Raw genomic sequence first — 121896 nt, forward strand, 5'->3', positions numbered from 1 at the left:
CAAACACCTATCGCAGTGCCCAGCACAGGGGAGTGCGATACGTTTTAGTTTCCATTTTTGTTATTTCCAGTGAGATTAGCAAAACTACTTACCTATTTTCACAATTTGTAGTCATCAAAAGTAGGGACAGGAAAGATCCAGAGGAGAATTCCGTAACATTTATACAGCAAATATTTATCAAGTTTCACCTAGTACAGGTACCGGCTGAGATTTAGATATATTGTAGTGAATAAAACAGACTTGGTCTTTAATCTCAGGATGCTTACAGTCTAGTGTGGAGAACATTGGATAGATAGGTGGGATGGATGGATGGATGGATGGATGGATGGATGGATGGATGGATAGATGGATGGATAGATAGATAAAACAAGTAACTGGTTTGATGAAGGAACCCCACCGAAATGCATATATAGATGACATTTTTCCAGAAACTATTCTTCTATTAATTTGTTCCATCAAATCCCCCCGTCTCTCTAATCAGCTCCTTTACTGGGATTTCAGTATGATTTTTTGCTTTTTCGTCACTTTTAACTATTAAAACAAGCTGGTCAACACGTCAGTCTCAGAGTCCATTAAAACGGCCCTCTCTGCCCCCTCTCCCCCCCCCCCCAAGCTGCCCTGCTGAACACACAGCTGTGGATGCTGGAGGGGCGGGGAGGCAGTTTCTGCTGCATCACACACACTCACCCCTGCATGACGAGGTGAATGAAGAGGACGAGCATGAAAAATGACGTCTCCTTACATGACTCTGCTCATGTTGACTGTGCCGAGTTCGTTCTAACAGCCGATCCGTTATATAAGCAAGAACATGGTGAGGAAGAGACACCTGCTGTGTTTTTATGGATTACGATTGTCTGAAATTAGCTCATTTTCCATAGACGTGGTAAGGATGGGTCCCCAACAAGATCTACTGACAGCTGAATCCCGAGCAGCTCCCGTATGTATAAAGTGGTCCCTGGGAGAGATGATGTGTCTTTCAGCTGTCCCTGCCTGGTGGCACCACGCAAAGAAGCTCCACCTACTTTTTGATCTACCTACTTTTCCAACGCTGAGGCAATCACCAGCAAACCTGCGATTTCTATCTCACCTGCCTCCCTTACCTCTTCCTGCCGAGCTGAACTGTCCCCCCACCTCTCATCGAGCCCTCTTCTCAGGTCCAGTAGCAAAGGGGCAAATCAGTAAGTGCAGCAGTTCAGGGAGTATCCAAAAGGGAAATAAAATGGTTCTCCCAGCACACACAACTTTTGGAACTTCATCTAACTTGGCTTGAAGAAAGGGAACCAGTTGAGGGACCCTCTCACTGGCCCTACGGGACAGCGTCTTTTCATACACATGGCAATCTCCCTGAAGGTCACCTGTCCCGTGTCCTTTTCCAGACTCTTATTTTTCTCTTATTTCTAAAGGCTGGAACACGTGGCCTTCTTGGTTGCCAAGATAAGGGAAGCCAGACTAGAGAATCCACTCAGGGCTTTGTATAGCCTCGGCCTCCTCTCAGCCCGTTTCACTTATTCTCTTCAAATGAGGAGGGGGCTGGGAGAATAGTGTCTACCTCTGAAAGGAACAGAAGGTGAGATTTTCACGTTAAAGGCCCTGGGTCAGTCTTTCTGATTTAGGTTAACACTGACTGATATCCCTAAACGCTAACAACTGATTTCTGACCTTTTAGAATATATTTCCAGACCTCTTCCTGGGATTCCAGAAATAGATACTTACATACTTTACTTTCCCCAAGTTCAATCCTCTTCAGAGGGACAGATGGCTGACTTTTCTCTGTGGGTAATTTCCCCTGATATATACAGGTTCACAACATCCTAACGGCTAAGCCTCATCCATCCACTGTTAGGGAAGATGCCCAGGTGTCCACCAGCATTGGGACTCAGCATGCTGGGCAGGCCCTAAGATACAAAAAAGTCCAGAATGTGAGATGCAGAGAAATGGGTGGGACAAAGACAGTGTGGAGGTAGGGTACTTTCTCCATGTTCGCGGTTAATGAGGCACATCCAGTAACTGCCTCTGGAAAAGGTGAGCTTGACATACGCAAAGGGCTCTTAGTGTCAAAGAGGTAGGTCTCCGAAGGTCTCCTAAGACAATGACCCAGGTTTTTTAAAAGCTCTGGTCCATAACCTTTTATTTTCTTTAACCCATGGCTTTTCCACACTACGTGGTTCTGGAAAACCACGGATTTGAAGTGCATGCACACTCTCATTGCTTCCCAAGCACCTCACAGCTTTGAAATGGGCATAAGCCTTCTGACAACGCCCTAGACTCCGGTCCGGCCATCTACATATCGCACCTAGACTTCTCAGCTGCCTCCCCACTGTTCTCTTCAGCAACAAGGTGCCAGACAAAAACCTGCAATTCTGGGCCACAGTCCCCACTACGGGGCCACATTTGAAATGCGTCCCATTTCCCCATGTGCTGCTTCCCCCTCCCACCCTCACACCACTGATTTTTCCATGGATCCCAACCCTCCGCCAGCCGATTCTACACAATCTCGTTCGTTCCTAGCAGCACCCGCAGCCCTGGGCGAGAGCCACACCCTCCGCTACCACCATCCTGCAGGAATATCCTAACAATTCTGCCCTGACGGGTCTTCCGGGTGGGTCCCAGCACAGATGTAACCCCTACAGAGGTGCGGGTTTCCTCTTCCTTACGGTTTAAATGCTTTTATAGGTTTTCTATTGCTGCTCCCTTCAATGTCACTGAAACTCTACATCCCCTGAAAATGTGCCCCCCGCTCATTAAGGAGATGACCTCACTGAGGAAGCTGCAACTTTTTACCCCAGATCCTGATGGGTTGCTTTCATCTCAAATGTCAATGGAGCCCCAAGGAGCCCACTCTGTAGATGCTTTCGTGGCTGTCTGTCCACATTTGGGGGAAATGCTTGAAAGGAGAAACTTGGAGGAGAGCAATGACAGTGGTGACGGTTGGAGAGGGAAGGAGAAAAAAGAGTGTACAGCTGTGATCAATGACAACCGAAACAGGTAGGATTGCAGCTTGTAGAATGGTGAGGACATAGAAAAGGGAGATGCCCTGTCAGTGAGGGCTGCAGAATAGCTCCCAAGTGAAGTGGAAGAAAACCCATGGCCTGGGATGCGAACAGGAAGTACACTCTGGGACAAGAATAGGAAGTACACTCTGAGATGCGAACAGGAAGTACACTCTAGGACGCGAACAGGGAAGTACACTCTGGAACGGGAACAGGAAGTACACTCTGGGATGAGAACAGGAAGTACACTCTGGGATGCGAACAGGAAGTACACTCTGGGATGCGAACAGGAAGTACACTATGGGACGAGAACAGGAAGTACACTCGGAGTTGCGAACAGGAAGTACACTCTGGGATGCGAACAGGAAGTACACTCTGGGACGAGAACAGGAAGTACACTCTGAGATGCGAACAGGAAGTACACTCTGGGACACGAACAGGGAAGTACACTCTGGAACGGGAACAGGAAGTACACTCTGGGATGAGAACAGGAAGTACACTCCGGGATGAGAACAGGAAGTACACTCTGAGACGCGAACAGGAAGTACACTCTGGGACAAGAACAGGAAGTACACTCTGGGATGAGAACAGGAAGTACACTATGGGACGAGAACAGGAAGTACACTCGGAGTTGCGAACAGGAAGTACACTCGGAATTGCGAACAGGAAGTACACTCTGGGACGAGAACAGGAAGTACACTCTGGGATGAGAACAGGAAGTACACTCTGGGACGCGAACAGGAAGTACACTCGGAGTTGCGAACAGGAAGTACACTCTGGGACCAAAGGAGGCAGAAGCCCAGCCAGCAAACCAGTGGGCCAGCTCGCAGAGAGGGCCTGGCCGGCGCAGCGCCTCAGGTCCCCAGGACGCTGGTTTTCTACCAGGATGACGACTGGCCCCGTCTTCCTCCCTGCTGCTCCCACCCAGCTGTCACCCCACTCCCCTGTCTGCTCTTCTCCTTTCTCTCTCTAGCTGACTCTTCTGTCCGAATCATCTGGCTGCCTGTTACTTCTATCCATCCTGCATCCCATCATCTCAAAAGACAGGTCTGGGCTGCCCACCCCCCACCGCCATCTCCCCATTTGCTGCCTGCGGGTTCAGTCAGCTGTGCCTGTGCAGAGGGTCCCGGAGCATCACCAAGGCAACATCCCTGCAGAGCCCCAGTCAAGACCATTCCATTCCCAGTGACTAAGGGCACGACCACTCTCTCTGTAAGGCAGGCCCTCGGAGGGCCAGCTCTAACACCTGCAAATGCCTTGTTTTCAGGTGGTTCTGTGACACTTCCTTCTGCAACCTTTCTCCAGGCAGCTCCTCCTGATGACGAGGCTGCTTGGGGGGAGGGTCAGACGACACGACACGTTTGCTTCACCTTTCTAGGTCAGAATGGGATCGAAAATGTTTAGTATTCAAACAGAACTATTTTAGATGACAAGGAATTACTATTTTAGAATAAATGTTTTTAAAAGTAACCCAAAGGACCAACTCCTGTTATCCCAAATACTTGGCTCAAATGTTGAAAATTACTACAAGCTGATTCTGGCTCAGAGGGAGAAAACATTCTAACTGGAGCGGCTTCCAATAAAGCAGGTTGCCGGCCACTGGTGTTAATCAAGAAGAGGCAGGACACCCATCTGCCTATGATGCCAGCCAAAATAATCCCATATAATGATTACAGTCTGTTTTCAACCCTTTGCACTAATACAAATTTGATTTCTCACCACTTCAGATGGGAAGTGTTGTTGTCACAGACTCTCAAATCCTTCCAGCTCTGAGTCCACACACCCCAGCACATCTGCTCTTACTCCCCAATTTAATCTCAGCCTAAGATGAACTTTACCTGTCAACTTTGATTAAAAATACCACCTTTGGGGGGCACGTGGGTGGCTCAGTCGGTTAAGCATCAGACTTCGGCTCAGGTCATAATCTCATGGTTTGTGGGTTGGAGCCCCATGACGGGCTCTGTGCTGACAGCTCAGGGCCTGGAGCCTGCTTCGGGGTTCTATGGCCCCCACCTCTCTCTGCGCCTTCCCTGCTTATGTTGTCTCTCTCTCAAAAACAAATAAACATTAAAAGAATTTTTATTTAAAAAAAAAAAAATTTTTTTTTAACGTTTATTTATTTTTGGGACAGAGAGAGACAGAGCATGAACGGGGGAGGGGCAGAGAGAGAGGGAGACACAGAATCGGAAACAGGCTCCAGGCTCTGAGCCATCAGCCCAGAGCCTGACGCGGGGCTCGAACTCACGGACCGCGAGATCGTGACCCGAGCCGAAGTCGGACGCTTAACCGACTGCGCCACCCAGGCACCCCAAGAATTTTTAAATAAAACACTGAAAACAAATGCCACCTTTGGGACTTTAGGTTGAACATAGTGAATATCTTAAACACACACATTTAGCTCTGCTTCCGTCCCAAGCTTACACTCGAAAGGCTACAAAGAATTTAAAAAGGAATAAACAAACAAAAAAACAACTCAAAAGGAATAAGCCCACAAAGAGAACAAAAGAGATCATAGCCAACACTTTCGAGAAAATTTCAGAAGCTGGACAAATGGTAATTGACTTCAATTTCTGCTTTCCTACTCCAGTAACAGCCTGCAAAGGGGGAGATGAGAGGAGGGGATAGAATTCAACCCCTGGCAAGAACGCTCCTTCTTCCCAAATCTTGGCAACTGGAAGCAACGGGTTTCCTGATAGCACTGAACAGTTAAAATTCTAGGTGTATATAGAAGGGGGGGGGGGGTGGCCCAGAGAGGGAGAACAGTCCAGACCCCTTGTGTGAATGTAGCTATTGTTACTGTTAAGACTATTTTCTTGCTATTTACTTTCTGTGCCCCCTTGTTGTTCCTCTTCTCCCGCCCTCTTTTGGGTTAATCAAGTATTTTGAGTATTCCATGTTATCTTCACTAATGGCTCTCCAGTTATACCTCTTAGCTTATGGTTTTTGTGGTTGCTCTAGAGAATTATATATGCATCCTTAATTCATCAGAGCCTGTGTTAATGTTACACCACCTCACGTATAATGTAAGAGCCTTCCAAGAGTGTAATTCCATGCCCACCCCCTTAGACCTTTGCGCTGTTCTTGAAAATATTTTTCTACCTGCTACACTGTTATTCCTTAATCTTTGTACATTGTTTCTTTCAACCAAGTTCCCTGATACCTTCTTCCTTTGGGAGGGGTTAAGGACAACAGCCTAGACCATTACTGGAAGGTAACTTTTATTCTACTTTTGGAAGAGTAGTCAACACCCTCTTTTAAAAGCAGAAAGAGAATGTGCACTAGGCGTCAGATTTGCATAAATGAGGCAACATATTACTAGTTCATTCCTCTTTCATTAGAACCTCGTTCAGAAAGTTGAAATGACTTTTCCATTGGAACCTTGTTCAGAAAGTTGAAGAAGCCACATCTGTGAATCAGAACAGAACATTTTGTACAGCAAAGTAAGAGAGAAATTTCAAACTAAAAAGTGATTTCATCATAAGGTTCAGATTTGGAAAATAACTTTGACACCTACTTACTATCTTTGAGTAGTTTCAAAATTTAGTCTCAAAAATTCTCTATTTTCAAAGACAAAGAATGAGAACAGAGAACCTTTTAAGTAACCATCAAATAAATCAAAAACATCAAAACTTGGCTCTGAGCTTTCCAAGATCTGAGAGGTTACAAAATTATTTAAATTTTAATAATATGAAAATTAACCTCAATTACTCTGATGTCCCTTAATAGGAAGGGAAGTTTTTTTTTTTTAATTGGATATATTCTATTAAATCTGATATTTGTGACTGGCTGGTGTAATGTGTGGGAACAAGCTTCACCTGCCAACATATTTCCCACACGTCTTTTAAAATATGAGGGTCAACGAGATCCCCAAAAGGAGTTTTCCAAACAAGCAAGCTATTATTGCACTCCCCCCCCCTTTTTTTTTTAATTTTTAAACATTTATTTATTTTTGAGAGACAGAGAGAGACAGAGACGAGCAGGGGAGGGGCAGAGAGAGAGAGAGAGAGAGGGAGACACAGAATTTGAGGCAGGCTCCAGGCCCTGAGTTGTCAGCACAGAGCCCGACATGGGGCTTGAACCCATGAACTGGGAGATCATGACCTGAGCCAAAGTCAGACGCTCGACCGATGCAGCCACCCAGGCACCCCAATTTCATTCTCCCTTTAATGTGAATATCTGTGTGCCTCTCAAGATCTGAAAATCAGAAGGTTTTTCTGGTTGTTTCTTGGTTTGTTTTTGATAAAATACTGTGCATATCTACTCAGGTTAATTTTATTACAAATGATTAATGGATGATATTTTAGAAACTGGTTTATTTAGTTGAGTTTCCCATCAAATATCATAGAACCTATTGTGCCCTCAACATGAAATCCAGTAATAGCTGGGGGCGCCTGGGTGACTCAGTCAGTTAAGTGTCCGACTTCAGCTCAGGTAATGATCTCCCAGTTCGTGAGTTCAAGCCCCGCGTCAGGCTCTGTGCTGACAGCTCGGAGCCTGGAGCCAGCTTTAGATTCTGTGTCTCCTCTGCCCCTCCCCCACTCACACTCTGTCTCTCTCTCTCAAAAATAAACATTAAAAAAAGTTTTTAAAAAATCCAATACCTGAATTCTACACCAATTTTTTTCTAAAATATTCAACTCTTAGTGAAATTATTTCTCACAAATTGAGAACAGACTAATAGCCAATGAGACACGGAAGTATTTTAAAAGATTAATACGTAAAAATAAGTACAAAGAAAATGATGAAATGATTCAATCCTGTAACTGACATTGTGTAAATAGTGTTTATTTAGATGCAGTAACAAATTTTGTAGTCACTGTGCTCTTTGTCTAGGCTATTTTTAAAGATGTTTAAAAATTCTTAACAAAACTTGCTCCACTAAATGTATGCCTGATTAGACTTATAAGCATTAACTACTAAGATTTATTTGTCAGACATATAAGTCTACTCTGTCAGGTGCTGGCAGTGTAGTTGAACAGACAAGTGGTATTAAATTTTTAGGCAGATTTAATCATCGGATATTAATCAAAATCATTAAGCAAAAAGAAAGTGATTGTTTTTACAGTTCTTAGAAATAACTTCTATGAGCTGGATGTAAAAATTTGAAGGAGAAAAAGATGCTTAGAGATCATCTTAACATATGGGATAATAATTCAAACACAAGGACATGTGAGTAATGCCTCCCATGTCCACAAGCATTTCTTGGGAATTAAAGCACTAACAACTTCCATCTGAATGACTGTCACTGAATCTACTTTAGAACCACAGACCTATGCAAAATGAAGCTAAAATCCGAATGTATGACATCAATCAATGTATTCTTTAAAAAAATTTTTTTTACATTTATTCATTTTTAAGAGACAGAGAAAGACAGAGCACAAGCAGGGGAGGGGCAGAGAGACACAGAATCTGAAGCAGGCTCCAGGCTCCGAGCTGTCAGCACAGAGCCTGACGTGGGGCTTGAACTCACAAACCCTGAGATCACGACCTGAGCCGAAGTCAGATCACGACCCGAGCCGAAGTCAGGCGCTTAACCGACTGAGCCACCCAGGCGGCCCACGATCAATGTATTCTTAAGAAATTAAGAAAACTGCAACGTCTCATTACCGGAATTTCAGGAAACTGAATGTCTTAAAAAACCTAATAGCTTTATAGACCACTGGTACATTATTAACACAAAAACTGATCCTTTGCTAATGCAGAATCTGTAATTACCACCAGAGAGAAGTTCTGTCTCTGGTTTTTCCATACTTGGGGAAGTAAAAATATCTAGGTCTAAGCAATTTAAAAAACTTTCAGTCAAGGGGTGCCTGGGTGGCTCATTTGGTTAAGCATCTGACTCTTGATTTTGGCTCAGGTCATGATCTCGAGGCTCGTAGGATCAAGCCCTGCATTGGGCTCCACTGGGCTCCGGGCTGACAGCCTCTCTCTCCTCCTCTCTCTGCCCCTCCCCCACATGCATGCATTCATTCTCTCTCTCTCTCTCTCTCTCTCTCTGTCTCTCTCTCAAGAGAGATGAATAAACTTAAAAAAAAAAACTTACAAAAAAAACTTTCAGTCAAGAAAAAATTGGTTGGATTCAGATTACCTATTTTCTTGGAAATATGAGGTCAAGTCACATGAACTCACTAACCAGGAAAGACATCCATTATCTTAACTAACTTTTTCGATAGGACCTCTATGCTGAAAATAAAATAATATTCAATCTTCACACAGGAGATGGGTCCTATGAGTATCTTTCCTCAAGAGGAAAAAGCTATCAAAATAGTTTATTAGCCTTCCTACATTTACCAAACACCTTGGCATTCAGAGAACCGCTGCGAATACACAATTGAAATGAATGAAAAATGAGATGCAGAGAGAGATTTAAAGACAAAAGTCTCAGGTTTCGAGGAGGGAGGGCTGCTGAAGGCCTGCAGTTCCAGGGTAAAGAGAGAGGGGAACAGAAATAAATATCTACTGGCAACATTTAAGCCAAAAAGTATTAAAACAAAACAGACTTGTACTAAAACCCAAGAATGAAGGTACAGGCAATCAATGAAATATTCTAAAACTAAAAGCTAAAAGCTAAAATTCTTCACTGAGCTCCACAGGCAAATCTTTTGGACCACAGCATTATGTTAAAAAATGTGTTTAAAATTTTAAAGTTCTTTAAATATTAGCAGAGGACTGCTGCAATGTGTATGTGTGCATGGATGGACGGAGAGATGTATGGATGGGTGGGTGGAGGGACGGATGGATGATTAGGTAGGAAGGTGGATGGGTAGATGGATGGACAGACAGAAATACACAGAAGTTCAAAACATTTACTTACCACTCACTACTCTGCAACAACAATTCTCTCAATTTGGCTGGGACAACAGGTGATTTTTGTTAAAGTCCAAGTAAGGAACAAGAGGAAAACATTTTTGAAGCGAGAGTCCTTTAATAACTATACTCATTTCCAGAGAACAATAAATACAGAAATTACAAGCAGTACGGGTAACGGTAATCTTTTCCTTAGCTACAGAAAACACCTACTTTTATACAACTTCATGGGCAAACGTGTGTAACGAAAATCAGCATTGGGAAAAGCTACACAACAGAAGAAAATCGCAAGTAAAACGAAAAATTATTTGTTCCTGCCCCTAACTACTGAGATTCATACCCCAGGTAGAACGGGAAGGCAGGAGGTTCTGAGGCAGGAGGGCATGCTCAGCTCCGGGCAGCAGCGGTCTGAGGTTGCTCGGATTGGAGCTGTTTCCCAAGATATTCCCTAAAACAGCAGGAATAAAAGGACAAGGTCAATTAGAATTTAAATGACAGAATCTCTTTCAAAATCGAAGCATAATATACAATGTCATCTATACTTCCTTTAATAACTACAAATGAGTAAAAGAGCTCCCGAAAACTAATCCTTTCCAGATTTGAAAAGTGCCCGTACTGTATGAATTTTAAGCGCTCTGTTTACCATGCACAAGTCGTCACGCACGCCCGGTGGCTGTGCACACACTTACAAGGCGGTGCCTCCTTCCCCGTCTGGGTACGAGGCCTGTTTCCGAGCTCGGCCACATTCGCGATCGGCAAAGCTCAAAACCCACTCGAGTATGACTCCATGTAAGTGTACCGATAACACGAACAACAGGTGTCCTCGTATTACTGAATACAAGTATCGACACCCAGGGGTGAAAATAACGTCAAGATTCACAACTCGTAGCACAGCTACTGTCTCTGCACCAACACAGTCTAGAACCTTCACGGCGATGGTCACGCTGGGTCCTCAGAGTCGCCACGGGAACAGAGAAGGAGCACTCTCACTTTACAGGGGGCACTGCGGCTCAGAGCAGTGGTTGCTGAACTATTTAGATCACATTCGCCTTCAGGAAATAAGCTGACGCCACACCCGCAGCAGGTGTATATTTAGCTCTTCGTTACATACAGGCGTCACTGGTAATTCCAGGACAGAAACCATTTCTTTCCCACTTTCCTGTGAACGACGTGCCCAAACTGTTGTTTTTGAACAGAAGACATTTTGTAGAGAACATTTAAAAGAGTCTCTGCCATGAAAAGGAAACAGCATGAGTTTTGGATAGAGGCCTGGGCCTCCGTCCCGGCTGCACCCCCTCAGGGACGTGCAGGTTCCAGAGGCTGTGGGATGAGGGCACCTGCCGGGGACGAGCCGCGGGCACACCCAGGCCTAGTGTCATCTCCTCAACCCATCGGCTGGCACCCAACCTCTCCCCGTCCAAGCACCTCCGGGAAACGACCTACGGGGGCCACCAGCGTCTCCCAGCAAATGTGAGCCTGCCTTTCTCCACAGAGCTAGAGAGAGGGGAGAGAGGCGGGGTTTGCACAGTCACGGCCGCAGGCCACAGGCCGCTGTCACGGCCTTAGCCCAAAGCTAGCGGAGCTGTGAAGCAGGACTGAGAACAAGCAGCAGCATTCAGGGCATGGACCAGAGCGAGTTCTGCGGACCGGTGCAGGTGAGGTGTCAGGGACCCCCAGAAGTCTCACCAAGGTGAAGGAGGATTGAAAATACTGCGGGGCAGACTGGAACTTCCTACAGTGTCAAGACGGTTTATGTGCTTTTCTTATCCTTCCGTGAAAGTTCTCATCACTGACTTATCAATTCTGCGTGTCATATTAAGGCATATAACATATTCCTGTGTCCACCAGGAGCTACCCTGACATAACGTGGACAATGGGGATCTTATGCTCAACCAACCATCAAGTCGGTAGTTCTAAGTCATGCAAGGGAAAAAAGGGAAACCACCTATACATTTCACTAGACAGGAAACAAAGCAGGAGTTTATGGTCACTATCAACGGTGCCATTCTGGGGAGGCCTGTAACTAGGAACCACGTATGACTGCATAAGTGGGCTGGGTTGGGTTGTGTTGTGTTGTGGGGGGAGGGAGAGATGAGGGGTACGATACAATATTTATTACAAGATGTCCAGATCTTATGTATTTTCCTGCATGTACCTAAGGAATTAAGCCTAAAATGAGGCATGCTTCATTGGGCCTTCAAATATTCCAATTCTAAAAGTGAGACTGTTTAGCGCAAAGGGTCAGCAGACTATGCCACACGCCCCTTTGGGGGACTGATGATTTTGAGCTGTAGACACTTGAAAACAGCAAGTGCAGGGAGAGGCTTTCTCTGACCTCCCCTTATCTCCTTAAACACAGGTCCTCCAGAAGGAACTCAATTCTTCAGTCCCCTCCCCTGGAGTTTCAGCAACCAGGGAGGACGGACTCTGGACTCTTATCACAAGAGAACAGAAGTCCGTATCACACCCAGACAGACCCTGTCACAATCTATGATACTTTGCACTAATTCTTCCAACGGCCCATCCCTCAATCACTTACTCTCCCTAAGAGGCCTAACCGCCCCCCCACACACTCCTTTTTCCCTATTAAGATGGAATTTAATCCTAAGTTTTAAAGCTACATCTTTAAGTTGCCCATTTTTCCTGGGTGTCCCCCATGTGTACATGAGATATATATGTTAATCGACTGTTTTTCTCGTGTTAATCTGTTATTAATTATAGGGTCTCAGCTAAGAACTCAGAAAGGTAGAAGGGAAATTATTTTTCCTCCCCTCTGAGAGTGATTTCTTAGAAAACATTTTAAAAGTATACCTAAAGACACCATGCCAATTATAGTAAGCTGTGGTTCTTTCAGTAAAGACCAATGTGAAGGACCACGTTCTAAATGTAAGTTTCCAAGAGAAATGACACGAGGTCACATAGCAAAGCCTTCCGGAGTTCAGTGCTCTGAACTGCCAAGTGGCCGAAAGGGTCTGGCTGGATCTGGCCACACACGGAGGCTCCCGTCCGCTCCACCCCTTTCAGAGACATGAAGGGTGCTCCATTCCCATATCAGATTTAAATGATATTCAGGGGACAAGAGTGAACACTTGGAGGTGAAAAAGATAACTGATTTCTTCATAAAAAAGACATCACTGCATTAAGGGTCAGAGTCAGATAGTAAACCGGCAAAGATGCGTTTTTTTCTGGCAGAGAATTTAGAATCGCGTCTGGGGCGCCTGGGCGACCCTGTAAGTCGAGCATCGGAGGCTTGACTCCAGCTCCCGGTTCGTGGGACGGAGCCCCGTGCGGAGCCTGCTCATCCTCTCTCTCTCTACCCCTCCCCTGTTCGCAGCCTTGTGCTCTCTGGCTTTCTCCCAAACTAAATCAACTTAAAAACCACATACAAATAAATAAAAGCATGTCCAACCATGGCTCCACCCCAACGGTCTTCTGCTGCCTTGTTTCTCCTGGTCGAAGGCCTCTATTATGGATGGTATGCTCCACGGTACTCTCATGTTTGTCACATCCAAAGTGGCCCCGAGGCCGTCCACCTCAGTGCCTGGAATGCAGAGGACTCAGGGCCTCCTTTGTGTCTGCTCACTAGGATTTATGCAATTTAAGACTTAGATGCAGGACAAGAACACAGAAAGGGTTCAACTGAGAGCGTGCACATCAAAAACCCGGATGGAACTCTGAAAGCCTGAATTATAGGTCACAAAATGCCAAAAGTCTAGCCGGAGAAGAGCCCAGATGGGACCCATGGAAAGAAGAATTAAATCTCCCCCTCGGTCTTTCTTGAAATTGCGATGTTTGCAGTGTGGCACGTGAGTTGTGAAAATGCCAGAGAGAGCCGAACTGAGGCTCAACTGAAAAAGATACTAACTGCAGAAAAAGGACCTAACGTGCACAAAGCTTTGGAGAACATCTGTGGCTTGTAAAACGATACAGTCTATTTCCCTATGGCTAATGGTAACACGTAGCCAATTGAAATCTTCCCAAGGTTCACCCAAGCCTGCCTCTGAACTCCGTGTGGCCCCAGCCATAGCCCAGTCCAGGCACCAAGCGCCTGGGGCTGGAAACACAGAGCAGGTGGCTACACTCCACGTGTTGTTACCAGCCAACAGGGAAACCTGCTTGCCCGTGTGCCCACGCTATTCTCCTAGTTCACTGCATCCCTGCGAGGTGAGTTACCTCCATTGACGGGGGAGGGAAAGGAGCCTCAGAAAACTTCCAGTAACGTGCCTAGGGACAAAGTGCGCAAACGGCCTGGCCAGGGCTCAGATCCCTTTCTCTTCATGCTGTGAAGCTGACTGACGCCCAACCCAGTAAGAGCCCCAAAAAGTACAAAAAGCAGCCACTGTTCCTAATTTTACAGATTAGAAAGTACTAAGAGGATATACATAATTTCTTCAGATTAAGGTGCCATTACCAGTCAGGCAAAAGGAAAAACAATTACAGATTTTACTTCAAGGGCTTGCAGTGTATCTATAACAAAAGATTCAAGAAGAATTATTGTAAATGAATTAATCTAAGTATTGAGTCATTCTGTACATGAAGATCGATACAAGAATAAAAATTCCACTTATAATTCGCTCAGAAAGTGCCCAGTATGTACCAGAAATCCACAAGAGTTTGACGTTAAATCTTTGCTTTTACTACCTAGGAAGCAAAGTGTGATATTTTCTCCTCTTTAACTTCATCCACAAAAGAGATCATGTTGCATGCTGACACTTGCTTAAGAAAGACCTGTTTCATTCTCTTGTCAATGACCATAAAAGGTCTGCACTTCGGCATCCGTCGTAACACTGAAAAACTGTTTTCCGGTTCCTGAGAAGGAACCTGCCTGAAACAGGCAGTCTGGAGAGGGCATTTGTGTCTGGGCTCCCAGCTATGGGCAGCCGGGCACCAGGGGGCATCCCCTGGCATACGTGAACCCTTAGAAGAGAACGGCCTTCACCGTATTAAAATGGAGTGTCAGACCTTCACTATATTTAAGGCTGTTTAAGCAAACATTTTTATTCTTTCTCTAAAACTGTAGTTACAAAGAAGAAAAAAAAAACATAGTTGAAGACACTGTGATATTCAACATGCTTTGCCTATATAATTTAAACACATGGAAGGGGCGCCTGGGTGGCACAGTCGGTTGAGCGTCCGACTTCAGCCAGGTCACGATCTCGCGGTCCGTGAGTTCAAGCCCCGCGTCGGGCTCTGGGCTGACGGCTCAGAGCCTAGAGCCTGCTTCCGATTCTGTGTCTCCCTCTCTCTCTGACCCTCCCCCGTTCATGCTCTGTCTCTCTCTGTCTCAAAAATAAATAAACGTTAAAAAAAATTAAAAAAAAAAAAAACACATGGCAACTTCATCTATATAATTTAGTGCCAGGAAAAACGTGAATTTTCTCCTGACAAACATCTTAATCTACGAAAACTACAATCTCCCTTATTTCCCTTTTTCCCTTGGCTGCCAAAAAGCTTAGTAGAAAATCCACTGTTACTATCATTTGTGTATTACTTTCTTTAGTCTCCTTTGGTGTATAAATTTTCATAATTAAAATGATAAAGGACCTAGAATTCTATATGTCACATCTTTCTGTGAGTTTTTTAGAATAATTATTAAACCTACAACTGAGTCATAATTGTATTTCTCTTAACTTTGGCCTATCCTGTCGGAAAACTCGTGGGTATAACATAAATCATAAATGAAATATCCTTCTCTGAATGTATGAAAACAGTTTTTTTTTTTGAAAATACGAACTTTATATTGGCTTGCAACACAGATTTCTATTCGGTAAAGAGAAAAAATAAAATCTAAATATTCTGTACCAGCCTGTTGTAATTATTTTTTTAATGCCAGCTCACTACAGTTACAAGTTATTCATTCTTCCAGCTTTTATCATGACCGCACACAAAGCAAATTCCGTTTTTATGAATTGGTTTTCCTGTGTAACTACCGAACTAGGTAAAACTCACCGTGCCCTCTGCCATCTGCATCTAATTTACAGTTAGAAACCCAGAAACAGGGTCAAATTCCAAACTTAAGAACATACAAACTGTTCCCACAATACTTTAAAAATCTCAACCTGGGAGCAGTGATCTCCACAACACGTACCATTTCCCAGTGCCTGCTGTTTAGTACTAAGCACGGCCCTCACTGCTTGACATATATCTTATTTCTTCTCCACGATAAGATTCATAAAAGCTACAGACGAGCCCCTGTTTATAGAAAAGGAACTGGAGTTTAGCGATGAAAATGACATACTGTAATGTTAGGCTAACCAGTTATTGGCAGGAGGTGTTTGTACACAAGTCCGTCTGATTTACAAACTCAGAGTCTTCATCGCTACATAATACCGCCTCACGGTACACTATCCGACCTCCCACTAGCTGAGGACGTGTTACTGTGTAGACGTGAGAATAAAAAGCTTAAGGACATCACAATGCGAGTCCTCGGCTTATTTCTCAAATGCATTTTCATGACCACTCGCCACTTCGTTTTCTAATGGCATCTAAATTCAAATCTCAATAGAGTCGCAGTATCTCTAAAGAGGTCAGTGATTCTAAGAGTAGAATCGATTTATGTGAGTGCTGGCCCTAAGAAACAAAAATGTGCATTTTAAAAGCAACTGCCTTACAGTCTATTATAAAAGCAATTTAGGCAGAATTTGCAGTAACGAAGTTATTTTTCACACAGGAGTTCCAACAATCAAATCATTTAAACCAGCTTTTATAAAATCGAAATAATCCAGAGTTTCTTTATCTCTAGCTTATTTTCAAGAATAGTCCCTCTATACCTATTACCAGCAGCTTTATCATTAGATCAGCCGTGTCTTACACACTTTCTCATTTTTCTAACAAATGGTCATGATACGCAACGCATCGAGCTCTCAAAACACCAGGAGTGGCAGCAGACACACCTTTCATTTTTTTTTTTAACGTTTACTTATTTTTGAGAGCGAGCAAGCATGCGCAGGTGAGCAGGGGAGAGGCAGAGAGAGAGAGAAGGGGACAAGGGACCCGGAGAGGGCTTCGTGCTGAGAGTACAGAGAGCCCGATGCGGGCTCGAACTCAGAAACCGTGAGATGGTGACCTGAAAATCATGACCTCGTATCTTTTTTTTAAGGTTTTTTTTTCTAGGGGCACCTGGGTGGCTCAGTTGGTTGAGTGTCCGACTTCAGCTCAGGTCATGATCTCACGGTTTGTGAGTTCGAGCCCCGCGTCGGGCTCCGTGCTGACAGCTCGGAGCCTGGAGCCTGCTTCGGATTCTGTGTCTCCCTCCCTCTCTGCCCCTTGCCTGCTCACACTCTGTCTCCCTCTCTCTCAAAAATAAACATAAAAAAATTAAAAAATTTTACATATAAAGATGCTATAACTCTCCCTGTGCAGGTCTTTGTAAGGACATGAGTTTTCAGCCCCTTTGGGTAAATACCAAGAGGTACAATTGCTGGATCATATGGTAAGAATATATTTAGTCTTATAAGAAACCATCAAACGGTCTTCCAAAGTGGCTGCGCTGTTCTGCATCCCCACCAACACCACATGGGGGTTCCTGTCACTGCACACCCTGGCCAGCATTTGGTGTTGTCAATGTTCCAGATTTTGACTAATCTGATAGGTGTGTAGTGGCATCTCATTTTTGTTTTAATTTGCATTTCCCTGATGACATAGGATGTGTAGCATCTTTTCATATATTTATTTACCATCAGTGTATTTCCTTTGGTGATGTGTCTATTAAGATCTTTGGCTCATTTATTTCTCAGGTTGTTTTCTTATTGTTGAGTTTTAACAGTTCTTTGTACATTTCAGGTAATAGATGTGTCTTTTGCAAATATCTTCTCCCAGTCTGTGTCTCATCTTCTAATTCTCTTGACGTTTTTCACAGAGCGTAAATTTTTAACTTACGTCCAAGTTCTCAGTTATTTCTTTCATTGCATCTGAAAAGGCATCACCGTGCCCAAGGTCATCTAGGTTTCCTCCTATATTATCTGCAAGGAATTTTATAGTTTTGCGTTTTACATTCAGGTCTATGATTCATGTTGAGTTAATTTTTGTGAAGGGTGTAAGGTCTACGCCGGATTCATTTCTGCATGTGGATGTCTAGTTGGCCCGGTACCATATGCTGAAGAGACTATCTTTGCTCCACTGTATTGCCTTTGCTCCTTTGTCAAAGATCAGTTGACTGTATTTGTAGGGGTCTATGTCTGGATTCTCTACTCCGTTCCATTGCCCTATTTGTCTATTCTTTCACCAATACCACACTGTCTTGAATACTGTAGCTTTGTAGTTACGTCCTAAAGTCAAGTAACGTCGATCCTCTTGTCCTTCTCTTTCACTACTGTGTTGGTTATTCTAGGTCTTTTGATCTGCATATAAACTTTGGTATACGTTTGTTGATAGCCACAAGATAACTTGTTGGGATTTTAATTTGGGTTGCATTGACTCTACAGATCAAGTTGATTCTATTGATCAATCTATAGATCAAACCTTTCGTAGAAGTCCCACAGTCCTTGGTTATTCTGGGTTTTTCAGTCTTTGTTCTCTTTGCTTTTAGGTATTGGAGGTTTCTATTGATATTTCTTTGAGCTCAGAGATTCTCTCCTCAGCCACATCCAGTCTATCAATAAACCCATCAAAGGCATTCTTCATTTCTATCATAGTGTTTCTCAACTCCAGCATTTCTTTGTGGTTCTTTCTTAGGATTCCCATCTCTCTGCTTACATTATTCACCTGTTCTGGCATGCTATTGTATCCATTACGGTCCTTAGCATAGTAATCACAGCTGTTTAAAACTCCCAGTCTGATCATCTCAACATCACTGCCAGGCTGATCCTGATACGTACTTTGTCTCTTCGAACTGTGCCTTTTGCCTTTTGGTATGCCTTGTCATATTTTCTTCAAAGTGGACATGATGTACAAGGTGAAAAGAGCTCCTGTAAATAAGCCTTTGGTAATGCGGTGGTAAGGTGCGGGAAGGGGAAGCATTCGATCATCCTGTCATTAGATCTCGGTCTTTTAGTGAGCTATGGCCTCTGGACTGTGAACTTCACAAGCGTTTCTCAAGGTTTCTTCTACCCCCTCGGGTGGGACAGGATGGCCAGAGTGAGCTACACAGAGCTGGTTACCTCCCTTCCCCAGGCCAGCTAGACACTGATAATATCCCAGCAGGTAAGGCCTATCGAGTCGGCCAGTTTCCCTCGAGGGTAGGCCTTATTAAGTACAAAGTGCTCTGGCATATTTTGAGATGGTTCCCTTTCCTCTGCCCTTGCCAAAAGCCTGAGGGGACTTTTCTCAGATATTTACTGTGGGATCCTGGTCTAGCTTTTGAAGATAAACCTCACTGTATGGTAAGGACTCACTATGACTGGGTCTCCCTGGGGTTTTTAACTCTCAGACTTGTCCACATTGAGCCTCCTGAAATTCAGCAGAGTCCAGGTTTTCCCACCCAGGTGCTGGCTCTCTCACTGGTTTCTGCTTACGGTCTGCCCCAGTATGCCTAAACTCCCTGTGCGTGCCTCTCTGTCTCTCCAATCTTGGGAGCTGCCGTTAGCCCTATGTCCTTCCCTCTCCTATGGATCCAAAAAGAGTTGTTGATTTTTCAGTCTGTTGAGCTCTTGTTGTCAGGATGCAGTGGGACCTTCCAAGCTCCTTCATGCAGAAACCACAAACCAGAAGTCATCCTAAATGACCACGTCACATACAAATCTAGTTATGCACCACGCAGTGTGGGAGAAAGGTCTGTGTTGTTACAAGGACTTTTAAGAAGAAAATTTATTTTATATTAGTTATGAATAGTATATAAGCCACGTCCATATTTAAGGCTTATTACAGACTCCTTTGTCTTGAATTGTATTTGGGATATTAAGACTTTTAAGTGCATGAGAGTAGACAGAATGTCAATTTACCTTCTTCAAGTACTAGGTCAGTGCCTGGCATATTCTAAGATGTCGGTAATTGCTGGATGAAAAGTAGCTGGAGAACGCTACACTACAGGAAAGTTAGACCCCGAAAGAGAACGCCTTTTTCTCCTAACAAGAAATGTTCTGAAACACCAGATGAGACAAAGAGGCCGGCAGTCAAACCTACCAAATACTTCAGAATCTAAACCAGTTCGTTACTAGCAGAATGCTCAACATTTAAAATTATTTTAAATTTCAAATTAGAGTCGCCTTATAACACAAGAAGGCTCAACTAAATCCACGGTAAAGAAACAGTATTTTAGAAGGCAAATTCAACATTTTAATGATATGTAGTGGCAAGTGTATTAAATTAGCTTTATAATTAAGCTTAAAAGATCTCCTAAGCCTACAGAATTATTCTTTAGAGAACCATTTCTCCGTAACATATGCAGAGACTAAAATAAACCAAAACATGTGGGCCAGTTGTTCCTCCAATGTGAATTTATAATCACCGGAAATGGATCTTAGAGCTATGTAGAGCATCAAGTAGATGACGGAAATTTGGAATATAGCATGCAAGGACATAAGAGGTTTTTGGTTTGCTTGTCTCGTTCTGTTTTGTAACTAAGACCATCAACCATAAACCTTGGGGGGGGGTCACTGGCCTCCTCCCTCTTATATTCCCCTCACATCCAACTTATCTCCAGGTTTGACAGATTCTCTTCTCTCCAACCCCTGACCCTGCCTCTCTACATGGACATCCTCATAACCTACCGCCTGGCTTGAATCTGCAGTCTCCTCACTGGTGTTTTTCCCTCCAGGCTCCAAATCCACCAGCCCCCATTGTCTCTAAAATGGTCTTCCTAAAATGACACTGTGATTATTTTTACTAATCTCTGTAGTTTTCCACAGTCTTCAGGAAGGAGTTCAAACCTAGCACAGCAAAGACGGTTGTTATGACCCGGCCACTATGATGTCTCCAACCGTATTTTCAGCTTTGTAACCAGACCCCAGCTGTCCGGAACCAGTGGTAATTCCCCCAATGGGTCGGGATCTCTCTGACCTCAATATATGTGCATACATAACTCTCTCACTGGAATCTTTCCACCCTCTCCCTATTCTCCCCCTCCCCTTCACTGGTCCCCTAATCTGCCAAGAGCTCCTATATCCCTTCCCAGGCCTGGACTGGGCCCACTCTCCATATGGCCATATAGCCCTTCCCCACAGTGTTACAGTGAAGCATGTGCTTGTCACACTCTGCTACAGGAGTGGCATTAAATTACTTCCTGTTCGATGAACAGTCTAGCTTTCCTCCCAAAAAGTAACCAGTAAAGTTAGCTTTGTTCAAATTTGGAAGTCCAATATACATCTTTTTAGTACATGATGAATGGAGTTGCCAATTATCATCATCAACCTTCACTGCCAAAAATTAGTTTTGAAATTAAGATACATTTCATTAAAAAAATTTTTTTTTCAACGTTTATTTATTTTTGGGACAGAGAGAGACAGAGCATGAACGGGGGAGGGTCAGAGAGAGAGGGAGACACAGAATCGGAAACAGGCTCCAGGCTCTGAGCCATCAGCCCAGAGCCCGACGCAGGGCTCGAACTCACGGGCTGCGAGATCGTGACCTGGCTGAAGTCGGACGCTTAACCGACTGCGCCACCCAGGCGCCCCAAGATACATTTCATTTAAATAAAATCTATAATTGGCTATTTGTTCAGCTAATAAATCAGTAACAGTAGTGTAACTATTTTACTGGTTTTAGTTCATAAACATTTCAAACATCAAAACATCAAAAGCACTGGCAATTCCTGTGCCATAAAAATTACCAAATATCAGCTTTCAAGGGATTACAAATAATTTTCCTAAAACTCTTAAAAGGAAGAAGGGATTTTAAGAGAACATGAACCCCACACATAATCACAGCCTCCTCAATTACCTATGCCAGTGGAGGTAGGTCATATGGGTCCCAAAACAACAGTCAAAATCAATGCAAATATTGATAATTTTATACGTAAGATTATAGCAGATTTAACTTCTGGAAGAGAAACTTCTACTCAGTCTCCAGTATCCTTTTTCTCTCCTTCCTCCTCAATAATAGAACCGCTGAACTTTATAGTCGGACATGTGATTTTAGTCAAGCCTTCACTTTCCAGTTCCTCTGTAGCCGCATAACTGAGTACTGGCCAACAGGGAGTTGTTGCTGTTGGAGGAGTGGTTGTTGTATGGAGAAGTGCTAGGGGACACATTCCAGGAGGCTTTCAGTTGCTTGGTCCATCCACCACCACCCACAGTCATGAGGACGAGGGCTACACCCTAGGAATGGCAGCATCCCGAGCTGGAAGAAGACTGGATCCCTTCGTACTCAGAGTTCAGGACTGTCTACCCCCATCCTTTCACGAGACACTGTTCAGAACAAACATCTGTTGTGTCTCAACCATTGTTATTTTGGGTCTGTTACATCATTAGCAGAACCTATCCTTCCATTATGTCTCCTCTTGAAAAAAACCCTCAGTATCTATACTAGATATGAGATATACACTGGCTTTAACACAAGGGTATGTGACTAGCTCAATTAGCCCAGCATGTAAAATATGCTAACAGTTAACCTACAAACTTAAATAAATCCAGACAGAGGGCAGAACTCAAATTTTTTCCAAATACTGAAATTCTGAAACCTTCCTCAATGTCTTGCTTCAATATGTGGCAGTCTCTGTCACCATCTCAACCTGACAGCTCAGCATTTAAGTACTGCCTTTTCTAATTCTCACCCATGCAGAGAGGAGCAGAAAGGCTGACTGAGATGTCAAGCCAGAACTAACAAAATTAGGTTTAACAACCAACAAGACAGAAAACCTTGAGCACCTCGGAAAACAGCAAGTTGCGACCGTGTAACACTATCATCTATTCCAACCGAGAAACTAGCACATTATTCAAGACTAGTTAAGCAAAGAGACAGGAGAGCAGAAAACAAAAACAGCTGGGAAGCATGATACTGTGAACAATCTGGTCTGAAGAGCATTAACCACTGATAAGAAATCATTTAGCGGAGAAAACACAAGGTGAAATTTTTCATTAGCAAAATGCAGAGTAAATCAAAATTCTGTTTTAAACATTTCGGCCCACAACTTATACTCAAAACTATGCCAAAAATCATTCAAGAAAAAAAAAAAGAGTACTCTGATAGCTGTCTATTTTCTAGTGTTATGCTGCAAACACAAACACTTTGGATAGTAAATACTCTGTTTCCACAGGCAAACCCATACATTTGCTTTTATATTTAATAATCCATCTATATGCCTATAATTTATCATATTTGCTAAATATGATCATTTATTTCACATGATAATAAGGTAAAATAATTTCTCCTAGTAATTTTCTCCAAGTTGGGTGTGCCATGTTTTTGTCCTAAAGCTTCAAATGAACAATTTATTTCAGGAAACTGGTCTCTATTTGTCACAATATAAAAAGTCTATTCTTACAGCCCCCATTTTTTAAAGTATATATTTAATATTATAAATCCAAGGTACTTAATTTTTTTTAATTTCTACAGAGACAACAGATCAGTAAGGTTATAGTAAACCGTGACTACCAAATTGTGAATAGATATTATTCTACCATGCTACCCAGAGGAACTTCAGAATATTATTTGGAGAACAAAGGCCCAAACAACGAACATATTCTGCTATCATCCAACAAATAACTGCTGTCTACTTGAAATCCTAAAGCTCCAAAACCAATAATAAGAGAAGTATGAGAAACATTACTTCAAAGCGACTGTAAGTGAAAAAAAGATATTTTAAAAATGTATGCTGATAAATGATAAAATACAAAACATATATAGTTACTTGGGGGAATTAAAAACAGGTCTTGAAATGGACAGGTTAAAAATAATTACTTGTAAAAATACTTTTTTAATTTTTTTAATGTTTATTATTTATTTTTGAGAGAGAGAAAGAGCGAGAGAGTGAGAGCGAGAGCAGGAGAGGACTGGAAAGAGGGAAACAGGAGAATCCCAAGTAGGCTCTGCACAGCGAGCACAGAGCCCAACACGGGGCTCGAACTCAGGAACCGTGAGATCATGACATGTGCTGAAATCAAGAGTCGGACGCTCAACTGACTGAGCCACTCAGGCACCCCAACTATTTGTAAAAAACTTTTAATGGATATTTAATATAGGTTTTTAAACTACCCTATTTAATATAAGTTATATAATTCATTTTCTTGACTTTGCCATTAAATGGGCACAATAAACAAAATGGTTAACCACAAGAGGAAATCACCCACGTGACTTAAGAAGCCAAGATACCCCAAAAGAAGCAAACAGTGTTAATTTAGTCTTTAAAATTTGAAGGCTGTGATGAGAGCTATATTTACCTTATTAAAATATTTATAACCCTCGGAGCACCTGGGTGGCTCAGTTGGTTAAGCAACCGACTTCAGCTCAGGTCATGATCTCACAGTCCGTGAGTTCAAGCCCCGCGTCCGGCTCTGTGCTGACAGCTCGGAGCCTGGAACCTGCTTCGGATTCTGTGTCTCCCTCTCTCTCTGCCCCTCCCCCACTCATGCTCTGTCTCTGTCTCAAAAATAAATAAAACATTAAAATTTCTTTGAATTAAAAAAAAGGAATTGGGGAGAGTGGGTGATGGGTATTGAGGAGGGCACCTTTTGGGATGAGCACTGGGTGTTGTATGGAAACCAATTTGACAATAAATTTCATATATTGAAAAAAAATTAAAATTAAAAAAAATTTAAAAATGTAATTAAAGGATATTTACATCTAAATCTGTCTTTGTTAAGATGACAGGCTTATCATCATTTTTTTTTTAGTCAATTCCTCAAAATTTCAGTCGTAAGAAAACCTATCAATTCATTTCTGTTATCCGTGAGATTCCCGCCCCCCCTCCCATCAAGATGCAACATCTGGATAACATACTTAAAAGGAAACCAATAAAATAATTGAAAAAAGTAATTAAATCTCTTAGATGAGTAAATAGAAAGTTTGCTTAATCTTTCTTCTTTTTTTTTCTTTTTTTAATTAAAAGAGGGGCAGAGAGAGAGAGAGAGAGAGAGAGAGAGAGAGAGAGAGAGAATCCAAAGCAGGCTCCAGGCTCTGAGCTGTCAGCACGGAACCCACCATGGGGCTCGAACCTATGAACCATGATCATGACCTGAGCCAAAGTCAGACGCTTAACCGACTGAGCCACCCAGGCACCCCTATTATTTAATCAGTTTTTAGCATAATGCATTCTATTGAGCTTTATTGATTATTTCACATACACACACAGCCCATGAAATGAAATATTCATGTGACCACAAAAGTAACTGTCCCCCCCACGGAAAGGAGAAAAAGCACTTAAAAGCAAAGCAAGTTAGTTCATTTTTCTCTGCCTTCCCTTCCAAGACTTTTCTTTTTGTTCATGTTTAACTGACCCTTCAAAACCCCAACCAGCTGTTTGTCTGTTTTAATCCTAATCAAATAAAACCGCAACATGAATTTGATCCACAGATACTTACACTAGTCACATGCATTTATGCGTGAAATCTGCATTTGATTTTATACTTAATTATAAAGTACACAGACTCCATTATCCATCAGTGTTTTTATATTCTTTACTGTCTAAATGCTTACTACTGACCTTCCCAAATGTTTATTTAGGCTGGTACTTTGCAACAATTTCAGATTTATGTCCTGCTAGCATCTCCAAATCAATTGTAATTAAGTGGTACATAGTGTCCAGACAAATTGGTACAGCCTCAAAATAGCTCTCTCTAACTAGCAAAGTAGAAGCTACGTTACCTGGCAGACTGGGAGCTATTCCATCTGATGGTGAGACAATTGGCTATAAAGAATTCCTCTTTTCTTGGAACTGGTTTTGATATACTTTTTAATTGAGTTATATTTCTTTCCAAAAAATACACAAAACATATGATACCAAAGACATTTTCAAAGGTTCTTCCACCAAAAATGTAAGAATAATATGGAAAATTCCAGGCACCCAATGAGTGACCACAATTTCTAAATTAAACCTGGAAAATGTTAAACCTGGAAGTGTTGTATGTTTATTAAAAATCACATGGGGGGCGCCTGGGTGGCGCAGTCGGTTAAGCGTCCGACTTCAGCCAGGTCACGATCTCGCAGTCCATGAGTTCGAGCCCCGCGTCAGGCTCTGGGCTGATGGCTCAGAGCCTGGAGCCTGTTTCCGATTCTGTGTCTCCCTCTCTCTCTCTCTGCCCCTCCCCTGTTCATGCTCTGTCTCTCTCTGTCCCAAAAATAAATACACGTTGAAAAAAAAATTAAAAAAAAAAATCACATGGAATCTTTTAGTAACATGACAATTAATGCTAAAAGGCTAATGCACATAAGGGTTTTTTCCTTCAGTTCACTTCATAAGTAGCTATTTTAATCACCGGATTTATGGCTATATACTTACTGAATAACTAAAATATCCTAAGCAGACATAAACATCAGAGAACAAAGTAGTATCAGTCATACACTTGGCTTGGTGAGTCCTCTGTAACATTGTTTACCTATACATAAAGTATCTTGGGAGAACACCACTTAAAATTTATGACTCTGCTTTAAAAAAAAATTTGAAAAATAACCTAGGAATAATAGAAAATTCTACACAAGATCCTCTACCTACAAAATTCAGTGTTTCTTTCCTGAAGTCCTGAGCTGTCCATATGCACATACTGTGGCTTCTGAATTAGAGGCTGATTACATTTAAGATCATTCTGTAGGAGAAAAATGACGATATTTTATGATGTTAAGTTATAAAGTAGAACCCGAGGGTATATATAAAAGTTCTGTAGAGTACATTGTCACTGTTTATATATATTTTGGCAAGTTTATTAACATACAAGTCCAGCGCTGCTCAAAGAACAGGAGCACACCACGAATACACAGCGGGTACGGGAAGGTCAGAGAGCTGCCCGCCATTTGGAAGCAGGGCTGTAAGTGCGACTGACCCGCTCCAGACCCCCTAAACTGAGGAGACGCCAGGGTGCGCCAAGCGTCCCCTCCCTCCCTGGCAGCTCCACTCCAGCCCCCCACCATTCTGTTCCCCATCCGCATCGAGGAGGATTTTCCATACCCACTCCATACCCATTCCATACCCATTCCATACCCTTTCCATACCCATTTCCACACTACATTTTCCACGTAAATGCAGGTGTCATGTAGAAGGGGAGAAACCCTAGCCATTCCAAGACCTGCAAAATTCATGATGTAACTGTGAAATCAACCACACGATTGTGAAAAAGAATGGAGTATTTTCACACGATACACAACTCTATACTCCCTCGTTACGTAAGCTCAAATCCACCTCTACATTATCAAAAACTTAACATGTAACTCCCTAAAACAGAATCTAAATCAAGATCCACTGACAGCCCAGTTCTATCATTTCACGAGTATCTGATTTATACTTAAATGTAATTTTAAACTTATGTTTAAAACAAAAAAAATAGTAAAATATTAACTTTACTATACCCAAAATTATGACTTAGACTCATAAACAGAAGCTTTACGGAGTAATGCAGTATTTAAGAAATCTAAAAATCATTTCGGGTAGACGAGTACAAGAAAATCCAGAGTGTGCTGGGAATCTCAAAGTGTGGCCCAGGAACAAAACGACAAGCCCAGAGAAGCATGCGAAAGTGGCATGAGAGGCTGCTGCTGTTACCACTGAAGCAGACTTTCCTCCCACTTTTAAATCTATGATTATATTTTAAATATTTTCAGCTAGTTTATTTCACTATATAGTACCAACATAATCATTTACAGAAACTCATTTTAAGTAAAACCAACAAAATGCTAAGAGGAAACAAAGGCAATTGTTTTCATGTTTGTCTTTGATGTGAGAATAAGCAATTCCAAGAAAATTTTGTAACATTCAATCAGCAGACATCTTTAGCACACGAGTACCATATTGGGGGGGGGGGGGGAGCGTCTACTTTAGGCAAGTTGAAAGGCAGTCTCTGCCAGCACGACTTAGTAAGACGAACTGGATACACCTGCATAAAGATACGGATTCAAAATCCTTTTCACATTTGAAGGTACCCTCTGCAGAAGACTGACTTTCCAAATTGCATTCTACTCGATCTCACGTTAATCTGATATTCTAAATAAACTGCTATTTACTTGAGCCATTTTCATTCTCTAGCACAAAGAGACATGGAGATACACATGTCACAACACAATTTCTCTTCATATGGAAATTTCTTTAAAGAGGAAGTGTAAGAAAATACTGACATTAAGCTTCTCCGTTCAAGGAGATTTACCATAATTAAAACAAAGTCACAAGAGCTTAGCACATCATTAGGGGGGAAAAGGATATTTGCTCATCAGCTAGTCAGAGAGCTAAGAAACCAGTGTCTAACTATAAAGATGTTTACTTTTTCTTTTGTAATCATGCGTTGAAAAATGGAACAAGAAACTAAATCAAGTTCCTAAACTCAAGGAAATATTCCAATTGAAATGAATCACCTTCAATGCATGAACACTGAAACAACAAAAATTCTGAACCAAAAAATTTCCTCCACTGGCAAAGAAAAAAGGTCATTTTATCTCACACCCCTCTTTTCTCCCACATCAGAAATACACATTAAAAAAAAAAAAAAAAAAGCTAAACCCAACAATAAATACTTCATCAGGAAGAACTATTACAACGAAATTCTTTTAGGGGCGCCTGGTGGCTTTACTCAGTTAAGCGTCCAACTTCGGCTCAGGTCATGATCTCACGGTTCGCGGGTTCGAGCCTCGTGTCGGGCTCTGTGCTGACAGCTCGGAGCCTGGAGCCTGCTTCGGATTCCGTGTCTCCCTCTCTCTCTACCCCTCCCCCGCTCACGCTCTGTCTCTCTCTCTCAAAAATGAAGAAACATTAAAAAAAATTTTTAATGAATTTTTTTATTAACAAAACAGGAATTATACCTCAGCAACCCTAAAATCAACAAAAAGGGAAAATGAAAGTGTGTTTCACACAAGACAAATGTAAGTGTGCTGGCTGCAACAGCCTCGAACTCTACTAAATGCCAACATTCTTCAATTTCGAGAAAGAGGTACCAAGAGATACAAAACTACTAAGTAATTCATTTGTGTTGAAAACGGGGCTCATGGTAAAGTGAAACAAGGAGAGAAAATCAGTCTAATATTCTGTTTTTTACTGACAGACTTGAAAAGTTTTTTCCTCCTGCTAAATATTAGATAAAAACCATTTCTTTTTTTTTTTTTTTTTTTTTTTTTTTAAATTTTTTTTTTCAACGTTTATTTATTTTTGGGACAGAGAGAGACAGCATGAACGGGGGAGGGGCAGAGAGAGAGGGAGACACAGAATCGGAAACAGGCTCCAGGCTCTGAGCCATCAGCCCAGAGCCTGACGCGGGGCTCGAACTCACGGACCGCGAGATCGTGACCTGGTTGAAGTCGGACGCTTAACCGACTGCGCCACCCAGGTGCCCCTAGATAAAAACCATTTCTGAGTGCCCTCTGCTTTGATCCCTTTCTTCTTGAGCCGAGAATATAAAAACAAGTAAAAATGCTTCCAGTCCATCAAGTGCCGCCAGCACGGGCTCTGACATCTATATCCAAGGTCATCTACTACTTGTCATCTCAACTTTCAGTGTTCCGATCCAAGCCACCGGCCATCTCTACTCTCAACCGCAGTGAGAACCACTAAAACGGTTCTTTGCTTTCAACACTTACCCTTCCACACTCCATTCACTAGAGAGTAGCCTCAGAGATCTTTTTAAAACACAAATCAAATACTGTCATCAATGGCTTTCCACTCGTCTTATGAAAGAGTCAAATGGTGGCCTACAGGCCCCTACATGACCGGTTCCCTGGCAATCTCGCCTTGCCCATCTTTTTCCCATGCCGGCCCTCATACCACTCCCAATTACAGTCTCTCCAGCTTGGTGCTGTTAACGCGGCAGGCAGGACGCTTCTTTGCTGCGGGGGCCTGTCCGTGCATTACAGGATGTTTAGCGGCACGGCTGGCCTCTAGCAACTTGTACAAGTAGCATCAGCACCCCTGCTTTGTCTCCAGACAACCAAGGACGTCTCCGGGCACTGCTCTTAAAGAAGCCGAGGGCTGGTTCCCCTCTCATTCCCTCTACCTGAAGTGCTTACCCCTAATAACTCGGCGTGCACGGCTGGTTCCTTATCACGACGGTGTCAGCCTAGCTGTCCTGGCCTACTCCCAGAGGCCTTCTCTATCCATCCTATGTAAAGTTGCACCTACCTCCATCATATCCATAGCCCGGCATTTAACGTAACAGGGTACAAAGTAAGTGCTCAAAAGAATCGTTGAAAGAATGCGTACATGTGTCTCGGTATTTATGAGAAAAGTGCTTCAGTGGTGAGATCATAATACGTAAAATAAGATGCCACAGCAGCGCTCCCGGACGGTCCCCTATACTGTGTTTCCCTGCATCTCTCAAATGCACAACTACCAATGTACCTTTCATTCTTTCCTTTGAACGTACTCGTAGCGTTACCGTCAGTAACAGGGAACGTGTATTTGTTCACAGCGCCTTAACGAAAGTCCACCGCCAGAGCATCCTTCCAAACGGTGGAGAACAGAGAGGTATGTGAACTGTTCAGTAGAGCATTGAAGGCACTAAACACCCAACCCGCAGCTAAAATTAGCCATGGCAAAGGGAATTCTGGTAGGTTCCATCACGGACACCAATGGCGCACCGTTCTATCTTAACAGTCACTCTTCGGTCTATCTTAAGTGGGTACAAAAAGGTCAACAATTTTTATTTGAAAAGTAAAAACTAATGAGAGAAAAACATGACTGTGGTCATTTCAAAAGCAAAAGGCTATAATGAATGAAATGTGAGAGCTGAATCTTAGTGTTTTCACATGAACGTAAAACTGTTCAGGTTAACCATATTCTAAAGAGTTAAGCCATGTGAAATTGTAAAGCCTCTGATCAGTAATCCAACCGGATTCCCCTCAACTCCAAAAAAGACTGATTCGCTCAAGCCGCGAATGTCCTTTTAGTTACTTCTGGAAGTGTTTTTGGTATTAGTACTTTGAATACTCATTTTTTGAGAACATCAACGCAGTTGCTCTCTTAAAAATGACGTCGTTGCCCTCGACGGCCGAAACATATTTCTAGGTATTTGATCAAAAGTGCTGATTTAAAAAGCCATCATTCATCAGAGCGTTCGCGTAAGAACTTTTGCAAGGTGCGAGCGAGATGCTGCGGCTCGGTGGGGGAGGGGGAAGAAAAAGCCAGCACGTACCAGTTGTGCACCATGAGTTTCTGCACGGCCAGAAGAGCGTTGTAGCGAACCTGCTGGTCCTCATGGTGCATGTGGTTCATTACCAGCTGCTTCCCGCCAAGCTGCTCGATAACCCTGCGGGACAGAAGGCACTTTGTGAAGATGCGGCAATTAGGTCCCAGCTCCCGCTGCCAGCCAGCAGAAGGCCCGTGCAGCAAAGTGACAAGGGACTTTAAAGAGGAAAGTTACAATATGGTAAGTACACCAACACGCGTCTTTAAAACTTTTTTTTTTTCCTGAATCACAGATTCAACGTATTCCAAGATATTCTCTCTTAAATTCCCACTGGTGAATCCGGCTGTCAGTCTCGTTTCCTAATCCAGGCACATCTCCTCTACCTGGGTATCTCACAGCCTGCTGCAGTCTTCTGGCTCCTGTTCTCGATCACCGTTTTCTAAGCTGCCGAGTGTTACAACTTCTTCATTGCCGGTATTCGTGGCTTGCTTAAAACCGGTATACTAAACACCATCTAGTGTCTGTACCCGTGTCAGGTCAGTACCAAGTCCACCGGCTGCCGTGCTGGGAGACAGCTCAGATGCAGACAGCAGGGAACACGGGGTTAAAAAGCACCTGGTGGAAGCCATGTTAATTTCCTGAGAAAGACTCATCTTTAAGACAGCCGCCCTCTCTTACGATGATGCGATATGCCACATGATGTCCTGGCCGGTGAAACAGAGGAGGAAGTTCCGACTGTCAAGGGCACCCAGACGACTGCCAGCCGACACTGCTTTCTGTCGCTGTGTCCCCTACCACCATGAAACCCCCGGTCACCACAGATGCAAAAATGAAGTGAAGACGCGATTCGCTTCGCGAACAGAAAGAGGTTGTGTGTGCTGTTGCGAGGGTGTGGCTGCGGGGACAGCTGTGGGGGCTCCTACGTCCACCCGGCAACGTGGAGCCCGCAGCCTCACCGTCGGTGGAGAGCAGCACCTCCACACACAGTCGGCGATAAGGCACTAGGAACCCGGTCTGGCAGAGGAAGACGGTCCCGAGGATGGGCAGATGGGGCAAGCGTGAGAGAGCGGCTTTTATCTGTATACCTTTTGACACTTCCTTTTTAAAACATCTCTTTTGAAAAACGTAGTGACATCGAGGGGGAAAGAACAGTATAATCCTCTGCTTTAACACATCACTTTATCTAGCATCAGCTCTGCTCTTTCTCCGATATGTTCCACTGAGTCATTTAATCTAGTCAATCCCTTCCTGGCAAATGAAGGGAACCCGGACACTTCCTTCACGGTATGGTATTAAGCCCAAAGGCCGTAAAGCCCAGGTCCCCGCAATACGGTAAGCCCATGCCTGCTGCTACGATGATGATGATGACAGTGATCACGGTGAGGGTGATGAGGACGCAGGGGCTGCTCCCCTTCAACCTATTCTCCTCACTGTGGTCAAAGTGACCTTGCCAAAAATCTGAATTGTCACTTGCCCTGATTAAAAACAAAACAATGGCTGACTGGGTTCTTCACAGTCTGGGCTGGACTTCCTGTCCAAGTGCCTCACAGAGCCCGGTCGCCTACCTGTGCTCTCTGCACAGACTCCCTTGACCTTCTTCCAGGTCCTTCAGCCACAGGGCCTTTGCACATGCTGCTTTCTCTCCCAGAAGTTTTCCCACTTCATATGACACATAACTTCTATTCATCTTTCAGATCTTGCCTCAACTGTTCCTTCCTCGAAGAAGCCTTGTCTTTCTCCACTTTAACCCCCCAAATATGCCCTTTTCGTGGCGCTTTGTATCTTCCTTTCATTGTATTCATGAGCTGCAATTGTGTACCTGAATGACTTTTTAAAATATTACATGTGTCTCCCTCATTGTACAAGAAGATCCATGAAAGGCAAATCTCTGCGTGGTTTTGCTTACCCTCTGTTCCAAAGGGCTCAGGACAGAAGGCCCTCGTCAAACATCTATTAGCCATATTATTACATTTTTTTTAAATTTTTTTTTCAACGTTTTTTATTTATTTTTGGGACAGAGAGAGACAGAGCATGAACGGGGGAGGGGCAGAGAGAGAGGGAGACACAGAATCGGAAACAGGCTCCAGGCTCCGAGCCATCAGCCCAGAGCCTGACGCGGGGCTCGAACTCACGGACCGCGAGATCGTGACCTGGCTGAAGTCGGACGCTTAACCAACTGCGCCACCCAGGCACCCCTATTACATTTTATTAATACGCACTACATTAATAACAATGTCTATTATCACCCAGTTTATTTTTCTCCAAATGACATCACTAAAGGACCGGTAAGCCTTCAAAAAATAGAGGCCTTTACTGCAGCCAAAGTGCCTGAAGATAACCCTCCCTCAACTGCTCTAGCACACTATTACTAGAATCCCAAATAATTACAATAGCAAACATTTACACAGCACTCACTACCTGCCGGCTTGTCATCTCTGCACCTCCCATGATGAACTCTTCCAAGAGCTGTGAGCAGTCTAGGCTGGCCATCGGGATAAACCATAGAGAACGGAGATTTAAAAGAGAAATACGCAAGTCAAGAGTAACACTGAAGAAGAAAGAAGAGAGTCACAAGGCCCAACGTGCCTTCCTCTCACATATGCGCAAGCGCGCTGCAAAATACGGACCTGCCTACTCTGATGACTTAACCGGGCACGAGTTTACCCGACGTCTTTGTAACCAGGCTAATTTTTTGGAACTGCTGAAACTGATACGTATACATGTATAAGATGACAATAATAATATGAGCTCCTCTGCCTCAGTACCTACTGAGATGCCAAATCAACAGATAAGAGACACTAACGGGAAACCGTGAGAGAACGTCACATACAGAATTTATAAAGAACTGTAGTGATTTTTAATCCCCTTAGGGATTAAACTCTATTTCCAACATTAAAGGATCCAAGGAGGGGAAGGACGATTTCTGAGTGTTCTGTAGAACGTGGCGGGCCCCGAGGTAGGTCCCTGCCCTGCAGAAAAGAAAAAGGTGCTGACGGCTTCCAACCCCACGCCAAGCAAACCACACTCAGAGGCAGGGAGGACAGTGGCCTGGTGCCTGACAGCGGCATGAGCCCGAGAGGTCACAGTAACCCACAGCCGCAAAGAAGAGGGGGCTGTGTCAGGATCGGCCGACGTTCCCAGAGCCCGGGGTGTCAAGAAGTTTGAGCGGCACCACGAGCCGGAGGAAGCTCACGGCGGCTCGGCCCAACCACAGGGGCTGCGGTGGGTGGCCCAGAAAAGGGGCCTCTAACGAACCCAAAAAAGTGCTCCCAAGAGAAATTACCAGCTTCAGACATCCAGCAGGGGGAAGAACATAAAGCAGCCATCAGTAACAGCAAGCAAGAAAACCCCCGCTTCTCCCCGTCGCCTCCACCTTCTCCGCTCACTGGCCTCAGGAAGACTGAGGCAACGGCAGGTAAGCTCAGGGAAACAGAGCCAGGAAGAGGAGGGACTGTGGGCCTGTACCTGCTGAGGGCGTCGCAAAGAGAGACGTCCCTCCTGTGAGTACGCAGCGAGAAGGACTGCTGAGTGTCTTCAACGAGACGCTTTCCGTGATTTAAAACGATCACAGGGCTGTCATCTCGGCATGAGGGGGAAAGGACTGCAACCCACCTAGGCTTTCATCCAAAGGCATGGAAAGATTATCATCACAGAGTAAGTTTCAAAAGGGCTTGGGGGGACAGATCCAAAGCCATTCTTACTTCACTGCAAACTGCCTACGCGGCTGCACGATCTGTGTGGGTACGGATGAGCCACTTTGGGGGGGCTGGCAGGGCCGGCTTCTGTGTCCTGCTGTTTAACCCAACAGCCCCGTCTGCCCCTGCCCTTGCCTACCCCTCTCAGAGGGACTTCCGTGCTTCGAGAGTTTGGAAGCAGGACTCTGAGACACTCATCCGCTCCCTCTTTTCTCTTCCATGCTGTCCACTGCCCCCTGGGGTTAATGGGTTCCGTACCAGGAAGGCACAGCACATTCTCCAAAAGTGACCTTATCGGTGAAGATTCTAGTTTGGCCTCTATCTGTTATCTCCGTTGTCAAGTATCTCAAATAGCTTGGAATTCAGCCAAGTAGGAAAGGAATTCTTCACCGGGCCCCCGCTGGATACCTCCAACACAGAAAATACAGCCGACTCTCATTATTTATGGTAGTTGTGTTCTCTTAAAGTCACCATGAACCCTGATTTAGTGAATACTGAGACTCCTAGGGGAAATACAGGATTACGTTCCTGCAAGCCTCTGGTCACGACATTGTTATCAACCTGTCGATACAAAGCCTTGTTTTACGTGTTGCTGTTTGAAGACAACTGATTTAACCTACGTTGTTGACTCATTAACATTGAACTCACGGCCAACAGCGCTAGAACTCCTGCCCGAATGAAGCTTATCTAACGTATGTACTTCCTCCATAAGGCACATCACAGCCTTCTTGTACTTAGCAACACTGAACAGCACGTCAGCACGATGCTCGGGGGCCATTTCACACAGTGAAATCACCAACAAAAAGCACGAACATGCAAAATACATGACACTAAACGAATCCCAAGAAGGACACCGGCTTACAGCACAAGAGCTAAGACAAGAAGGCAGAGCATCGCCTTGTTTGCCTAGCTGTGCGTCCAGCAACTCAAACGTTCCTTCCTCTGCTCTGCACACGTCCACAGATGATCTCGAAAGCATGCGTATTTGGGGATTATCAATAAATTTTAACCAATAGGCAGATTCACAAATATAGAATGCATAAAAAACGAGGATCAACTGGTGAGTAAATATAATCTCAGAAAGCTGCCATATTGTATGTGAAATATGATGGATTTAAAAAACAGAGATCATATAGCATTTATAACAACAACAGTAACATTGTTATAGGTGTCAGCTTGCTAACGCTTCATAGTCTTTACCTCATGTAATCCTCACAGCAAATGTGCCGCCTACCCCTCTATAAAGTGGTTTTTTGACATTTTAAACCCTTGCGCCCCTTTATACTATCTTCTCATATTACCAGTAGCAAGTAAATTTTGAAGACCTTGGCTTTTAATAATGTACATTATTACATTTATTATATTATTTCATAGTATTCATATTATATTATTAAGCATATATGTTATTAAGTATTCATATTATATTATTGTATCATTTTCAAACCATAAACGTTACTGCCCTCCACTCCGGAAATTCCAACAGGTCTCACAGAGTGGACAGACAACCTCCACTCCACTGAAACTCACTGCTATAAAAGAGACAGACATTTCCCGTCTTCTAAATTTAATTGAAACACCAATTCATTTCAGATTATACAGGATGTCCAAAATCACTGATGCGTGAAAAAAATGGTGAGAAAAGAGAAATTCCAGTTAATATATTAACACAAGACATCATTAAAAAGACAGGATATTTAAATGATTTGATTTAGAACTAGATCCGAGCACTTTGTTTATAAGCTATTGTCTAATAGGGAAAAACTTGCTAACTGTATTTCCAAACAAGTTGAGTTGGTAGCATGTTAGGCTTTAAAGACCTAGAATATTATAATACATGGTTAATAAGCTCAGTACTGGTTAAGAACTTTTAAGGAATGTACGAGCCGGTGAAACACAGAAACGCAATTTTAGAGTACGCTTTAAAAATCCTAAAAAGCACAGAACCATTTTTGTTTGTCGTAAAGGTCTTTGTCCTCTCAATGTAATTCTGTGATATTTAACATAGTCACATAAAAGACCCTGGTAAGGATTCTACTGTTTAGCATTCAATTCGTGGCTATGAAATCATACCCACTGTAACACATTATAACATATTATGATTCCACAACATATTCTAAAAATGGTTAAGCTGCATGTATGATTTCATTTACACGCAAGTAGGTACTCTCATGTCCATGTAACAATACACCCTCTAGAGTCTACAAGTTTAACGGCACAGAAATCACTATTCTGTTCACTATTTTGTATTATTCTAGTTTGTTCCCCTTAACATTTTTAAAAACAAAAATAATACAGGAAAATATTTATCAGACTTCTGAATGGGCAAGTTCTAAGCATAAAAGTAGTGAGAGAAACCACAAAGGTTTTCACTGGAATGTAAAACATTAATGCCTAGTGAATTAATGAATTTCAATATATGGTAACTGAAACATACATGATAAAAATCTTATGAATAGAATAATACTGTAGACAGCAAACTTTTAAAATGTCTGCTGTAAATGTGGCAACTAAATTCCCTATAAATCACATAAGCAATCAAAATACAAATTGAAAAGCACCAGGTACCAGTTTCCCCTGTGAGAGTTTAAAGAGAAATGAAAACATTCATTGCTGCTGAGAGGGTGGTAAAGACACTATTCTCACATGCGGCTGCTTGGAGCCTGAATTGCCCTACATTTAATAATGTTTTTAAGATCTCAGAAGTACTTATATACTTTCTCTTATGGAATGTATTTAAGGGACCAGAAAAAAAGGAAATAATCAGAAATGTTTGCAAAGACGTTCGCTGTGTTTTTATAATAATGAGGAGCTGGAAACATATCAAACAGCCACTAGTAAGATTTGAGCAAATTGGAATACTTTTATCTGTAGGTAGCATTATTTATATTTTTAAAAATTTGTCGATGGGAAATACGAAAAAAATGAATAAAAATAGGTCACAAGAGATATTATAATCAACATTTTGGGAGAAAAATGTATGCATAGAGGGAAAAAAAAACAAAAATAAATAAACCATTATTTTTACCTCAGGGCTGCAGTACTGTTTTTTCTTTATTATTCTCTTCTGTCTTTTTCAAGTTTCCTATAGGAAGAATGTTACTTTTCGTGATAATTCTCATTTAGAAGAGAAAAATTAATTGGGTTTTACTGATAAAAAGTTAATGCCACCCTCAGAACAAGTGACTTATTTTTGTTCGTATGTGCCATGTTAGGCTTTGTATGAAGAAAAATAGAGATACTTACCTCATACAAAAGTGTGCATTTTAAAAGAATAAGGAATGCTTTTGGTAGCTCTTTCTCTCAAATTTATTATGCCCTACTGCGTGGTGAACAATATGCCTCGTCGGACAGAGTTTCTCTTTTTCCGAGTTCACAGTCCGGTGGGGCGGGGGGACACAACCAGGTTATCTCTATGCACACACTGGAAGATGCTACAGAATGAGTACACGTACGGGACACTGGTCTGTGCACAGAAAATCGGACACGTTTTGTGTGCTGTTTTAATGGCAGTGTACTGGCTCGCCAGATTAAAAAAAGAACTCCTCCCTCAGTCAGTATTTCTACCTGCAGACACAGAAGCTTGACTACCTAGTTAAAACCGTGAAAGAATTCCCTGAGAGGCAGCTACGGCTCGGAAGGCTGGGGAGCCAAGCGTGAAGGCTCGTCCACACTGAATCGCAATCAGGCTACCAAAGTAGCAGCCCGGCAAGTGTGCTACCCGGGCGAGGCGCAGGAGCCTACGTTCACACCGCGGGCACCCAGACACCGGGCGCTGCTGCCTCCCTCCTCGTGGGGCCTGGCCACGGCGGCTGCCTGGAGGCGATGCCTGCTTATCCCCACTGCCCTCCAGCCCTCACTCCTGCTGGAAGTCCGGGGCAGGGGGATCGGGTCGGCTGAGCTAGGCCGGAGGCATGTGGCCGGAAGCAAAGGAGTTTAGGAGAGCACACTGCTGGCACCTTTATCCTCTACAGTGAAGGGGGGCACGTGCCTTGGAACGGCGGGAACTTCCTTGGATATAGGAAGACTGTTCATTTATTTATTTTTTATTTATTTTTTTAACGTTTATTCATTTCTGAGAGAGAGAGAGAGAGAGAGAGAGAGAGAGAGAGACAGAGCATGAGCGGGGGAGGGGCAGAGAGAGAGGGAGACACAGAATCGGAAGCAGGCTCCAGGCTCCGAGCCACCAGCCCAGAGCCCGACGCGGGGCTCAAACTCACGGACTGCGAGATCGTAACCTGAGTTGAAGTCGGACGCCCAACCGACTGAGCCACCCAGGAGCCCCTAGGAAGACCGTTCAGATGCCGCACTCCTTAAAGGAAAGGAAAGAGACGTGTTCGCTGCGGCATGCCAGGCAGGGGGGGAGGGTGGGGGGTGCGCTGGCACAAGCCCCAGGAGGGCGTGCCGTGCGACGTTCTGCTGGTCGGAGCAATCGCACTAGCCCCCACTCGTGCCACCGAGTTCTGCAGGCAAAGGGCACGCTCTCCCGGGAGCAACTCTCGGGCTCTAGTCATCGAAGTGCGATTTCTGGGCGTCTGTCAGGGCCACCGGTGGTCTGGTGCCCTCTGAGGACAAAGCCCTGGAACAGTTTTATTTGCACCCCATCATACACATTTGAAAAATAAGGTTAAGAAGCTGTGTTTGTTTCTGTGGACCCTTTACAAGAACTGAACTGGCAGGCACAGTTGACCGGGCAAATTCATTTGGGCCCTTACTTTTCATGCTATTTCCATTTATCGACAACAATTATTAACTTTGCAGCTGGGGAGGGGAATTACTGTTATGTTGTGCTCTCCGCCCAAATTTACAAAGACAAGCTGTTGAATCAAAAGGGTTTCTTTAGAGGACAAAAAGGAGTCGTGAAAATAACAACAAATACGTAAAACAACAGCGAACAGGACCCCGTTTTGAATATCGTCTGTAAATGTGCTTGGAAAGACAAATCTGAGTGTGATGAAAGAAAATGGCGGGCAGGAAATAGGGTATTTAGTACCGAAATACTTATCACCGGACCAGCAGTACATTCACCTGTCGCCTCCAAAACATTTCCGATATGAAGCCTTGTCACCTGATTGACTTTACTGTGTGAGATGCAGAAAGGGACAAAGTCCAAAATGAGACAACGTTCTGACATTCCTGCCGTGTGATGAAGGGTACAAATCGTTCCTGAGAAACCCGCCAAAGGAAAAAAGTCCACCACAAAGAACATCCTGTTCTTAGAGAAAGCCGCATTTCCTTTCTTTGTAATGTTTAAAATCACATGATGTCAAAAACATATAGTGGAGAAGAGTACAGCTGAGCCTTGAAACACGGGGCCGGGGGAGGTTTGCACACCAACGCCCCACACAGTTAAAAATCAACATACCACTTTTGATTCCCCATAACGTAACTGCTCAGTAGCCTATGGCTGACTGGAAGTCTTACTAATAACAGTCAACGAGCACGTATTTTGTACGTTATATCACATGCTGTATTCTTACAACAAAGTTAAAGAAAAGGAAACGTTAAAAAAATCGTAAGATAAAATACACTTAAGTGGACCCACACAACTCAAACCAGTGTTGTTCAAGAGTCAGTTGAAACTGCTATCATGCAGGACAGCAGATGCTTTTAACAACTGGACAAAATTACCCATTTCACTACTTTACCAAACACCTAAACAGTACTTATTACTATGTGCTAAGTGCTGTTCTAAGTGCACTACATATGTACTCATTTGGTCTTCACATTTACAGATAAGGAAACGGAGGCACACGGTTGCACAGTTACCACGTGGCAGAGCTGGGACTTGAGCCTAAGCAGACAAGTTTAGTCTGTGCACTTAACCACTGTGTAATTCTGTGCTGATGTCTGTGGTGCCCACTAGCTTAGCACGGGTACCGTGCATGTACGGAGGACATACTCCAAAGATATCTCTGGAGGGCATAATCGGGACACGAAGTTCATGGGCTCACCACTGACAGAGGACTAGTTATGTGCAGCAGGGAGAGTTACTGCTCCATGGAGAAAGAGATTTGACTACTGCCTTGGAACAACAACGTGCCTACTGATCTTGTTAGTGTCAAAAAGAACAAGTGTGAATTTGATCAAGTTACAACCACTGAGTGAAGAAAAACACGGGCGCTTAAGACTGCCTTTCTAAACGGAAGCACGTCTTTTGTATTTTGGAAAGAACTTATTCAATTTCCTTGCTGGCATGATTTTTCCTTACGTAGTAGGGAATGATCACCATTGGTTTCCTCAGTATGTGACGCATAAGACAGTATTTTTAGCGACGACACCAGTAAAGATCCTTTTCCGTTATTCTAAGTAACTTAGCAATGCAGTCGTCATCTTGAATAGGTTAAAAACACGAATAAAAATATCAACGTCAAATCTGAGATACCAATGTAACTTTTCAGGGTGACTGCATTGTGGTAAAAATGGATACATCCCTGAAAGTTTGAATTTTTTCCAAATCTTAATGTTTTTATTTTATTCATGGAGGAAAACAATGAGAACTACAGTTAAAAACCACATCCACAAGCTACAACTGAGTTTAAAGAAATACTTTTATATGGCCAAATGCAGCCACAAAGTTGTTTTGTCTCTGTCTCACACATAGCAACATTCCATTTCCCTGCTTTTACACGGGATGGGCCGGTCAACTCGGTACACGAACTATTAAAGCAGACTTCAGTGAGAAGTCTGAATCCACATACGATCTGAATATCCAGAACTATCTTCAACAGACTTTAAACTGTTGAAGCCATTCCTGCCAACTTACTGCACTGAGTTAACAGTTTTTCAAATTTAGTAGCAATAAAAAATAAGAAAGTGCATAGAGAAAGTGTGTATGATTCAAGCATTGTTATCGATACCTCAGTAAAAAGATCACACACAAAATAATGTCTATAACTGGCACCAAAGAGTTATCAGTAATTTAAACGTGAATTAGATTTTTTGAGTGATGATTAATTTTTAAAATATTTATTTCAAATTATGGGTCTGCTAACCCACTGACTATTTATTAAGTTTGAGAAACACTCCCATGTAGGAAGATGTGGGAATGACTTCACAGAGAGAGAATGCTATATTTTTTCAAGCAGATTCAAAGAGAATGAGAGTCTTCAGGAGCTATGTGATAAGAAGAAAATACTTCGAAAATATATCTCAAAGAAGAGGGAGCAGAAAACCGTACAGAAATGAAGTTACTCTGAGATATACTGGTGAGGGGCTTCAAAAAAGAATATATATACTAGTCCATGGGTCCATGTAAGCCACTGGAAGGATAGAGAAAACCAGTAGCATGCCAGAGTTTCAGGCAAAAAAAAAGACTCTTAGGTAGCGTTTCAGCACTGAGGAGGGATCCAGTGGATACCACCAGCGATAACGCAGCCTGAAGAAGGTAAAGCCTGGAGTGCGAGACAATCCCTCACCAGGAAGACAGCAGGAAAGGGAGAAAAGCAGGGATATGGCAGCGATGGATTATGTGAAGGCCCAACAGGCTTGGGAGCAGCAGTAGATGTTGTGTAAAAGCAGTGTATCCATAAGACACATTTGAAACACTAGCTGGTGGTAACAACTTGCTACTGTAAGAAGGTTAAGTTCTTAAGCTTTTCACCACCTTTATGATTTTAGAATGAGGATATATCTAGATTTGCCTTTTAGCTTCCCTTTCCAAGAGTACTATAAATAAGCCCAGTTACATATCTAGGAAGGATCCATCTATTATCTGTTTTTCATATAAAACATATCTTAGATGGGCTAGGGACCTTGGCTATTAGCTATATATGTGTGTGTATATGTATATGTACATATATGTGTATATGTGCATATATGTATATATATGTATGTGTGTATATATATATGAGTAAAATTTGTCTTTATCTTATCTAAAGATCCTCAATTTTTTCATAATAGGCTATTTTTAAGTGGTATTAATGTTAGATAGTTCTTAATATCACAGTGTTAAGAACTACAAAAGGTCTTGGCTTTCATCCCACTTGCAAGCAAGTAAAGCTGCCACAGTTTCATAAACGCGGGTAGAAGACATGAGACTCCTGGGTCAGAGACTGATAGTTTGTTACTCAAGGTAACAGCAGCAGTAAGAATGTTAGCACTTTGTGCTGGTTCCCCAAGCCACAATTTCCGTAGGAAAACCTGAAGAGAGCTAAATGAGCCCTGCACACACAGTGTAAAGAAGAGGAACCTTGAACTTGGGGAACCCACAACTCTCATAATGGACAGTAAGCATCCTTTGTTCCTAGGAAGACATCTATTTGAAAAGGGCATTCAGTGCCTCAATATGCAAGAAGGGCAGAAAGGTGAGATAAATAGAGATAAATATCTCCCCGCAAATACCCTCATTTCTACATCATCTTGTTTTCTGGCAAGTTTACCTGAATACGTCACTCCACTGGTCACTGTGAATAATCCGGCTGATGCAAGCAGAGATCAAATAGCACCAGAAAAAAGCCAACCTTGCAGTCCTGATCTTATCCATGTCCCCCAAGGTCCTAGGCCTAACCAGCTGAAAAAATACCATAAAGCACCAAGGTCTACTTAAAATTCAATGGCTTTCCCCTTAAGTTTCTGTATTGACCTTTATACTTGGCATTAAACCAGGTACAAGTGGATACATTAAAAATGTGCAGATTCTTCTTTGGCTCACGAAGGAAGTCTAGAGCAATTCTGTCACCTAACTTGGCCAATGAGTTGAAGGTAACTTGAGTGTCTTCCAGTGTTAAGGCATACGGTATCACTGATCACTTCTTTTTGGGAAACTCCACTGAATCAGCAAAGGTAGCTCCTTTTAATAGAAATCTCCACATTCATATAAGGACCACAGGATCAACTGGTAGCGTTTCCTTAAATAAAAGGCTCCTTATGACTACCCCTAATGTGTAAGTTTTGGGAAGGGAAGCAAGTTAATGCCTGGCCTTCATACAGGAAGTATAACACCAGGGGTTGATACTCATGGCCTCTGCAAAGAAAGTGTTTACAATTGTTGGGCCACCCAAAGAGATCTTCATCGGCGGTGGTGGTGAGGCGGGGACCAGGTGAAGGCAGAAGTTGATGGTGCCCTCGGGTGGCTTCCCAGATGGATGATAAACCTTAGGGGTCTCAGTTCAAGTCAAATGGCTGAATCTACTCCTGGTTTTAGGAAAGACTGACCTACTTATCTCTGGTAGCAGATGGGTGACATTTATCTGCCCCTTGGAATGGCTGAGGGAGGCTGAGGGATAGACATAAAGAGCTACTGACAGGTATTTTGCTTGGGAGGTGCAAAACCTCTTATTATCCCTTTCGTTTCCAATAGGTTTCTCAATAAGGCTAAAGGGAATGGCCATCAAATTGTGACAGCGCTCCCTGGAGGTAGATGACAGACGCAGCAGTCAATTAAACATAAAGTGTGCAACGGTTCATAGATCTTCAGGAGGAAAGCTCTAGGGAAAATTCACTGAAAAATAAAGATTAACATTCTCCCTCCCCTGTGTCTCTGGGGAATGAGGTATTTTTCTGTTTGCAGGTGCTAAGGTTGTTACCCTTCCACTGCTACCAAATCCATGTGTCCCAGCCCAGCAGCTGTAACTTCACCACTTTCCAGTCAGTGACTAAATGCACGCAAAGCTTTGGTCTAGAAGGGTCAAGTGACAAGAAGGACAAGAGCACTGCTGTAAAACTTGCAGAGATGGGCTATAGGAATGACGTCTGCAAGATGGCTGAATAAAAGACATCCTTCAAATGCATCTCCCCTCTTCAACAGCAATAATTTGGCATCCGACCATGGAAAAAGCACCGTCATGGGAACTTCGGGATGCTATCTGGTGCACTCTCCAACTCAGGAAAGACATTCTGAGAAGGCAGGCTCACACCCAGGCAGCTCACTCATTGACTGTGGTCCTAGCCACAGGCCCAGAAACAGCTCTGTGCCCTGAAAATTCTGCTACGGTCCCAATGGCTTTGGTTCTGCCACCAACAAAATACGCCAAGGGACCCTGGAGGAGTCACACCTACCCGTCCATCAGCTAACAGGCACGCAAACCTCAGTCCCACCTGTGTGGATCTGAAATAGCTCTTTAACAGGCTTCAGCCCCTCTCTGCTGAGGTCTGGGACCCGCTGGAGGTAAGCCCAACAAATTCTGTCGAATTCTGAAAGGGCACGGTAACTGGTCTCCAGCCCATCCTGGCCAGTCCCCAAACATTTGTGCTGGCACAGAGCCCCAGCAGGAGACTGAGGCTGTACCCCTAAAGATTCTGAAGGGTCCTATAGATGGCTTTATCCCTATCACAGAAGTAGTCTACCGGCAGGCCAGCCAGTCTCAGGGACCCAGCAGGAGACGTCTGACAATGCTCCCAGAGATCCTGAAAAGGCCTAGACTCAGCTCCAGCCCTTCCCAGCCAGTCCGTGAGCAGTAACCCACCTGCACCCCCGAGATCCTGAAAGGGTCCTAAACTAGGTTCGATTCCCTCCAAGCTGCAGTCACAAGCAGTCCTGCTGACATAGGGACCCGGTGGGGGGACACTCACATCTGTGCCTCAGGAGACCCTGAAACGGTCCTAAACTCGGCCCCAGTTCCTCCAGCCAAAGTCAGGGAGTAGTCCAACCCACCCGAGGGACCTGGTGGCACGAATGCCCAGCCGTGCCTCTGACGCCAAGTACGCAGACTTCAGTCGCAGCCAGGAAACCGGAAATAGCCCTGGAGCTTGGTTCTAGCCCCTCTCAGCCACGGCCCCGGGCCTACCCTGCCCACCCAGGGACCCACCAGTGACCAGGGACTGGTCCCCTCCTGGGACCTGGCAGGAGGTGCACCCATCCACACACCTGGTGAGAGGACAGCTGACTACGGACGCAGCCACGGAGCCTGAAGTGGACCTTGTCCCAGCACTACCCTACCGAACAAGGGACTGGAGACAGCCCCAGACACCTGAAGACCAACCAACCTGCCAACCGTGGACCCCGCTGCAGACCCATCGCCGCGCATAACCCGCTCTGACCCAGCACGAATGTGATTCCAGAGGTAATCCCATCCGTTAACCCAGACGACAGAGAGGAGGCCATTAACTGCTGAAAATGGTCTTTAAAGACTGGAAGAGGTATTAGCTCCTTCAAATGCACAGACATCAATGCAAGGCTACACAGACCACAAAGAATTAGGTAAGTCTAACACTACCAAAGGCAACGAACAGTGTCTAATCCCATAGAAAGATACATCTAAAATTTGCCTGACAAAGGATCAAAATAATCATCTTACAGAAGCTTAATGAAATGAAAGAGAACACAGACAACGGAGCAAAACTAGAAAAATAACACACGAACGAAAGGACAATAAAGAAACAGAACTTACAAATGGAACCAAGCAGCGACCCTGGAGCCGAAGAATACAATCACACAACTAAAAAATGCATCGGAGAGCTTTACCACACAGACTTCGGCATCCGCCACACCTATGCCGTCGGCCTCTGAAGTCCGCCTGAAATCAAGTCCTACGCAAGACCAGTCACAAGGGTTTGCTGGGTCAGAAGGAAAACATTCTGCGGTTCAAACGCCGAGTACTCCAGGAGCTACACTAAATAATGTCCCACTTTCCCTAGGGTAAGTACCAATATCCTGAGGCGTTTCCACACACACGCCTAATTCTTCTCTCATTTACCCTCCAGAAGAGGTTGGGGTTCTCTCTCTCCCCCTCGCTCTCTGCCCCTCCCCCACTCTGTCTCTCTCAAAAAGGAATAAACTTAAAAAAATTATTTTAGAAAAAAGATTTAAATATTTATGCACTACAAGGAAAAAGAGGAAGCTGGGAAGTAATTGCGGAATGTTAAGGTATGCAATCGCATCTGTGGCTCTTGTCAATTTCCACTCGCATTCTAAGACGTTCTGGGCCCACAGGACACTGTTTTGTGATAAATAAGATAAGCACTGTTCTATGTCTCATTATAGATGGCTTTGATGAATGTAAAATGCTAACAATAACAGTAATGAAAGTAGCTAACACTTACCGAGTACTGACCATGTAGCTACTGGCACTACTCATCTCTGTACTGGGTTAACTCATTCAGTCCTCACATCAGCCTCATGAGAAAGAAATATAACTACCACCCCAATTTTATAGATTAGGAAACCAATTCGCAAGCAAAAGAGCAATAATTCAAACCAAGGCCTACGCATTTCCGCTTTTCCACATAACATCAAACAGCCCTCGTATACTGTTTAAAGTTTTCTCCCTTGATATAATGTTGGTACCTTAATTTCTCACATTCCCCCCAAAAGCCTGTCTTTTCTTTGTTAATGTGTCTAAGTGATCTTAAATTATGTAGCCAGCATCATCTCCTCTGTAAAGCCTTATCTCTCTCCTCCCACATGAATTCCTCTCTTTTCAATACTCTGGAAAACATATTTTTTTTTTTAATTTTTTTTTTTCAACGTTTATTTATTTTTGGGACAGAGAGAGACAGAGCATGAACGGGGGAGGGGCAGAGAGAGAGGGAGACACAGAATCGGAAACAGGCTCCAGGCTCTGAGCCATCAGCCCACAGCCCGACGCGGGGCTCAAACTCACGGACCGCGAGATCGTGACCTGGCTGAAGTCGGACGCTTAACCGACTGCGCCACCCAGGCGCCCCTGGAAAACATACTTCTATAACATCTATTACAACTTTTCTTTACGGCCGTTATATTTTCTTCAACACTGTGAATCTGACAAGTTCAATAATAATGTCTCATCAGCTCTGCAGCTACTGGTAGTAGTCGAAAAATAACCAGCAGACACAAAATGGCTATTGAGTTAAACTTATACACACCGGGGTGCCTGGGTGGCTCAGTCGGTTAAGCGTCCGACTTCGACTCAGGTCATGATCTCACAGTCAGTGAGTTTGAGCCCCGTGTGGGGCTCTGTGCTGACAGCTCGGAGCCTGGAGCCTGCTTTGGATTCTGTGTCTCCCTCTCTTTCTACCCCTCCCCTGCTCACACTCTGTGTCTCTCAGTCTCTCAATAATAAATAAACGTAAAAAAAAAATGTTAATTATAAAAACCAAAGAAAATCCTGAACATAAAACTTCTAATGTGACCTCTGCTGGCCACTACACAGTAGTATTACAGTCGTACGGATACTTTTATACTACCCGTTTTTAACAAGGTTTATCATGATGCCCCATAGTATGGCCATCTTGATTTCCCTTACTCCATTAGCACTCTGCTAAACTAATCTACCTTAAGGTAAGCACATTAGTTAGGATTTTAAGCTGAATGTTGCAGGAAACACTAGTTAATGGCTTTTCCCTTACCGTTTGCCTCGTGGATAATGCCGCACATATTCTCCAACATCATGAGCAGCGACAGCTAAGACTTGTGGGTCATCGGACACCTCCAGAAGTTTTGTCAAAATTCTGAAATACATGTAATCCAAAGAGAGATTGACTTCTAGCTGTTCCATACAGCACAACAGAGCACAGGTATAATGCAAGTATCTCCCGAAAACAGGCATTTATAAATATAGTCGTATTTTCTACAGATCTTACTATTATGCACAATGCACTACACATAATAAATCACACGTAAGTTTGCGGTTTCAGCTTTTATACATATGTAACAGGTTACTTTCAGATTCACGATGTATACCTCACCCAATTCCTAAAATACCAGGAACTCCCTCCCCTGCTCTCTCAAGACAGACAACTACACTGAGTTAATGGTGAGTTAATACACGACAACCACTGAATCCTTGACAACTATATTTTGAAAGTTAAACATCTGTAAGCCTTTCGTCGGTATGAAGAAGTTACTCGAAGCTGCGATCAAGACGGAACGTGCGCCCTGAGCACACACATCCCCTCTCTCCCTCTCTCTCCAAGTCTCACGAAGGACCTGAACCTGAACTTCACAGGTAAGACTAAATGCAAAATAGCAAGCGAACGTCTCTGGGGAAGACGGCAGCCCAGATTCACACCCCCGGCTCCCTTGCCGTCCTCCTACTTTCTCCACAGCAACCACACGGGCAGAGCGTCACCACTGCCGGAGCCCGACAGTGCTTGTGACAACGGGAGCCAACCAGACACACAGAAGGCTCCCCTCTGCCGGGAGCTGGAGCAGATTTCTGCCTCCTCGAGGACCCGCAGGGAGAGGACTCATCGCCCCCAGGGGGCGCATGTGTCCTCCGCAGTGAAGGGAGGGGGGTGCACCCCCCCCCCCCCGAATCCAATCCACTGGGAGAGACCTCCTTCATCTACTTCGGAGCGAACGTGAGGGGAGACCATTCAAGGAACAGGTGACTCGTGTTACTGACATTGCTCAAGGACACAGAAATAGGAAGAAAACTTCTCAACTCATTCCACAAACAGAGCATAACTGGGACAACCAATAGGAATGAGTACTTTTCTTTAAAGTTTTATTTATTTATTTTGAGAGAGAGAGAGAGAGAGAGAGAGAGCGCGCGCCACCGAACTGTGAGATCAAAACCTGAGCCTAAATCAAAGTCAGACGCACAAACGGCTGAGCCGTACATGAAGCACTCTTAAAATTCAACAATAATAAAAACAACTCAATTTAAAAATGGTTAAAAGACCTGAACAGACATCTCACCAAAGAAAACAGCTGGCGAATAAGCAAACGAAAAGATGACCAACATCACGCACCACTGGAAAACAAGGAGATAACACTATCCACCTTCGTTGCGAAAATGGCAAAACCCTGAACACCGGCACCACCAGATGCCGGCAAGGACGTACAGCAACAGGTATGCTGATTCACCGCTCACGGGGATGCCGAAAAGTCCAGCCACCCTGAAAGGCAGTTTGGCACTTTCTTACAAAACCAAACCTGAGTCTTAGCATGCCATCCATACTCCCTTCAGATTCACCCCAGTGAGTTGAAAGCTTATGTCCACATAAGATCCTGCACGTGGACCTTTAGAGCAACTTTATCTACAGTGATTGCCAAAACCGTGAAGCAACCAAGACGTCCTTCGATGCAGAAACCATGGTACAGCCGTACAATGGGACAGTCAGCAATAAAAAGCAAAGAAAAAATAAAAAGCAATGAGCTACCGAGCCACAAAAAAAGATGAAGGAACTCTCAATGTGCATGGCTAAGGGAAAGAAGCCGGTCTGAAAAGCTTATATACTATCTAATTCCAACTCTAGGACATTGTGGAAAAGGAGAAACTACAGGATAGAAATAAGACCAGTGGTTGCCAGAGGTTCAGGGAGAGGGAGGAAGAGCAGAGCGAGTAGGTGGAACGTGGGAAATTTTTAGGGCAGTGAAACTATTCTAGGTGACACGGTAATAGGGGACATGTGGTATCAGTCAAAACCTACAGAGCATATAACACAGAGTGAACCTGACAACAGAAAAAGTGAGCCCTAATGTAACTTACAGACTTCAGTTAAAAATAATGTATAAGGGGCGCCTGGGTGGCGCAGTCGGTTGAGCGTCCGACTTCAGCCAGGTCACGATCTCCCAGTCCGGGAGTTCGAGCCCCGCGTCAGGCTCTGGGCTAATGGCTCAGAGCCTGGAGCCTGTTTCCAATTCTGTGTCTCCCTCTCTCTCTGCCCCTCCCCCGTTCATGCTCTGTCTCTCTCTGTCCGAAAAATAAATAAAAACGTTGAAAAAAAAAATTAAAAAAAAAATAATAATAATGTATAAATATTGGCTCATCAGTTGTAACAAATGTACCACACTAATGCAAGATGTTAATAATAGGGGAAGAGACAATATATGAAAACTCTCTGTACATTCCCCTCAATCTTTCTGTAAACCTAACATTATTCTAAAAATTTAAATCTATTCATTTTAAAAGTTACAGTACAGTGTGTGTGTGTGTGTGTGTGTGTGTGTGTGTGTGTGTGTGTGTGTAGGGGAGAGAGAGGAATTCTTGCATTGTTTCTAACAGCAAAATCTGGCAATAGTATTAAATATCCATCAATGGGAGACTGACTAAACACGATACAGAAAAAAAGAAGAAGGCAAAAGACTCACATTTCTGAATTTCAAAACACACTGCAAAGTAAAAGTAATCAAGACAGTAGGATACTGGTATCAGAACAGTCATGTAGATCAACAGAACAAAACCGAACGCCCCAAAATAAACCCATGTGTCCACAGGTCAACTGAATTTCAATAAGGGATACCATGACAATGCAATGGAGAAAAATAGTCTTTTCAACAAATGTTACTGGGATAACTGGATAGCTACATGCAAAAGAATGAAGTTGGACCCTTACCTCACATCATGTACAATAAAATTCGAAAGGATCAAAGACTTAGATGTGGGGTGCCTGGGTGGCTCAGTCAGTTAAGCATCCGACCTCGGCTCAGATCATGATCTCACGGTTCGTGAGTTCGAGCCCTGCGTCGGGCTCTGTGCTGATAGCTCGGAGCCTGGAGCCTGCTCCGGATTCTGGGTCTCCCTCTCTCTCTGCCCCTCCCCCATTCACATTCTGTCTCTCTCTCTTTCAAAAATAAACATAAAAAAAAATGTTTTTTAAGACTTAAATGTACATGCTAAAATTATAAAAATATTACAGAATACAGAGGAGTAAATCTTCAAAACCTTGGTTTTGGCAATGGATTCTTCAGTAGGACACCAAGAGCATGAGAAACAAAAAAAATAAATAAACTGGACTTCATCAAAATTTTTAAATGTGCTTCCAAGGACTCTATCAAGAAAGTGATAAGATAACCCAAAAAATGGGGCACCTGGGTGCCTTAGTATGTTGAGCATCTGACTCTTGATTTCAGCTCAGGTCATGATGCAAGGGTCGTGGGTTCGAGCCCCATGTTGGGCTCTGTGCTGACAGCTCAGGGCCTGGAGCCTGCTTCAGATTTTGTGTCTCCCTCTCTCTCTGCCCCTCCCCCAACTTGTGCTCTGTCTCTCTCTCTCTCTCTCAAAAATAAACATTTAAAAAATTTTTATTAAAAATGGTGTTGGTTCGGGGCGCCTGGGTGGCGCAGTCGGTTGAGCGTCCGACTTCAGCCAGGTCACGATCTCGTGGTCCATGAGTTCGAGCCCCGCGTCAGGCTCTGGGCTGATGGCTCAGAGCCTGGAGCCTGTTTCCGACTCTGTGTCTCCCTCTCTCTCTGCCCCTCCCCCGTTCATGCTCTGTCTCTCTCTGTCCCAAAAATAAAAAAAAAATAATAATAAATAAATAAATGGTGTTGGTTCAATTAGACATCTACATAATGAAAATAACTGTATCTTGACCCCTACTTTGTACCTTACCCAAAACCAATTCTACATGGAATAGAGATCTAGTTGTGAAAGGTTCAAACAGTAAATCTTCCAGCAGATGACCTGGAAATACATCTTCATGACCCCATATGGGGAAAAACGTCTTAACCAGGACACTAAAAAAAATACTAGCCATAAAGGAAAAAATTAATCAATGGAGCCACACTAAAACCAAAGAGTGAAATGGTATGTGAAAGAGTAGAAGAAAAAAGTTGAGATGAACAGATATAAGACCTCTTGTTCAGAATACATACAGATCTCCTATTAAAAAAAATTTTGTAAATGCCTGAACAACCAATTCTGGAAAAATAGATATCCAAATGACTGATAAGCAGATGAAAAGGTATTCAACCACATAAGGAAGGAAGAAAATACAAATTAAAATCATGAAATAACTAAAATTTTTTACTATTTTTTGCAATTTATTATCACTAGTGACAAAAGTACATTGGCAAGGAGGTGGAACAACAGGTATTAAGAGTGTGAAGTGAAATTTAAAACTTACTTTAAGAGCTCATAATTCTTCTCATTTAATCTCACAGCATTTTCTCTCCAAAATTTCTCAGATTTGTGCACAGGACTCCACTCCAGTCTTCCAGATTTAAGCTCTGAGCTATATTCATCAAATGAGCTACAAAAAAATTTTAAGGATCTCAAAGTTAAGAAAAATCTAAGAGTTGCTCCAAAATTAAGCAAAACATTTTTACCATGTTAATCATACCTCAAGAGAAGAAAAACAAAAATTTTTCACCGATGATTTAACTGCAAAGACTGACCATCCTTTGTACATTAACAAACTACCACTGAACGAAGTTTAAACAGCTTAAATAATCTTTAATAAACCATGTGAAATTTATTCAAAGTCCTAAGGTCCAATACTCCTGCCAAATTGGAGTGCTCAAAATGAGGTTTACTGAAAGGAGCATTTGCTTTCAAAATCTTTGTCCTAATAAATAAAGTATAATCAGTATAATGTCTGATAATCTAGCAGAGTTTCCACCACGCCACTTAAAATACTGTATTTGCCAGACCACTAGATGCGTTAATGTGAATCTATATAAAAGTACGTTACTTAAATAGCATATTCCAATACTATAAATGTCATAAACCACTATACTGTATTATGCAATGAAAAATACACATACGGGTATAATATTGCACAACGTGATTACAAACACTGTAAAGGTAATTCACTAAGTTAACATTATAAATTAAAAACAAAAACCTCTGCATAAAACAAACTGCAGTGCAATGCAATTAAAAAAATCATTCACTATGTAAGAAGTAACTTAATTATTCAAAGCTTCATTCTATAAAAAGTGTTTAGTGTTGTCAGCCAATGGTTGGCTGGGCATCCTTCTAAGTGAAAAGTGAAAACTTAAAAGGACACGGCTGGACATCCTTCCAAGTGAAAAGTTGAAAAAGATTTAGCCATTTAAATACTGACTGGTAATTCAATATAACCAGAATTTTACTGGTTAAGTTGAATAGGGTGTTCTATTAAATAAAGTACTAATTTACTTTAATGTAAGGCCAATCGGTGTAAGAAGTAAACTAATGCTGTTTAACATGAATAGCCTAAACCTTTAACAGCAAAAACAGAGACAAAGCTCTTTTACCTATACCCATCACCTGACTGGCTTTAATGTGAAGAGCAGGATTTTTCAAATTACCAAACTCAACATGAAGAATCAATACATAATAATAATTGGCTAACATGGATTAAATAATTTAGAAAGCTAAGTATCACTAATCTTGTTCATTTTTTAATTTTTTTTTTCAACGTTTATTTATTTTTGGGACAGAGAGAGACAGAGCATGAACGGGGGTGGGGCAGAGAGAGAGGGAGACACAGAATCGGAAACAGGCTCCAGGCTCTGAGCCATCAGCCCAGAGCCTGACGCGGGGCTCGAACTCACGGACCGCGAGATCGTGACCTGGCTGAAGTCGGATGCTTAACCGACTGCGCCACCCAGGCGCCCCTAATCTTGTTCATTTTTAAGAGATCTCAAATCATTATTACAGAAGAACTGATAACAGATTTATAAAAATGAACTTAATAAAATTTGTAAAAACTTCAAGTCTACTGCTGGCCAGGCTAGTTTATTACAATCCAGTTACTCACATTTGAAATTACAGAAAGACAAAACTCATTTGCCTCCCTCTACAACACCCATGATAGACCACTGGTCTCGGTGACACATCCCATCTCTACAGCAGCACTTGGGCCTTGGGATTAAGAGCTGCACTGAATTATCTGGTAAATACACTTCTGGAACACATACTACACCGAAGGCATTTGCTGTATAGTTGAAACCTCACAACAAATCCTACCAGGTTAGAATTTTTATTGCTATTTTACCAAAAGGAAAACTGAGGCTTTACAAAGTCAAGAAGCTTGTCAAGGCCAAGTGTGGACAAAGTGGCCAGACAATTCAAAGTGGGTTCAGCCTGGCTCCCAAACCTAAACCACCTACACAGAAAGGTCTACTTCTACACAGTAATTCCCTTTTAAAAATGTATCGGTAGTTTAAAAACAAAGGATATATATGTTAATGGGAAAGATCAATACATTATTAAACAAAAATGAACAGTTCCAGAAGAATATGCAGAACCCCATTTGTATATGCGTTTGTGTGTGTGCATGCACACACGTGTCAGGGGAGCAGGGCTAGGAAGGTTTTTCTGGAAGCAAACACAAAAGTGGGGGTGGGGATGACTAGGTGGAAGAGGTATGGAGTCTCTTCTAGAACTATGTAAGGATTCTTTTTTCTCTTACTGCATTGTACATCATTTGTGTAATTTTTAATATCAAAAATAAAGAACACAATAGGAACTTCAAAAAAGCAGGGAAAAAAATACTCTTTCCGTTTATGGCCAAACATCCTTCAAAAATTAACGAGTACTGTTTAAAAAGATTCTAAACCAGGGGGAGATTCTTAAGGGGTTCCAGAGTGACACCAACATCCTGTGGGATTAAGTCAGATTTCAGACAAGAGAAGGGTGGGAACCTCCCCAAAAGAGAAGACGTAACACAAAGCTCTAACCAACTGTTACCATGGTGATGAGCCAGTTGCCCCCCACCCCCCATATTCCCAATTCTTAACAGAAGACATAATGTTTCAGTGAAATCTTTTGGGTTTATAGTTAGTAACAAATTTAGACTTTCTGAAAATACTAGGAAAGTCCAACGAGGCCCAATATATCCAGCCTGTGAGAATTTTTTAAAATAACATACCTAAGGTCTTGGACACTCTCACCAAGTTTTTCCAAAAGAAATTTTATATCTTCACTGATATCTTCATCATCGTACTTCTGCTGTTCCAAGTTCTCCAACTGTTTCAGAACTTTGCACTGGATCATAGCCAGGGCATATTCTTGGCGAGTTTCTCTTTCAGTCGATTTCTCCAAAAAGTTCTGAGTTAGACAAACACGTGAGAAAACCGTATAATTTCTTTATGTGATATTCTTAGACCCCTGCACTACCTCCTGCGCCCTCTCTCCTCCTCTATTCTCAGGTTAAGCGAAGACTATATCACAAATCCTTATCTCTTTCCTGAGCACCTGTCCCATATCAAAAGCGTGTTTCTTATTCCTCGCTTGCTTACTTACTGGCTTAACCACACATTTAAAATCATTGAACCAGACGGGCCTCGAAACACTGGACGTGTTTACAATTAAGTCCATCAGATCCTTTCTCACAGCCCTGCTTCTGAGCATACCCAGTGAACTTCTCATCTGTTGGCCACCTAGTACTTGGAATGCTAAGGAAGAATGTTTCTTCAAGTATCTCTAGAGTTTCTCAGTCAGTCACCCTTTCCCCTCTCATCAACCTGCAAATGCACAAAGGACGTTGCCTGAACAATTATCAAAAAAGTTTTGTGACATTCTGGCAAATTCCCTAGTTTTCTTCTGTAATTTTTCTACTTAGAAGAATACTTACGAAAAGAGCAAAGGAATCCTAAATATACTGGACCCTTAATACGGATTTGAACTGTGCAGGTTCACTCTTCTGCAGATTTTTTTTTTTTTTTGATAATTATAGTACAGTACTGGAAATGCATTTTTACTCCTTGGGATTTTCTTAAAAATTTTTTTTCTAGCTTACTTTATTGTAAGAATACAGCATAAGATACATGACATACAAAATATGTGTTAATCGTCTGTTTATCAGTAAGGCTTCTAGTCAACAGTATGCTATTCATAATTAAGTTTTGGGGGAGTCCAAAGATATACATGGATTTCCGACAGCACAGGGGGTCAGCTCCCCTAACCCCTACACTGTTCACCTCTATTTATAAAAATAAACTGTTCGTTGAATGAACCAGTATTTCTAAGCAAAGACTATGCTCAGGCTTAGGGACAAAAACAGACAAGCTCTCAAGAAAGCTACCTTCACCAAGATGGTAAAGGCGGCCTGTCAAATGCCTCCCCTCCACACACACACACCCACCCGCCCCCACACACAAATCCTGTAATGACAATTCCAAGTCAACTGTACCAAAATATGAAATTTTTAAATTTATTTTTGCAAGCAAATTATATTCCTAGTAATTATGCTAAACAAACACATTAAGAGAGTTAGCTCAGCATATGTAAATTAGAGATCGATCCCTATCAAAATTCCAATGGAATTCCAAAATTCCATTTTTCACAGAAGTAGAAAAAAACAATCCTGAACTTTGTATGGAACCATAAAAGACCCTGAGTAGCCAAAGGAATCCTGAGAAAGAAGAACAAAGCTGGAAGAAGAACAAACACATTTCCTGGCTTAACTACACTACAAAGCTTTATTAATCAAAACAGTATGGCACTGGCATAAAACAGACACACAGATCAATGGAACAAAATAGACAGCCCAGATATAAAACCCCACATATACAATCAACTAATATTTGACAAAGGAGCCAAGAATACTCAATGGAGGGGCTGTCTGGGTGGCTCAGTCAGTTAAGTGTCCAACTCTTGATTTCAGCCCAGGTCATAATCTCACAGGTCATGAGATCAAGCCCCACATGGGGATCCTCACTGACAGTGCTGGAGCCTGCTTAGAATTCTCTCTCCCCCTCTCTCTCTGCCCCTCCCCTGCTCATGCACATGTGTGCTCTCTCTTTCCCTTGCTTGCTCTCTCTCTCTCTACCTCTTTCTCTCTCTCTCAAAAATATATACATACATGGGGCACCTGGGTGGCTCAGTCGGTTAAGCGTCCGACTTCAGCCAGGTCACGATCTCGCGGTCCGGGAGTTCGAGCCCCGCGTCGGGCTCTGGGCTGATGGCTCAGAGCCTGGAGCCTGTTTCGGATTCTGTGTCTCCCTCTCTCTCTGCCCCTCCCCCGTTCATGCTCTGTCTCTCTCTGTCTCAAAAATAAATAAACGTTAAAAAAATTAAAAATATATATATATACATACATAAAACAGCACTCAATACAGAAAGGATAGTCTTTTCAATATATGACGTTAGGAAAACTGTATAATCACATTCAGAAAAATGAAACTGGAGCCCTATCTTACACCACTCACAAAAATTAGCTCAAAATGGATTAAAGACTTACACATACTGAAGCTGTCGACCTCCTAAAAAAAAAAAAAAAAAAAAAAATAGGGAAAAAGTTCCCTGACCTTGATCTTGGCAATGATCTTTTGTATATGATGCCAAAGTACAGGGAAGAAAAGCAAAAGCTAGCAAGTGGGGTGACATCAAACTGAAAAGCTTCTGCACAGCAAAAATAACTAAAATAAAATAAGATAAATAAAATAAATTAAATTAAATTAAAAAATGAAAGGTATCCTGTTGGATGAAAGAAAATATTTGCAAAGCATGTTATCTGATAAGGGGTTAACATCTAAAATATATGAAGAGCTCATACAACTCCATAACAACCACAACAAAATGATTTAAAAATGGGCAGAGGATCTGAATTGACATTTTTCCAAAGACATACAAACGACTAACAGGTACATAAAAATATCACGACTCATCAGAGAAATACAAATCAAAACCACAATGGAGTATCACCTCAAAAAACAAAAGATAACAAGTGGTTTCAAGGTTATGGAGAAAAGTGCACACTTGTTCACTACTGATGAGAACATAAATGGGTGCAGTCAGTATGGAAAACACTATGAAGGTTCCTCAAAAAATTAAAAATAGAACTGCCATATGATTCAGCCATTCCACTTCTAGGTATTTATCCAGAGGAAATGAAAACAGAGTATCAATGAGATTATCTGCACTCCCATATTTATTGCAGCATTATTCACAACAGCCAAGACACGGGAATAATCTAAGTGTCCAACAAAGGATGAATGGATAAAGAAAATGGGGCATAGGGGTGCCTGGGCGGCTCAGTCAGTTAAGCGACCAACTCCGGCTCAGGTCATGATCTCATGCCTCAGGAGTTCGAGCCCTGCGTCGGGTTCTGTGTTGACAGCTCAGAGCCTGGAGCCTGCTTTGGATTCTGTGTCTCCCTCTCTCTCTGCCCCTCCCCCATTTGCGCTCGCTCTCTCTCCTTCTCTCAAAAATAAATACACATTAAAAATATTTTTTAAAAAAAGGAAGAAAATGGGAGTATATATACACAATGGAATATTATTCAGCCATTTAAAAAAAGGAAATCTTGCCATTTATGACAACACAGATAGACTTTCAGGGCATTATGCTAAGTGAAATGGTAGAGAAAAACAAATGCTGTATGAACGCACTTATATGTGGAACCTTTAAAAAACTGAAATTAAAAAAAAACACACTCATAAATATAGAGAACACACTGGTGGTTGCCAGATGCAGTGGATGAGGGGTGGGCAAAATGGGTGAAGGGGACCAAAAGGTACAAGTTTCCAGTTGTAAAATAAGGGAGTCCTAGGGATACAATGTACAGCATGATGACTACAGTTAATAGCACTCTATGTATATCTGAAAGGTGCTAAGAAAGTAGATCTTACAAGGTGTAATCACAAGACAAAATTTGTAGCTATTTGTGGTGATGGATGTTAATTAGACATACTGGGGTGATTATTTCACAATATATACAAATGACAAAGTGTTATGCTGTATACCTGAAACTAACAAAACGTCGTATGTCAATTATATCTCAATTTTTTTTTTAATTTTTTTTTTCAACATTTATTTATTTTTGGGACAGAAAGAGACAGAGCATGAACGGGGGAGGGGCAGAGAGAGAGGGAGACACAGAATCCGAAACAGGCTCCAGGCTCTGAGCCATCAGCCCGGAGCCTGACGCGGGGCTGGAACCCACGGACCGCGAGATCGTGACCTGGCTGAAGTCGGACGCTCAACTGACTGCGCCACCCAGGCGCCCCTCGATTTTTTTTAATAAAGGTAAACAACCAATTTTCAGATACTGAAATTAATTGGTCACCACCAGACCTGTGGTAGAAGGCATGCGAAAGCATGGGTGGGCAAACTTTCTAAAATGGGCCAAATAATGAATACTTTAGGCTTTGGGGGTTCCATCATAGCTATTCAATTCTGCCATTACAATGCAAAAGCTGGCATACAAAATACAGAAAAAAAAAAAAAAAAGCACAGAAGTGTTCCAATAAAGCTTTATTTACAAAAACTGATGGTGGGCCAGAACTGGCCCATGAGCTACTACAGACTGATGAGCCCTGAGCTAAAGGGAATTCTGCAGGTGACAGAAGTGAGACTGCCAAATGGAAAGTGAACCTTCAGGACACAAGGAAAAACAACAGATATGGTAAATAGTTGAATGAATACAAAAGACTATTTTTCCCCCTTCACTTCTGTAATACAAATAAGACTGTTTAAAGGAAAAGTTAAAGACTGTGATACAGGTTTTTTTTTTTTTTTTTACCTATGTAAATATATTTATATGTCAACTATAGAATAAAAAAGAGAGAATAGACCTGTATGATTTCAAGTTCTTACATTTTACATAAAAGAGTACAATGTTAACTTTAATGGGAAAAGTTAAGGATGCATATACTGTGCTACCAAAACAAGCTCTAAGAAATAAACACTACAGGGGCACCTGGGTGGCTCGGTCAGTTAAGGGTCCGACTTCAGCTCAGGTCATGATCTCACAGTTTGTGGGTTCGAGCCCCGTGTCAGGCTCTGTGCTGACAGCTCGGAGCCCGGAACCTGCTTCAGATTCTGTGTCTCCCTCTCTCTCTGTCCCTCCCCTGCTTGCGCACGCTCTCTCTCTGTCTCTCTCTCTCAAAAATAAAAATATTTTAAAATTTTTTAATAAAAAAATTTAATTAAAAAAAGGAAACACTACAAAGAACATTTAAAGGTCAACAGAAAAATTAAAATGAAATTCTAAAAGGGATTCAGTTACCTCAAGAGAAGGCAAGAATGAAAGAAAGAAGAACAAAAAACAGATTAAGACCAACAGAAATAGTACAATGGTAGGCCTAAATTCAACTGTACCAATAATTATTTTAAATGCCAGTGAACTGAATGCTCCAGTTAAGAGGCAGAGGATTTGGGGATTAAAATTCAAGACTCAAGTATATGTGGTCTAAAAGAGACAAACTTTAAATATAAGACGTAGACAGGCTGAAATCAAAAGATGGAAAACCATAAGCATAAGAAAGCTGGCACGTCAAAAAGAAAGAAAAGAAACTGAAAGAAAAGGCCAGAAAGCTGGCCTGTCTCTATTAATTCCAAATCAAGTAGTTATCAAGAGAAAAAGCATCACCAGTAATAAAGGACATTTCACAACGACTCAAGGAAATTTTCCTGTTACATCAGGAAAATGTAACATACACAGATGTATTAATAACAGAGCTTCAAAATACATAAAGCAAAAATTGGCAAAACTGAAGGGAAAAACAGACAAATCCATAAATAATAGCTGGCGATTTTAACAACTCCCACTCTTGGCAATTGATAGAACCACTAAACAAAACATCAGCGCAGAGAGGAGCTGAAAAACGCTCTTAACCACCCTGCTTTAATTTACATTTTACAGAACACTATACATCTGCAAAATATACATTCTTTTAAAGCACACATGGCACATTCACCGTGACAGACCATAAGTCTTGTTTAAAACAAGTCTCAAATTTCAAAGAATTGAAACTTATTAGAATATGTTCCCTGACCATAATGAAATTCAGTTAAAGACCTTAAGCTGTGGGGAGACCTAAGTTCTGATAACCTCTTCCTTTATGATACTCTTCCCTTCTTCCTTTGCTTTTTAAAGACTTTATCGATTATTTTACAAAGTTTTCTGTTGCTTTTTCTAGTTATTTTTCTTACTATCTCTTCTAACTTCAGAAACACATCAAAACATGGGACTTAAGCATCCAACTTCGTTCGGCTCAGGTCACGATCTCGCCGTTCGTGAGTTCAAGCCTCGCATCGTGTTCTTTGCCCTGAGCTGCGAGCCCACTTCGGATCCTCTGTCTCCCTCTCTCTCTGCCCCTCCCTCACACATGCGTGCTCGCTCACTCTCTTTCAAAAATAAAAATAAATCTTAAAAATAATTTTTAAAAAAGAAACATATCAAAACACTTTTGCTCATATGATCCTTTGTTATTTCAATGTATATTTGCTGAGTAAAGAATTAAACTTCCTAATGAAGGTATTATCATAACTCACGATTTCAACAATAACTTCAACACAATCAATATAATAACTAACAGCAGCACTACTGTGTTCTTCTAATACCACCTTTCCTCTCAGTTCTCCAAGATAACAGAACTTTGGAACTTAGGTCATACTTGATTCTCCCCTTTTCTTCAATCCTGAGTCAAATCAATGAGCCTGATCATTTTCCCTTCAAAACATGGTTTAATTTCATTTCCATTTCGTTAATAAAGAATGAAAACGAACGAATGGATCATGAAATAAGAAACTGAATTTGTGGGGCACCTCAGTGGCTCAGTCGGTTGAGCATCCAACTCTTAATTTCAGCTTGGGTCGTGGTCTCAAGGTTCAAGAGCAGACAGTGCAGAGCCTGCTTGAGATTCTCTCTCTCTCTCTCTCTCTCTCTCTCTCTCTCTCTCCCCCACCCCCTCTCTGCCCCTCCCTGGCTCTTGTTCTCTCTCTCTCTCAAAATAAATTAACACTAAAAAAAAAAACAAAAACAAAAACTGAATTTGCCCAAACAAACCTAGACAATCTGGCAGGAACTTATTCTTTAAAGGCCCCAAAACTCAGGGCGCCTGGGTGGCTCAGTCAGTCAAGCAGCCGACTCTTGACTTCAGCTCAGGTCATGATCTCACAGTTATGAGACTGAGCCCCGTGTCAGGGATTCTCTCTCTCCCTCTCCCTCAAGCATACACACATGCGTGTTCTCTCTCTCTCTCTCTCTCTCTCTCTCTCTCTCTCTCCCTCTCTCTCTCTCTCTCAAAATAAATAAACATTTTTTTTAAAAAGCCCTAAAATTCAATGGCATCTTCACCTCCACAAAATCAAAAGCGCAAATGTAATTTCTGCCATTGTCCAAGCAACGGTGCAGAAATCTCGACTTCACTAAGAATGCAGTGGAATCACGTGACAACTCAGATCTTTCCTTTGCCACAACCGCTAGCCTTGTGAAATTATATGTTAAAGCAGGGTTTCTCAAACCATCTCAAACTGGGGAAGGCCAGTTACGTTTGCTTTTGACCTTCCAGCCATGGAAGTGCAAATACTTTTATAAAACACAAAAATGAATCTCCAGAAAAATGAATTTAAAAAGACATGCACAACGTAATCTCAAATTCTGTATTATTAAATTCGACAGGTATGCAACTATTCCGTCAAGGTACTGTAAGCTTCTGCCTGCTTACTCTTCCTTTCTATACGCAGCTAACCAACGGTTCACACGCACACCATATTTGAAGTATCACTGTATAAAGACTCAGCCCAAGATAAAAAAATGACTCAATCTTACTATACCTCACCAGACCTGGTATCTATTGAGTAATGCATAAGTTCCTGAGACAGGGAATGAGGTACAGACTTGGGAGTAAGATTTCTTCTTTTTTTTTTTTTTTTTTTTTTTTTTTAACGTTCTATTTACTTTTGAGACAGGGAGAGACAGAGCATGAACAGGGGAGGGTCAGAGAGAGGGAGACACAGAATCCGAAACAGGCTCCAGGCTCTGAGCTGTCAGCACAGAGCCCGATGCGGGGCTTGAACTCACGGACCGTGAGATCATGACCTGAGCTGAAGTCGGATGCTTAACCGACTGAGCCACCCAGGCGCCCCAAGGGAATAAGATTTCTTGATAGCAATACCTCCACGCCAAAGCTGTGGGCGAAACAGCACCCCACACACTCAAACTAGGGTGGACCTCCCCGAAAGGGTTCCAACTATGAACCGCCTGCACAGGAAGATAAGTAAAAATATAAATTCTCTTATTATCTGACACACTACGTAGACCCTTGACTAAGCAGAGCCAAAAAGAGAAATAAAACTCACAATGTATGTAGAACTCTAGACCACAAATATGATCTTCAGTGTCTTTTCAGTTACTAGCTCAAAACATACTGATTTATTTTAGGAACTAAAGATTGACAAATCAACTTAACCAATAGAATAACATTTGCAGAGACCTGAAGTCCAGCACCTACCATGAATAAGTGAGACTGACATTTTCAAAAATAAAATCCACCGAGCCAAATGGGAAACAAAATAATTAGCAGCTGCTAGACTTTTTCAGCTCACAGCAGCTCGGCAAGCTTCCTAAAAGCCTTCAGCACAAAAATTTCCTGCCTGGGTTTCAAGATGTGGGAAAAAATACATGACTAGATCATCCTTGACCTCATCGGTGAATTTTTTTAAAGGTTTTATGAATTTGAGAATGATAAAGAAAAAAGGACACATCATTTTTTCACCTGCTGATGGTCTAAGTCAAATGGGTTTACTATGTCCTTTCTAACGACTTAATTTTAACTCAGTTGTGTACATTAAAGTTCTGGATATCTAAAGACATTCCTCTGATTTCCAGCCCTCTGTATATTCTCCTAATGACTGTACCGTCCCAAATTTAGCACAGCAGGGTCTAAAAATCTAATAGTCCTGCCAAGAGACTGGGTCTAGTTTACATAATCTGAAATTAAAATTAGACAGAGCCCCGAAATCACCCTTGTAATTAGTTCCATGTGCTATGAGTACAAAATTAAAACTGTAAATATAATTTAAATAAAATTTTCAAATTGTGTTACATATCAAAATATTCATGCCGCTTTTTTTTAAATGTTTGTTTATTTTTGAGAGAGAGAGAGAGAGAGAAAGAGAGACAGAGCATGAGCAGAGGAGGGGCAGAGAGAGAGGGAGACACAGAATCCAAAGTAGGCTCCAGGCTCCGGGCTGTCAGCACAAAGCCCGACGTAGGGCTCAAATTCACAAACTGTGAGATCACGACCTGAGCCGAAGTCGGACACTTACCCGACTGAGCCACCCAGGTGCCCCCATGCCGCTTCTTCTAAATCAAACAGGTCAGCACTGGATCTTTGCCCATGTTCAACACTAACTTAGCAAGAATGCAATTTATAGAGGTAGATGATTTAAACAGGCAAACTGCTATCACTCTATGTTTTCCTCGGCAGAAAAGGCAGGGAAATAAATACCAAACTTTATGCTTACTACTGCCGGGCCCCTGTTATCTCAGTGAATCCTTACCTAATCTTGAAGTGAGGTAAGTATTACTCTTTCACAGATGGAGAAATCCGCTCTAAGAGTTCAAGCCACTCTCCCAACAGCCTAGTGCCAAATTCATGCCTACGTCCATCCACCCCAGAGCATACACTCTTCCTAATACACCATACTGAAAGGAAAATCAGAAAAAGGGCTACACTATTGTACTTCTCAAATTTCCATAAAAAGCAGATAAGCTAGAGAAGTCCCAAAGTAGGTTTAAAACACACACACACACACACACACACACAAACAAAACAAAACAAAACTGAGAACCTCAGTCTGGCTCTCTAATTCTCTGGGACTTTTTGAGCTTTTTATGTTGTAAACATTCTTCATGGTGACTTCGTGAAGTCACTCCATAAAGATGAGCGTTTAAATACAAAACGAAATCATGAGAAAACGCATCTTATGTTACTCATCCTTCTATACACTCGGTAACTAACAACACACTGCCTATTACATAATCGCCTTTAGTGAACATTTGATAGGTGAATAATTCATGGAAGAGACAGGAGAGTGGGTGGGAGAAGGAGAGGGACAAGGAGACAGAGGGAGGATCTCAAAGGTAGGATGCAACTAACGTCAACTAACACCTCTCTTCTAAGACATAACAATATTAACGGTTGCTGCTTCCAATGACCCTTTTATCTCACACAATAATGGTCTAAAATGAAAATCAATATAGAAATCTACTCTGTGGAACAGAGCAGCTAAAATAAGACCCTGACCTCTACAGCAGCTCTCTCTCCCACACCTGTATTTTACCTTAAAGAGACAAGCACCCTTATCACCAAATGATCAGAAGAAATAATTTAGGATAAATGTTTACGATCATCAACATTTGGAACAGTAAATATTTTAACTTAAGAAAATATACAAAAAAGGATAGGTAGACATAAACTGAAAAATACTATTCACTTCCATGTTAATTACTTAGCCAGCTGTTGACCCATTCACAGAAAAGAAAGTCACACAAAGAAAAATAATAATGATAATAATCCAAGACATCTTTCTGACAATGTAATTGCAAAGACATTGAGTCAGGGTACTAACTTCCCTAACAATTTCGCAACACCAAATATATCTTACTTTCTAAAAAGACGTTTTTCATGACAAGTTTAGGAACAGCTTCCAATTTAGAAAAAAGCCCATGCACTAACAGAAAATTGGGACTCTCTCCCTGTAGTCTTGCTTCCCACAGTGTTTTGTTAAGCGGATTATTTAAATGAAATCCTAATATAATCAGTAATCTTAACACACTCATGAAGACGAAATGTAGGACACTCTAGGGTGAGTTCATTGTCAATGCAGAATTAGCTGCAAGCAGATATTCTCTTGTAGAATTTTACTGTTATACTTTTAAACATGGGAACCAAGCAAAGCAGCCAAAACCTTTAAAAGGAATTTCTCAGTCCACAAAGAAACCCATAAAAAGATCACTAAATTCAATACCACCAATCTACTCCTATAGAAGGCTCTTCTACTTCTACGTCAGCGTTTTGTTCGGTCCCTCATATAGTCACAATACTTACTGAGGGCCTGCTCTTTAGCCCACATTTAGTTTTTCAAAGGGCATTATCATAGGAGCATAAAGCCCGAGGAGAGACCGGAGACGGATGGTATCACTCTCACCAGACACGCGAACAAAGCGGAAGCATGGAGACGCGAAGCGAACTTCCCAAAGGCAGAGAGGCCGGCCCGACGGCCCAGCAAACTCGGCCTCCACTGTGCATGTCGTGCACACACACCATCACCAACCTGAGTGCACGCACTCTCTGCAGAAATTGGTGCCAAGCGCGATCTGCCCAAACCGTGAAGAGAGGAGAACCCGGGCCCCTCCAACCATTCGGGTTTTCGGTGCCCACTGCAGTGCATCCAGGGTTGCTCCCCGGTGTGGGAAGGGAACAAAGATCGTAAGTTACGGGTATTAACAAGAGGCTTCCATATCTGAGAGTGAAACTATGTTTAATTTACACTTTTTTCTTCATATTTTTCCATAGCATCTTTTTTAACCATAACACCGTATTATTTTTATAACAAGAAGAAGATCAAATTTTTTTCCATTTGCTTATTACATGGCAGGTGCTTAATTTGGAATAGGGAAGTTTAATAAAACAAAGATTCCTGTAACTACAGCAGAACTAGAAGAAGGAAAAACGAGGGAGAAGATCAAAACAAAGACAAATCAAATAGGAGGAGCTTCAAGCTTTCCAAAAAATAAATATATTGAGTTGAAAGGATGTGACTCATATTCGACCCAAATGAACAGAATTGAAAAGAGCAGCCAGCCCTGCCTCACGTCCATCCAAGGAGGCACAGCGCACAACAAAGTAGCACAAGCAGATCTCAAGGAGCCTCGCTCAGAGGCCCTGGGCTTTGGTGACGCCCCCAGAGCGCCCCCAGAGTATGAACACACGTTAGGGTGAGTCAGTGACAGGGGCCGAAGGGTCTGTGCTGGCCCCACCAGGCCAGGGCCTAGAAGGGTACTACAGAGCAGCAGAGCAAACGCTCCGTTTTACAGAGCAGGTCTGTCCTTTCGGAGAGCCGGTGGCCACAAACCAGGATCGTATCTTCGAGAGCCAGACTGTGAGAGCCTGCGTGGCTCAGGCGGTCAAGCCACCGACTCTTGATTTTGGCTCAGGTCATGATCTCACTCGCACTTGTGAGATCGAGCCCAGCGTGGGGCTCCACACTGGGCATGAAGCCTGCTTAAGATGCTTCCTTTCCCTCTCCCTCTGCCCCTCCCCAGCTTAAGCACACTCTCTCTCACACAGGAAAAGAAAAAAGAAAAAAGAAAAAAGAAAAAAGAAAAAAGAAAAAAGAAAAAAAAAAAAAGAGCCAGACTTACGTACTCCATTTATTCCTTTAACATTCGCTTCAGGGTGGGAGCAGGGGGCAATAATCAACCTACAAGAACAAATTACTGACAATTCCAGAAGTCAGTTTCTTTATTTGTTAACATTTATCAACCTCTTTCCAACTTTGTACTAAAACACTCCTAGGCATCCTTCCAAAATCTCTTCAAGCCTTCTCCTCTCTGAAGCTTCTCCTAAAACCTCCTGTTCTCACCCTCCACCTCCAACAGAAGACTGTTGGAAGATCCTAATTCTAGAATTTTTCATCTTTACTAAAGAAATAAGAATATGGATGATGAAACACTTAAGCAGCAGAAAAGGTACATTCAATTCAGCTACTAAAACACCTCAAAGTAGAGTCTCATTAATACAACCTGCTCTGACTGAAGAACTGATGATTACCGTACCTGGACGCGACCACTCACATAAACAGTTTGCTAGAAAACCTAATGGCACAGCCAATGTGAGGCACCACATTCCCCTGTTTCTTAAGAGTAAATTCTCAAGGGCCACAGAACAGTTCCTACATTAAAAAGAATGTATTCTGGGGGCGCCTGGGTGGCTCAGTCGGTTAAGCGTCCGACTTCGGCTCAGGTCACGATCTCACAGTTCGTGGGTTCGAGCCCCGCGTCGGGCTCTGTGCTGACAGCTCGGAGCCTGGAACCTGCTTCGGATTCTGTGTCTCCCCCACCCTCTGCCCCTCCCCTGCTCGTGCTCTGTCAAAAATAAATAAATGGTAAAAAAAAAAAAATTTTTTTTAAAGAATGTATTTTTAAATAGGGAATCAGAATTCCTCTCTCATGTGACCTACAGTTCTCCTTTTCGTGGTTTCCCTTTCCTTTAATGCTAAAGATTCCTGAGAAAATGCGCCAAGAAAAGAGAAAAAGGAGATGACAGAGTGGTTAGTGACTCTGGAGCAGACGGCACTCACTGGAATTCCAATCGTAATGCTTACTAACTGAGGCTTGCTTACTGGCGAAGCCTTGGTTTCCTCACGTGTAATAAAATAATTGGATAATAATGAAGATTAAGTAAGTCAACGCATGCAAATCACCCAATAACTTGTAACATTTATTATCCTCAGCATCGAAGACAGGTTAGCACGACGGTTAAGAGCATGAGTCCTACTGCCTGAGACTGAAGTCCCGCTCTGCCGCTTCCTAGCTTTTCCGGCAAATTCCTTAACCACTTGTGGCCTAACGCCCACTGCATGGAGTTCTTGGGAGGTTAAATGAGCAACACACTTAAAGCAATTAGAACAGCACCTGATACAAAATAAGCTCTCGATAAACATTAGTTATGATTATTATTAACTACAAACACCTAGAAAAGGGTTACTACACATCAGGTTTAAAAATTTTAAAGGTGGGGGCGCCTGGGTGGCGCAGTCGGTTAAACATTCGACTTCAGCCAGGTCACGATCTCGCGGTCCGTGAGTTTGAGCCCCGCGTCAGGCTCTGGGCTGATGGCTCAGAGCCTGGAGCCTGTTTCTGATTCTGTGTCTCCCTCTCTCTCTCTGCCCCTCCCCCATTCATGCTCTGTCTCTCTCTGTCCGAAAAATAGAGGTTGAAAAAAAAAAAAAAATTAAAAAAAAAAAAATTTTAAAGGTGACCAATGCTATCAGTAAGCAATTTATAGGAGGAATATCAATAACTAATAAAAAGTATTAAACAATGCTCAGCTTCATTGTTAACAAAATACAAACTTTAAATGATTTCACTTTTCACCTCATCTTTGGTAACAATGCCAGTGGAAGAATGGAAAAATAGGCACCCTCAAGATATAGTTGATGGAACTGTAAACTTGCAAATCTATGAAAGGTGATTTGATGTTACCTATCAAGACTGTGAACGTTTATTGTTAGATTCAGTAATTCCACCTATAGAGCTATATATCCAACAGAGGGACCTCTGGGTGACTCATGACTCCGTTGGTTCAACGTCTGACTCTTGATTTCAGCTCCGGTCATGATCTCACCTGACCTGGGTTTGTGGGTTCAAGCCCTGCTACAGACTCTGTACCGGCAGTGCGGAGTCTGCTTGGGATTCTCTCTCTCTGCCCCTCGCTGTCTCTCAAAAATAAACGTTTAAAAAAAAAAAATGAACTATATCCAACAGAAGTGGACAGACATGTAAAAGAAACTGGAAGCACCTCAAATGCCCGTCGATAGAACACTGGTTAAAGAAACCACTTTACATCAACACAGTAGAATACAGACATTAAAAGTTACTGGAGAACCATGTGTATGAAAATGAACACATATTCATCACATATTGTCAAGAATAAAGTCACGGGACAATATTTATAATACGATGCCATTTTATTTTTAAATATAAAACAAAATTACACACCTAATTATGTATTTCTCTGTGTGCTTAGAAAAATCTGAAAGATGTTAGTAACTATGTTTGGCAAATGTAATGTGTGTGCTATTTTTAAATGTATGTAATACATCTGTACTACTTTTTTATTTTTGGTTTGTTGTTGTTTATTTAAGGAAAACATAAGAGCAAATACTAGTTAAAAGCAGATCGCGAAGCTAATTTGGATTTGCATGTCCACCAGCAATGTGCCTTCTCTGGCTCAGTATCCCCATTTGTAAAATGAGAAGACCAACATACTAACAATAAAAACTATAATCGCCATGGTCTAGGGCAGTAGTAAGCACTAAATGAGCTAACAAATGGAAAGTCTTAGAATGATGCATGGCACAGAGTAAGCAGTCTCTGAACAGCCCATTATTATTACTCTCCAGTGGCATCCTTAAAAGACGCTAAGGTTGGCCAAGCCATCCCTCAGAAGCCCAACAAATCCTAAGGTGACCAACAAAATTATCAACACACAACTACGACAGCAAATGCACTGGGTCTGGGCAGGCAATTAACAATACTTTATTTCAGCGTTAAGTTGCCTGGCAGCCAGAAGACCTAGCTTTCAGAGTCTGGCTCAGCTCCCCATCTCGTTCTCAACTCCCTCATCTGTTCAAGCGAGTTTTACATATATATATAATTATATCCAGAATCTGAACTACAACTCTATACTAAAATAAGGGCCCTTTAAGAGAAAAAAACTTCCTCAACGGTCTCTTGGAACACACTGCAACCAAAGAGGATTTCGTCCACATGAACATCATACAATGACATTTCCCACGAGCTTTTTATAACTCATATATTTTATCCATTTAAATGGCTTCTCCCCAACCCCATCCTATTATATGGCTTTGCCTCAATCCCACAATATATACACATTAGTGAGGTTTGTCTCTATGTTCACCAACACCCATAGTTTGATAACTACACGGAGAACAATCAGTTTTTTCCCACCTGCTAAAAGCCCTCAAATATATACTCCACAGAGAAAATGCCTCACACGTACACACACACACACACACACACACACACACACACCATTAAAAAAAAAAACCTACAAAACACTTACACGGAATGCTGCGAGAATGATTCTTGTCACCTTCTCTTTGACAGATTCTTGAAGGATATCAGACAGGACAGGAATGATATTATAGCGCCGCAGGTGTTCACACATTTGGGGACTGAATGCCAGGAGCCATATTGAAAAAATCATTTGATACTGGAGTTGAAAGCCACACTTGTTACTCAAAACTCCCATTATGCTGAAAAGGAACACATATTAAGAAAACATTTACTACAACAGTGCAACAAGAGAGAAGAAATAATTGCCTATTCTCTTTTTGCACTAATGGAACAAGTCCTTCTGAATTACGTCCTCGTTTTCTTTTCTGCCAGAAATAACAAGCAAGTTAGGCGCCTACTTATAGACGGCCACTTCCAGCACGGCCTCACTTAAGTCTTCCCTAAGGTCACGAGATTTCCGGAGCACCTGAGTGGTTCAGTCAGTTGAGGGTCCAACTCTTGATTTCGGCTCAGGTAACAACCCCCGGGTTGCAGGATCATGCCCCACATCAGGCTCGTGCTGGGATTGGATCCTGCTTGGGATTTTCTCTCTCTCTCTCTCTCTCTCTCTCTGTTCCTCTCCCCTGCTTGCACACACTCACTCTCCCTAAAATTTAAAAAAAAAAAAAATTTTTTTTCTTAAGATTTCAGCATTCAGCAGCACTTGCTGCTGGAAAGCAGTAAGAAATGAAACGTAAATTTGCAATAATACAGCAGAGGAAATGGTAAGACTGACGGACAGACATTAAAGAAGTTAAAATCAAAAGGACTTGGTAACACAAATAGCTGTACATCTTGGTGAAGTCATAAGGTATACCAAGATTTTGAGTCTGGATAACCAAGAGGTTCATTTTTAGCTTTAAAAATATTTAGGAGACTCATACAGAGAAAACAAGATGATTTTGGAAAAAAAAAAAACTGTCATGAGCCTGAATAGGACATAGCCAACTGGGGGTAAAACTTCAGACGCTTCTTTTTTTTTTTTCTTAAGTTTATTTATTTTGAGAGCGAGGTGTGAATAGGGGAGGGGTGAAGAGAAAGGGAGAGAACGAGAATCCCAAGCAGGCTCCACACTGTCCCCACAGAGCCCGATGAGGGGCTCAAATTCACAAACCGTGAGATCATGACCTGAGCCGAAATCAAGAGTCTGATAAGCTTAACCAACTGAGCCATCCAGGTGCCCCAAACCTCAGAAGCTTCTCATTCAACCTCCCATTTTACTGATAAGGAAATTGGGAAAGCTATATGGAAATGAAAGAGATTAATTACATCAAGGAAAACAACTAAGGAAATTTCCACAGGAAATGCCTACATTTAAACAAGAAAGAAGAGAAACTACCAGATTAGATCATTAAAAAATGACCAGAGGGGTTAAGGGGAACTCCTTAAGGGGTTAAGAGGAAAACCTACCGAACGTACAGCACAAAGACTGAACCATAATGTAAACAGGGACCTTAGTTAATAAGAGTATATTAGTATCGGCTCGTCAACTGAAGGAAACGTACCATACTAATGTAAGACGTTCTTAACAGTGAAGACTATGGGGCAGGTAGATAAGAAAACTCTGCACTTTCAATTTTTCTGTAAACATAAAAATGCTCCAAAAAGTCGATTAAAAGAAATAAATAAATATTTAAAATCTGACTTCACAATCTACAACCGCTAGCTTAGTGGAAGGCTTGTATTTGTGCCATTTTCCCATCTTTATGATTCCTTCCTATACAGTTACAAATTCGCTGAACTGCCCTTCATTTTCTCATGCGTGATTTCTCCCTCACATCTTTTCTATTTTGAGTTGTTATTTAAGACTTGCTTTTAATACTGATGTCAGTAGGATACATCACGTAAAATATCTTACATAAAATAAAGTCATTTTATCCCATCAGTACACCCGGTACCCAGCTTCCTTTTGCCCTCTGATTATTCCACTGATGGAGGGAAGCTTTCCACACTTTGCTCCGTGACGCTGTGGCTGGAACCGGAAGCCACAGTTCTGCTTTGCCAGCTGGGTCTGCCAGCAAGAGCCGCTAGGGGCTGACCGCCAGGACAGAGGAAGAAGCGGCTTTGTCCTGTTGGCTCCCTGCTCCCGGGGGGGTAACACTCCAGCTACATTTCTTCACCGGGGCAGCGGCAGCCGTTTTTTTTCCGTGGTACCGGCTGAATTCCTTTTGCAACAGCGCTGGCCACACAGCCTCACTGCACACCCTCAGCGATACCAACACCAGCCATTTAGGTCCCTGACCTATGAGGCCCTTCCTCTGAGCTCAGGGACAGAAGCCCTGGTTTAAACTTCAGTTTACACAGACTCCTTGAAGCGTATGAATTTTAGTAATTCCAATCTCTTATCTGTTCCCCAACTTTAGGGGTTGTGTCTGTACCTTCCACTCTCTCTGACACTTGAGAGTTCTTTTATTTGTTTTCAGAAACCTAGTTAACAAGTTCATAATTAACAAGTTCTTGATATTAAATTATCTCTAAAAAAAAAAAAAAAAAATGTAAGTGACCAGAGGGCTTAAAAACAGCTCGCATTGTCGCTGAAATAAAGACAGAAAGCTTTCAAAGGAAGGAGCAATCAACAATGATGAACGCTGCAGAGAAATTTCAGAGTTCAACATGTGTCTACACCGTATATGATTGTGTTGAAAAAATAAGTAAGTCTTCTACATCCAAATAGTAACCACCAAAAGAACTCCAAAGAAGCAAAATAAAGTTCCTATTTACCAGAGTAAGGAAGGGTTTCCCTTAGGGGCAGGGAACCCTAACTCCAAAGACAATGGAGGTCCAAGGGCATGCTAAGGGGACTCCAAGGACACAAAGGCCCAAGATAAACTTGAATACAGTAATTTCACAAACATCTGTTGAAAATCTACGTGGCAGGTACAGTGCAAGGCGTGGGAGACACAATGGGGGGCAAAGACAGACCCTACCCATGCTTTCAAGAAGCTCAGAGTCCAGTGGGGAGGCAGGATTCCCAGAGTGGATTCAAGGGAAGGATTCTCCCTTGAGCAGAGACCTGAAGAATGGATAAGTACAAATCCCCATCTCTCAACTACCCCTCTCAAACCGAGGAGCTTAGGATGCTATAGGATGCTATAGGATCCTAAATGCTACCTTGGTTTGCTATTTAATATTTTCCAACTAGATTATAATTTTTTTTTTAAGGAAAGAGACCACACACGTTTCTTTGTATTCCCTATAATATACAGTGCACCATTACGCAAAGAGTCCAAAAAATACAAATTACTGTCAAATCCAAAATAGAAGGCCAAGGTCCATGAGGCCAAAATTATTAGTTAGTATCCTGTGTTTTTAATTAAGGCTTAAAAAACAAATCAAGCCAGTGCAGGGCTAGGGAGACCAAACAGCGGATTTACCGGCTGACTTGTGCACTTTTAGCTGGCTGACGCTCTTTACACCCACGAGCACCTCACACCTTATCACACAGCATCACCTAATAATGTTCTGATGTTTAAAAAAAAAAAAATCTTAGGGGTGCCTGGGTGGCTCAGTCAGCTGAGCGTCTGACTTCAGCTCATGATCTCGCAGTTTGTGGGTTTGAGCCCCGCGTTGGGCTCTGTGATGACAGCTCGGAGGCTGGAACCTGCTTCAGATTCTGTGTCTCCCTCTCTCTCTGCCCCTCCCCCGCTCATACTCTGTCTCTCAAAAATAAATGTTAAAAAAATTTTTTTTAGTTAAAAAAAATTTTTTTTAATCCTAAAAAAGTAAAAAAAATAAAAATTACCTTCCTTTATGTCATACTTTCTTATATACTACTTTACACTTATAAAATACTTCAACTCCAGTTGAATCTGTGGAGGCAATTGTCCTAGAAAAGCCCTCTTTTAGCTCCAGTATTTAATGAATCAATAGTAACGTTCAGACTTTCTAGTGAAGTCAATATGCAAGATAATGCAAAGTATATTTTTGGTCTTACATAGGAATATAAATAGCCAGAAATAGTGTTGTATCATTCACATAATAGGCTTTTTAACAAAAAAATAAAAAAAATTATATAGATAAAAATGTTCTGGAGTTCTGTTTTGTTTCAAGTTTTTATTTAAATTCAGTCAGTTAACATATAGAGTAATATTGGTTTCAGAAGTAAAATGTAATGATTCATCAATTATAGGTAACACACAGCGCCCAGCACAAGTGCCCTCCTGAACACCCACCACCCATCTAGCCCAACCCCCACCCACCTCCCCTCCAGCAACCCTCAGTTTGTCCCCTATAATTAAGAGTCTCTTATGGTCCGTTCTTCCAGAAAGGCTATACTTGAGGTTTTCTCCTCACATGACTCCTAATTGTGATTTGAGGAATTCCAAAAACAAGAAAAGAAACAAAGAAACCTTTCAATTCTAAACAAAAGAAATGGACAAGTAGAAAGTACATGGTTTGTTTCTTTAAAGGTAAAAAGATTAAGTGACTTTTTTAGATTGCTATACTATCAGCAAGTTAACATGTTATACCTTGATTAACGCCCTCTCTCAACCTAAAGGTCTTTATTATTTTTGATTACTTTAAATCTAATTAGCAGTCATTAGTAAGTCAAAATGGATATGCTGAACACAATGTGTCCCTGTGCTTGTTGCTAACTGAAACAGTTAATAATACTGCTTACTGTCCTCCGAAATACTGCAGTAATTAGAATAGCCACATTTGGTTAACTTCGGTATTTGGGTTTATTTTCTGAGCAATTCTAACTATGTGTAGAAATTGCTGTTTCACGACTTTTATTCTGTTTTCCAGATCTTCCAGGGAACAAAAAAAAATCTATTTTGTATGTAACAGAATGAAATTCAATTTATTCTTCAAACACTATACAGGTCTATTGGATCCATTCATAAACCTAAGATGCGCTTATGGGATCTCAGTGCTTTTATGTTGCCCATAATTTGAACAATTACAGTATTTTATTATCCTAAATATTATTGCATCATTATACATTCATTATTCCCAACTATGCTTAAAAATAAAGACTAAAATATAAGAAAATCGGAGAATGATGCAATCACCTAGGAAGATGATATAATAATAACGAAACAATTATCCTTTCTACTGCATTGCCCCGAATATTGCATCCTTCTTCCAACTCTATATGTCATCCTTGCACAGGGGACAAGCTGATCTCTGTGTCGCTCCTATGTTAGTATGTGTGCTGCTGAGGCGAGCACTGCATCGTTCGTAACGAAGGTAAAAAGGCTGGAAACACCGCCTCCGTCTCCGTAGTCTACCTTTAGGTTTCTGCGCAATAAGAAAAGCAACATCGTAGTCCTGAAACTGCTATTCTTAGGAAGGTCCGCTTCCACAGTCAGCCTTCGGCTGGCTTCCAGGAACTTTAGTGGTAAACAACTTCCTACAAGATACAAAACTCTCCCTAAATGACAGAGATGGCTCACTGCACCTAAACAATATATTCTGGAGTCTGGAATTTTGCTGCGTGGTAGGCAGAGGGTGTCTGATAAACCTCCAATAAAAGCCATAGGTGCTTAGGGTGCCTGGGTGGCTCAGTCTGGTAAGTGTCCAACTTCGGCTCAGCTCATGATCTCGCGGTTTGTGGGCTGGAGCCCCGCGTCTATGTGCTGACAGCTCCGAGCCTGGTGCCTGCTTCGGATTCTGTGTCTCCCTCTCTCTCTGAGGCCCCCCACCCCCAGCTCATGCTCTGTTGTGTGTGCGCGCGCTCTCTCTCTCTCTCTCTCTCTCTCATAAACATTAAAAAAAAATTTGAAAACCACAGGTGTTTATTCTCTACAGGGATTCCTGGGCAGAAACGTCACACAAATGTTGCTACATTTTCACCACTGGGGAAAAAGTAGGCCGTGCAACCCCCCACTACTGCGGGGAGAGAACATACGGAAGCCTAACATGGATTCCTCCAGACGCGGCCTGATCCACTGTGTCTCTAAAAATAAATCCCAGCCGTGAGAATGACTACATGCTGGGTCTCTTGAGTCCTTCCGCTGAGTCTCCTGACACTGTGTGAACACTGCAAATTCAAAGAATTCAGAACTTTTTATTCTCCATCCATAATGGCAATTACCTGAGGAAGGTGTCTCGTAATTATTAGATGAACCAGAAGTTGAAAGCGGAGACAGACGGCATTCTATTAACAATGATGATAAAATTGGTCACATACCTGAAACCTCACACTGTGAGTTTTCAGCTGACTGTACCATAAATGCATTTTCTCAAACTCAAGAGGCAATAAGTGAAAATATGTTTCTAAGGACAAAGAAAGGAAATAGGGTATTCTCACCTATTTAGCTGTTCAACGTGAAAGCCTCCAACGATATTTTGCAACAAGGGCCTGCACCATTCCATTTTGCTAAAAGGATATGTGATGGTTTTCTTTCATCTTTCATGATGTTGGTGCACCAAAACTCACTTACTACAAAAAGACTTACCATGAAAAAATTCTTACAGAATTTCTAATGGTTGTTTTTCACTACTGCTTTACTCATAAGTCTACCAATTATCCATAAAATGACCAAATATATATATTTTTGAAAATTGTCCACATGGCAAATTGTGATGACTGTTTTTCCTGACATACTGAAGGCTAAATAAGTATAAAAAGATTGAAATTTTACATGTTAATATAAGATTACTAATTTGTTACGGCACCAGGTGGCTCAGGCAGTTAAGTGTCCCCCTCTTGATTTCCACTCAGGTCATGATCCTACAGTTCGTGAGACTGAGTCCCGCATCGAGCTCCATGCTGAGAATGGAGCCTGCTTGGGATTTTCTCTCTCTCTCTCTCTCTCTCTCTCTCTCTCTGCCCCTCCAGCACTGTGCTCGGTCTCTCTCAAAATAAATAAACATTTTTTAAAAAAGGATTATTAATTTACTGAGTCGATGATAATTGAGTAGTTGATAATTCTAGGCAATTCATAAGGAAAGCCATTTGAGAAAGTCACCCAGCTAAGGAAGCGTCATGCAAACACCGGCTGGGAAGACCCCTCTGGCAGGTGCATGCCTACAGTGGAAATGGAGGCACCAGCCTAGTCGTGTGACAGCCCAGCAGCAGGAGATCAATCGGGTCCTCTTTCTCACCAGCGAACCTCTGCAGACAAACTAGCTTCCTGAAGCGTTTTCCAACAGATAAACATCTTCATCAACCCAAAAGAGCGTCTAATTGAAGAGCATGAGATCTCGGGGCGCCTGGGTGGTTCAGTCAGTTAAGCGTCCAACTTCAGCTCAGGTCATGATCTCACAGCTCATGAGTTCAAGCCCCACCTCGGGATCTGTGCGGACAGCTCAGAGCTTAGAACCTGCTTCAGATTCTGTGTCTCCCTCTCTCTCTGCCCCTCCCCTGCTCACACTCTGTCTCTCTCTCTCTCTCTCTCTCTCTCAAGAATAAATAAACGTTAAAGAAAAAAAAAAAAAAGCATGAGATCTCCCATAATGAATAAATAAATTGACTTTCTGGTAGTAAAAGAGAGCATTGTTTGTTTTGGTGTTGGGGGGAATTCTCATATAAGTACATTTGCTAACCTGAGAGGGCAGCCCCTCAAGGTTTCTGAGCCTGCAAATTAGGACCCCACAGAGAATGGGCTAATTACACAGCATTACAAAGAATGGGTCACATTCATTTTTCTGGATAAGACCTTTTCTTGCTGATTTTTGCCTGCATTTACCACAAGATATTTTATAATTGTTTTTTTTTTTTCCTATTCTGAGTACCTAGAATTTGTTCTGTCAAGCATCAGGCTTTTAAGAGTCCTTAACCTCTTACAAATAGCACAGACCAAGTGAGGGGGAGGGGAAACATTTCATTTAGGAGTTACGGACTTCCATGAAGGTTAGCATAATCCACTGCTAAACAGCCTTAAAAAAAAAAAAAAAAAAAAAAAAAAAAACTCCCTTTAGATGATTCAGTGCATTAATTTCTTTGCAAATGTCAAGGAGGGAAGCTTTTAAATGTTACTCGACGTTAAAAGCAAAAGGGCACTCACCAGCTCACCCCATCCGCTTCTACCCAGGCAAAGCGGTACTCATTGACCCGAAGCATCAGCTGCAGACACCCGGCGACACACTGCACGTACTGAGAACTCTACACAAGCAGAAGGACAAGGTTTCAGGTTGACAAGCACTTAAAGGCGTGGATCGTGCATACACGGAAAGTCTGGATTTTTTTTTTTAGCTAGAGGTTCTTATCATCAGAACATCCAAATGTCCCTAATATATCTTCAAAAACCAACCTTCGTTTTTGCTTTTCTCTCTACCTCCTAGAGATGAGGCTGTTTTTCTCTGCCAGGTTAAACCTACATAGCTCAAGAGTACTCAGCACACAGGGAAATCAAGGAGAAAAGTAACCCTTTCCTTGTTATGGTTTGGTAAGTGTTATCTCACAATGTCTCACTCAGCCCTGAACGGGGGCACCGTAGAGACGATACTGCTCTTCATAACTGTAGAAATGTCGAATAAGGTTAAAAAGATAAAACTCTACGCTTGGAGATGGGCCTGTACTTAAACGGACATAAGTCACTGAACCTTCCCAATACTCAATACCTTTGTCCTTAATGAGGATGACACCCCACACATCCCGAAGGAGTGTTGTTAGGACTAAGTAATGCCTTTAGCACAGAGCCAGGCATTGCACAGAAATGCAATAAATGGGGACTTCAAAAAAACAACCACCATACAGCACATAAGAAGTCGAAACATTTGAAAAAGGTGCTCTATCATTTTTAACAGCTATCAGTTCCACAGCACTGTTCTAGAAAAACTGAGGTTAAATCTGGAACTTGAAATAGACAGGAATAATACCCCCAGGAACAATGCAGGCACTTCCGTTTTAGTAAAGCTAATAGCAACACCCGGCCTGGGTTCTTGTCCAAATATTTACCACGAACCTCCCGCCCCCCATCTAGAAGAACAGAGAGAGCAGAGGAAGCTGCACTCTAGCCTTAAAGAACATGCTAATAAAAGAAAAGAAAATGGAGAGAATCACGGATGTTATAGAAATTCACAAAACCTAATATACACGCTGCTACTAGGCTCTGTTTTCAAACAAAGTTCGTTAAAACCTAACACTTCAAAGAAATTCCAGGCATTCGATCACAAAAACACAACGATATAAGTACATTTGGTGGAAGTATCAAAGGATATCAAGAAAACGTTATCTTAGATTTTAAAAGTAGTGAACAGTTTCCCAAAAGCACGATATATCTATTAATACAATTTGCCTGAAAACTCAAAACATTAACAGAAATGACCAAAAAAAAAAAAAAAAAAAAAAAGTGAATTTTCAGTTCTAAAATAATCTTCCATAATGGGAAAACACGTTATTTTTCCAATTTAGTCAGCAGGTAGTAATCCTTTTTGAAAGATGAATTCCATTTTTCTTGTTTAGAGGGATAGCCTAAGCAAGGTTTCCGCATATAATGAATAAAAATGCAACCTAGGGCACTCTCTCCTCTTCCATTTATCATCAACTTCCTCTCAACAAAAAATTTCTTTTTTTTTTAATGTTTTTTTTGGTTTTTGGTTTTTTTTTTTTTTTTGAGAGAGAGAGAGAGAGAGAAAGAGAGAGAGAGACAGAGCATGAGTAGGGGAGGGTCAGAGAGAGGGAGACACAGAATCTGAAGCAGGCTCCGGGCTCTGAGCTGTCAGCACAGAGCCCGATGCGGGGCTTGAACTCACGGACCATGACATCATGACCTGGGCCAAAGCTGGACGCTTAATCAGCTGAGCCACCCAGGCGTCCCTCAACACAAAAATTTCTTGGTTCACTGTAAGCCTATTTTCCTGTCCATTTTACTATGCTACATTGAAATACATGATACATTTCAAATATGGATTCTTCATTGTCATACAGCTTCCGATTCATATTATAAATGCACATATTAAAGATCCTGGCTCTAAAACTGTACTCACGCCTATTAAACATAATGAGGGAGTCCAAATGCCAGTCCCGAAATCACTTTCAAAGTATACAGTAAAGGCAACATGGGCAGATGATTGAATTATTGCCTTCAATTAAACAAATTATATCACTTCCTTATCTGTCACTTGCACTGCCCTATTACTCTCATGTATAAAAATTACTCAACCATTTTTTTTCTAAATAAGGCTTCGATCAAGCCAACAAATCACCGTCTCTAGTCCCAGACAAAGGTAATTCAATACTGCTAAAGAAAATCATACAATCCTGCAAAGCCATCATGCAATTCTAGACTGTTCTCTCTGCCACTCACACATTCACCGCTATCCTGTCCCACTCTCTTCCCTCACTCTCAGCACTATGAGAAAATATATGGACCATTACTTAGAGATTCCCCAGCTGCCAACATCTCACCCCAAAAACTGAACTATACTTACAGCCATTCTTGCCCCTCTCTCGCCTAGGAGACGGGAAAACTTCCTGTCCATGACCCTCAGCCCCAGCCAACATGTACATCCCATTCCTCCCACGTGATGTGTCGTCCATCAGACCCCTCTCCTACACCTTCGGTCTCTCGGATTGGTTTCCTCTCCTCAGCCTCTAAATATACTCAATCCTTTCCCACCTTAAAGTCCCTAAACTTTGTACCAACCTCTGCATCTCTCTATCTCCCAATACAGAAACGTTTCTTAAAAGAATCGTCACCAAATTTTTACTTTTGTATCTTATCACCCACTAATAACGACAAGTGACCTTAAGAGTTTCTACAGTTACTTTCACCTGAGAACCAGACCTCTACCTCCGACTACTGACTGCACAGCTCTCTCCCCATTCTCTTCTCCGTCTGCATTGGCTCACCTGCTGCCAAGTCTTAGACCAACTGTTAACTCCTCCGCCATGAACGGAAGGCGGTAATACACAGCGTGAGCGTTAGGAACAAAGGCTCTCGCGCCAGCCCATCACACTCAGCCACTTACAAGCCACGTGACCTTGAATGAGCTTCCTACCTATAAAATGGTGATAATAGGACAAATCCCATGGAATGTGGGTATAATTTCATTAGTTCCTGTACGAAAGAGTTTTCGGTGGTATCTGTCATTCAATATTCAATACATATCTGCTTCTGCATCTACTACTGTATTCTCATTTCTCCAGATGGAATTAATTGCTTCCTTGTGCCACACATAAAACTCTATTCTTGCCCTTTGTGTGAGTATGGGGGGGGGGGGTGCGCGCACACATGCACGCCATTTGGCTTTAAGAGGAAAAAAGCAGAACGTGAAGTTTAAAAAATTTTTATTTCTTCAATGTTTATTTATTTTTGAGAGACAGAGAGACAGAACGCAAGCTGGGGAGGGGCAGAGAGAGGGAGACACAGCATCCGAAGCAGGCTCCAGGCTCTGAGCTGTCAGCACAGAGCCTGACGTGGGGTCGAACCCATGAACTATGAGATCATGACCTGAGCCGAAGTCGGACGCTTAACCGACCGAGCCACCCAGGCACCCAAGAACCTGAAGTTTTAACATATATTTTGTCCAAGTGAAGTGATTTTAGTTTTCTGCCTACCAAGATACTGTTTCTTTAAAAAAGGACAAAATATAGAAGCCCCCAAATTCCATACTGTCATTTCCCTTAAGCTGATTTCTGTGATAATTATAGAAATGTACTACTGTCCTCCATACGGTTCAATGTGAACACAATCTTGATCTTCCTGCTGTATATATTTTTCTTTCTGCTAGCATTTCCGATTCTATCAGGACATTAAAAAGTATTCTCAGGGCACCTGAGTGGCTCAGTAATTAAACATCTGACTCCTGATTCCAGCTCAGATCATGATCGATCTCATGGTTCGTGGGATCAAGTCCCACATCAGGCTCCATGTTAACAGTGCAGAACCTGATTGGGATTCATTCTCTCCTCCCGCTCCTCTCTCTCTGCTCCTCCCTGCCTCTCAAAATAAATAAGTAAACTTAAAAATAAATAAATAAAAAGTATTCTTGAAAAAGCTGCAGTTGCTAATTAGAAAACCCTGAAATGTCAAAAGATTTCAAACAAAGACAAACTGAACAAGAAGCGAAAGGCAGAGAAACAGTCTATCTCGCAGGATGTTATCACAAACCACCATCACAGACGCTGATGAAGCAGTGTTTGAGGTAATCAAAGATTGCTCCTTCCACACAGAAATGCTACAAGAGAGAATCAAACGAGGAAGAGATCTCCGTGCCGTCCCTTGGAGCAGTACCAGAGCCTCGCTTTTCCAGCTGACCTTTCCTGACCCCATGCTTGGAACACCCAAGGGTAACAGGCACCATCACTATGTAAGCTGCTTCCGGGTACTAGGTACAGTTATAAACTAGACAAATAGTACAGAATCTCATTAACATTTGTTTATTAATATGACTTGTATCGACCTGAATTTTACATGAAATTCTTTGCACATATTTACGATTAAAAATTCAATCAATACAGAATAAGCATGAAAGAAAACATCCCTCTTCTCACCCCTCAGTACCATTCCTACGATGTAATCACTGTTAGTAGATATTCTGTGTAATACTGTAGAAAGTTTCTATGCATTATACGTTCTTTTTTGAAAAAAAAAATAAGATTATACTATAACTTTCACTTATAAGTTTCTTTTTCCATTTAATCTTATACATAGAGATCTACTGCATTTTTAACCATTTACATAAAGATTTTAACCCCCCTGTGCTCTCTCAACGTTGAAGAAGTATTCCCTAATTCAACAGCGTCTATTTGGTTGCTTATATTATCTGATAAGCAGAAGGGATTCCACTTTATTTTCACATGTATTTGTCCTTAGAATCCAACCAAAGACGAAGAAGCCCATTTGCCCTTGCAGTTGTAGAAAAACTGCTTGACAGCTACAACCTCAGATTGCCTGCACGGTCAGAAACTAGTAAGGGACATAAGGCCTCCATCTTTCTAAGTTCTCAACTATTCCCCAGAAAGACTCTACAGGTCTACACTCAATATTCATTCAACAGGTATTTACTGAGTGCCTTCTATGTGCAAGACACTGTTCTTGCACTGGACACATGACCATGAACAAACAGACCACAATCCCTTCCATCAGGGAGTTTACAGTCCAATGCAGAAAGAGGAAAAGTACACACACACACACACACAGTAAATTACAGAGCGCACTGGAATCTGACAAGTCCAATGCAACAAAAATACTGTTAAGAAAAGGAAACAGGGGGCGCCTGGGTGGCGCAGTCGGTTAAGCGTCCGACTTCAGCCAGGTCACGATCTCGCGGTCCCTGAGTTCGAGCCCCGCGTCGGGCTCTGGGCTGATGGCTCAGAGCCTGGAGCCTGTTTCCGATTCTGTCTCCCTCTCTCTCTGCCCCTCCCCCGTTCATGCTCTGTCTCTCTCTGTCCCAAAAATAAAATAAAAACGTTGAAAAAAAAATTAAAAAAAAAAAAAAAGAAAAGGAAACAGGAAATGCAGAGAGGGAGACATGGAAACTCTCATACTTTGTTGATGGATCTGTACATTGACTTAACACTGACTGGCGACATCTACTAAACTTACATATACCTTACAACCCAGCAATTCCATTGTGTTACACAGGATCTCTGGAGGCACCCGATGCTGAGGAGACAAGTGACAGAAGCCCAGGAAAGTAAACAAGCAAGGCGCGCAGCCATCGAGGGAGCAGTGCTGACGCTCTGGTAAGCACTGCTTACCAGGCCCAGTGCCACGCTGGCCTCCTTCCCATGGCTGCTCTGTGCCATGTGACTCCCCCTCTTAATATGCTTCCATGGCTTCTTTCCCCTGCCAAGGAGAAGTTCTAAAGCCCTCTGTGATCCCTAAGGCCCTGAATGTCCTGGACCTGCCTCATCTCCCCACCTGCTCTCCCTCCCCTGCGATGTTCTCCACACGCTTCCCTCCACTGGAGGAGCAGGCTTATCCCCTGCTTCCTCAGGAAGCCTGAGCAAACTGGCCCCAGATGAGACCACCCCCCCCCGCCCCCTCGTGGACCCATGCTCCTTTCCTACAAGCCTTGCCACAAGGGTACTAAAATAATCAAAGAGCCTAATTAACTTGTCTAATGCTGTCCTCCCTGAGGAAAATGAAGGCCTGTGAAGCCAGGAGTCCTGCCCATCCTGTTCAGTGCTACTCTTTCAGAACCATGCACTGTACCTGTTGGCACTCAATACATGGTTCTTTGTTTTAAGTTTATTTATTTTGAGAGAGAGAGAGAGAGCAAGCAAGCAGAAGAGAGAGGGAGAGAGAGAATCCCAAGCAGGCTCCACACTGTCAGCACAGAGCCTAACACGGGGCTCGAGCTCACAAACCATGAGATCATGACCTGAGCCGAAATCAAGAGTCAGATGCTTAACCGACTGAGCCACCCAGGTACCTCAATACCTATTTCTTGATTGAACGAACAAACGAGAAATACAAACATACATCCTATCTTACACAAATTCCAAATGAATGGGGCTCTAACAGAGATGGTTCAGTAACTGAAAGTTTGGCCAAAATATTATGCTGATAACAACACTGCAGAAATACATACAACATAGCACTATTATTCTATTTCCTTTTGGAGCCAAAACTGAATCTGTTTGGTAGTATGGATCTTATGAAATTGTCTAGTATTTTCTTTTATCTCAATTTAAGAACTAATATGAATTGCTAGTCAATTCTGGCTGCACCTCATATCATCCTATTTTACTAGAAAATATTTATGATAAAAGCACTCACTTAGGCAGATAATAGTTGCCATTTAAATTGCTACGACAGGGGCGCCTGGGAGGCTTAGTCAGTTAAGCCAGGTAATTTTGGCTCAGGTCATGGTGTCACAGTTCATGGGATCGAGCCCCGTGTCGGGTTTTGCTAGCCCTCCCCTGTACTGTCTCTCTTTCTTTCTCAAAATAAATAAGTAAACTTAAAAAAAAAAACTGTCAAAAAAGAAATTAAGAATTTTTAATAAAAACAATTTATTAACCCATGTATTTTTCAAAGCTCCTTCAAACAAAAAATTAAAATTAAAAATAAAAGGGAAATACTATGATACCAATTTTTCAAGATGAGGCTTAAAAAGGTGATATAATTTGTTGAAATTAAAATAGTGAGTTAATCTGGGATTGGCACTAGGAGTCCACTCTCCTATGCTTAAGCTAGAGTTCTCTGTGCTACACCAGACATCCCGGGCTGAGAATTGGCCACAACAAGCCCTCTCACTGCAGCAAACCTCACTGGTATAGAGAAATAGGTTTACTTCTCAACACATTTAAGAGAATATCACTTGGGTAAATTTTCCAATGTCGCTGAAATGCAAACTCTCCCACATCGTGGTGGAATAATCACAGCAAAGGGAAAACAGCAACGGATAAAATTCACCTTCCTGGCAAATATGGTCTCAGGGATCCATACTCTGCAGATTTACAAGCTAATTTGAAAACTGAGGAGTTACAAAGTAAATTGGCAACAAAAGATAAACATAAAAACTACGGTGAGATTGTACCAAGTAAACTAATGTTATAAAATGTTTATAGATACATTTTCAATATTAATCTTCATAATGCTGGGATTTAATTTTATTTTTTTTTACGTTTATTTATTTTTGAGAGACAGAGAGAGACAGAGCACAAGTGGGAGAGGGGCAGAGAGAAGGAGACACAGAATCCGAAGCAGGCTCCAGGATCTGAGCTGTCGGTACAGAGCCTGACGCGGGGCTCAAACCTACAAACCGCGGTATCATGACCTGAGCCAAAGTCGGACACTCAACCGACTGAGCCACCCAGGTGCCCCCCTATAATGCTGGGATTTAAGTACAGACTAAATGAGAAAGAGCAAAGATAATATTCACTTAAATCCTGGAATCATGGGCACTTGAAATAACACGTCTGTATTGCAATAAAAGGCATCTACCCCACAGACAGTGAAATGTACACCAGAGCAGACCTGGTGAAGCACTAAGTTGAACTTTTCAAACACAAAATTGACTGAAATAAATTCCAGAAGCCAGTTTTACATGAAATGGAGGACTGCCCATTTCAACAGTCCGAAAAGTATTTAATGCTTCATAACAATTACATGAATCCTTCCTCATAGAACTAAAAACGAGTATGTGCACCTATGTGTGTGATTTTTAACTCTATCACAGACGTTCGCTTTAAGAAATAACACAACACAATGCCAAATGTCAGTAAGGAAATGGAACGACTGGAATTCTCATTCTCTGTTGACAGATACGTAAATTGATTTAGAACACGGATTGGTGGTATCTACTAAATTTATATATACTTTACAACCCAGCAATTCCATCCTAGAATTAAGTGTTCCAGACATAAGTGATTACAGTGATTACATCTACCAAAAGACATGTACAAGAATGTTCACAGCAAGATTACTCACAACAGCCCCAAACTAGAAATAACCCAAATATCCATTAACAAGAGAATAGAAAATATTCATTTAATAGATTCCTACACAGCAATAAAAAGAGTGAATCACTGCTAGGGGCACCTAGGTGGCTCAGTCTGTTAAGCATCCAACTCTTGATTTCAGCTCAGGTAACGATCTCAGGGTCGTGGGATCGAGCCCTACATCAGGCTCAGTATGGAGCACAGAGCTTGCTTGGGATTCTCTCTCTCTCTCCCACTTTCTCTGCCCCTCCTCTGCTCATTCTCTCTCTTCCTTTCTCCCTCTCCCTCTTCCTCTCAAAATAAATAAACTTAAAAAAAAAAAAAAGAATGAATCACTGCTAAACGCAATATGAATGAATTTCATTGGCACAATATTGGCAAGTGAATTCAGATACGTAAGAGTTCATACTCCAATACAACAGAGTTCAAGATTAGGCAAAATTAGGGGCGCCTGGGTGGCGCAGTCGGTTAAGCGTCCGACTTCAGCCAGGTCATGATCTGGCGGTCCGGGAGTTCGAGCCCCGCGTCGGGCTCTGGGCTGATGGCTCAGAGCCTGGAGCCTGTTTCCGATTCTGCGTCTCCCTCTCTCTCTGCCCCTCCCCCGTTCATGCTCTGTCTCTCTCTGTCCCAAAAATAAAAAATAAAAACGTTGAAAAAAAAAAAAAAAAGATTAGGCAAAATTAATCTATGGTACTAGGTTCCATGATAACCACAACCTTGGTAAGAGTTGAGCCAAAGGGAAGTGCTGAGTACGAGGACATGTGACATTTCAATTCTTTTAGCTGAACATTTAAAATCTGTGTATTTTACTTTGTGTAAGTTAAGACATAATTTAAAAAAAAAAGAAAGAAAGAAAAGAAAAAAGACAAAGGAAGGAAAGGAAAAGGGGAGAGGCTTTGCCTATCAAGAATTTTGCCAAATTACCTTTGGCAAATCACTTAAACTCTTCAAAACTGTTTTATCATCAATAAAGGGAAATATCAGCCCTAACAAATTAAAAGGAAAACATCTGCTACTCAAATCTGAACTCACATCAGTTCTGCAAGGCGCAAAACAATGGTAAGGTATATTTTTATTACCTCATATGCAGGAACTAAAATACAGAAGGGCAAAAATCCTCTTGAAGTTGGCTTACGCAAAACGATCTTCTAGTCAATACTCATAAAATACCTAGATTAAATTAATGCCCAAATTGAGATAATTTAGTCTCAGACTTAAGTTTTACCAAAAAAACACAATTCACTATTAATTTACAAATTTCTCAACCTCCTTCAAGCATTGCTTTCAACCTAATTTGCTTAGTCATCCAACGAGATTCCTTACTATGCAGAAAAATCATTATGAACTTGAGAAAATACTACTTTATAAATTATTGCTTTGTATACAACTTCCAAGAACACATCTAACGTACAGGATTAGATTACTTATTGTTGTAATCATTGCTATGCTTTGACAATGATTTGTACAAGGAAGTCTTGTACTGAAATACCTTACCACTCAATTTTCTTTGGTACTGCCAGAATATACCTCTGGATAATCCTTCCAAAAATATGATCAGAGAAACAAAACGCACAGATTCTTATCTTCCCTCCTTAACGTTCGTTCTGTGCACACATTTTAAGGGTCCCCAGTGTGTAATAAGATGTATTAATTTGGTGGCAGGAACATAAAAGGCAATTGAACAATGAAAATCCTCCAAGATCCGCCTCAGGTCAAACTTACACAGACATCCTTTGTGAATTACTTTGGGTCCTCACAGACCTCACGACTCACCAGCTAGAGCAGACCGCAGTTAAATAAGAGGCCCGAACTGTATGGATTCGTGACACGGGAATTCCTGACTCATTTCAGCTACTCGGGGATACTCCTGATGTGCTCAACAACGACGCGGTGAAGAACTAAACCGAGTACTCTACCTCTTGCGGAAGACTGAAAAGTGTCACACGGGCACAGCATTAAATTACAAGAGTAAAACGAATTTCATATTAATGAGGATATTAGAACCGCCACCGAAGACAATTTAAGAAATCTTGCCAAAAGCCGAAAAAAAAAACCCTAAATTTCGTTTCTCTCATTCTCAAATACTATAAGTATGTGTTAAAACGTGCATGAATCTTGAAAACATTACACTAAGTGAAAGAAGCCAGTCACAGACAACCGCGGGCTGTACGCTCTAATTTTATGAAACGGCCAGAAGAGGAAGAGAGAGGCAGAAAGTAGACTGGTGTTTGCTAGAGGGTGGGAGCAAGGAACAGGAATGAAGAATGACTATTAACGTGTACACGGTTTCTTTCTGAGGGGTTGAAATGTTATAAAATTAGATTGTGGTAATGGCTGCACAACTCTGTAAATATACTAAAACCTTCTGAACTGCGCAGATGGGTGGATTTTATGGTATGTGATATATACTTCGATAAAAAAGTTAACAAACTAAATAAAATTGAAAATTTACTTTCTTACTCGCGCCTGCCGCATTTCCGAGTGCTCGAGAGCCACACGGTGGCTCCCACGATGGCCAGTTCCATCATCATGGAGAGTTCGGGTGGACAGAATGGATCCAGAACGTTAAAAGGCAAGATGAAATAAGGAATAAGGAGAACACATCAACTTCCTGCAGTTACTTACTCCCATCAGTGAAACAATGTTCATCTAGCAATAACTAATGCTAAACTGGATCTACAACAAAATGGCCAGAGATCAGGACCAAATGAGAAGTCACCCTGCTCCCTCACACACGGGTGCAAGTGAAGGCAGACAGAGGGAAAAGAAAACGAGCAAACAAACACGAAATTCCCAGATTCCTTCTAAGTCTTGCCGTTCGTGACAGATCACAGTATGTGCCTTTTTATCAGGACATCAGCACCAACCAACTTCCATGGCTTGTGTGGCTCCCTCAGAAGGACAGAAGACTGAGTACTCACTTTCAAGAGCCAGTAAAGAACCAAACAGTTTAAGGTGAGTGTGTAAGATCTGATGTTGGTTAACATTTTCATATTTGGGCAAAAACAACATAATGCATTCTAAGGCAAGCCCACTTATGTGATGCCATTTAAACAAAAATGTTTGTAATAACCCACTTATAACTCAAGATGAGGCTTCCGTGGCCATTTTAAGAGAGAAGACTATTAGATCATTCGTAGTTCACATTTTGAAGTGTAAAACTTGTGTTTTATACTGCCATCAAGTGGCAATATCATGTAATGCAATTTCCCAAACCTTTTCTATGCTCAGAAAACCTAAAGGGATTTTAAGATATACTACCCATATTTTTACAAGTCTGGGCAGGCTCTGCAACGTGGAGAATGTCCCCAGACCCAATTCCCCTTCCACTGCCTCAAAAGGAGTTCCCTTGGCAAGCAATTCCTTTCTTCGGGGTTTTTGTCACTCATTAGCCGAATGACTTTGGGCAAGACGGTGCTGCCATTCCGTGCAGCCTCACTGTTCACATCTATACAGTGTGGCTTACGGTAAGACCTACATCCGAGAGGGAGCGTGAATATCAAAGAGATGTAAATGCCCAATGAGCAAAGCAGTACTGAACCACACAGTAAGAGCTCAATAAACATTAGTTACCAACCCAGATTCCCCTATTAAAATGCAAGTAGCAGACGAAAGGTTAACACCTTATGCTCAACTTAGTAAAGTCTGCCTTCCAAGCTGATAGCCATCTGAAAAAGTAGGAACTTTCAGGAAGAGACAGCAAGTGTGCTCAAGTTTGAAGGGTATGAAAGGGAAAAAGGTCAAAATCAAAGGCCTTCTTCTCCTCACTCACAATTACCCGATGCTAATTCTGTTAGGGAGGGATGGAGAGGAGTCTACCAGGTAAACCACTTTGACTAATACGCTGCCAACTGAATTAATTAGTTCTTTTCCCCCAATACACTGGACAGAAAAGAACAAAATGAGAATGCCATGTCACCGGAGCTTGCAACTCATTGTGTAAGCTTTAATAAGTTACAAACACATTAACAAGCAAGTAAGTTTGTAAGATACATGATTCTGAAAACACCTTTAAAAAAACTTACCAGTAAGTCTAACACATGAATTAAATAACTTTTCAAAAGTTCAAACTGGTAGAAATTCAAGTCATAAAGACTCTCAATTTAAACATGCGCTTATGGCGGAATATCTGGACTTCTAACCTAGCACCTGCTTAGCCCACTCTGACCACAAGATTGCTCACCTTGTTCTGATTCCATTTCAGAAGGCTAACAGCTATTTTCTGGCCTAAGATGCTACTTGTCAAATCCTTCAACCCATGCCCCAAGAGAAGCCCTGCTCTCGGCTTTGAAAATGGGTTCCGCAACCATCTGCAGTCTCAGGGCACACAAACACATCCCATGCAGATTATGGGCGTATTGGTAATCAGTAGGAACATTAGATGGCTTCCACAGAGCTTCATTTAGGTACTATAGGCAGGTTGTAGACACTGCCCTCTAAAGACTTTTTCTAATTCCCCAGATATATTTCCAACAAATGAAGACAGACGCGCCTCACCTACATTTCTAAGTTTCTTTGTCCCTTTGTCTCAACCGGCTCTACTCAGGCCGGCCCTTACTTGTCCAAACTCATTGCCTGTTCTTGAGCTATTCTGAGTGCAACAAAGATAAGCTGTTCCCAAGTGGGGAAGATAATTCTAATCAAGAAGGAAACTTGGGGAGACGGGATTCATTTCAACCTCTAGCCTTTTGGCTCTACAAAAATGTGGGGAGAGTTTGGCCAAAAAAAACAAGGGGGCGGGTGGGGTTCTGGCCACCATGTAGCCCCTACATAAAGCCTTGAGAAACACAGTGCAAGTAACGAGTTTCAAAGCCATCACTGAACTGTTTTCCACTGCTTGACATACTGTTCACGTATCCGTTAGACAGATATTGGAGAGGTTATCAGACAACTGAAGCTCGACGTCAGCAACTTTACAATTATTCACTCCAGTTGTGGATCTGAATTCAGACTCTTGCTTTCATTCTCGGGTCCGAGATGAAGTGACCCGAAAAGAAGAGCAACAAGGAAGAACAAGTCTCCAGTCTCCCAAGAGACCATAAATATTTATAAATGGTGTGCGTGTGCCTATGTACACACACACATACGATTCTTACAATGCTACTACCCTAACCGGAGGCGATATCAAATCCACAGATGTACATTTGCGGAGCTAGAAAACATCGTTAAAATTTTAAATGACTCAAAATAACTTATGTTCATGGTGTTAGGAGGCCAGTGAATTAAGAAGGAATATACTTACATCACTTGAAGAGACTGTTCCTGTTTCAACAGCGACACCGCTACCACGCAGTTTCTATTACGAAATAAATAACTTATTACTTAGTTTTGTTTTTAATTTTTATCTGAATTTATCAGCTTATAAAAGGGAGCTAAGCAAATTTCATAATTCTTTTTCTTAACCCTACTTAATGGAACATCATCAGCTAATAAAAAGCATGGGGGCGACATGAAATACTCTAAATATTACACTCTCCCAGATAACTTAATAATTAAAAAAGGAACAATAATAAACTGAATACTAAGCTCCAGCTAAATTTCATTAAGTGAAGCTGGTGCAAATTTCCAAGTCTCAGGATTTACTTATTGAACTGATTTTCAGGTAAGATGATTGTCTTAAGCTGAACTACCTACACTCTTTTCTGTGGCAATGCTTTCAAAACAGGTGCCTAATTAATGGGAAGATACTACACAGAACTTAAAATTAGATTATCCATAGCAATGCTAGTAAGTTTATAATGACAATCAGAAATTCACACGTTACATAATGTCTAAATGACTTACAGAAATGACTAAAGGAAAGGTAGAAGGTCAAAGGCTAAATGTGCAAGAGAAAAGTGGTAATGAATTTCTGAAAGGATATTTTTATTCAGTTTTATTCAAACTAATTTTATTTATTATGTACTAAATGCCAGGCATGAAGCCCTCCAACCTATATACACGATGCTTAAACTACCAAAAAAGAAAAAGTTCCTAAATGTCACTATGAAGTCAACCAAAAACCCAAACTTGCAACTATTTTGGGCTTTTGAAAATGTATTTCTATTAAAATTATGAAACTGTGGTCCTTTTTATGAGAGAGAAAACACTAACGATGGTAGAAAAGAAGAGACCTTCCAGATACAGTGCCATCACATGACATTTAAGCAAAGTAGCAAATAGAATCCCAAATAATCCTGTTTCATTCTTTAAACAAGAAGTCGGTAATTGGACCCTGATAGAAGGCTGTGGAAGAAGTGTCTGCCCGTGGCAAGAAAGACAATGCAGTTCAGATCCTAGCAGAAGGAGTGGCCAGACTCTGAGAAGCAAAGCCAGACGGGGCCTGGCACTCTGAGGAGTCACCGCGTAGCAGGACGTGCAAAGCAGAAACGCGATACCATAACCAAAGAAAGCCAAAGACTAGGTGATAAAAAAGAATGCGCCAGAAAGATAAAGAAAAGCATTCATCCAATACCAAGAAGCTTAGTTCTAATGAAAACTGTTCTAGACACTGAAATATTTTGCTTCCACTAGCGACGATAAGGATATTTCCTGGACACAGTTATAACCGTAATCATTCCAGAAGCGACAAATCATCTGCGAGGCATGGTATAAATGTTATTCTTGGGAGGAAAAATCTAGCATGAAGCAACCCGAAATGTTAGTGGCAAACTGCAGTATACATTCTTCCTCCCAATTTTCATTTTATGAATCCAGTTACAATAGAGCCTCACTATCATCACCAAAAAGCTAACGCAAAACAAATAAAGTTTGTTCAAAGGAAGGACTAATTTCAAAAAAGAAAAAAAAAAGGGAGGGGAGAGGGGAAGCTTAAGCGTTCGGATCCCAAATGCCATACGCTTAGAAATGTAAAATCTCATCCTTGCACACCTATTTTTCGTGTTCCCTACTTTTCGTGTTCTAAGTGTGTTTTTTAAGTACCTCCCAAATTTAGTAAAACCTGCCAGTCTGTGGCTCTTAGAAAAAATACTTTTAAAAATTAAGCCAAAAAGACTTAAAATTTATGCTACTGGTATAAAAAATAATTAATCGTGTTCAAGAGACTCCAAAATATCCCTGTCCAAATATAAAGGGCAATTAATTAGACTTCCCCAAAAAGGCAAACAACGATAAGACAAAAAATAAACCCAAGGAAAATGTCATCGTGTCTCTCTCTTATGCCTCAAATTAGAATCTATTAAAACGTCACCTGAGATCTGAATTACAACTTTCCAAAACTTTATTTCAAATAGACCTTTATAACACAGACAAAACACTACCAGTATTACTTTCCTGGTCCCATTCTTCACGGGAGCCATCCCCACGCCAAAATCTCGTTCTCTTCTACCCTTTCTTCCCCACAGTACTACTCCTCCCCCACCCACCTTCGCTTCACCCCTCTTCTGCGAACCATTCCCAGTCTCCCTCTTATCACTGCTATCAGTCACTGAAGCCTAAAGGAAAGAACCACCGGGCCACCATAACTGTCCTATCTTTTGCCTGTTCTAGGGAACCATGACGACAAAAACAGAAAACCTTTCATTTTTCCCGTCATTCAACCAGCAAGCTGTTTTCCTCCGTGGGGAAGTAGAGCTAGAAAGGTCTGAAAGCAACCAAGATGGCCACAAGCAGGCTTCACGTCTAACCTCAGGCCCAAATGTTCGATCCCACGATGATACGGTGCATCCGGGAAGGTGCCACAGTAACGGTTACCTCGCAGCTAGACCCGGCAGCTCCAGGCTTACCCGGGGGGCGCCTGGCAGCCTTGTATGGACTCTTGGGCAAGACTAGAATAACTGGATTGACCCCTGATCTGCAACGGGTTGTCTGCAGTTTAAAAGTCCCTGGCGGCACCCGGCGCCATTCTGTGTACTGGTGTAACTGGTCGACAGCTTGCCGTGACCCTGTGACCAGAAGGACATAAACGATCCCAGCTACAGACTAATGAAGAGCTCTCCCCAAATCCAAGATTTCCCACACAAATCTCGGAGGTTTGGGGTCCCACGGCAGACGTGGGAGCTGCACCTGAAGTCTCTTAGCCTCGGGGCCGGCACCCCGTCTCCTGCTACACTGTTTCTTTCCACTTCCTGCAAGCCTTACGTGAGTCCCCCCTCTGGAGCCGTGCAAGTCCTTTCCGGTCCCCCGCCTGTGTGATGGTGGTTAGCCCCCAGGAGGGAAGATCCTCCTCATCCACTGAAAAGCATGAATGGAAAACCCCAAGTGGCAGAAAAGACAGAAAAGTTTGAGCTGAAGGTGGTCAAAGAAAGAAAAAGTGAAGCATACTACCATACCTAAGAGTAGTTCAAAATGGCATTATTTTAATATAACGTTTTTTTTATTTACCATTTATACAATTACCATAAGAATCTGTATATGGGCGTCACATTCCTTTCAAAGATACTAGAAAAAGTATCTTGTACCTGTGAGCTCAGCTGAGTTTTTATCCAATTGAAATAGTAATTTAAGTCACTGCCTTCCATCAGTTCTTTCCCCCAAGCTGCTAACTTTGCGATAATTCTTGCTGCCTGAAAAATAAGAAATGACCTTGAATGCCATGTTGATTCTAAAAATCACATCATATACCTTAAAAAGTAGGACTCTTATAACCATTCTACTGCAAGATTTTTTTTTAATACCCAACTCCTCCAAAATAAGTTTGTATTTCACTTGTGAAAATATATTTTGGGGGGCACCTCAGTGACTCAGTCAGTTGAGGGTCCAGCTCTTGATTTCAGATCAGGTCACGATCCCAGGGTCGTGGGATCAAGCCCCTCGTCACGCTCCGTGCTGAGCGTGGAGCCTGCTTAAGATATTAAAAAATAATAATAATAAAAAAATAAAGATATTCTCTCTCTCTCTCTCTCTCAAAAATAAACATTAAAAAAACACAACTAAACAAAATTTAATTTCTATAGTAAAATGTGGTTAATCCTGTCACAGACAATCAAAAGCTCTTTGCACATGCAATTACCAAAGGCTTTCATGCTCATGAGCTCAACAAATACTCTACGAAACTTTAACTCTCTCAGAGCAACCCCATCTCCTCTGTCTTCCCGATACCCCCAGATTACTAAACATCAATGGAAACACTGCTTTGAAAAATTAACATCACAGCCGTTACTCCTCGGGGGAACTGGGAGGTTACTAAGTCATAAATAGCCCAAGAGTGTTTCTTCCCCAGATCAGAAATTTAATCAATTCAAAATTTACCATATGAACAGTAAAGAGATCCTGGCGGTTCAGCATCGGCAGAAAGTAGGACCAGGCGGTGTTCTTGCTGCGCTTAGCATAGTCAAAGAAAATGCTGACCCGCTGGTGATTTTCCTGAAACAAGAAAAGAAATGATATCACTCATCAGAATGCATCTCTCTATTGTGCACTGTTTCTCAACTTTTCGTTCCGGGTCCCATCAGTGTGTCTTCTTCTGCCAGCTGCTATTACGGGTCGGGGTGGTGACGGGGCAGGCATAGATACTTCAAAATACCTTTAATTATCATGATTAGCTTTAAGTCAAGTGAGCCAAGCTAGCAGACCGCACCCATGCGGGGAAAAGCAATTTAAGTTACACTTCTGAGCCTGCACCTCTGACCTGCGCTTCCCAATGTTGTCTCCACACCAATAAAATCGGGTTACTCCTGACAATCACGACAGAAAAGCAGGGCGGATAAAGACAGCAAAACACAGCATGGAACACTAGGCAGATAGACAGGATCTGAGGAACAATTAATTCTTAGTTCACATCATGCAAACGCTACCTCTCACCTAAGTTTTCTGTACGTTTCACTGGCTGAAATATACTTTCTGATTCACTAAATGAATATGGTTGCCAAGTAGCAATATTTGGTAAAATCACAAAAAAACACAAACAATTCTCAGATCATTTAGTTCTTTTTCAACACATTGGTTTAAATTTTGGTCTGTGCTTACAGTTACCTACCTATTTGGGGAGCAGACTAACATCTCCTTAAGTGATGAGTCATCACAGTTTGGAATAACAATTGCAAGGTACGATAATGATTTTATCAAGGGATTCAAAATTTGCAGAAGTCATCATTTACTCCATTAGTGGATTATTTCTCAAGTTAAAACGGTAATTATCATTGGCACACAAATGAACCAAGGACCCTACATACAGAAAGAAGAGACACTATTTTTTACATTTTAAGTAAGTTTAAAACCCATCTCCCTTGACTAGTCCTTTGTGGTTTCAATTCCTGCTTAAAAATGCATCTTCCATTCATCACTGTTCCAGGTACTCAAGTTACCAACCTTTAAGAGAATATGGGAAAAGCCCTTCTTCTCAAAGGCATTTAACAATTCCTGTTGATAGCTGAGGACAGAAAACAACGTCATCTTCAAAATTATGTGCCCAACACTAAACACATGAGGAAAAGCAAGCAATTCTGTCCGAAAGTATTCTACCCAGAAGTATTAAAGAATGAAATGACTGGTTAAAAATAGGATAACATTTATAATTACAGTATTTTTTAAACAGCACAAGAAATCAAACGATAGGGGTCATGTGCAAATTTCTCAAGGTTACTAAAATTGTACCAATAAAATCAATTTATAAAATATGCTTAATCAATAGCCGAGGATAATGTCAGCTACCTAAGTCTCATCCCTCCACATACACTTCATAAAAACAGGCCAACAAGGAGAAGAAATAAAACTATACATCTGAAGGTGTTCAACTTTAGATCCATCTTGACTGGCAAAAATGTGAAAGTCTGACTATGCCCTCTGTCGGCAAGGCTGTAGAGACACAGGTGTTCTCGTACGTAGGTGGGACTGCAAAATGGAATTATACAGCAATATCTTAACAAAACTACGTATGTAGTTCTCTTCTACCCAGCAAGCCTATTTCTAGCCATTTACCATGAAGTACATTCCTGACCATCTGAAAATACATTTGCACAAGGTTATTCTGGGCCTCATTATTTCTAATTACAAAACGTTGGAACCACTCTTCGTCCAACATCTTTGCAAGGGTGCTCCCCCCAGCTCTGTGATACCACCCAAGGACAATGAGAAGAAGAAGATACCATAAAGTTGGCCAAGAAAGACAAAGACCCAGTGAACAAATCTGAAGGCAAAGCCAAAAAGACGTGGTCCAAAGGCAAAGTTCGGGACATGCCCAATAACCTTGTCTCGTTTGACACATGACAGACCCCAAACAACTTCCCAACTATAAAGGTTATAAACCCTAGTTGTTACCTGAGACTGAAATTCGTGGTTCCCTGGCCAGGGAGGTCCTTCAAGGGCTCCTTATAAAGGACTTCTTAACTGGTTTCAAAACAGAGCCCAAGTAATTTACACCAGAAACACCAAAGTCAGAGATGTCCCAGCTGCTGGTGAAGATTCATGAGGCGGCCCAAACCAATGGACATTTTGAAACGTAAAACTTTAGGGGCGCCTGAGTGGCTCGGTCAGTTGAGCATCTGATTCTCGCTTTTGGCTCAGGTCACCATCCCAGGGATGTGGGATCAAGCTGTGCGTCGGACTCCACACTGAGAGTGGAGTCTGCTTGGGATTATCTTTCTCTCCCTCTGCCCCCTCCCCTGCTCACTTGCTCTCTCTTTCTTAAAAAAATAAAAATGAAAAAAATAATAAAAACTTTATTAAACCAAAATAAATATGTATATGAGCCAACCTCAATGTCCATCACATCAGAGACTATTAAGTAAACCACAGTACATCCACTAAAAGAGTCCTTCGTTGCGGGGCACCTGGCTGGCTGTCAGCGTGTGACGCTTGGTCTTGGGGTTGGAAATTTGAGCCCCACACACTGGGTGTGGAGACTACTTAAAAATAAAATCTTAAAAGAAAAAAAAAAACAAAACAGTACTCTGTTGCTATCTAAAGAGAATATGGGAAATATCTATGAACTGACATGGAATGATTTCTGGCATATTCTGTCAGGTGAGACGAGCAAAATACAAGAGATTATATTTACTACATGTTTTCTGTAAGAAAGAGACACAAATATGGGGCGCCTGGGTGGCTCAGTCATTAAGCGTCCGAATTCTGCTTAGGCCACGACCTTAACAGTTCCTGGGTTTGAGCCCCGCGCGGGCTCTGCGCAGACAGCTCGGAGCCTGACGCCTGCTTCGGATTCTGTGTCTCCCTCTCTCTCTCTGCCCCTCCGCTGCTCATGCTCTGTCTCTTGAAAATAAACATTTGAAAAAAAAAAAAAAGAAAGAGAAGGAAATAAAAACGTATTACATGTATCTGACTATTTCTGCAGGAGGAGAAAAGAACCAGGAAGGATAAAACCAGAAATCTATGATACTGGTTACCTAACAAGAGACAGGTGGGAATGCAGGGATGGGGAGTTAGGGTTTGGTGACATTTCTCTGATTGTATCTTTTCTATATAGTTTTGACTTCTGGAAGCATGTTGGTGTTTTACATAATCAAAAATAATAAAAATCAACAAGAACGAGAAAAAGATAAGTAGAATACCCAAAAACACAAGTGAATCTAACTGTATTTCAAGAAAAATAATATAACTATTCTGAATACAATACTCTGACTACATATTCTCGGCTTAAAGAAAAAGTACTGCAAACAAATACTGAACTCTAGTTAAAGGGCTCATTTTTCACAGTTGTATGGGTCAGCAATTCTGAAACTCCTTTCCTTGTGCTATAGGGCGGAACAGACAAGTAAATACACAAAGGATAAGAAGGGATCACGATCTCACTGCCACAGGAGAGAGTTACGAACGTGGAAAGGGCAGACTCGAATGAACTCTGGTGTTGAGCTGAAATCAAACTGGAGATAGTGTGAACTCCTGGTTTCTAATTTACAGATATATGTATAAAAAATGAGGATATCTGTGTGTGCACGCATGTGTGTGTTGTACATACGTATACACATATAAATAAAAGCAAAGTCTGCACGCGAACTCAAGCCTGCTCATTCTAGGTGCAATCCTATCCAGTAAGCAGGATAACCAAGGCAGACCACATCATTCCTCATTTTTCTTAACTTTATGGAAGAAAAAAGCGCTGAGAGAGACCGAAGTCATTCTCAGACAGGCCTGCATCAGCCCAGGCTGGACACGGATCCTTACCCGCATTATAAAATCACTACATTCCTATAAATGAGGGTCCTAGGTAGACAACACCATTCTTCTTAACTTTTGTACCTTCACTAACAATTTGTACAGCGCCTGGCACATAGCAGGCCATCAGTAAGTGTTTCTTTGTAAACTGACAGAACAACGCTCCACACAAGCAACCACACTGGCACCGTTCCTCAAGTCCCGAAGAAGTGGTCAGGCACTGGATTTAGCGGCCCAGGTGGCCTTTCTCGAAAAGAACTGCTCTGTACACCAACAATTTCAATCTAGACTATACTCTGGTGGAACATACAAAACTATGACTAAGGGAGGCCCCTCTGTGTTCGGGGACAGTAAAACAGTAAATAGGAACTTTACGCAACTGGAAAAGTCTCAGATGATAAGCAAAACGTTCTCCAAAGAGACAGGATCTTTGAGAGGAAGCACCTTGCCTACATTCAGCACTGAACCCCCAGCGCTTGGCACTGGCCTGGAGGACGGCAGGGGCACCGAAATCTGCTGAATGACTGAAAGAGAAGAAGCCACATTGCCTGGAAGGACACAGAGCACCCAGAGAGCCTCAGATGATTTACCCAATATCACTGGTGTTGAACAAAGAATTCCGAGGTATTATGAAAAAAATACAAATTAATTACTGGACATCCTGAAAAACAACAAAAAGAGCCTGTGTGGAGGCATTCCCATCTTTAACACTACTAGCAATTCCAACTCAGAAGAAATCCACGGTATAAGTGACACCGTACAAAAATGTTGTTACCGCGCAGGATATAAAACAACGAAGTCACCAAATGGATTAAATAAAGAATATACCTACCTGCAGCATATCATCCACCATAGTTAGTATATACTGAACTGTCTGTTCTTTGGAGATGTGAGTCATCAAATTTATAAATGTTTTAGCACACTGGAAAAAAAATGAAAGTAATGTGAACTCTCATTTTCAACTACAAACACAGCATTTTAATGGAATTTCAGTAAAATATTTCTCTTGCACAAATTATAACACAAATGCTATTAACTAAAAGATTTCAATTATAGAAAATGCACATGCTTTACAAATATTGTGATGAAGTAGGGGAGGAACATACTATGACTTGCATCAGACTTGTGATCATTTTTAGTGATAAATTTCCAAACGTTTACTACTTTCAAATAGACCTAGCAACGGTAACTCTTGATTGCCCATGATAACATAAACATGAAGCTATGAAGACAACCAAAAATTATCATTGATTTTGGCTTTTATTTTTGTTTTGTTTTTGCATTTACTGGGAAGCAGAAGACTCCAGCGACAAGAGTACTAAGGATTGGAATCAGAAGGCTATGACCTGTCCCCATCCTACATCTTACCAACTGTGTGACAATCTCTGGAATTCAACAAAAAACGTAGCCATCAGTATGTCTCCTCACAGATTTCCCAGGATTGTTGTGAGAATCGGGCTGAGTTGTGTATAAGCTCCTTCAGTCATCAGTAGCCCCCCCACCCAATATCAGAAAATCTGACGGACAGCAGAATTGCATTATACTCTAGTAAGAATACAAAGTGGAAAATTTTTTCTAAAAAAAAAAAAAAAAAAAACAGTTAAGCAACTTTAAAAATAATACTTACTTTGAAACTTAATTGCCCTTCTAGGAATCTATTCTAAAAAATGTTTCAGAAATGCAGACAAAGTCTGAAATAGAATTTAAAACCACAGTTATGGGAGCCTGGGTGCCTCAGTCGGTTAAGCATCTGACTGGCTCAGGTCATGATCTCACAGTTCCTGAGTTCTAGTCCTGAATCAGATAAGCTCAAGCCCCACTTTGGATGAGCCCTGCTTCTCTCTCTCTCTGCCTCTCTCTCTGTCTCTCTCTCTCTCTCTCTCCCCCTCCCTCACTCACTTGCACCCCCTCTTTCAAAAAATAAAAATAAACTAAAAATAAAGCCACAATTGTAAGAATACTAGCTGGGGTTGAAAAAAAATAGAAGACACCAGAGAATCCCTTTCTACAGAGGAAAGAACTAAAATCTAGTCAGGCTAAAATTAAAAATGCTATAACAGAGATGCAATCTCGAATGGATGCCATGACAGCGAGGATGGACAAGGCAGAGCAGCAGATGAGTGATACAGAAGACAAAATTATGGAAAATAGTGAAGCTGAAGAGAGGAGGGATACAGAGGCCAAAGATCATGACACAAGACTTAGAGAACTCAGTGACTTATTAAAGAGGAATAACATTTGTATCACAGAAGTCTCAGAAGATGAAGAAGGAGAAAAGGGGGGGGGAATGTTTATGTGAGCAAAACTTCCCTAATCTGGGGAAGGAAACAGACATCAAAATCCAAGAAGCACAGAGAACTCCCAATTAAATTCAACAAGTAGACCACAGCCAAGACATATCAAATTCACAAAATACACAGAATCCTCAATGCAGCAAGGGAAAAAAGTCCTTAACCTACAGGGAAGACAGATCAGGTTCGCAGCAAACCTGTCCACAGAAGCGTGGTCAGAAAAGAGTGGCAGGATATATTCAACGTGCTGAATGGGAAAAACATGCAGCCAAGAATCCTTAACCCAGCGAGGCTGTCATTCAGAATAGAAGGAGAAATAAAGAGTTTCTCAGCCAAAGAAAAACTAAAGAAGTCTGTGACCACTAAACCAGCCCTGCAAGAAATTCTAAGGGGGACTCTTTGAATAGAGAAAAAACAAAACAAAACAGACCAAAAGCAACAAAGACTAGAAATGAACAGAGAACATCACCAAAAAACACCAACTCTACAGGCAACACAATGGCTCTAAGTTCATATTTTTCAATAATTACTCTGAATTTTAATAAACTAACTGCTCCAATCAAAACACCTATGGTATCAGAATGGATAAAAAAAAAAAAAAAAGACCCCTCTATATGCTGCCTACAAGACACTCATTTTAGACCTAAAGACTCCTACAGATTGAAAGTAAAGGGACAGAGAACCATCCATCATGCTAATGGACATCAAAGGAAAGCCGGATTAGCCATACTTGTATCAGACAAACTAAACTTCAAAATAAAGACTGGAACAAGAGATGAAGAAGAGCGTTATATCGTAATTAAGGGGTCTATCCATCAAGAAGATCAAACAATTGTAAATATTTTTTGCCCCCCAACTTGAGGGCACCCAAATATACAAATCAATTAATCAGAAACATAAACAAACTCATTATTAATAATACAATAATAGTAGGGGACTTTAACACCCTGCTTACAGCAATGGGCAGATCATCTAAGCAGAAAAACCGACAAGGAAACAATGACTTTGAATGACACACTGGACCGGATGGACTTAATAGGTATATTCAAAACATTTCATCCTGTAGCAACAGAGTACACATTCTTCCCAAGTACATATGGAACATTCTTTTTTTTTTTTTTAATTTTTAAAAAATATTTATTTATCTTTGAGAGGGAGACAGAGCATGAGCGAGGGAGAAACAGAGAGAGAGGGAAACACAGAATCTGAAGCAGGCTCCAGGCTCTGAGCTGTCATCACAGAACCTGATGCAGGGCTCAAACTCATGAACCATGAGATCATGACCCAAGCTGAAGTCATATACTTAACCAACTGAGCCACCCAGGCACTCCTGGAACATTTTGAGAATAGATCACATACTGGGTCACAAATCAGCCCTCAACAGCACAAAAAGATTGAGCTCGTACCAGGCATATTTTCAGATCACAACACTATGTAACTTGAAATCAACCACAAGAAAAAATCTGGAAAGCCCTCAAATAGATGGAGGCTAAAGACATCCTACTAAAAAATGAATGGGTTAACCAGCAAATTAAAGAAGAAATTAAAATATACATGGAAGCCAATGGAAATGAAAACAACACTCCCAACCCTTTGGAATGCAGCAAAGGCAGTCCTCAGAGGAAAGTATACTGCAATTCAGGCCTATCTCAGGAAGCAGAATACACAACCTAACCTTACACCCAAAGGAGCTAGAAAAGGAACAGCAAATAAAGCTTAAAACCAGCAGAAGAAGGGTAATTTATAAGGATCAGAGTAGAAATAAATGATATAGAAACAAAAATAAAACCAGTACAAAAGATCAATGAAACTAAGAGCTAGTTCCTTGAAAGAATAAACAAAATTGATAAACCCCTAGCCAGACTTATCAAAAAAAAAAAGACCCCAAATAGATAAAATCATGAAATCAAAGAGGAGAGATCACAAACACCACCACAGAAATACAAACAATTATAAGACAATACTATGAAAAATTATGTGCCGACAAACTAGGCAATCTGGAAGAAATGGACAAATTCCTAGAAACTCACAAACTACCAAAACTGAAACAGGAAGAAATAGAAAGTTTGAACAGACCCATAACCAGCAAGAAAGTGAATCAGTAACTAAAAATCTCCCAACAAGCAAGATTCCTGGGCCAGATGGCTTTCCAGGGGAATTCAATCAGACATTTAAAGGAGAGTTAATACTTACTTTTCTCAAACCACTCCAAAAAACAAATAGAAGGAAAACTTCAAACCCATTCTATGAAGCCAGCATTACCTTGATTCCAAAACCAGACAAAGACCCCACTAAAAAGGAGAATTATAGGCCAATATCCCTGATGATCCCATTTACAACTGCACCAAAAATAATAAGATATGTAGGAACAAACCTAACTAAAGGGGTGAAAAATCCATACTCTGAAAACTATAGAAGACTTCTGAAAGATATTGAAAAGGACACAAAGACATGGAGAAGCATTCCATATGCTCATGGATTGGAAAAACAAATCTTGTTAAAATGTTTATCCTACCCAAAACAATTTACACATTTAAATGTAATCCCTATTAAAATATGACCGGCATTCTTCGTAGAGCTAGAACAATCAATCATAAAATTTGTATGGAACTACAAAAGACCCCGAGTAGCCAAAGCAATCCTGAAGAAGAAAAACAAAACTGGAGGCATCACAATTCTGGATTTCAAGCTACATTAGATAGCTGTTGTCACCAGGACAGTATGGTACCGGCACAAAAACAGACACGTAGATCAACAGAACAGAATAGAAAACCCAGAAATGGACCCACAACTATGCGGTCAATTCATCTTTGACAAAATGAGAAAAAGAATATCCAGTGGAAAGAAGACAGTCTCTTCAACAAACGGTGTTGGGAAAACTGGCCAGCATCATGGAGAATGAACGTGGACCATTTGCTTATACCATACAGAAAAAGAAATTCAGAATGGATGCAAGACCTAAATGTGAGACAGGAAACCATCAAAATCCTAGAAAACAGGCAGCAACCTCTTTGACCTCAGCCACAGCAACTTCTTACTAGACACATCACCAAAGGCAAGGAAAACAAAAGCAAACATGAACTGTTAAGACTTCACCAAGATAAAAAACTCTGCACAGCAAAGGAAACAATCAGCAAAACTAAAAGGCAACTGGCAGAATGGGAGAAGACATTTGCAAATGACATATCAGATAAAGGGTTAGTATCCAGTATCTATCCACTTATCAAACTCAACACCCAAAAAACAAACAACCCAGTCAAGAAATGGGCAGAAGACGTGAACACTTTTCCAAAGACACCCAGATGGCCAACAGACACACGAAAAGATGCTCCACATCACTCATCATCAGGGAAATACAAATCAAAACACAATGAGACACCACCTCAGGGCACAGAGCCTGCTTGGGATTCTCTCTCTCTGCCCCTCCCCCACTCGCACGCACACACGTGTGTGTGCGCTCTCTCTCTCTCTCTCTCTCACAATAAACTTTAAAAAAATGAAAAAGAGGGGCGCCTGGGTGGCTCAGTCGGTTAAGCGGCCGACTTTGGCTCAGGTCATGATCTCTCACTCTGTGAGTTCGAGCCCTGCGTCGGGCTCTGTGCTGACAGCTCGGAGCCTGGAGCCTGTTTCAGATTCTGTGTCTCCCTCTCTCTGACCCTCCCCCGTTCATGCTCTGTCTCTGTCTCAAAAATAAATAAACGTTAAAAAAAATTTTTTTTTAAAGAAAAAGAAACTAAAAATAGAATTACCCTACGATCCAACAATTGCACTATTAGGTATTTACCCAAAGGATACAAAACACAGATTCAAAGGGGTACATGCACCCTAATGTTTACAGTAGCACCACTGACAACAGCCAAATTATGGAGACGGCCCTAATGTCCATCCAATGATGAATGGATAAGGAAGATGTGATATATATATATATATACACAATGGAATATTACTCAGCCATCAAAAAAGAATGAAATCTTGCCATTTGCAATGATGTGGATGGACCTAGAATGTATTATGCTGAATGAAATAAGTCAATCAAAGAAAGACAAATACCATACGATTTCAGTCATATGTGAAATTAATGAACACACGGGAAAAAGGGAAAAAAAGAGAAGAGGGGGGAAAACAAACCACAAGAGACTGTTAACAACAGAGACCTGAGGGTTGAACGGTGGGAGGTGGGTAGGAAATGGGCTAGATGGGTACTAAAATTTTTTTTTTAATGTTTATTTATTTTTGAGACAGAGAGAGAGCATGAATGGGGGAGGGTCAGAGAGAGAGGGAGACACGGAATCCGAAGCGGGCTCCAGGCTCCAAGCTGTCAGCACAGAGCCCGATGCGGGGCTTGAACTCACAGATCATGAGATCATAACCTGAGCTGAAGTCGGACGCTTAACCGAAGGAGCCACCCAGGCGCCCCGGGTGATGGGTATTAAAAAGGGCACTCGTTGGAATGAGCACTGGGTGTTGTATGTAAGTGACGAATCACTGAATTCTACTCCTGAAGCCAATATTGCACTGTATGTTAACTAAATTTAAAGAAAAATTAAAAAGAAAAACCCTATGTGTGGAACCGTAAGGAAAGTGCCATGAAAAACATATCAAAAAGGGTGGAGGAATAAACTGAATACACACACCCAACATAACATTTTCCCAAAATGAACAAACAAAACTGGAAAGTATTTAAACGTCTTCCAAAAAAGAGGATTTGGAAAGTATTTAAACGTCTTCCAAAAAAGAGGATTTGGAAAGTATTTAAACATCTTCCAATAAAAAAGGATTTTTAGATAAATCATGACGCACACCTACAAGAAAATATCACCAAGTCATTAAAATTTTGTTCTCGAATTTTCAGGGACACAGGAAGGTGTTCGTAATATGTTCATATCCATCACCTGACTGCCTTCAGTTTGGAGCACCTCTTGCTTCTCTTCAAGACTTCTTTTCATCTCAAACCTTTGAATGAATTCACAGTCTTCAGCAGAAATCATCTGCCCCCTAGAAAGTAAGAGGAAGTTGGTTTTTTTCAATAAGAGTTGAGTTGACACTGCGACAAAGGGACACAGGAATTCCCCATCTTTTTCCTCTCTCCTCGGTGGTTAACCACCGGGGTCGGCGCACAGGCCCCCGCATCACACAGACCCGGGTGCAAGCTTAGCTCCACCAGGTATGGAACATGCAACCTCTCTGGACCTGAGTGAATTCATTTGCAAAATGGAAACAACGTCCACGTTGCCAGTAGGGGTTGATCTGAGGATGAAATTAAATAACCCACATGAGGTGGTTAGAGTGGCGCCTGGCCCAGGAAGCAACGAATAACTGACGCCTCTCAGCACCGTCCGAAGTCTCACCCTACCCCCCTCCCAGCCACCCAATTCCCTCGGCTTTCCACTCCATCAAGACCAAAGCCACTCTACACGAACTTCTACGATCACTGCCTCCGGCATTTTCTCATGTTCCCTCCAGACTCGGAAAAATGAGCTCCTCCCCCTCTCTCAAAAAATAACCCCTCCCTCCTGACACGCTGTCCTAACAGCAATCACCCCACACTACCCGGTTTCCCTCCCACTTCTTTCAGGAGTTCCTTCCTCAGTGGCTCCTCGCAGCGCAAGACTTCTCTCCAAGCTCAGTCCTTGGAATCTTCCTTTTCTCTCCCAACTTCTTTCCTTCAGTGAGATTCCCATCAAGAGAGTCATACTGAGATACACTCAGTATCATCACCACGGAACCATCGTCACCTTCTTCCAACCCAGCCTCGCCACAGACACACTCATCAACGACACAAACGGGCCACGGCAAACCCGTGTCTGACCCTTCCTTGTGAAAAGATCTGTCAGCAAAACATCCTTGTTAGTCTCTGACACCGGGCACTTCGGGACACACACCGACCTTGTCGGACCATCAGTCTGGTGGGGAAAGTGTGGAATTTGTGCCAGTCTGAGGAAGAGTTCTAACTGCAGTTGTGAAACTTCGGCAGGTCGCTATCCCTCTGACCAATGTTTGCCACACCGATAAAATGGCCGTTACAATGGTACCTGCCCGACTCCACTGAGCGGTTACGAAAGCAAGAAGCACCACCTGACGTACGTAAGCACGACAGAAATGCAAGTTTAAAATAAAAAAATGTAATGTGCTTTGCCGTTCAAATAGCATCAATAGATGTCTTTTAACTGAGTGGTTTAAAAAACCGCCCTTCCCCACCCCCTGCCCCGGAGTATGTTGAGAGGCTACTGTTCCCCAAAAGGCCAACCAAGGAACACTGAATTTGAGGCAGGTTTCACCATATGCACAGTTACAGAAATGGGAGTCCTTTTTCAGAAGTCTTGGGCCAGCTTCCTGGTGGCAGGTCTCGACACGGAGATTGGGGTGCAGGAGATTAATGGAGGCAGCGCTCCCAGGGGAGACCAGGGATGGGGCAGGGGGGGCACAGGATTCGAAAGGTTAGGAGCCCAGCCCAGACTCAGGCAAAGTCCTGAAGAGAACGGGTTTCTGAGCACACAGGGGAGTCTGGGAAGGTGAGGTCCTCAGAGCCGGGCCCTCCCCGAGACAAGGGAGCTGAACTTTCATACTTCCTGACACCCCTCCCCACAACCCGACCCTCCTCCAAAGAAGATCTTGACTTTTGAGTATTCAAAATCTCAGCGTTTTACTTTATCCCTTCTCGGTTTTATATATACTATTACTGAACACTATTTTATATACTTTTCACTTGCTTCTGGACTTTGGAATCTACTGCCCTTCAGTTCTTCAGTTGCAAGCACTGTAACTTTGTTTTCACATGTGCTCTTTGTGTGTGTGTGTGAGTGTGTGTGTGTGTGTGTGTGTGTGAACTATTCTCACCTGCTGGATTTTTCCAACAATCCTTTCCTTACCAACCCAAAGGGGAACTTCCAGCCCTTATCTTTCCAGATCTCTGAGGCAGGTGGCAATGTGGCCATTTCTTGACCCTCTCGTCCTGAGCTTCCAGATTCTTCTTGCCCTTCTCAGGCCACTTCTCATTAGTGCTCTTCACAGATTCCTTGTCTCTTACCCCGTGCTTCAGGCTCTGTGGGGGGCTGTCTTCATTTGCGCTCCCTGAATCCTCCCTGAGTGCTCCCTGCTACCCTCCGTGCTGCTGAGTTCAGGCCCAGCCTGAGCTGCGCCAGTCTGAGCTGCGGCCCAGGCCGACCTCCCACAGTCCCCACTTACACGTGGGGACCTCTCCTCCCACAGAGCAAGCACACAAGCACCCTAGACCCTGAGGGGCACAGCAGAGGTCACTAACACATATCCCTACCCACATTCCATCCCAGCCTGGCTAATGGGATAATGAAATTAAAAAAAAAAAAAAAAAAAGACACTTTGCCCTGTTTCCCCTGTGGCTAAGCACTTCATACACCAGGCAGGAAAAAAGGCACTCCGTACCCTGGGGTAGACCAAGATAACAAGGTCCAGTTCTGGCCCCAAAATACATACAGTCTTTTTCATAAGCCTGAACTTCCCAGCTAAAACAGTTTCACCCCCAGATTTTGCCATGCTAACAAATTAAAGCATATTATTATAGGATAATCATGAGAAAAAGTTGTGGTGTTCTACCATGACAAAACTGTACAATGAAGGTTACCTTTGGTGACCTTATCATTTCACAGCTTTCTTTTCCACTTAAATAATTGTGGTTTTCCGCAGTAAGCCAGTTCTTCCGAGGTCTGAATTTCTTTCCTTTTTTGTAAGTAACCTTTTTCTTTTCTTGCTTAAATTCTTTTGTCTCTGAATCTTCTTTTGACAGTCCCATAACCTAGCAAGTTAGGAACGGGGGTCTCTTTTCTCATGACCTACAACCACTCAGGCACCAGTCCTAACGATCCTCCCACCTAATACCACTCTCCTCTCAACTTCTCTGCCTCTGGAACAGCTCAGCCTTAAGGTAACAACCCACCGAACGTTTCCCTGCTTCCAATCCACCCCTCCTCCACACCCCTCTTACTAGTGCCAGCCAGCTTTCTCAAGCACACATCTGACCACATTTACTCCTTCATATCAGTCACTGCGAACTTGAATGGCAGTTCTACCTGGCACCAAGGTAGAGGCATTCAAGAAAAATGATTTTAGGGGCACCTGGGTGGCTCAGTCAGTTGAGCACCCAACTCTTGATTTCATCTCAGGTCAAGATCCCAGGGTCGTGGGATGGAGCCCTGCACTGGGCTCCTCGCTGAGAGTGGAGTCTGCTTAAGATTCTCTCTCTCTCTCTCTCTCTCTCTCTCTCTCTCTCTCTCTCTCTCTCTCTCCCTCTCTCTCCCTATGCCCCTCTCCCCTGCTCACACTCTCTTTCTCTAAAAAAAACAAACAAAAACAAAAACAAAAAACAAGAAAGAAAGAAAAATCATTTTAATCAACTAGTTAAAACCTACATCAGTATGTACATGTTATTTAACCTATCTGAAGAGCTATCTACTCTTCCATAAGACAGGGATAGAAAACCTTAGGTCACAGTGCTGCCATGAAAGTAACGTGAAACAGTATGTGACTTAGCCGAGTAAGGTACTCCTTTCCCAAACACTTGTCTCCACCACTGCCCAACATTTACTCTGCTCACTCATGATGTAACCAGCCAAGATCAACAGGCAGCCTACTGTGTGTCAGGCACCTGTGAGAACAGGTGACACAGCAGTGAATTAAACATCCCTCTTTGAGCCTGGACTGCAGTGGGGAAAACAAAAAACACACAAACACAAAAATAAGTAATTTTTTAACACACACACACACACACACACACACACACACACACACACATGCACGCACACAATGCCAGGACACTAAATGCTATGAAGAAAACTTTAGCTGGGTAAGGAGCTAGAAAGTGACAACAGAGGAAAGGATAGCTTTTGGGTAGATTACAGTGAAGTCCTTTCTGAGGCCACCCGGGCAGACACCCACTTGAAGGGAATTAATGAGCCATGTGATCTAGGGAGGAACTTACAGATGGAAGTGTACGTCTCAGGGCGGTGAGGCTCAACAGCAGGCACACAGTTAACACTTGGTGAACATTTGTGCACAGACGTACAAAGTAGAAGGGTTTTATAAAAGAAACGCATGAGACGGACAGTAGAATACAGGACAGAAAAAAGAATGAGAGAGACTACAACTTAGTAGTACAGAGGCCTTTGAAAAGGAGGAACAGGGAGAAAGCAATTAAATATCCCCCTGGAACTAAAAATGTTCCAGATACCAATGCTAGGGAACCTCTGCCAGTCAGCCAGTGCTTTCTGATTAATAATAATACCATTCTATTTAGGTTATACACAGGGACAAGCTTTATAAACATGAAACCCCTTGTTCTCTAGTCCAAACACACTCTGGACTAAAACTAGGAAACAGAGCTCAAAATCCTAATTTCACACGGGATTTAAATTTAAATTATACAGATATAGATGAACAGAGAGAATATCAGAAAGTCCCTCCTCCTCCTGCCCCACAATAATCTAGTCCCTTAAAGTGGGAATCCAGAATCATCCTAGATTCTTTTTCACCCTCATAGATTAAATCGATCGCAAAGACTTTCTCAAATCTATCCAATTCTATACATCCCAACAGCCTGGATACGGCTACAGCCTTATCATAGCTCTAGGTTTGTTTCCACAAACCCACCCTCTACGTTTTGTCAGTAGAACAATCCAATCAAAAGGCAACCTGACATCCAACTCCCACTTACAAACATCGGTCATTCCCAATTCCTACAACAGGGATTTTAAAACTGTGCTCCTTGGGGAGCCTCCACAATTGGCTCCCGGCTGCCTCTCCAGCCTCAGCCCACCCCACTGCCTGCCTCCAAAACGTGTATTATTCCCCACCCAGCACGCTGCTTTTAATTCCCTACGTTTGAACATTCCCTCCAGAAAAACTTCCTGGAGGGAGGATTAGCTGTCCTTTTTCTGTGCGCCCATCATTCCCGGTGCACCTTTCTACTCTCTCAGTTAACATACCAAATGATCTGTTTCTATAACTGACTTCCCCACCAGACTATAAGTTTATCTTTTTGAAGCCTCGAAATAGGCCTCAAACTTGAAAGGTGGACAATAAATGTTTGATGAGTGACTAAATTAACCGAAATAAGTGCATCATCGTTGTATGCCGTATGTCCCTCTTACAGCAGACTCGTAAATATAAAACTAAAGATTCCTCGATTTGTTTTTCAAAACGTATCTGAAAACCTGAACTGAATTTCCTTAATAAATCACTGTTATAAATATACCAAGACAGATATGAAGTCAATATGATAAAATATGGTCAAGAAGAAACGAACCCTTACTTTACAAATAAATACGGAACACCAGCATGCTAAATCTTAATACATATAAGAAAGAAGGGAAGTGGATGGAACTAGAGGGTATTACGCTAAGCAAAATTAGTCAGTCAGAGAAAGACAAATATCACATGACCTCACTCATATGAGGACTTTAAGACACAGAACAGATGAACACAAGGGAAGGGAAGCAAAAATAATATAAAAACAGGGAGGGGGACAAAACATAAGAGACTCTTAAATACGGAAAACAGAGGGTACTGGAGGGGTGGAGGGAGGGGGGATGGGCTAAATGGGTAAGGGGCATTAAGGAATCTACCCCTGAAATCATTGAGGCACTATATTTGGATGCTAATTTGGATGTAAATCAAAAACAATTTAATTACATTTTTAAAAAAAGAAAGAAGGGAAAAGAACTAAAATTTATGGAGAGTGCATTCAACATACTATTGCATACATACATTCAACTGTGCGAATCCTTTAAATATGCTCTTTCAGCAACAACTCTGCGAGATCCGTATTCCCCATTTCATTTTACTTCAGTGAACCGCCAAGAAGTTAAACGATTCCCCTAAGATTACCAAACTAGTAGACAGAAGAACCAGACTTCAAACCCAGGCCTTGGAATTCAAACATCTACACCTTTTACTAGTTGTATGAGCCATGCTGCAACACCGGCTTCCCCACGTTGATCACCCAGGCAAAACGAGCCAGTCTGGCAGGCTGGCTTCCCCTTCCCCCCTCCAAATCCCGTGAACACGCCTCCCACCTCTCCCGCTCATTCAAAAGGTACAACTTTCCAGACACGGAAGATCAAAAGGGCTCTGAGGGGCTCTGCTCCCCTGCTAGAGCTCCTTCCACCACACTATCCTGTCTCCCTACGGCGGGTAAGACTTCTAAAGGAGGAAGTGTTTTCTTCCATGTCTGGTAGTATTTTTCCATCATGTCTCTCATTGAGGCATGATCACGAAAAAGTCCGATGCAAAAGCACATGATTATCCCTGATTCACAGCAAATCGGTACTTACTGAAGGTAGGACTGCCAGTTCACTTTGTTTGCCCGAACCTCCGCAGCCTTGGCAGCAATAATGTTTGTCGGAACCGCAGCATCTACGGCACCTCGGATATCCATTTTGGTCATCTAAATGTTATGATCTTGGATGTTTTTTCAACAGATCTGCAATTTTGAGGCAAAGTAACCTGAGAATACTAGGTGTTACCATTTTTTAACAACTACTGCTATCATTATTATTGTTATTAACATCATCGTTATCGCCCTATTCTCCCCATTCAACTCAAACATTAAATATATTAGATGTCCTAAGTATGAAAATCATTAGATTTCAAAACTTGCCTAATTATGCCCCGCTCCATAAAAGTGTTCTCTAAAGATTTTTACTTTTCCAGGAAAAGTTTTTTAATTACTGGCACTAATCTTGCAGTAAGGTTTTTCAAAGTAACTCTTTTAAGTTCTTCAAACTAACATCAGAAGTCTGGCTTCAATAAAATAGGTATACAGATTAAATGTACACAACTGGGAACAAGTTTCTCCTGACACGGAAAAAAATAAGAACCTGTACAGTAGAGAGAAGACCATTTATTTTTACATTTACTAACCATCATTTTGAAGCGTCGTTATTTAAAAAAAAAAACAAAACTACTACAAGTGCCTTCTAAAATTACTCATTCAAATTAAAAACCCTAAAGTGGGAATGTAATTTTCTTTCTTCAACCAAAGTTGAGAGTATTTTCAAAATCAATTTGGGGAGGAAGTTTTGGAACAAATACCAATTACAATTTAGGTACAAGCAACAATGGGATTCTGGTCTGGTGACAACAACCTACAATATTGAGCTTTCACGTAATTCTCACTTCCAAATTTACTCGTAAATGCTCAGGCCTGATTTTCTCTCGATACGAAATATCCAGGTTTTGGTTCACAGAACAGACGTTCGCTGCCACGGCCACAAAGCAGCTAAAACCATACCCAAAATTCTATTCTGCAATCCCAATGACCTTAGTCAGTCTGGAACTTAATCTCTACATCTGAGGGTTTGCTTCCTAAACAACCCAAGCAATACACACAGGTAGGGCGGAGGGAAAACTGGCTCTGGCCGGGTCAGGCTGGAACCCTGAACACCGAGTGGACTCAGGCGCAGCGGCCTCCCCCGGGGTAGGTGAAGGTGCTTCCGGATGGCCCTCTGGGTCCCCGAACAACTCGAACCTGCAGCAGGCCGAGGCCGAGGCCCAATCCTGGGGAAAGTATACAGTATACCTGTCCTCCCCCCCCCCCCCCAATTCCTGCCCCCGCGGGGAAGGAGCTCCAGTTCCGTAAACCCAGCTGAGGCCTGGAAGGACAGAAATCTGGAAGCCCGGGGCCGCAAGAGGGCTGGCCGGGCCTGCGCGGCGAGAAAGCGGCAGGCGCCAGAGAAGCTGGGGAAAGCGCAAGGGGTCGCCTCCCTCCGGCCGGGGCGGGAGACGAAACGGCGCGACTGCGGGCTTACTTCGCGAATCCAGGGGACCCGACAACGCACGCGAAGGCGGCAGGGAGGAGGACGCGGCGGTGTGGGCCGTCGGGGGCGCCGCCCGGCTGGGGGCGCCAGCCGAGTCGGAGCCGAGCGGGGTTTCCAGCCGGAGCGGCCCCGGCAAGGGCAGACGTCCCCACACCCAGCAGACGTTGAGGGCGGCCCAGGTGGAAAGAAGCCGGAGCGGCAGCGGAATGACAGAAGGGCCGGTCACGTGAGCGGAGGCACGTGACAGCCCGGAAGGCGGAAGCCGGAAGCCCGGAGGATCCAAAACAGCTCAGGGAGCCGCACTGCGCTCGGGGGGGGCCTCGCTCAAGGTGGGCTGGCGGAGTCCGCGCGACCGGCGACACAGGCCCCGGAGGGACGCAGAGCTTGTGCCCAGGCTGGCCCCTCCAGAGGGAGGGGAGCAGGTGGGCACGTGGGGACCAGCGCCCGGAAACCCCGAGCCCCGTTTGGGGGCGGTCGAGGCCCCCAGCCCAAGGCAGAGAATCAGGCCGAAACTTAATCTTAACCGCCGTTCTTTTGAAATATTTCATCTAATGCTTTTAAATAGATGGACTTCCACGTGGATTTAACAGCTCCATGAAGCAGGCATTCTTATTCGGATTTTAAATATGAAACTGATGCTGAGACGTGGGTCACAAAAGTTACGTTGCCCTCGGGTTGCAGATTGAGCAAATAATATTTCACGTAGTATTTGCAATTATACTAAAAACTTTGTGTTTACTGAAAATGCAAATTTGACAATCCTGACTTGAGCAAGATTGCCCCAGTCCAGGCCTCAACTACCCTGTTTATCTTAAGATCATGAGTAATACTACTCAGTACTGCAAAGAGTCAGATATATGTAATTAATCAGCACTCATAGGGATGTATAACCAAGACATTTTACTAAAAATGTTAAATTTCGGCCAAGTTTTAAAGCACTGTGAATAAACACATAGTAACAGGATATAATGTATTATTTTTCTATTGCTGCTTTAACAAATTATCACAAATTTGCTGGCTTACACCAACACAAATTTAGTCTTTTACAGTTCTCCAGGTCAGAGCCTGACGTGGGTCTCAATCCATTTCCCGGTATTCTCCAGTTTCTGGAACCTGCCTGCATTTCTTGGCCCATGTCCTCCTCCCTCCACCTTCAAAGTCAGCAACGTCACAGCGCCTTCTGAGACTCAGTCAACACAGCTGATAGGGGTTCTCTGGTTTTCCGGGTTCATGGGATTAGATTGGGCCCACCTGGCTAATGCAAGCAACTCTCCCCATCTCGAGGTCCTTGACTTTAATGACATATGTCACCATGTTTCCCTTTTGCCATGTAAGCTAACATATTGACAGGTTCCAGAGATTAGAAAGTAGAATCTTTAGGGGGCCATTATTCTATCACAAACATAGAGGAAAGGATAAACACTAGTATAAATGTTCAGAGGGGCCCTACGTCGTATCTATGTTGTATTTCTAAAGTAAAATATTTTTTTTAAGTTTTATTTTATTTTGAGAGAGAGAGCAGGGGAGGGGCAGAGAAAGCGAGAGAGAATCCCAAGCAGGCTCCATGCTGTCAGCACAGAGCCAGACACAGGGCTCAAACCCACACACCATGAAATCATGGCCTGAGCCGAGATCAAGAGTCAGACACTCAACCGACCGAGCCACCCAGGCGCCCTAAAGTTTTTTTTAAAAACTCTACGTAATACTGCAAAGTGTTAAACTTTTTCAATCTGAATAATGTACATGGATATTCCTTGTGTTTGTTCTTCTTACTTGAAATTTTCTTTTAATAAGTTTGATGCTATAGATTGAGTCCATTTACATGCGAGCTTCTAGCCGAAATTAATCAAAGACTTGCTTACGAAGAAAATTGTGGAATTGGAATCAAAGAAAGATTGCAGGTACTAACCACAATAATAGCTTAGTAAAAAATTTCGTTGGTAACAAAGCTGTAAGTCCCAAAACTATTTCTTTACAATATTTTTTTTTTACTTTTTAAAATTTTTTATTTAAATTTTAGTTAACGTGCAGTGCAATATTGGTCTCAGGAGTACAAGTCAGTGATTCATTACTTACATACAACATTAATTATAATATTTTAAATTTGATACATGTTTCAGAGCTTCTGAGAGTGGAGAAAGGAACCCCCTCAGGGGTCTTTGAAACTCTGTGGGACTTTTGGGCTTACTGCAATGATTAGGGATGGAGTTCTGGCGTTTGATGCCCAGGGACTACGGATGATGAATGTTGGGGAGGGATACCAGCACGGTACCACACACAAGGCATTTTCTAGCCAAAAATGTCAGTGGTGCTCCTATGGAGAAAGCAGAAGAATGCCTATCTGTATCTGATTGATCTGTCGTTCCAAATATGAAGGCACATTCTAGGCTGTGGCGGGAATACACGGCCTTACCATTACAGAAGGACATCATTGTGGCGCATTTGAACACAAAGAGGCCCTGCCAGAAAGAATAGCGTAAGTATCTACTCCAGTGTTACGGGTGCACACCCCATAAGCAAGCCATCAAACTTCTGGGAACGTCTGCTGCATGAGCGTGCAAAGATAAATGTGCAAGGATTTTTCGTGCAATATTTTTTTAAATAGCAAAAAAAAAAAAAAAAAAAAAAAAAGAAAACTCTGTCGGCTAACGTTGCCAAAATGAAATACAACAGACCAAGTGGCTTAAACGACAGGGCTTTATTTCTCACAGTTCTGGAGGCTGGAAGTCCAAGAACACGTGCTGACCATTCAGTTAGTGGTGAGGTGTCTCCTTCTGGCTTGGAGGTACCCACCTTCTCACTGTGTCCACACACGGTGCAGGGAGAGAGACAATGTGCAACACTTACAATTTACAAGGTATTGGTTATTTTTTATTAAACGCCAGAACTGGTGGATTTTACTTACTTGGGTGCCAGGGTGTTTTTTTATTTCTATCATTATTCTTGAGTTTTGTTCCAGAACATACTTACATTACCCACAGTTTAATCCTTTTGGGCCTCGCTTTTAAGCATACCTGAAACTAATATAACCCTGTATGTTCCCTATAGTGGAATTTAAGATTAGATAGATAGAAAAATTTTTTTAATGTCTATTCATTTTTGAGAGACAGACTGAACATGAGCAGAGGAGGGGCAGAGAGAGAGGGAGACACAGAATCGGAAGCAGGCTCCAGGCTTTGAGCTGTCAGCACAGAGCCCGACGTGGGGCTCGAACCCACAAGCCGTGAGATCGTGACCTGAGCTGAAGTCAGATGTTTAACCAACTGAGCCACCCAGGCACCCCTTAACTTCTCTTGCATATCTCAAGGAGCTAATATCCGGACTATAATCTCCCTAAAATTTCATAAGGATGACTTCTCACTACCATCAATTGAATGTATTCATTCACTGGCCAGGTTTCAAAGTAAACCAAGTGGAGAAATCAAGAAATTTTTCACTTTATTCATGCAGAATTTTTTTTTTTTCTGAGGCACTCAGATAAACAGGGCTTTCACCGACCCACATCAACACACATCCTATTATCCTATTAGGTCTGATAGTGAAAAGGGGTCCAGGGCTTCATTTTCAAGATAGTTTTTAAATATCATACTTTAAGATATCATAAAAATGAATGCTTAATGTCATGCTACAGAAAGGAATTGAATGTCAGTAGATCTAGAAATTATTCAAACTGCAGCATATACTGTACGTGTATTTTTGGTCGGACTAGAGAAAATCATAAACCAGAACAGGTGACAATTCCATGGGTAATTTTCATACGTCAATGAATTAACCAAAAATTAAACTCGATCAAAATCAAGGAATTCAATTTAGGTTATTTTCATTATAATAAAATATCTTTGATTAACACATACAAACAGTTTTTACAAATAGTAGAAAACACTAATTTTATTAATTTATTTAACTTATTTATTATTGTATTATTTTGTTATGTAATAACAATATTACATATATAAAAATATATTTTGTTATGTAATGATTTATGTATTAATGTATTAATTAACATTAATTTCATTAATTATTAATTATAAAGCTTAGAGGAGAGAGTAAGAAATTTTATTCTATCATCAGTTTCTTGTATGTTGAGTCTGAAAATATCTAAGTTTCATATCAATGTGTCAAGAGTACAAATAGAGGAAGAAAATCAAAAGATTAAAAGATTGAATTTGTATTTATTCCTGGGGGAAATACATTGAAAACGCAGATGTAAGAAGTTAAACCACTGCCATAAAATTGATTTATGTTACTATTGCTCTGGGCCAAATTGTGTCTTTCCCCCCAAAATTCGGATGACGAAGTGCCAATCCCCAGTACCTCAGAATGTGACTGTATTTGGAGGTAGGGTCTTTAAAGAGGTGATTAAGTTAAAATGAGGTCCTTGGTGGGCCCTAATCCAATATAACTGGTGTCCTTATAAAAAGAAGAGATTAGGACATAAACATTGATGAAGAATATGTACTGCCTCCCTATTTCCCGTGTAACAAAATCTAGACTTCCTGGTCTAGCATTCAATGCTCCCTGCAATGTGGACCCAACACCATTACTTCTCTTGAGAAGTCCAACTGTTATCACAAGCTTAAGAGACCTGATAGGTTTCGTGTCCTTTCCTTCACTCCACCTCTCTCCTTATACCAGGAGTGCCTTCTTGGCTCTCCTCCGCTAGTCACCCCAACTATCAATCAAGCCCCAGTCCAGAACCTACCTGTAACACTATCTATATCATTCAGTCACCGTTTAATCCAAACTTAAACATTTCTCTATATTCTTCTATTACACTGCTATCAAAGTTTGCCTGCAATATAATGTTCTTTTTTTTTAATTTTTTTTCAATGTTTTTTATTTATTTTTGGGACAGAGAGAGACAGAGCATGAACGGGGGAGGGGCAGAGAGAGAGGGAGACACAGAATCGGAAACAGGCTCCAGGCTCTGAGCCATCAGCCCAGAGCCTGACGCGGGGCTCGAACTCCCGGACCGCGAGATCGTGACCTGGCTGAAGCCGGACGCTTAACCGACTGCGCCACCCAGGCGCCCCTATAATGTTCTTTTTAATAACTATTATTCTCAGGAAACTTTTGGAAGTTGACCAAGAGGTCACAAACTGACTTTTTAATAGCTTTTTCTCCAAATATACCTTTTTTAAAACAAAAGATTAGTCGTGGTTAGGTGTCCAACTCTTGACTTCAGCTCAGGTCTTGATCTCACTGGGTTCGTGGGATTGAGCCCCCCATTGGCTCCGTGCTGTCAACGTGGGGCGTGCTTGGGATTCTCTCTCTCTTTCTCCGCTCCTCCCCCACTTGTGTGCACAGGTTCTCTCTCTCTCTCTCTCTCTCTCTCTCTCTCTCTCTCTCTCTCTCAAAATGAATAAGGAAGAAAAAAAAAGATTAGTCGGCCTAAATTTCCACTGATTTCTGTCTACAGTGTCAATGCTTCCCTCCCCAGTAATTTTCTCCTTTTTAGTCATTTCCTATATTTTTAGACCTTGTACTTTTTTTTTTTTATTTTTTTTTCAACGTTTATTTATTTTTTTTGGGACAGAGAGAGACAGAGCATGAACGGGGGAGGGGCAGAGAGAGAGGGAGACACAGAATGGGAAACAGGCTCCAGGCTCTGAGCTATCAGCCCAGAGCCCGACGCGGGGCTCAAACTCACGGACCGCGAGATCGTGACCTGGCTGAAGTTGGACGCTTAACCGACTGCGCCACCCAGGCGCCCCTAGACCTTGTACTTTCAATGGAAACTGGGGACATAATATTGTCTTCAAGGTAGCCAAATGGTCCTTGAGGTTGAGAAAAAACATGGACATTCCAATGTTCTGAGACCCATAATGACTCAACCCTGTCTACCAAAATTTTCTTAGTATTTAACTTCTTTTGTTAGGGAGAAACTAAATTCACTTTAAATTGTAGCTTCATTTTTGTTCTCTCTTGGATGGGGCAAAAATGAAGGAAAAAGTTGAGAAACACGGCTTCGGACTGAGAAAAGGAAGGACTTCTGACGGTGTTCGTTTCCTCGGGCCACTGTACCAAATTGTCACAAATTTGGAGGCTAAAAGACCCCAGAAGTTCCAGAAGTGTACTCTTTCTCCGTTCTGGAGGCCAGAAGTCTGAAATCAAGGTGTCAGCAGGACTATGCTCCCTCCCGAGGCTCTGGGGGGACAATCCAGTCCCTGCCTCTTCCAGCTTCTGGCGGCTGCGGTGTTCCAATCTCGACCTCCCTGGTCACACTGCTGCTTCCACCTCTGTGCCTTGTGGGGACCCTGTCATCGGATTTAGGGCCCACCTGAAGATGATCTCCTCATCTCAAGAGCCTTCGCCTAATTACTTATCTGCAAAAGACCCTTTTCTGAACAAGGAAACATCCACAGATTCCCCGGATTTGAGGTGGGCCTGTCTTCCAGGGACCACCATTGAGTCGCTACCCTTAGAAATACAGATCCTAATTAGAAGGAGGCAAAGGGTAGGAAACAGAGCATGGCCAAGTGTTGCCTGGACTGCTGCCTGACTCCCCGATTTGTTTCGAGGGCGCGTGTCAGCCAGTTGGTCCTCCACAGTTTGTAGCCTTAATACGCCATTGTTGAAGGAGGCCATTAGGCCCAGATGGCTATCATGCGTCGGCAGCCTACGTGAGCAAACTGAAACCTAAGCCAGAGTCAATTCCCATAAATGGACTTGTATCCTTCCAGGCAACAAAATTTCAGAGCAAGGAATCAAAACAGCCAACTAGGTTTTCTTAAATGAGGCCACGGCTTAAGCCGTG

General features: G+C 42.1%; 1 protein-coding gene and 1 non-coding gene across 4 annotated transcripts; both read right to left on the reverse strand.

Moving 5' to 3' along the window:
- Positions 1-9893: 9893 nt before the first annotated feature.
- ATP6V1H (ATPase H+ transporting V1 subunit H) lies at positions 9894-115270 on the reverse strand. Of its 3 annotated transcripts, XM_003999812.6 has the most exons (14): positions 115131-115270; positions 113655-113803; positions 107244-107346; positions 100893-100982; positions 96203-96316; positions 95413-95517; positions 92256-92309; positions 78681-78778; positions 70733-70925; positions 55060-55238; positions 52327-52452; positions 47881-47982; positions 30929-31042; positions 9894-10245 (listed from the first exon to the last, which is right to left on the reverse strand). In XM_003999812.6, exons 2-14 carry the CDS (start codon positions 113765-113767, stop codon positions 10185-10187), a joined length of 1452 nt encoding a protein of 483 aa, XP_003999861.1. In that variant the 5' UTR covers positions 113768-113803; positions 115131-115270; the 3' UTR covers positions 9894-10184. The 3 variants fall into 3 exon arrangements, with proteins under 3 accessions (XP_003999861.1, XP_044905527.1, XP_044905528.1); XM_045049592.1 differs by lacking the exon at positions 92256-92309; XM_045049593.1 differs by lacking the exon at positions 30929-31042.
- LOC111558603 lies at positions 75796-75899 on the reverse strand. The gene has a single exon (XR_006592815.1). It is a non-coding gene; the product is annotated as a U6 spliceosomal RNA (small nuclear RNA).
- Positions 115271-121896: the final 6626 nt, after the last annotated feature.

This window comes from Felis catus, chromosome F2 (genome assembly GCF_018350175.1).
Source record: "Felis catus isolate Fca126 chromosome F2, F.catus_Fca126_mat1.0, whole genome shotgun sequence".
Classification (NCBI taxonomy): domain Eukaryota; kingdom Metazoa; phylum Chordata; class Mammalia; order Carnivora; family Felidae; genus Felis; species Felis catus.

Excerpts from the sequence above, each read along its gene's own strand:
- ATP6V1H (XM_003999812.6), bottom strand. The coding sequence starts at position 113,767 with ATGACCAAAATGGATATCCGAGGTGCCGTAGATGCTGCGGTTCCGACA. Across the intron at positions 100,983-107,243 it reads TCCAAACTGAAGGCAGTCAG|TGTGCTAAAACATTTATAAA; the intron begins GTGATGGATATG and ends TTTTTTTTCCAG. Across the intron at positions 31,043-47,880 it reads CATTATCCACGAGGCAAACG|GGTTATCGAGCAGCTTGGCG; the intron begins GTAAGGGAAAAG and ends TCTGTCCCGCAG.